At 42.0% G+C, this 141,950-nt stretch overlaps 1 protein-coding gene across 1 annotated transcript; it reads right to left on the reverse strand.

Annotated features, from left to right (window-relative positions):
* Positions 1–5,146: 5,146 nt before the first annotated feature.
* st8sia4 (ST8 alpha-N-acetyl-neuraminide alpha-2,8-sialyltransferase 4) lies at positions 5,147–98,322 on the reverse strand. Its single transcript, XM_063068601.1, has 5 exons — positions 98,085–98,322; positions 96,554–96,685; positions 79,300–79,557; positions 52,690–52,983; positions 5,147–15,170 (listed from the first exon to the last, which is right to left on the reverse strand). The coding sequence occupies exons 1-5, from the start codon at positions 98,192–98,194 to the stop codon at positions 14,888–14,890; spliced, it is 1,077 nt and encodes a 358-aa protein (XP_062924671.1). The 5' UTR covers positions 98,195–98,322; the 3' UTR covers positions 5,147–14,887.
* Between the last annotated feature and the right edge of the window lie 43,628 nt (positions 98,323–141,950).

The raw sequence follows: 141,950 nt of genomic DNA on the forward strand, positions 1-141,950 counted from the left end.
ATAATAAAATATAAAGTTAGGTAATGCTAAGCCTCCATCTCTCTTAGCTTTCTGTAAATGTATTTTACCCAGTCTCGGGTTTTTATTCTGCCAAATAAATGAAGAAATTTTAGAGTCAACTTTGTCAAAAAAAGATTTTGGAACAGACAAACACAATCTCAATGGCCACTTTATTAGGTACAGGAGGTAACTAATAAAGTGGTCACTGAGCGCATTCTCCAAGTAAGATTTATGCAATACTTTTGCATTAGTCTGCAATAGATGATGACTGATGAATTATTCAAAATTAAATTGAATCTGAACTGACATTCTTCAATATACATACTGTAAATAAAGTTGACGTAGCTGCGTTTTCATTTATGTTGAGGTGATAGGATGACATTAGATTGATTTCAGTAGACTTCTGATGCAATGGGAGTTATAAACATGCTTATCATTTGCATCTGTGCTTTTTATAAACACAAGAGATTCTGCTGTCTGTCTGTTTAGGTACCATATCTGATGCAGACGTTGGTGATCATGGTTTTGCATACAGATCTAGTTCTCGTTCTTTGGGTGACTTCCATTTCCTCGATGTGTAGCCACCTGGCTAGGCTTTTGATGTACATAAGCCGAGGTCTTCCTCTAGGTTTGCTCCCCTTGATCTTTCCAGAGAGAATGGGTTTTTGCAGATGCTGAAAATCCAGAATAACACACTCAAAATACTGGAGGAACTCATGGGGGTCCCGGCCTGAAATGTCGACTGTTTACTCTTTTCCATAGATGCTGAGTTCTTCTAGCATTTTGTGTGTTGCTTTTTGAATGTACATGTAAATTTTATTACTTCCAAGTGAGGATGATTTTTATCTTCTTTACCTGGAAGTAGTAACAGGGGCATCACATCACTTGAAGTGATAATGTCAGTGTCATTCATTTAAAACAGTTTATTAGATTCATAAACTCTTCTTGGGCTTCAGCCACATCTAGGTGCAATTTTAACTGTGTTTCAATGACAAACTCTGCCATCTTCATGACGGATGATGTCTAATCTGGTGGCATATATACTCAACTCCCGTCATCCGTCCCTCCTGATTGGTTAGTCCTCACCAATCAGGTTTCCACTGTCGAACCTTGTTTAAAATCGTATTCCAGTTCTTACTTAGAGCGAGACCTTGCTTTTGTTGAAATGCTTACTCTCTAGTCCTATTTCAATGGCGTCCTTCTCCAGGTGGACTCAAAAGCCATTGGCGCAGCACAGTAGTTTAACAGACTAACTTTGGTGATATAAAAATGTAGGAATCAGTTGAACACTTTTAAAATAAGAACAGAAAAAAGCTGGACAAACTCAAAAGATCAGCCAAAATCCGTGGTAAGAGAAACAGGTAACATTTCATGTTTGGGACTGGGAAAGAGAGTAAAAAACAATTGGATTTTAGGTAGCAGAGAAGATGAGAGAGGGGAATGAGTGGAACAAAGGAAATAGCTCTGCTAGGGAGAAGTTGTAACGTGAGGCAATTAAAATCAGAGTAGGCTTCTTTACTTTCAAAAGTCAGCTCAGAGATACAAACCTCTAATCCTGACTAAAACCAAATGTACTGAATGTAATTTGCGTACTCTCACCAGTTTACTGTATTTTTCTATATATTTCACAAGATAAATTGTGAAATATATTTTCAGATTGCACTTGATATACAACTTACATTTGGAATTTGATGTGCTTGTAAAACTATTTTTAAAAAAGTCATTCTTCTTCAGACTTTCTAGCCATTTGAACTGCACAAGCAGGAAAGTGAGGCTGGATTTATCGAGCATACTCCCTGTGGATACTGTGAACACCATGGAGAAAAATCAATCTAAATTGAAATGTTTTAACCACGTAAGTGAACTCTGGAAGTACTTAATGAGTTAGTGATAGGAACTATGGCTCAAGGTGATGTATTAGACTTCATCAACTTTTATTTGTAATATGTAAAGGAGGGGATTTATGCTGGAACAGTATAAAAACCAGTGATAGGCCACAGCTCAGGGACTGCATATGTTCCAGCCAGCCAATCGGGAGAGGACATATTTTGGGCACCACAGTAGTGTGATGGTTAGTGCAAAGCTATTACAGTTTGACGCGTCCCGGAGTTCGGAGTGCCATTCCAGTGTCATTCTGTAAGGAGCATCTGTACATCCTCCCCATGGAATGCGTGGGTTTTCTCTGGGTCCTCTGGTTTCCTCCCACAGTCCGAAGACCTACCAGGTAGGTTAATTGGTCATCGGTCCCATGATCTGGCTAGAGTTAATTGGTTTTTCAGAGGTTCCTAGGGCAGTCTGGCTTGAAGAAACAGAAGGGCCAACTCTGCACTGTATCACTAAATAAAATCAATAAATTAAATAGATAATTCCACCCTCATTGTGCTAACAAGGAATAGGTTTCTCTTTAGTGCTGAATATCTTCATGAGGTGGGTGTCAAGGAATCCAGTACAAATGACATCAGAATTCAAGATGTCTTGAAGCTCCAGGCTTAGGAGAACAAATTAATGGTCCAGAAATAAACTAAATGTGAGAATTCTCAAATCTGAGACAGCAAACAGGAATAATGGAAACTCTCAGCAATGAAGTGACATTCAAAGTGGACAATTATACTTCGGAAATTTATTTCTCTTTGCTTTTACTTTCCTACCTGGCCATGAAGAAATGTTTTCTTCTCTTTTTGAAGTAAAAAGAAAACCTTTATTAATGTTATCACCAGGGCTAGTAGCCCCATAAAATTTGCAAAGGTTTAATTTTGTACTTTTTTATAAATATCAAGTTAGTTAAAGTGAAATGTTTCTGGATTAAGGTTCATCCCATAGACTTGGCATTTTCCGGATTCCCACTACCAAGCAATTTCTCAATACCGATCTTATCAATGTGCCAATGGATTTTAAAGGAACTGAGGTATCATAAAGACATTCTGTCTTGGGAAAACCTAAGTGATATTAAAACAATGAAAGCATATAACGTATTGCAATGTGATTAGCATCACTTACTCAAATTCTGTGGGGAATCCACTGCAACAATTTAGATCACCTTGACCTCAGCAGTTTTCATACTACGAAAACTAGAAATAGCTCCCCAAATTAAATATTATCTCAATGCATCAGCCAGAATTTGATTTGTATCTCACAGTGGGTTACAAATGCTTGTAAGGAGATAAGACTCAAGATCCCGGCATCCATCAGGAAGGACCTGCATCGCCCAGGACATGTTCTCTTTTTACTACTGCCAACAAGGAAGAGGTGTAGGAGCCTGAAGACCCACACTCAAAGATTCAGCAACAGCTTCTTCCCCTCTGTTGGTTGATTTCTGAACAGTCCATTTACCATGAATATGGCCTAATTATTCCTTTTTTTGCACTGTTAATTTATTTTGTAATTAATAGTAACTTTATGTCTTTGCACTGTACTGCTGCTGCTGCAAAACTATTTTCATATTGAATGAATTGTGATAATGAACCTGATTCTTAGAATTGTTGCATGGTAAGAGAGTAAATCTATAATATGTAAATCTGAAAATCTGAAGAACTGTAATCAGAATCAGAATCAGGTTTCTTATCTCCGGCATGTGTCGTGAAATTTGTTAACTTAGCAGCAGCAATTCAATGCAATACATGATATAGCAGAGAGAGAAATAATAATAAATAAACAAGTAAATCAATTACAATATACGTTACTGAATAGATTAAAAATCGTGCAAAAACAGATATAATATATATTTTTAAAATGAGATAGCATTCACGGATTCAATGTCCATTTAGGAATTAGATGGCAGAGGAGAAGAAGCTGTTCCTGAATCGCTGAGTGTGTGCCTTCAGGCTTCTGTACCTCCTAGCTGATGGTAACAGTGAGAAAACAGCATGCCCTGGGTGCTGGATGTCCTTAATAATGGACACTGCCTTTCTGAGACACTGCTCCTTGAAGATATCCTGGGTACTTTGTAGGCTAGTACCCAAGATGGAGCTGACAAAATTTACAACCCTCTGCGGCTTCTTTCGGTTCTGTGCCGTAGCCCACCTACCCCCACCCCCCATACCAGACAGTGATGCAGCCTGTCAGAATGCACTCCCGGGTACATCTATAGAAGTCTTTGAGTGTATTTGTTAACATACCAAATCTCTTCAAACTCCTAATGAAGTATAGTTGCTGTCCTGCCCTCTTTATAACTGCATCAATATGTTGGGACCAGGTAAGGTCCTCAGAGATCTTGACATTGAGAAACTTGAAACTGCTCACTCTCTCTACTTCTGATCCCTCTATGAGAATTGGTATGCGTTCCTTCATCTTATCATTCCTGAAGTCCACAATCAGCTCTTTTGTCTTACTGACGTTGAGTGCAAGTTTGTTGCTGCGATACCACTCCACTAGTTGGCGTATCCCACTCCTGTACATCCTCTCGCCTTCATCTGAGATTCTACCAACAATGTTTGTATCATCAGCAAATTTATAGATGGTATTTGAGCTATGCCTAGCCACACAGTCATGGGTATAGAGAGAGTAGAGCAGTGGGCTAAGCACACACCCGAGGTGCACCAGTGTTGATCGTCATTGAGGAGGAGATGTTATCACCAATCCACACAGATTGTGGTTAGGAAGTCAAGGATCCAGTTGCAGAGGGAGGTACGGAATCTCAGTCGTGCTCTCCACAGTGGGAGCATAATGCTTAAATGTGGGGTAAATAGCTATAAATTCCACTTTGCGGGAACCCATACTCCTGGATTAAGGTTCATCCCATGCATCTGGCATTTTCCAGGTTCAATTCCAACCATCATGGAGTCCCTCAGTACCGGTAAGTCTTACTTACTGGTTCTGCGACGCTAATACAGCTCGGAGTGTCAGAGTGCAGAGTTCAATTCCAGCACATCTGTAAGGAGTTTGTACGTCCTCCCCACAGTCCAAGGACGTACTGGTTAGTAAGTGAATTGGTCATTGTAAATTGTCCCGTAATTAGATTAGAGTTAAATTGATTGCTTGTGGTGCAGCTAAAGAGCCAGAAGTGCCTATTCGTGCTGTATTTCTTAAACAATATTTAAAAATCTGCCAATGGATTTTAAAGGGAGTCTTGTATCATAATATATTATCTCTTGGGAAGGCATTGGACCTTTGGTGCCCAATATCAACTTCCATTGCTTCCTTGGGAGGTCAAAGAAACGTGAATGGGAGTGGGGTCAGGAACATTTCTGGAGATTGGGCATCATGCCCTCGTGGTCACTGAGTTGGAAAGAAATATCGAGTCAATAAGGTTGTCAAGGTCTTGGCCAGATTTGGAAGGGAGGATAACCCTCCAAAGCCCCGCCACCACTCCCCAAAGCCTATGCCTGTAGCCCTGAGCCAAATAAAACCATTTTCAGCTCTGCCCGGTGTGGATCATCATGCTCTGAGAAAAAGAAAATAGGCACTGAGATAATGATAAACTTTATATCAGAGTTGAGAATGGAACCAATATGAAATAAGTAGACAATTACTCTTAAAAACCTTTATGTTTAATTGTCCCTGTATCATTCAGAGAAACTGTATTTAAATTAATTTTATAATATTCATATTGTAGAAATTTTTCTCTTGCTGGGAAAATGTCTCCTCATTGAATTTTGCTTCTGTTCCAATTTATATAAAGATAGCTAGAGGAAGCACTGAAACATTCAACCATGTACAGTACATACTGACAGACAGCAATACAAGTCTAAGTACCTTTCTGTTTATAATTTGCACAAAGATCCAGCACTTCTATTGTAAATGTAACAAACGTGATGGTATAGACGAGAACCATGAACATTTACTCCTTCAGAGCTGGCACTAATTTTCACTGCCCTTAAGACTGCCATATAATTCAAGTAACATTTTCATTCAAACTGTCACAGTCAGGTTTAGATCAGAGCATCAGGAATTATTTTTCTAATGGCTAATCGAAACAAAAAGGTGCCACGGCTGCGGAAAACATTCAATTATCCTAGCATTATTCTAAAGCACAGGGTTCTCTCATTATCTTGGGAAACATTTATCTCAATTCAACTAACGAGCAAAGAACAGACTAATTCAAAATTCATATTTTTGCAAGCAATGCAATATAGCTCCATAGCTGCTTAGCAAAATAGTACCTGTAAGAATTTAAAGAAATATGAAGTCTGTAAAGCACTATGGAGATACAGGCATTATTCCTATTTCATCTGAGCGGGAGCTAGCAACCAGAAAAGTGAGTCAAATCCAGTTAGAACAGACTGTAGGAACTGATTGAAAGAACTAACAATTAGGCCCCTTTCTCTGACTTCTTCCAACAGACTAGTAATATTTTCCCCTTCAAGTCCAATTGTCTCATTGAATTGTGACAGCTCACTGCTTAAACACTTCTTCTTCACGCTGTCATTTTTATTTTGCCAATGACTTTTTGTCCTCTGACTACCCACTTCCTCCTGAATTAATATCAAGCCCTTTACTTTGAACCACTCCTCCAAGTCTTCCCTTAACCTTCATCAGGAGAAAATTATTTTCTTTTGCTCTATTCTTTCATTCCTGCTTCCATTCTTGATCTGGCGCTGCAAGGAATCAGGTATGCTACTGTAATTCCCTGTTCAAAGTGTGAACCGTGGAAGAGGGCAAATTTAGTTTTGGATCTAATTTTCCTTCTGGACAAGTAATCTTCTTATACTCCATGCCAGAATCTTTCAACTGGAAAAAAATCTAGGGATCACACTCCTGACTGTGGAATTGTGGTCTATCATGAAGGCATCACTGTATCTGTCTCTTTCAGATGGAAAATTGCTGCCTGCACTGCAGATCAGTGTTTGCTAAAAGGTAATTGGTGGGTGAATAAAGGGGAGGGGAGCCTGACCATCAGCTGGTTTTCATCTGCAATCCCGACAAAAATCTCCTCCTCATTTCAGGGACAAGAAGTTGGGAAGTTGCAGATGCTTGAAAATAAACTTTTAATAAAATATCTCTGTTTACTCTCACGGAATTGCAAAGGCGGTGTGATAAAGTTTCCAGAACTCATGAATAAAATAGGACATTATCCTGCAAGAATGAAGGATTCCTCACGGGTAGATATCATCACACATACTCTGTTATTTCTTTACAGCTTCAAATGAATCCCAAGCTGCTGGTGTGCCTTGAGTGGGCTATCAGTCATATGTGGGATAAGCTGTGTATTTTCTTTAAGCAGGACTAAACAGAATACTCTGAATATTTTCAAGTAAACCTCATCCTGGGCTTAATTAATTTCAGGAATAGCAACTGATGAGTGTCCATTTAGTATAAAATATAATAAACTGCCCAGATTCCGCGATTCCCAGCATCGAGGACACCTTCGAAAGGGGAATGCCTCAAAATGGTGGCATCCATCACTAAGGGCCCCACCCATCACCCACCTCGTTGCTACCATTAAGAAGAAGGTATGGGAGCTTGAAGACACACACTCAGGGTTCAGAAGAGTTCCTTTATCTCCACCATCAAATTTCTGAATGGACAATGAACGCATGTACACTATTCACAATTTTTTGTTCTCTTTTTGCACTATATATACTATTGTAATTTATATTTTTACTTATGTATTGCAAAAACAACAAATTTCATGACATGAGGAATTCTGCAGATGCTGGAAATTCAAGCAACACACATCAAAGTTGCTGGTGAACACAGCAGGCCAGGCAGCATCTCTAGGAAGCGGTACAGTCGACGTTTCGGGCCGAGACCCTTCGTCAGGACTAACTGAAAGAAGAGCTAGTAAGAGATTTGAAAGTGGGAGGGGGAGGGGGAGATCCAAAATGATAGGAGACGACAGGAGGGGAGGGATGGAGCCAAGACTCACAACACGCTGGAGGAACTCAGCAGGTCGGGCAGCATCAGTGGAAAAGACCGGTCGACGTTTCGGGCTGGAACCCTTCGTCAGGACCCAAGAGCTGGACAGTTGATTGGCAAAAGGGATATGAGAGGATCATGGGACAGGAGGCCCAGGGAGAAAGAAAAGGGGGGGGGGAACCCAGAGGATGGGCAAGGGGTATAGTCAGAAGGACAGAGGGAGAAAAAGGAGAGAGAGAAAAAGAATGTGTGTGTATATAAATAAATAACGGATGGGGTACGAGGGGAAGGTGGGGCATTAGTGGAAGTTTGAGAAGTCAATGTTCAAAATTCATGACATATTCCTGTGATATTAAACCTGATCCTGACTCTAACATTCCCTTTCACTTTTTTCTGGCCCATCTCAAGATATGAATCTTCATCTGACAGAAACAAAATTGGATGCGAGCCAGGCTTTTTGCTACACTGCAGCTTGGGATGAGAGATCACAAAGGACTGGTATGAAACTATTTTTGTGTTTGATCCACTGGGATCAATTCAGTTGCAAAATCTGGCACGAAGCACAGAATAGATATTGGGTTAATCTTTATGCTCAGTGTCGGTGAAATTCCAGAATAAAAGAATGATATAGGAATTTTTTATTATCCATATTTGGATGAGAAAAGTTTCAGTCCAAACACTGCCCTTAAATCATTTTATCCAAATGGAAGCCTCCTTCTACCCCTTTCCAAGCTGACATTGACGTTGGAATGAGGTAGAGGCATCTCAGATCATGGGTTTGATCTGCTCTGTCATTATGGATACGAGAGGCAATAGTGCCTAAAAAATTATTAACCCCCACCCCACTGAAAGTTTTCATTTTTTATAACATTGAATCACAGTGGATTTAATTTGGCTTTTATTGACACGGATCAACCGAAAAAAGTCTCTTTTGTGTCAAAGTGAAAACAAAAGTGAAAAGATATCAGGAGTAAGTTTTTTACGCAGAGAGTGGTGAGTGCGTGGAATGGGCTGCCGGCAACGGTGGTGGAAGCGGATACAATGAGGTCTTTTAAGAGATTCCTGGATAAGTACATGGAGCTTAGGAAAATAGAGGGCTACGGATAACCCTTGGTAATTTCTAAAGTAAGTACATGTTCGCCACAGCACTGTGGGCCGAAGGGCCTGTATTGTGCTTAGGTTTTCTATGTTTCTAAATCTCTACAAAATGATATAATTACAGATATAAAACACAAAGTAATTGATTGCATAATTATTCACCCCCTTTATATGACAAACCAAATTGTCACTGGTGCAGCCAATTGGTTTTAGAAGTCAAATAATTAGTTAAATGGAGAACACTGTCAAGGTGTCTCAATTGATTGTAGTAAAAAGACACTAACTGCTGGTGAGTCAGTATCCTGGCAAAAACTACACCATGAAGACAAAAGAAGACTCCAAGCAACTCTGTGAAAAGGGTATTGAAAAGTACAAGTCAGGAGATGGAAAACTTCCAAGTCACTGAATATCCCTTAGAGTACAGTTAAATCGATCATCAAGAAATGCTGTAAATCTGCCCAGAGCACACCGTCCTCAAAAACTGAGTGACCGTGCAAGAAGGAGACTTAGTGAGGGAGGCCGCCAAGAAATATATGACAACTCTGGGGGAGTTACAAGCTTCAGTGGCTGAGATGGGAGAGACTGCGCATACAACCACCGTTGCCCAGGTGCTTCACCAGTTGCAGCTTTTTGGGAGAGTGGTGAAGAGAAAGCCACTGTTGAAAAAACTCACATGAAATCTCAGCTAGAGTTTGCCAGAAGGTATATGGGAGACTCTGAAGTCAGCTGGAAGAAGGTTCTATGGTCCGATGAAATCAGAATTGGGCTTTTTGGCCATCAGAGTAAATGCTATGTTTGGCATAAACCAAACACCCCACATCATCAAAACACACTATCTCTACTGTGAAGCATGGTGGTGGCTGCATCAAGCTGTTGGGATGCTTCACTGCAGCAGGCCCTGGAAGGCTTGTGAAGGTAGAGGGTAAAATGAATGCAGCAAAATACAGGGAAATCCTGGAGGAAAACCTGATGCAATCTGCAAGAGAACTATGGTCTGGGAGAAGATTTGTTTTCCAGCAAGACGACGACTCCAAGCATAAAGCCAAAGCTATACAGGAATGGCTTAAAAACAACAAAGTTAATGTCCTGGAGTAGCCAAGTCAGATTCCAGATCTCAATCTAATTGAGAATTTGTGGCTGGGCTTGAAAAGGGCTGTTCACTCATGATCCCCATGCAATCTGACACAGCCTGAGGAGTTTTGTAAAGAATGGGGAAACATTGCAGTGTCCTGATGTGTAAAGCTTATAGAGACCTATCCACATAGACTTAAGGCTGTAATTGCTGCCAAAGGTGCATCTACTAAATGCTGACTTAAAGGGGGTGAATACTTATGCAATCAATTATTCTGTGTTTTATATTTGTAATTAATTTAGATCACTTTGACACGAGTCTTTTTCTGTTGATCAGTGTCAAAAAAAGCTAAATTAACTCCACTGTGATTCAATGTTATAAAACAATAAAACACGAACACTTTTTACAGGCACTGTAAAGCTTCTAAATTACTGACTCAGAAACCTTTCAATGCTGATTTCTGCGAAGAGAATAGTACTTCTAAAGCAATTTGCTTTTGCTTAAAACATTTATATTTTCTGCTAGCTGCTTTTCATATGGTCCACTTTGATTCTCCAGATATCTCCTAACCTTCTTCCTCCCAACACCAAACTCATTACTCCTGGCCAAGACTATTCAGAAGCATAGGGACAATTCCCTACAGTCACCAGCTTTCTGGCATTACAACAGCATCACAGAATGGAGCAAAAGGGTCATTATTTAAAGATGAATTATGTAATCTCTTCTGTAGATTGAAGTCTATGGTTGGAGCTCCACCTTCTCCTCAAATTCAAATGATGCCATATTCCACAAAATCATGCTCTTCCACAGCAACCTGAAATGTTAATTCTGTCCTGATGAAGCGTCTTGGCCTGAAGCGTTGACTGTTTACTCTTTTCCGTAGATGCTGCTTGACCTGCAGAATCCCTCCAGCATTTTGTCTTGCTTTGGATTTTCAGCATCTGTAGATTTTCTTGCTTTTGTGACGTTAACTGTTTCTCTCTCATAGAAGCTGCACTGTTTGTTTCGTATTTCCACCATTCTTTGTTTTTGTAAGTCATTACAGGCTGTATTGTTGGCTGTGGTGGAACTAGCTTCATAAGGGCTCCCGTTTACGATCTTAGCAACCCAAATCCTGTCTTGCCACTTTTTGAAATGTTCCCACAGCCAATGGACTCACCTTCTTCTTTCTATTTGCACTACTTGTCTCCTGCCCTCTGAGTGAGCACACTAGTTGTGTGGTCTCTCATTGTTATAGTTACTATTCTGGAGATTTATTGAGTATGCCCACAAGGAAATGAATCTCAGGGTTGTATATGGTGACATATACGCACTTTGATAATAAATTTACTTTTATTTGTTCATAGCAGATGGTGCGAATTTTCATCTAAGTAAAACAATTCACTTCTCTAGTCTATCTGTAATGAACTGTCGTGCAAGTGTACATTCGATTTTGTTTCAACCAACCTGCTCTTTCTTTCTTTAAAACATTTCACATTTTTAACTTGTATTTTTATTATCTACACGTTGTTTACATGAGACAGTTCACTGCAAACTACCGGTTAGTGTAACGCTCTGTGACCTGGGTTCAGTTCCACTGCTGTCCAGAGTCTGTATGCTCTTCCCGTTACTGTAGGAGTTTCCTCCAAGTGCTCTCCTTTCCTCTCACTTTCCAAAGATGAACAAGTTAATCGGTCATCTGCATGTTAATGGGCGGCGTGGGCTCATTGAGTCAGAAGGTCCTGTTACCATGAGGCATCCCAAAATAAAATAACATTTGTTCTATCTTTAAAGCCCCCTTTCACATGAAGCCTAATTAAGCTTTTTTTGTTATCTATCTTATTTATCGATCTATGTTATCGATCACCAGAAGTAGCTGGCTGCAAACTGTACACAGAAGACCTGTTTGTATGCCATCCCACAGCAGAGGTTAGTGCCACGCTATAACAGCTCGGGGTGTCAGAGTTCAGAGTTCAATTCTGGTGTCCTCTGTGAGAAGTTTTGTACCTCCATCCCGTGAGCACCTGGGTGCTCTGGTTTCCTCCCACGTTCCAAAGACGTACTGGTTAGTGGGTTAATTGTCCTGTGATTCGGCTAGGGTTAAATAGGTGGGCTGACGGGCAACATGGCTCATTGGATTGCAAGGGCCTGTTCCGCACTCTATCCCTAAATTTTAAAAAAGTCTCTGGTCGGTTGTGACGTTGTCAGGCGTCGGCTGGACACCAGCTGTCCTGGAAAAGGGTAACTCCCTCACGCTCCTCACAGCCAGGATCATTTTGCCGCTCCCGTGCTTGTTATCGTGTTGAATCCACACAATGGCTCTATTCTCGCTGTTGTTTATAAGAATGAGCGAGATCTCATTGAAACCTATCAAATATTGAAGGCAGAATTGGATTGAGAGGAGATAACAAATTGGCCATGATGGAAGGCAGAGGAGACTCAATGGTCCAAATGGCTGAATTCTACTTCTTAATCTAATGGCTTTAATAACCCTAGGATTAAGAGAGCAGTAAAGAACGCAGAAGGCTGTGTCTACGTGGTGCTTAACTGGATGCCAGGGTGAACATGTAAATTGATAAAAGCAAGGCAGCAGCAAGTGGTGGGCACTAAATGCTAATGGAGCCTGCAAAAAAGATTAGTAGCTGAACACCTTTGCCTTTTCCATATAATTTGGCACAATGAAGAGGTGGGAGTGGTAGTGACGGGTTGGTGTCAGTCTGAAATGAGGCAGATGAGTCATAGTAAGGTTTCATATATGATTTCTCTAACTGGAAATGGGCTGCTAAGAGCCTAAGATGGAGTCCTCACCACATCAAATAAAACAGCCTTCAAAAAGGTTTACCAAAGATACTTTGCACGACGTCTGTAAAACAGAGTGGATTCCTAGAATCTGCAGTATCTTTCTTTTGTACTTCCCCGAAGTCTTAGGTAAGCAAATGCTAATTTAAGAGAGTGACGGGTCTGTTAGTACCTAGAGTGGGTAAGCAGGGACGAGACAAGATTTCTTGCTTGTCTACTTGTACGTGCACAATCTCTTTCGGCATTGATCTGCAGTTCCAAACTATGGAAATGGTGGACCTTCATGGAGATAACATGATTAATGATTGTGTGTGAAATTATAACATCAGTACCTGAGGATCTGCTTAACTTTCTTTCAATGCCCTGTAGACTGCTTGGAGGTCTAAATGAGTATGACTGTGCATTCCTAGTCTCTAGCCGGGTATCTTCTTGGAAAAAACAATGCTTAAGTGCTTACTGTTATGTTTAAGGATGCTAAAAACATTCCTAAATCAGGGAAAAGATTAACTAGGTGAAGAAACAATTTTTAATCTGTTATTATCGGTTCTTTGATCAGAACTCGGGTTTTAAAGGCTGCACATTAGTTTCTAAATTCAATTGCCAACATACTCTACATATGAATACCACGTTAACAGAAATACAAGATTCTGGATGACTCTGATCCACTCTGAGCCCTGCAGGCAGATCTTCACTGCCCCCGCCCTGTGACTCAGGGGCAGCATGGGAGCATAACGGTCAGCGCAACAATTCACAGACTGGAACATCGGGTTCAATTCCCGATGCTGCCTGGGAGAAGTTTGTGTGTTCTCCCCTGACTGTGTTGGTTTCCTCTGGGTGTTCTGTTTCCTGCCACTTTCCAAAGATGTGCAGTTACCATTAGTGAGTTGTGGGCATGCTACGTTGGCACTGAAAGTGAGACGTGCAGGCTGCTCCCAGCACAGCCTTGCTGAGTTGATTTGATGCAACCAATATATTTCACTGTAGTTTTGATGTACATGTGACAAATAAAGCTAATCTTAATACTTTAATAACACAACCGGGAGAGCAACTTCAATGGAAAGTGGTCCTCCTGAATGCATTGCAAATGATTAAGAATTCCAAGAAGAACATTCTTCCAAAATCTGCATAAACAAAGCATTACCAAGTAAGCAGAAACTTTACCGTATGTACCAGAACATCTGATTTGCCCACAGTAGTGTCATAGAACTCACAATCTACAGGAAGAAGAAATAGTGCTGGCAAGATTTGTGTGGTTTCTTAAAAAAAGTAAACAACGGAATTTTTCACAGAATTATATTCAGAAAATTTAGCCAGAGACTTCTGCTGCTGATTTTTTTTAAATGTAACAATTTAATTTTTAAGAACTAGTAGAGTTCCCCATGCTTTAAGGATCTTGTAACCTGTGCTTTTTATTTAGTCCACTTTACCTTCTTGTTCCTCCAACTGAAACCAAACGTAGAAATTGCACAAAACGTTTTACCCAAGTTATATAGCAAATACAAGCAACTTCTAACAGGATCAGTATATAAAGATCTTTGGTACCAGCAGAAAGGGCACCCTTTAACATGTTTACAGTTCACATTCAGCACATTACATTACACAGCTTCTCCACATTCTTTGAGCTATGTATCTACTGGTGACAATGAGCAGAGTGCTATCAGTCTCTTCAGTCCACTCTTGCCCTTCTAATTCGTACAGCAGATGTTACCCTCAGCTGATTCAAACTGAGTAGATAAGAAAAGTTGTCTCTTTGAACTGTGGCTCAGTTATGATTATTACATACGGCAGCACTTTGGCATTGATTGCTCGCTGAGAGAGCTGCTCAATACAAGTACTAACCTCGAGTTAACACCGTGGCCCCGTTTTGTTCTCAGGACATCTGAGTCTCCAATGGATGCAGAGCTCTGCCAGCAACAATACCTGAACCATTCTGTCGATCAATATTCAATCAATTGTTAACACATCATTGCTTGCTCTTTGCTCCAAGCAGTGAAATTGTATTTCATTACAACAATCTGAAGCAGTAAATGTAGTCGGGGTGTTGTGCATTTCCCAGCTTTGCTGTAATTATCACTGAGGAGTTGTCTTTCACGTAAAATCTACTATGTGCAAACATCGCACCATCTTGCTCTTGTGCTCTGACGTCTAGGGTTGGATGCATTTCCCAGTGGTTAATTTCAAGGCTCCTTTGTCATGTAAAGATTTTAATGTTTTGAACTCCAGCGGCATTCGGTGAGGCCCAGCATGAGAAAAATATCTGTACTTTAAATTGTCATAGTAGTGGTATTTAACCTGGGCACCTTTCGCATCCTTTGGGAAGGGCCAGTATCCATAAAGGTGGATCTCATCACAGAACCGAGTTGCAAGTGTGTACATCAGCAGGCCAGTACTTGGTCGTTTGATGTAAACCTTGTTTGTCAGCCAATACCTGTAAAAACATACAGACATTAAAAACTAGTTTACAATAACCTCCTTCATTATACAATCCCCCAAATGTTAGGAACATTGCTACAATATACACTCAGTGGCATCTTTACTAGGTATCTCCTATACCTCTTAAAGTGGCCACTGATTGTTTGCTTGTGGTTAGCTGCTGCTGGCCCATCCACTTCAAGGTCCAAGGTTGTACATTCAGAGATGTTCTTCTACATCCCACCGTTGTAACATGTAGTTATTTGAATTACTGTCACCTTCCTATCAGCTATTTTTTAACAAAAGTACAAAAGTTGATTTACACAAAATACACATAATACATCAAGTATTTAGAAGACAGTGAACAAATTCAAATTTAAATATGACTATTACCGTCGATAAAACAGTCAATTCCCTAGGGGGAGGGTAGGTCACCATTCCCAGAATTTTCCCCACTGTACCCATCATGACTGCACGCTCCCTCTCCAAGGACACCTGGACACGAACATATCTCCAGCAGAAGGGCAGGCAATTGGCCCTGGCAGAGCCCTCGACTGTCTGCCACCCAGACCTGTGAATGGCCACCTTGGCCAAGCACAGCAGTAAATCCTTCGAGTGACCCTCCCCCTTCCATACGAGGTGTCCCTATATTAGGAGCGCGCGGCTGAAGTGTAACCACCCCCCCTTCAGATACTCAAACAGTTCCTGCCAGCTTGAACCAGTTTGGCCATGCTCCTCTGACCTCTCTTATTAACAAGGCATTTTTGCCCATAGAACTGCCGTTCACTGGATGATTTTTTTGTCTTTGCACCATTCTCCGTAAACTCTAGAGACTGCTGTGCATGAAAATCCCAGGAGATCAGCAGTTTCTAAGACACTCAAACCACCCCGTTTGGCAACAAAAGTCATTCCACGGTCAAAGTCACAAAGATCACATTTCTTCCCCATTCTGATGTTTGGTCAAAACAACAACGGGATGCCACCATGTCTGCATGTTTTCATACAGTGAGTTGTTGCCATGAATGGCTGACTAGATGTCTGCATTAACAGGGTGTACGTAGTAGACACTGAGTGTACTTCGAACTGTACCAAAATGAGTCGACCAATCCAAATATGATGATCACAAAAGCTGTAACACAACCTAATAAATACCAGATAACAGAGACACAAGAGACCCTGCAGATGCCAGACATCTGGAGCAATAGACTGGAGGAACTCAGCAGGTCGGGTAGCATAAACAAGTCAACATTTCGGGCCCAGACTCGTCTTCAGGACTGTAAAGGAAGGGGGAAGATGCTGGAATAGAAAGATGGGGGGGGGGGGAGGGAAAGGAGGACTATCTAGAAGGTGATAGATGAAGTCCTCTTTCCCCTCCTCCTTAATTTTTATTCCAGCGTCCTCCCTCTTCCTTTCCCGCCCTGAAGAATCATCTTGCTCCGAAACGTTGGCTGCTTATTCATTTTCATAGATGCTGCCCGACCTGCTGATTTCCTCCAGCATTTTATGTGTGTTACTCTAGATTTCCAGCATCTGCAGAACTTCTTTTGCAGTTGAAGCTTCAGATTTAGATCCTTCTTCTAGACTGGAAGGAAAGAAGGGAGATAGCCAGCATAAAAAGTTGGAGGGAAGTGCGACGGAACAACCTGAGCGGAATCTCGAGCCAACGTTTTGGGCTGATATGCTTCATCAGGGTCTCGGCCCGAAACATATCGGCCCTTTATTCCTCTCCAGAAAATGCTGCCTGACCTACTGAGTGGGTGTGTTACTCTGGATTTCCAGCATCTGCTGAATCCCTTGTGCTTAGGGGTATCTTGATTTCTTGGAGACTGACCAGTGTTGCTCAAAAGGAAGCAGCCCTCACCACTACATAAATCAACGCTCCATTGAAAGCCTTGGTAATGCTGCAAGGCAACTCACCGGTCTTGGATCACAAGAATGATTTCCTCTGGCCAGTGTAACACAGTGAACACAGGAGGGTCTCCAGACTGATAGCCATTAATGTATTTTAGTACAGCCCACAGGATCACTCCATTTTTTCCAGAGAAAAAAAATGAAGCAAAAAAGCTACAAATCCACCTCTTTCTGGCTGATTATTTCAGAGTGTGGACAGCAGGCATTGTCAGTATTCTGTCTCCAACTCCACTAGTAGTTTTACGGGCCACATGTGGATGATACGTTTACCTGTTGTCCCTCTTTGCTCCCTGCAGAAGCTGTAGCAAATCTGTAGATTTGTCCTTAAGGCAAATGGGACACACTGAATTTGAACATTGCTCACAGACTGAACCAGGTTCTGAAAAGGATCTTTTCTTGTTGTGTTATATTGAGATTAAAATAATTTTGCCCACAGGTGCACACCTTGCTAACTTGTACTGAAGTGTGGAGGTAAACTAGAGCAAAATCTGTTAAACGTGGGCATTTTCCAGTTCAGGTCAATGTGTGGGGGCTTAATATTATCTAACTGTTGTACCAGTCCTGGTAATGAAATAGTAAACACACGAGATTCTGTAGACACTGGAAATCCAGAGGAACACAAACACACCCTCAAAATGATGGAGGAACTCAGTAGGTCAAGCAGCATCTATGGAGGGGAAATAAACAATCGACTGTTCATTCCTCTCCATGGATACCGCCTGATTTGCTGAGTCCCTCCAGCATTTTTTGGGGGTTGATAATGAAATAATTTCTTATCCTGGGTCTGGGAGGGCTTCTGATGGATTCAAGCATCACTGTGATCTTGCTCTCTCTGGGATAAGCAGAAATGAATGGACTATCAATGCACAATGACAAAGCTGCTTCTGACTTCAGGATGTTAGTTCACAAGAAAAGGATCCACCAAATTACACTACAGACCTTTGTTGGCTGCAGAATGCTTTACTTAAAATATAATTATCTAGATTACTATTACATTATAAGAATTATATAATTAGAATTGAACAAATCCATTATTTACTAATTAGGAAAAGTAATTAAACCATTATATCTCAATGTTTAGGTACATGATTATAAAATAGGATGTGAGTTACTGAAGAGAATTAAGCACAATTACAATCAGAGTGCCAGACTTCAAAAAAAATTAACTGTTAATGCTGGGTAAAGGGATCACAGAGGATTAACTGGAAGACTGAATCAAATGATAAAGTAATTGAAGAGAAATTGCTTTTGGAATGAAGTTAGAAAAGATACAATTAAAGTATGTGGCACAGAGTGCACAAGAGAATGGGGGTGATTCTGTAACGCACCTGACAGCACCGAGCATTCAGATTTATCACACGTACAGTGAAAAGTGTCATCTGTGTTAACAACCAACACCCCGAGGGTGTGCTGGGGGCAGCCCACAAGTGTCGCCTCGCATTCTAGCACCGATGTAGCACGGCCCCAGTGTTCAGCAGCACAATAACAATACAGACCGAAACAAGATAACAGGAAATCACACCCCTACCTACCTGCAAGCATGCGCGCGCGCGCACACACACACACACACACACACACACACACACACTCAGTCCTCTAACTTCAAGACAGGCCACCTCCTAGACCGCCAGTCGTTGGCCTCGGACTCTCAGACTCACCAAAAATTTGGTGATGAAATGTTCCAACTGAGACCTCAGCAATTGAGACAGAGTCGTACAGTACAGAAACAGGTCCTTCAGCCCATCAGATCCATACAGACCATTGTACTTGTTTCACTTACTCACATTTACCGTAAGACTATAAGACATAGGAGCATGGTTAGGACTTTCAGTCCACCTATTCTGCTCTGCCGTTCAATGATGCGGGTTTGCTTTCCTTCTCAACGCTTCTCCCTGTAAGCTTTGAAACATTTTCTAATCAACAAAACTTATCAGCTTCTGTGTTAAATATACCCATTGACTCAGCCTGCATAGCTTTCTGTGGCAATGAATTCCACAGATTCGACACCCTCCGGCTAAAGAAACTTCTCCTCATCTCTGTTCTAAAGGGACGTCCTTGTATTCTGAGGCTGTTCCCTCTGGTCCTAGGCTCGCCTAGTACATTAAACATTCTTTCCATGTCTAATTAATACAGGCCTTTCAATGTTCAGAAGTGTTCTATGAGATCACCCCTCATTCTTCTAAACTCCATTGAGTACAGACCCAGAAACATCAAATATTCCACTTCATTCCCAGGATCATTCTTGTAAACCTACTCTAGACCCTCTCCAACAGCAGCATATGGTGTCTACTTGATTCATATTCTTTGGTTTAATGTAAAATTGTTCCTAATGTTTAGACTTAGATAATAGCAGTTAATCAAAATTATAAAGAAGGAATTTTGGAGTGATGGAAACAGCGTGCATTAACCTGAACAAAATGGCAAGATGAAGACATTTTGGAAACATGGAACAGCGCCTACTAAAGTAATCAAATTCAGATCTCTTAGGTACACTCTGACCCACAGTCATTGTATCAAATAAAACTCATCATGACAAATAAGATTCGATTTTGAATACCTTTGACCTATTTGGAAGAAATCTGAAATGAAAAGGGATAATGAAACCAATAAATGTAACAAGTAGTATTTTGTACACCTGGCCTGGCAAATAGTGATGAGAACAGAGCATTCCATGCTTTGAGAACAATCTCCTTCTTCTGTATTTCCAAGAATGGCCATTAAAGAAACAGAACAAGTGGTAGTTAGTTCCACTGACCTTAAAAATACCCAGGAGGAATCAGTAACACAATGGTAAATTGTTTCTGCTGAAGGGAACTGCCCTAAAGACAATATGAGGGAGCCCCAAGAAATCAACATAGAAAGGGGCTGTTTTTGGCTGGAATTTATTTCCCCTCCTTGTACTTCGGGGCTTCATCCAAATGAATTTATATAGCACCAACTCTTCCGTCTATATCCTCTCCACATAAGATGCTTAAGCCTCTTGATGTACGCAGCTAATCCACAACATGAACACAAGAGATTCTGCAGATGCTAGAAATCGTGATGAAGGGTCTCAGCCCGAAACGTTGACTATGTATTCATTTCCATAGATGCCGCCTGACCTGCTGAGTTCCTCCAGCATTCTGTGTGTTGCACTGAATCCAGGGCATGGTTAATGATGGCAGCACACTAAAGTCACCAAATTGAGCAGACGGTACAAGGTGTGTACCCAAACTTAGGTGTGACCTTGAACTATTGAGCACTGTTCCTCATTTGCACTATTTATTTATAAAATTTTTTAGTGTAATTTACAGTATTATGTCTTGCACTGTACTGCTGCCTCAAAAAAACTATTTTCTCATCATATCAAAGCTCAAATTAAAATTTATTATAGCAGTATAAGTTACAATATATATTACCTTGAGATTCATTTTCTGGCAGCTACATATAGGAAGATAAACAGCATAGAATAGAAATTTATGAAAACGATACATAAACAAAGACTGACAAACAAATAAATATCCAAAAGACCAACTTGTGTAAGTAAAAATAATACTGAGAACATGAATTGTAAAGAGTACTCAAAGGTAATTTTGTTGCTCTTAGAATCAGTTCAAGAATCGTGGTGAGTGAAGTTATCCACGATGGTTTTGTAGGGTAATAACTGTTCCTGAAGCTGGTGGTGTGGGGCCTAAGGCTTCTGTACCTCCAACCCGATGGCAGAATGAGAAGAGAGCATGCCTAGATGGAGAGGTTGTTTGTTGATTGATGCTGCTTTCAGTACCAATAAATTGATTCGGATTTAGATTTGGGCTCAACCCGCCTGACAGCAGAATGCCAAGAAGTAAACATTGTGTAAAGGACCAGGGGAGGAACAAGAAGCTTTATGGCATTTCCTTTCACAGTTGGTCTTGGTCTGAGCACTAATGGACATTTGCCATATCCTCTGTGACTGCTGGTTTCAAACATTAGACGTGAGAATCTAGGATGGATCTTGTCTTTCCTGTTTAGAATGGAGGATGACAGACGACTTGATAGGGGTGTATAAGATTAAACGAGGCATAGATAGATTGGACAGCCAGTGCCCTTTTTCCCAGGGCAGATAAGTTTAATACCAGGGGACATACTTTTAAGATGAGTAGAGGAAAATTTAGGGGCGATGTTTGAGGACATTTTTTTTTTACACAGTTTGTGGTGGGTGCCTGGAATACACTTCTGGGGAGGTGGTAGACGCAGACACATTAGGGACATTTAAGAAACTCATAGGTAGGCGCATGATTGAAAGAAAAACGGAGGGTTTTGGTCTGTGGAGGAGGAAAGGGTTAAAATCTAACCGTTAAGATTAATTGTGCAGTAAATTAAAAGGCCAGTACAATGTTAAGGGCTGAAAGGCCCGTACTGTGCTATACTGTTCTATGTTCCCAAACTTTTTTGGGTTACTGCCCCTTTGGCTCCAAAACCACATCCCAGTGCCCTCTCTCCCTTTCCAGCTATTACATGAGAGCTATAAAGAATTTTGATCTATGGTGCACAGTGAAAGAAAGTAGGTACTGCAAATTCAAAGCAATGACAAATAATTGCAAAAATGATTCAAATCTATTTAAAACTACAAGTAAAATTATTTCTTTAATTATAGTGTAAACAATTTTCATCAACAACTTTAGAGCATACATTAGTAGTCCACTACCTATTCGCTACCTCATTGCTTTTTCACCTTTCAATCGGATAGATGGGCTTGGTGCAGTGATATCAGTTTCTCAACGTCAGGCTGAAAGTCACTCAGGAGGAGTCTCAGATCCCCACGTTTGGTAAATTGCAGTCTATTTTGTTGCTTTGAAAGAAATTGGCTGACTGCACTGAAACCACGCCCCACTAAATATGATGTTCGAAAAGCAATAAAGAACATCTTAACCTTTATCCACATTGCAAGATAGCATTCATAGAATTCTTTCTGCAACCAAAAGTTTTGATATGACTTTTTTGAACGTCAACTTCAGCTCAGAGTTATTTTGTAGTGAGATCTGCTCTTCCTCCATCCTTTCTGTTAATTCCTCACTACAAGCATTCAGAAATGGATTTATTACTCAATTTGGAATTCGAATCGAGAGAAGACCGAAAACTGTCTGACATGTCTTTATGCAGCTTACCCAGGTGGACACAGTATACTTACAGATCATCATTTGGTGTTCTTTATTTCTCGTCCAACTCAGAGAGGCTCAGGAATTGGAAAACGGCATGACGGCCAATGTTGCAGCTAAATAGGGTTAACTTGGACAGAAATGTGGAGACGACTGATTTGACTTTGAGGAGATTCACTTAATTGAAGATTGATTTCATTAAACTGTTTGTAATTCTGACAAATAAGCAATGTTATGTCTAATATCCTTGAGTCGCTTACTGAATGAAACTTTCAAAAAAGTAATCACTGTTTGAAAAAGCACATAAAAACGTCTCAGGCCATTTGCTTTTGAGAGCCATCTCTCTTCTGTCAACAGCAAGCATTCAAACCGTTCATTATTCTCAATACAAAGCTCTCAAAATAGTCAAGATTTGAGAGCATGGGACTCGATTTTATTGGACTTTTGTGACATGATGCTGTCTGTGAACTACACAGTGAATGGTAAATATGTTAGGGACAGCTTTTTTCAAGGAAGTAATAACCCCAGTGGTGTCCTGTCATTGATGGTGACCCATCTGTTGCACAAGCAAGAATATTGGTCAGTCACCTATTGCTTAAGTCCAACTGCACGCACTGCAACCAATAAAGAGGAAACTTACGATGTTCTTATAGCTCAGGCAAAACCTGGCTGAAGGTACACACAGTTTCAAAACAATATCTTGGTTGAGAAGTGTGGCCAAGACCATTCGAAAGGGCCAATTCTGAATTTTACCACATGGAGTGCTATATCCTAATTCACAGGAACTGTGTCACTGCATGATTAGCAATATGTCATCTGTACTAGCCAACACTGTACTACAGTAGTGAACGGCGATCATGAATGGGGGCTGGGCCCAGAAATAACATGATTTCTTCAGCCCGAATTTCTCATGATATGCCAAATACAGAAGTCATATTGCTTTTCAACAACTATAAGACGCTTTGAGTAGAGTCTAAGAGACTGGCGGTTAACATGAGATGAGGTGATTACATAATCATGCAATCAATGATGAGCCCACTGAGGATCAAGTGCTTATAATAAGTAATTCATTTCTTAAATTAAGCCTGTAATCCCTCAGCTGCCTCCTTTGCTACCATGTGTACCTCCCCTCCACCGCCCTCTTGATCTATATCGCTCCCTTAGAAGCTCCTACCACTTCTGGGGAGGCAATATTGCCCACTTTAGGAACAACTTTTCTGCAAGTAGTTCTGGGGAAAAGAGATGGCACAGTGGTTGAGGTAATATCAGTAGCTCAATTTCAATCTCCAGTGTTGTCCATGAGGAGTTTGCACATTGTCCTGGCAACTGCATCAATCTGTCTCAGGGCAGCACTCGCAAAATGCTGGAGAAACTCAGCAGGTCAGGCAGCTGCTATGGAAATGAATAAACGGTCGACGTTTCAGGCTGAGCCCTCTCACCAGGACTGAGCGTTTCTCAGGGTGCTCTGATTTCTTCGCAAGTGTCAGTAAATTAATTGGCCGCTGCAACTGTTGCCCTATTGAGGGGCAAAGTTCAAAGTTCAAAATAAATTTATTATCAAAGTTCATGTCTGTCAACATATTTAATCTCTTGCAGGTATTCACAAGAAATACAAAGAACCACAATAAAATCAATGAAAAAACACACACAGCAAAGATAGACAACCAATGTGTAAAGGAAAACAAACTGCGCAAATATAAACAAGAGAAAAAAATAATAATAACAAATAAATAAGCAATAAATATTGAGAACATGAGTTGTAGAGTCCTTGAAAGTAAGTCCATAGTTGTGGAATCAGTTCAGTGTTGAGGTGAGTAAAGTTGAATGGAGTTATCCTTTCTGGTTCATAATAAGAGAGGGGAACAGATAGGAATGTAGTGGGAAAAGATCACATGGAAATTTAGTGGGGATATAGGACTGTTCTCTGAACTGGCATCGATTCAGAGCCACACGCCTACTTTCCAGGTCGTATAGGAATATGGCTATACACCCATGTTCCTGGGCTACAGATTTCAGCAACCACTCCTCTCCCTTCCCACCACCACAGAGTTTTACAGGCAGAATAATTACTAGCACAATAACTCCACCAGTGCTTGCTGATGTTCAATTTTAATGGCTTTAATGGAGCTTGAAAGGAAATATATCTTTTCCTAAATCTGCCACTCACCTTTCATTAAGGACAATGACATAGGCAATCAATATTTAGTCTGTCTCGTCTGCTGTTGATTATATCTCCACTTAACACTAAATGAATCTCAGTTATTGCAAGTACTCATTTCTGTATCCATCCAAAGCATTCTTATAACGGCCCTGAACTCATATTGATTCGCAATTACGGTAGGACGCGCTTATTAATCTACATAAACATACTGTCATAAGTCCCAGCATTAGTGCCAGCTACTTAAAATTCAGAAATTAATCTGTGGCTCATAAAGTACCTTCAGTCATCCTTAAGAATTTTAAAATTATCTCACTTGAACTCTTATGTTCTTGAAAGAAATGGAAATATTTTTTGATGGATGAAAGGAACATTTGATTGGGTGTCAAAATGAACAAAAAATCCTGCATGGATCTACCAAGAGATGAAGCATCCGCTGATCCTACTTGTTTACTTCACAGACACCTTTAAAGCAAATGATTCATCGGTTTGCTTATTTCTGAAGGGATTTGATTTTGGAAGATAATTCTTTTAAGTAACAATTGCTGCTCCTGGTGTTTTGATTTGAGTATGCATGCCTTCTTTTAACACATTATATGTGCTGACCACAAAACAAAATAATTCAGGGCAACCCAAACAGGAAAAGAACATGTTAGTGAGGTACATTATATCCAGCAGTACCAGGGACAGGGCAAGGATCTAAAATGATAGGTTTTACACCTGACTGTGTGGCTAAGCACAGCTCCAATGCCATCTTTAAGTTTGCTGACAACACCACTGTCCTAAGCTGAATTAAAGGTGGTGGGAGATTGAAATCTGGCTGAGTGGTGCCATGACAACAATCTTTTACTCAATGTCAGCCAGACCAAAGAGCTGAATATCAACTTTTGCAGGAGGGAATCGGAGGTCAATGACCCAGTCTTCATCAGGGGACCAAAGGTACAGAGGGTCAGCCATTTTTAATTCCTCGGTGATATCATTTCAGAGGGCCTTTACTGGGCCCAGCACATCAGAATCAGAATCAGATTTATTATCACCCGCATGTGACGTGAAATTGGTTAACCTAGCAGCAGCAGTTCAATGCAAGACATAATCTAGCAGAGAAAAAATATAATAATAATAAGCAAACAAGTAAATCAATTACATATATTGAATAGTTTTTAAAAACGTGCAAAAACAGAAATACTGTATACTAAAAAAGGTGAGGTACTGTCCAAAGATTCAATGTCCATTTAGGAATTGGATGGCGGAGGGGAAGAAGCTGTTCCAGAATCACTGAGTGTGTGCCTTCAGGCTTCTGTACCTCCTACCTGATGGTAACAGTGAGAAAAGGGCATGCCCTGGATGCTGGAGGTCCTTAATAATGGACGCTGCCTTTCTGAGACACCGCTCCCTGAAGATGTCCTGGGTACTTTGCAGGCTAGTACGCAAGAAGGAATTGACGAGATTTACGACCCTCTGCAGCTTCTTTCAGTCCTGAGCAGTAGCCTTCCCCCTCCCGCGCCCCTCCCCCCATACCAGACAGTGATACAGCCTGTCGAATGCTCTCTACGGTACATCTATATAAGTTTTTGAGTGTATTTGTTGACATGCCAAATCTCTGAGAACTCCTAATAAAGTATAGCCACTGTCTTGCCTTCTTTATAACTACATCGATATGTTGGGACCAGGTTAGATCCTCAGAGATCTTGACACCCGGGAACTTGAAACTGTTTACTCTCTCCACTTCTGATCCCTCTGAGGATTGGTATGTGTTCCTTCATCTTACCCTTCCTGAAGTCCACAATCAGCTCTTTCATCTTACTGACACTGAGTGCCAGGTTGTTGCTGCAGCACCACTCTACTAGTTTGCATATCTCACTCCTGTATGCCCTCTCGTCACCACCTGAGATTCTACCAACAATGGTTTTGTCATCAGCAAATTTATAGATGGAATTTGAGCTATGCCTAGCCACACAGTCATGTGTATATAGAGAGTAGAGCAGTGGGCTAAGCATACACTCCTGAGGTGCACCAATGTTAATCATCAACGAGGAGGATACGTTATCACCAATCCACACAGGCTGTGGTCTTCCGGTTAGGAAGCCAGGGATTCAATTGCAGAGGGAGGTACAGAGGCCCAGGTTCTGCATCTTTCAATAAGGATTGTGAGAATGATGGTATTAAATGCTGAGCTATAGTCGATGAACAGCATCCTGACATAGGTGCTAGTGTTGTCCAGGTGGTCTAAAGCCTTGTGGAGAGCCATTGAGATTGCGTTTGCCGTTGACCTATTGTGGTGACAGGCAAATTGCAACGGGTCCAGGTCCTTGCTGAGGCAGAAGTTCAGTCTAGTCATGACCAACCTCACAAAGCATTTCATCACTGTCGATGTGAGCTCTTCATAAGTGCAATTACAAAGAAAGCACAGCAGTTCCTCTGCTTCCTCAGGAGTTTGCAAAGATTCAACATGACATCTGAAACTTTGACAAGCTTCTACAGACGTGTAGTGGTGTATACTGACTGGCCGCATTGCAGCCTGGTATGAAAACGCTAATGCCCTGGAATGGAAAATCCTACAAAAAGTAGTGGATATGGCCCAGTCCATCATGGGTAAAGCCCTCCTGATCACTGAGCACGTCTACATGGAACATTGTCCTTGGAAAGCACCATCCATCATCAGGGTACCCTACCGCCCAGGTCATGCTCTCTTCTCACTACTGCCATCCGGAAGAAGGTACAGGAACCTCAGGACTCACACTACCAGGTTCAGGAACAGTTATTACCCCTCAACCATCTTGAACCAGAGGGGATAATGTCTCTCAACTTCACTTGCCTCATCACTGAACTGTTCCCACAACCTATGGACTCACTTTCAAGGATACTTATTGCTTATTTATTTATTTATTTATTTGTTTATTTACTATTTCTTTTCTTTCTTTCTTTTTTTGATTTGCAGTTCATTCTCTTTGCACACTGTTGTCTATTATGGTTATTGGATTTATTGAGCATGTCCTGTAGAAAATCAATCTCAGGTTTATATGTGGAGACATATATGTACAATGCAACCTGGGTTCAATTCCCACCGCTGTCTGTAAGGAGTTTGTATGTTGTCCTCGTAACCATGTGGGTTTCCTCCAGGTGCTCCGGTTTCCTCCCACAGTTCAAAGACCCTCTAGTTGGTAGGTTAATCGGTCATTGGAAATTGTTCCATTATCACGCCAGGATTAAATCGGGGGGATTGCTGGGCAGCACGGTTCAAAGTGCCGCATGGGGCTATTCCGTGCTGTATCTCAATAAATAAATTAAATCCTGACGAAGGGTCTCAGCCTGAAACGTCGACTGCACCTCTTCCTACAGATGCTGCCTGGCCTGCTGTGTTCACCAGCAACTTTGATATGTGTTGCTTAAATTAAATTAAAATTACTTTGAACTTGCAGTTATTCATTTTTGGCACAGAGTGAAGCCATTTAGTCCATTACTTGGTCCCTTATCTATAGATAAGAAACCAGCTAAACTATTTGCAGCCTCCAGTACCCATCCCAAAACCATTCGGCCTTGGTTCAAGTGCAACGCATTTTTCCAGTATTTTTTATTCCTCGTTTCATAGTCTCTGCCCTTTTTAAATTTGTTTTCCAACTAAAATCCAAATTTTAAAGTAAGATACTCAAAGTCATAGTTGCACAGAATTCTGGAGAGTTGTGTATTTGAACAAGGGTTTTTTGAATCACGAAAGATCAGCAGGCGGAGTGTGAGACTGTGGTTCAAATGAAATGGTGTTTACTTAAAGGAAGGTTATCTAGATTTTTTGACGGTAGACCCAATCCCTCAAGCCAACGAGCTCCATGTGAGTACAGAAAGTGTGGGATGGCTACCGACAGGAGGAAGACACTTCAGATGAGAGATGTGGAGTTGGAAGCTGGTCACGTGGGACTGCTGACATTAAAATTGCGACAAGAACTCCTCAGTTGGTGGGGGGGAGGGGCAGCCTGGCAGCATAGCGGTTAGTGTAACGCTATTACAACGCCAGTGACCTGGGTTCAATTCCACCGTTGTTTGTGAGGAGTTTGTATGTTTTCCCCATGACTGCGTGGGTTTCCTCCGGGTGCTCCGCTTTACTCGCAAGTTCCAAAGGCATACAGGTTAGTAGTTTAACTGGTTTCATGGGTGTAATTGGGTGGCGCGGGCTCGTTGGGCTGGAAGGGTTTGTCGCCGAGCTAAGCCCCTAAATAAAAATAAGCGGAAAGGGCTACAACTGAAAGTCAGAAGTTCGTACCAGCTGCAAAGAGATTGTCCAGAGGACAAACGTTACATAAATGATTCTGGAATGGATATGTACGAAGCATTAGGTACTCAGGCAGTCAGGTACTAGAGACATTTGATAATACATATCACAGAAGCTACATTTCAAATGTCAGACAGACAAATCTCTGTAACATGGGGCTTGTCACAGATAACCCTCTAAAATAGGGGTTCCCAATCTTTGGTCCAAGGATCCCTTGCTTCAGGGTATTGATCCATGGGAACCCCTGCTCTAAAGTAAACTGTCAGGGCAGGCAAATTACTCGCTCAGCAAGGGATATTATTATTTATGGAGATATAGCATCCTTTCTGCCTTTCGAGCTGTGTCACCCAGCAACCTCCTCATTGAACCCGAGTCTGATCACGGGACAATCTGCAATGACCAGTTAACCCGCCGACAGGTATGCCTGTGGGAAGAACCCGGAGGAAACCCACGTGGTCACGAGAACAGCGCATAAACTTCTTACAGGCAATGCCAGGAATTGAACCCGGCTCGCTAGTACTGTGCTAACCACTACGCTACCGTGCTGCCCAAGGTACAAGGCTGCACTTTACAGCGCTGAGTGACAACATGTTATGTTCATCAGTCAGCTCCAGAGACTCAATGGCCCCAAGAAGGGCCCTGGAGCATTTACAGGTCGATGGACTTCCTATTTAACTGCATAAAAGTTCAACAGGGGTAAATTCCTGATTTCAGTCATAACCAACTAATGTGAAGTATCTTTGCAAGACTCCCTGGTTTCTTCACCAGCAAGTTTTCAAACCGGACACATAAAGTGGAACTGCAATGGGTGGCTCAATTCTGCTCCTATGCCCTATGGACCTGTTCCTGTTTCTGATTTCTAAGCTCTTGTACTATCTGTCTGATGTAGTTACTTCCAGTGCAAAAATCAGTAAATGCCAGTGATACAAGACAAAATGAAACACTGCTAGAAGCACATGGTAGGTCAGACAACAGAAGTGGGAAGAGGAACGGAGTCAAGGTTTTAGGGTAGTAAACATTCACCAATAATGATTTGCACAAAATGAAGCGCTGTCATCACTAACAACAGCAAATCATCAGATGCTGAAAATCGAAGCACCACACACAAAATGCTGGAGGAACCCAGCAAGCCAGGCAGCATCTATGGAAAAGAGTCAATATTTCAGGCTGAGACCCTTCAGCAGGACTGGGGAGAAAAAAAAGACCTTTTTTACTCCAGTCCTGTTGAAGGGTCTCAACCTGATATATCAACTGTACTCTTTTCCATAAATGCTGCCTGGCCTGCTGAGTTCCTCCAGCATTTTGTGTGTGGTGCTATCATTACTGTCTGTTTCTGACATAAAGAAAATCTATTTTGATATCCTGCAATCTCCCACAAATTAACTTCAAGTCCAACAGTCAAATAGTTGACTGTATTACAGAATATTCTAATAAATAACTGTATTACAATAATTAACATTGATGTCACAGTCAAGAAAACTCACCAACGCTTCTCCTTCCTGAGGAGCTAAGGAAATTTTGGCATGCCCCTGTCAAACCTTACCAATTTTTATCGATACGCCACAGAAAGCATCCAATCTGGATTCATCACGGCATTTGTGTGGCAACTGCTCTGCATATCACCACAAGAAACAGCCTCTTCTCCGCAGACTCTATTGCTGCCTAGACGTTTTCTCTTCTCCCCTCTCCCACTGGGCAGAAGATACAAAAGCCTGAAAGCACATGCCACCAGGCCCAAGAGCAGCTTCTATCCTACTGTTATCAAACTCTTGAATAGACCTTTTGTACAATAATAAGATGGACCCTTGACCTCACAATCGACCTCGTTATGATCCTGCACTTTATTGTTTAACTGCACTGCACTTTCTCTGTAGCTTTTGCACTTTATTCTACATTGCCATCATTTTACCTTGTTCTACCAACACACTAAATAATGATTTGATCTGTATGAACAGCATGGAAGACAAGCTTCTCAATGTATCTTGGTACATGTCACAATAATAAACCAAAACCATTATTACTTCACTTCCTGTGCAACAGGAATATAGAGACAACATGGAATTAAACATCAGAATTATCTGTTAAACAATCACTTATTTAGCAGCATTTTGTCTGCACTTAATCAACAAAACTATCTACCCAATCCTCTTCGAGGAAGTGAGAGCCTGACTGAACTATATGATGTACTTCACATTGAAAAAAAAAGTTTTAGTAAAGTTCCACTCATTGGCAAAGTGGTTTTTAGGGGAATTTGTGGGAATGGGGCAGAGGCTGGTTTAACTGCAAGAGATGAAAAAGCACAAAACAGGTTTTGAGATCATGATAAGACAACAGTGCCCCATCTGACATCAGTAACCACAATGATAAATTTGGTAGTGTGAGCTTCTCTTTTTTCATGCACTTGTTGCCGTCTGGTAACAAAACAACAGTGATCTCAACAGGCAAGCTAAACAGCCTATCACAATGAGGGACTCAGCCAAAAGGCAGAACTGGTGAGCAAAAACACAGGCATTCAACTAGATTTTTAATTGGCTTATACAGAGCAAAGCAAGGATTAGGACATAGACTCAGTGGCCACTTTATTAGGTACACATGTACACCTGTTTGTTCATTAATACAAATATCCAATCAGCCTATCGCATAGCAGCATGTCAATGAATTAAATCATGCAAACATGGTCCAGAGGTTCAGTTGTTGTTCAGTCCAAACATCAGAATGGGGAAGAAACGGGGTGGTTTGACTTTGTTGAATGATTGTTTGTACCTGCGTGGTGGTTCGAGTATATCAGAAAGTGCTGATCGCTTGCGATTTTCACACGTAACAGCCTCTGGAGTTTACAGAGAATGGAGTGAAAAACAAAAATACACCCGGTGGGCAGCAGTTCTGTGGGTGAAAATGCCTTGCTAATGAGTGAGATCAGCTGAGAATGGCCAGACTGGTTCAAGCTGAGAGGAAGGTGACAGTAACTCAAATGACCATGCATTACAACAGTGGTGTGCAGAAGACCATCAATGAACACCACAACACGTCGAACCTTGATGTGTTAGCAAAAGTTTTTTTAGGTATGTGAAGAGAAGGAAGATAGTTAAGAACAATGTTGGGCCCTTGAAGAATGAATTGGGAGAAATTGTTATGGGAAACAGAGAAATGGCAGACGAATTTACTAAGTACTTTGGATCTGTCTTCACTAGGGAAGACACGAGCAATCTCCCAGATGTACGGATGGGCCAAGGACGTAGGGTAACAGAGGAACTGAAACAGATTGACATTAGGAAGGAAACGGTGATGAGCAGACTGACGGAACTGAAGGCTAACAAATCCCCAGGTCCAGATGGTCTGCATCCTAGGGTACTAAAGGAGGTGGCTCTGGAAATTGCAGATGCATTGGTGATCATTTTCCGATGTTCCTTAGATTCAGGATCAGTTCCTGAGGATTGGCGAATGGCTAATGTTGTCCCACTTTTTAAGAAAGGAGGGAGAGAGAAAACAGAGAACTATCGCCCTGTTAGCCTAACATCAGTAGTGGGGAAGATGCTAAAGTTCATTATTAAAGATGAAATAGCGGCATATCTTGATAGGGCCAAGCCAGCATGGATTTACCAAGGGCAAATCATGCTTGACTAATCTATTGGAGGTTTTCAAGGATGTAACCAGGAAGATAGACGCGGGAGATCCAGTGGATGTGGGGTACCTTGACTTTCAGAAGGCATTCGATAAGGTACCACATAGGAGATTGGTGGGTAAAATCAGAGCTCATGGCATTGGGGGGAGGATATTGACATGGATAGAAAACTGGTTGGCAGATAGAAAGCAAAGGGTAGCAGTGAATGGGTGTTTCTCGGAATGGCAGGTGGTGACTAGTGGGGTGCTACAGGGCTCGGTATTGGGACCACAGCTGTTTACGATTTACGTCAATGATTTAGAGGAAGGCATTGTGAATAACATCAGCAAGTTTGCTGATGATACTAAGCTGGGTGGCAGTGTGACATGTGATGAGGATGTTAGGAGAATTCAAGGTGACTTGGATAGGCTGGGTGAGTGGGCAGAAACTTGGCAGATGGTGTTTAATGTGAATAAGTGCGAGGTTATTCACTTTGGGAGCAAGAACAGGAAGGCTGATTATTATCTGAACTGTGTAGAGTTAGGTAAGGGAGAAATACAAAGAGATCTAGGAGTACTTGTTCATCAGTCTCTGAAGGTGAATGAGCAAGTGCAGCAGGCAGTGAAGAAGGCTAATAGAATGTTGCCCTTTATTACAAAGGGAATTGAGTACAAGAGCAAGGAAATCCTTTTGCATTTGTACAGGGCCCTGGTGAGACCACACCTGGAGTATTGTGTGCAGTTTTGGTCTCCAGGGTTAAGGAAGGACATTCTGGCTGTGGAGGAGGTGCAGCGTAGGTTCACTAGGTTAATTCCTGGGATGTCTGGACTGTCTTACGCAGAGAGGTTAGAGAGACTGGGCTTGTACATGCTGGAATTAAGGAGATTGAGGGGGGATCTGATTGAGACATATAAGATTATTAAGGGATTGGACAAGATAAGAGGCAGGAAATATGTTCCAGATGCTGGGAGAGTCCAGTACCAGAGGGCATGGTTTAAGAATAAGGGGTAGGTCATTTAGGACAAAGTTGAGGAGGAACTTCTTCTCCCAGAGAGTTGTGGAGGTGTGGAACGCGCTGCCTCAGAAGGCAGTAGAGGCCAATTCTCTGGATGCTTTCAAGAAGGAGCTAGATAGGTATCTTATGGATAGGGGAATCAAGGGATATGGGGACAAGGCAGGAACCGGGTATTGATAGTAGATGATCAGCCATGATCTCAGAATGGCGGTGCAGGCTCGAAGGGCCGAATGGTCTACTTCTGCACCTATTGTCTATTGATGTGGATGGGCAACAGCAGAAGAAGACCATGATAACATACACTCAGTGGCCACTTTATCAGGTACAAGAGGTATCTAATAAAGCGTCCACTGAGTATCTATGAGGTAAAAGCAGGACTATCATGAATTAATGTTCAGTGAAATGATTATGCAAAAAATAACAGGCATTTAGGCTGCTATTATGGCTCAGTGAACCAATAAGCACCTCTTGCAACATTCTCACCTTTCACCTTTAACCTACCACCTCTGGTTCTTGTCTCAACCAACCTCAGTGGAAAGAGCCTGCTTCTATTTCCCCAATCTGTAACCCCTTATATCGATAGGCCATACATTTGTGATAAGCTGAAATCATTATTTGCCAGTTAGAGAATTTCTTATTTTCCTCCAAATGTTTTCTAGCAGTAACAGCTCAGCGACCAGGGTGTTGAATCATGGAATCACAACTAAGACACCATCGGCTCATTCCATCTGTACTGCGTCCAGCTAACTCCATTCCCCACAGCACAAGTGAGCTCATTCCTTTCAGGAGCCGATCCAGCTCACTTCTGACCACTTGAACTGGACAGCCTGCACTTTGACCCCCCCCGCCAGTGTTCTCCAAATCAGAACCACTGCCTGTGTAAATTGTCAACTTAATTGTCAGTTACCCTTGCTAAATGTTCTTGATTCTTCACCCCTCAAACAATGACAGCCCTATCTGTCCATCCTCTTTGTCTTTATACCTCACGACTTTAAATGCCTCTCTAGGATCACTTTGCAGCTTTCTCTGTTTCTGTTTCGCTTGTTCATACACACTTCTTTACCCTCTCTGAAGCTTCCTCATTTGTCCTAAGGAGCGGCAAACAGAAGTCTTAGAAACAGTTAACGCCCTTCAACCAACAGGCTGCTGAACTAGTGTGGATAATTTCACCCACCTCAACATTGATCTGATTCCACAACCTACAGATTCACTTTCAAGGACTCGACAAGTCATGTTCACAGTATTATCTATTGATTTATTTATTGTATATACACAGATTGTCTTATTTTGGGGGGGGGAGAGAGAGAGAGAGTGAGAGAGAGAGAGAGAGAGAGAGAGAGAGAGAGAGAGAGAGAGAGAACGAACGTGCTAGGGTGCCTAAGACTTCTGCACAGTACTGTAGTAATTTTATGTATTACACTGTACTGCTGCTGCAGCAAAAAAGACAAATTTCATAACATATGTGAGTGCTGATAAACCTGATTCTGATTCTGATATGGGTCTGTATTGTGGACTGAGAATGGGAAAGGGGCAGGGAGAGGGGAATCATGGTTCGGAAAAGGGGAAGGGAGAGGGGAGAGCGGAAAGCTGATTGAAACCAATTGTTTATAATCAAATGATGTTGCCTGGTGTCTCAGGGGTGGGTGTGTCTGCACCATCCTTGACCCCTGGCACTCCTCCTCTGCCACCTGTCCCACACCCCTCTCATGGAACTCCACCTTCGCCATTCCCAAGACGGCACCAGAAGTTTTTGCGGACCTAGGCAACTGCTTCCAGTTCATCTGCGAGACAGCTTATTCTCCCTTTCTCATGTCTTTCTTTTCTTTTCACGGTTGCTGGGGTCCTAACGGAGTCTGTGACCTACAGCTGCATCTCAAATTACAGTTCACCACCAGCGGTTGGTTCTCATTCCCAGACTCGCCATGTGGACCGACGTGTCAAAATCTCCAGACGTCGGCCTGGAAGATGTGCTCCTTCCAGGTGCGGGCCCGTGGACAACTCGGTTCCTCACCGATGTCACCAAGTGAAGTGTCACGGGATACTGAAACATCAAAACATCAAGACAACAGGAGGTGTGCACTGCTGTCAGAGGAAGGCCCCTGCACTCCAGCTATCTTCTCTCTCTTTTGGATGTGAGTGAGCGCCTGTCGATCCTCGGCAAAGCAGCATTGAACATTGCAACATCAGAACAGTGAGCTGCTGGTCTCCTGCTCTCGTAGATGCAGGAGCGACCTCTATCGCCTTCACTAGCGAGAGAAAGCCTGTCTGAGATACCAAAGTGTTGGGATGGGCTAGCTCAAGGTCTCTCTTTGCGGGCTTTGTTGTTACTTGCATGGTGGGGGGAGGGGGAGTTGGTGCTTTTGCTGGTGCAAGTGGAGGGAGGCCCAATGCCTTTTGCTGTTGCTTGTGCATGAGAGGTGGGAGAGAAGCTTTGGGGTTCTGATGTTTCTGCCCTTCATTCTTTGGTTTTTTTTTTCCTGTTTTGCGGATGTCTGTGAAGAGCAAGAATTTCAGGTTGTATACTGCAACATTCTTTGATGTTAAAAGTTGAACCATTGAATCATTGATCCTTTGCTCCCACCAGATTTACAAACTGGCTTTCCACTCCATGTTGACAAATACAGAACTGTGCAAAAGCCTTAGGCACCCTAGCTACACTTATGTGTCTAAGATCTTTGCACAGTACTGTACCTACTTCGATAATAAATTTACTTTACTTTTAGAAATCGCTAGTTGTGGCCCAACCACAAATTTTATAATGATTCAGTATACTTTTCTGCTCTTGTATTCCATGTCTCCAGTTATATATCCCTTTTAACTTCATCATTTTCTCAACCTGTCCTGCCAGATATACACAGAGATCTCTCTATTCTTGTGAGCCTCTTCTAGAAACATTCATTCTGGTTACCTCTTCTCATTCCTCCCACCAAAATGTTTCACAACATTAACTGATATTTGCCATTTATCCACCCATGCACCAAACTGTCTATAATCCTTTCTTCCTCCAGGTCTGCTACACCCTCATGTTTTGTGTCATCTGAAAATCTACATGACCTCTTATTAAAATTCCAACCTTCACATTTCTGATTCTCTGATAGTTACAGCTACTTTTAAGATACTTAGCATTTCTGTTTACATCCAGGGATCCAAGCTTAATGCCAAGCACAATATTAACCTCTCTCTAGCACCACCAACTATCCTTTGCAAAGTTTCTTAGTCCAAAGTTCCACATCATCCCACACTACAGCTCATGGATGGTGAAAAAAATGTAGTGCCAAAGACAGCAATATTTTCAGCTTTGAACTAAAATACTTCTCCTGATCTTCTGTACCCCCATTCTCTTTCCTCTGACCTTATTTCTACCCCCCAGATTCACCCCATTCTGCGTTTTCATCACCACTTCTGATCTTCATCTCTTAGGTCCGGAGTGATGAGTCCTTAGCAGTGGCCTCAGCTCTAACCCCTACAACCTCATCCCAATGGGTTCTGAACCCAGCATGATACTGATCTCTGTTTCCCTCTGTGCCTGTTTCTTTAGTCAGTGTACTATCCCCAAATTTCAATCCACCACCCAGCATGTCCAGAATTCCAATTCCCATCCCAACAGGGCCACTCTCTCCTACTATTCCCTCCAGATCCATTCATGGCTAATTGCTGGCAAGACATTTCCTGACTTGCAGAGATCTTCCAGCATTTTATGTGTGTTGCTCTAGATTTCCAGCATCTGCAGGGTTTCTTGTGTTCGTGACAGTGCCTGATTTTTAAAAAAAAATTTCATTTACTCATAGAGCACTACTGTACAGAAACATCCCCTCCAGCTCATCCAGTCTGTGCTAAACTATGACTCTGCCAAGTACCATCAACCTGGATCGTAAGCCCTTGATACCTCTCCCATCCATGTACTTATCCAAACTTCTCTTAAATGTTGAAATCGAACCCATATCCACCACTTCATTTCACACTCTCACCACCCTCTGAGTGAAGAAGTTTCCCCCATAAACATTTCACCTTTCACCCTTAACCTATGATCTTTAGTTCCAGATGCAGAGGTTTTTCACTGTTTTTACTGATTCTAATCTGTTTCCTCTGAACATTCAATACTTCCTTTACTCAAGACATTGCTGTCGTACCTGCTGACAGAGGTTGCTATTCAGTGGGCTGACCTCAACTTGAGGTTGAATACCACCTCCTCATACCTCCTGTGAACATTTCCCCAAGCAATGAACATCTAGCCATCATTTCCCAACGGCTGCTGGCCTTGCATTACCACCTTCCCAAAAACGCGACATTTCCGATGTTTGTCACCATATTAACCATTTACTGTTTTATGGCCCCTTTTCACCAATGGAAGTCTAATTGCTCCAACCACGTGATACTGACACAAGAGATCTTCATTTCTTCCTTTAACAGAGGTCCAGGAAGTCCCCTTCCACAACTACCGTTCTTTGCCTGGCTGAACAGGATGGCATGGTGGCGTAGCGGTCAGCAGCAGCCCCAGCAGTTGTGGATTCAGTTCCTGTCGCTGCCTGTAAAGGGTTTGTATGTTCTCCCTGCGTTTGTGAGGTTTCCACTGTGTGTTCCAGTTTCCTCCAACATTACAAAGACGTAAGGGTTAATAAGTTGTGGGCATGCTATGTTTGCACCAGAAGCATAGTGACACTCGTGGGCTGCCCCTAGCACAGCCTCCGACTGTGTTAACCATTGACGTAGAACGACTAATTTCACTGTATGTTTCGATGTCTGGAAATGCATGTGACATTTCAAACTAATCTTCTCTCTAATCTGACCTCATATGAAACAATTTCTCTTTTGCTACTCACTTCCTCTAAAAAGTGATAATCAAGAGCAATGCGCAGAAAAGTCCATAATTCAGTCTTATTAAAGTCCCTTTCTCTCCCCTTTCATGAACATTGATGACGGTGTAGGTACCACTTCCTACTCCCCTTAAATTAGGAAGTTTTCTGACAAACTTCAATGCTGCTCTCACTTTCATATGGTTCATCATTAATTCAACTTCCCTATCAAAGCTTCAGAAAATTGGTTAGCACTTAATAAAAAGACCTTCACCATAAGAAATAGGGGCAGAATTAGGGCATTCGGCCCATCCAATCTGCTCTGTCATTCCATCATAATTGATTACTTCTAACTCCATTCTCCCATCTTCTTCCCATTACCTTAACTATCAAGAACCTATCATTCTTTGCCTTATATACACACAATGACTTGACCTCCACATCCCTCTGTGGCAATAAATTCTGCAGACTTATCACCACCTGGCTGAAGGAATTCCTCTTCACTAGTTTTAAAGGGATGTCCTTTTATTCTGAGGGTGTGCGCTCGGATCCTAGACTCTCCTACAAATGATAAACGTACTCTCCATGTCTGCTCTGTTCAGGCTTTTCAACACCCAGCAGGCCTCAATGAGTCCCATCTCATCTTTTTGATCTCTATTGAGTACAGGGCCAGAGACATTAAACACTCCTCATTCTTGGGATCATTCTCTTGAACTTCCTCTGGACCCTCTCCAGGGCCAGCACACCTTCTCTTAGGTATGGGGCCCAAAATTGCTCATAATATTCTAAATGCTATTTGACCATGCCTCATGAAACCTCAAGTACATCTTTGCTTTTATCTTCTGGACCCCTTGAAATTACATTTGCCTTCTTTACTATCTACTCAACCTGCAAGCTAACTTGATGGGAATCCTGAAATAGGACTTGCAAGACCTTTGCACCACTGATTTCTAAGTTTTTGTCACTGTTTAAAAATAGTCTACACCTTTATTCTTCCTACCAAAATACACATCACCATACATCCCTACACAGTACTCCATCTATCACTTTTTAACCCACTCTCCCAACCTGCCCACATCTTTCAGCACACCCCCTGACTCTGCAACACTACTTGATCCTACATCAATCTTGGTATCATCTGCAAACTTGACCATGATGTCAACATTCCTTCATCCAGATCACTTATGTATGAAATGAAAAGTTGCCGTCCTAATACTAATGCCTTTGAAACTCCACTAGTCACCTGCAGCCGTCCTAAAAAGGCCCCCTTTATTTCCACTTGCTGACTTCTGTCAGTTAGCCAATATTCTATCCTTACAAGTACTCTGAAATTTCATCCTTAATAGTGGACTCTGAAATCTCACCAACCACCTAGGCCAGACGAACTGGTGTCTTCTATTTTGCCTCCCTCCCTTCCCTCTCCCCTTCTTGTGGGAGATTTTAATTTTCCAGACATAGACTGGGAAGTCCATACTGTAAAAGGGCTGGATGGTTTGGAGCTTGTAAAATGTGAGCAGGATAGTTTTTTGCAGCAATACATAGAGGTACCAACTAGAGAAGGGGCAGTGTTGGATCTCCTGTTAGGGAATGAGATAGGTCAGGTGACGGAGGTTTGTGTTGGGAAGCACTTCGGGTCCAGTGATCACAATGCTATTAGTTTCAATATAATTATAGAGAAGGATACGTCTGGACCCAGGGTTGAAATTTTTGATTGGAGAAAGGCTAACTTTGAGGAGATGCAAAAGGATTTAGAAGGAGTGGATTGGGACAATTTGTTTTATGGGAAGAATGTAATAGAGAAATGGGGGTCATTTAAAGGTGAAATTTTGAGGGTACAGCATCTTTATGTTCCTGTTAGGTTGAAAGGAAAGGTTAAAAGTTTGAGAGAGCCATGGTTTTCAAGGGATATTGGAAACTTGGTTCAGAAAAAGAGAGATATCTACAATAAATATAGGCAGCATGGAGTAAATGAGGTGCTGGAGGAATATAAAGAATGTAAAAAGAAGCTTACGAAAGAAATCAGAAAAGCTAAAAGAAGATAGGAGGTTGCTTTGGCAAGCAAGGTGAAAATAAATCCCAAGGATTGCTACAGTTATATTAATAGCAAAAGGATAGTGAGGGATAAAACTGGTCCCTTAGAGAATCGTGTGTGGAGCCAAAAGAGATGGGGGAAATTCTGAACAATTTCTTTATTTCGGTATTCACTAAGGAGAAGGATATTGAATTATGTAAGATAAGGGAAACAGGTAGGGAAGTTATGGAAACTATGATGATTAAAGAAGAGGAATTACTGGAGCTTTTAAAGAATATAAAAGTGAATAAGTCTCTGGGTCCTGACAGGATATTCCCTAGGACCTTGAGGGAAGTTAGTGTGGAAATAGCATGGGCTCTGACAGAAACATTTCAAATGTCATTAGAAATGGGGATGGTGCCGGAGGATTGGTGTATTGCTCATGTTGTTCCATCGTTTAAAAAGGGTTAAAAGAGTAAACCTAGCAATTATCCGCCTGTGAGTTTGACGTCAGTGGTGGGTAAATTGATGGAAAGTATTCTTAAGAGATGGTATATATAATTATCTGGATAGACAGTGTCTGATTAGGAACAGTCAACATGGATTTGTGTGTGGAAGGTCATGTTTGACAAATCTTATTGAATTTTTTGAAGCGGTTACTAGGAAAGTTGACGAGGGTAAAGCAGTGGATGTTGTCTATATGGACTTCAGTAAAGCCTTTGACAAGGTTCCACACGGAAGGTTAGTTAGGAAGGTTCAATTGTTCGGTATTAATATTGAAGTAGTAAAATGGATTCAGCGGTGGCTGGATGGGAGATGCCAGAGAGTAGTGGTGGATAACTGTTTGTCAGATTGGAGGCCGGTGACTAGTGGTGTGCCTCAGGGATCTGTACTGGGTCCAATGTTGTTTGTCATATACATTAATGATCTGGATGATGGGGTGGTAAATTGGATGAGTAAGTATGCAGATGATACTAAGATAGGTGGAGTTGTGGATAATGAAGTAGGTTTTCAAAGCTTGCAGAGAGATTTAGGCCAGTTAGAAGAGTGGGCTGAAAGATGGCAGATGGAGTTTAATGCTGAAAAGTGTGAGGTGCTACATTTTGGTAGGACTAATAAAATAGGACATGCATGGTAAATGGTAGGGCATTGAAGAATACAGTAGAACAAATGGATCTAGGAATAATGGTGCATAGTTCCCTGAAGGTGGAATCTCATGTGGATAGGGTGGTGAAGAAAGCTTTTGGTATGCTGGCCTTTATAAATCAGAGCATTGAGTACAGGAGTTGGGATGTAATGTTGAAATTGTACAAGGCATTGGTGAGTCCAAATTTGGAGTATCGTGTACAGTTTTGGTCACCGAATTATAGGAAAGATGTCAAGAAAATAGAGAGAGTACAGAGAAGATTTACTAGAATGTTACCTGGGTTTCATCGCCTAAGTTACAGAGAAAGGTTGAACAAGTTGGGTCTTTATTCTTTGGAGTGTAGAAGGTTGAGGGGTGACTTGATAGAGGTATTTAAAATTATAAGGGGGATAGATAGAGTTAACGTGGATAGGCTTTTTCCATTGAGAGTGGGGGAGATTCAAACAAGAGGACATGAGTTGAGAGTTAAAGGGCAAAAGTTTAGGGGTAACATGAGGGGGAACTTCTTCACTCAGAGAGTGGTAGCTGTGTGGAACGAGCTTCCAGTAGAAGTGGTTCAGGCAGGTTCGATGTTGTCGTTTAAAGTTAAATCGGACAGCTATATGAACAGGAAAGGAATGGAGGATTATGGGCTGAGCGCAGGTCGGTGGGACTAGGTGAGAGTAAGAGTTTGGCACGGACTAGAAGGGCCGAGATGGCCTGTCTCTGTGCTGTAATTGTTATATGGTTATATGGTTAAACAGCAGTGAGACATTTGCAAGTTTCCAATTCCTTAGGACTATTCTTACGTCCAGTGAGTCTTAAAAGATCATTACTAATGCCTCCACAATATTTTTAGCTACCTCTTTCAGAACTCTCGGGTGTAGTCCATTAGTCCAGCTGATTTATACACCTTAAAAGGCCTTACAACTTCCCCAATACCCTCTCCTTAGTAATGGCCACTGAATTTCTGACATGTTACTGGTGCCTTCTGACAGAACATACCTATTTATCTCCCCCACCCCTGTCCCCCATTGCTACTTCTCGAGCATTGTTTTCAAGTGATTTAATGTCGACTCTTGTCCCAATCTTAGCCTTTATGCATCTAAAAAAACATATGGAATCCTATATTATTGGCTAGTTTCCCAGTATGTCATCTTCTCCTCCCTCATGCCTTCTTTAGTTGGCTCTATTGTCTTTTCATTGCTTCACAGTCATCCAGCTTCCCACTGATCTTAGCTATGTTGCATGCTTTCTCTTTTATATGTCCCGGACTTCCCTTTTCAACACTGCTTGCTTCATCCTCCCCTTAATATGGTTATTCTTCCTTTGGTTGGAATTCTGCTCTGGCTCATGAAATACTCCCAGAAACTCCAACCATTGCCGTCCCACCATTTTTTTTTAACTATGGCCCCTTTCCAGTCAACTCTGGCCAGCTTCTCTCTCGTACCTCTGTAGTTACTTTTACTCAAATGTAACATCACTCCATCAGGTTTTATCTTTTCTCTCTCCAACTGCATGGTGGATCCTATTACATTCAGTGCCTCCGAAAGGTTCCTTCACCTCAAGCTCCCTGATCAAGTATACCTCAGTACGCAATGCCAAATGCAGAACTGCTTATTCCCTAGTGGGCTCTAAAAAGCCACCATGCAGACGTTCCACAAATTCCTTTGCTTGTGGTCCACTACCAGCCAGGTTTTCCTTGACTGCCCATATAGTGAAGACCCTCATGATTGCGGTAATATTACCTTTCTCACATGCATTTCCTACCTCTTAGTGTATTTTGTACCCCACATCTTGACTACTATTGGAAGGACTGAACATAACTTCCATCAGGGTCTTTTTACCTTTCTAGTTCCTCCACTCTACCCATAAAGATTCTATTGATCCTATGTCACTCCTCGTTATTGATTTATCTTTTCCATTCATTTTTCATTTCATTTTTTACCATCACCCCTCTCCCTTTACTCACCTGCCTGTCTTTTCAATATGATACCTTTCCTTGGATGTAGAGCACCCTACACTGAACCTCCTTCAACCACGTCTCTGAGAAGGCAACTGAAATAGAGCCTTGCTATTACCTTGTGTATTCCTCCCCCAACTATGCTTAGAGGCACTACTCCACTTTCATAGTTTACTTGTCTCTAACACACATGTCCAGATTTAGACTTGTGCTTTTGACAAGTCTTCATTTTCATCATCTTGGTTTCCCTTTCACAGTTGATAAGGATCCTTTCCATTTCCTGCATCTCAACACTCATCTCCACAGCTCTTAATGCTGCGCATCTCAACTACATTCTATTTTAATGATATGTGACAGCAAACAACACCTATAATGGTGAACTTGTCTTCCTGGGTACAGCAAATGGAACAGTGGAGCTTCACGGTGAAAAGAAACTCAGTTCTTCTTTTCTCTGTTCACAAACAGGATTGACCATCACTTACAAGGAACACCGTCGTCCAATTATTCTTTTGCAAGATATTACCATTCCTTCATTGGTACTTGAACTAACTACAAAGTAAGAAAAACTGCAGATGATATGATGATACGTGAAGGGGCAAGTACTTTTGAGGAAGTAGAAAATCCACAGAATGACTTAAACATTTTAGAAGAATGGGCAAAGAAATGCCAGATAGAATACAGGGCAGGGAAGTGTATGGTCATACACTTTGGTAGAAGAAATGAAAGGAATGACTATTTTCTAAACAGAGAGAAAATACAAGAACAATGAGATGCAAAGGGACTTTGAGTTCCTGTTCCCTAAAGGTTAATTTGCAGGTTAAGTCTGTGGTGAAGAAAGCAAATGAGATGTTAGCATTCATTTCAAGAAGACTAGAACGTAAAAGGAAGGATGTAATGGAAAGACTTTATAAAGCATTGGTGTGGCCTCACTTGGGGTATTATGAACAGTTTTGGGCCCCTTATCTTAGAAAGGCTGTGCTGAAACTGGAGATGGCTCAAAAGATATTCATGAAAATTATTCCAGGGACTGTCATATGAAGAGCATTTGATGGCACTGGGCCTGTATTCGCTGGAATTCAGAAGAATGAGGGATGACCTCATTGAAACTTATCGAACGATGAAAGGCCTTGATAGAGTGGATGTGGGGACAATATTTCCTATGGTGGGAGAGTCCAAGACCAGAGGACACAGCCTCAGAATAGAGAGCTGTCCTTTTAGAATGGAGATGAGGAGGAATTTCTTTAGCCAGAGACTGGTGAATCTGTGGAATTCTCTGCCACAGGCAGCTGTGGAGGCTGTCTTTTTGTATATTTAAGGCAGAGGTTAGTAGATTCATGATGGATTACGGGGAGAAGGCAGGAGATTGGGGCTGAGAGGAAAACTCGATCAGCCAGGAAGAAATGGCAGAACAGACTCAATGGGCCAAATGGCTTAATTCTGCTCCCATAACTTATGGTCTAATGAAACAAGTCAAGGCCAATCAATGATTCTCAATAAATGCCACCCACCCCATAAATGAATTGTAAAGATGTTTCTGATGTTCAAAAAGATGTTATTACTTGCTTGTACACTGCTTTGTTGCTTTGCTTAATTCAGAGCTGAGCCCTTGATAATTTCCCCATCTACATCTAATCTCTCCTATCACCATCACCTAGTTCTCATCTTGTTCTGCTCACCTGCTGCTGAAACTTCAAAATTTTGACAACTACAAACACTGAGGGCTAATAATCCACTTCTCACCTTCTCTTTTGTTGCACCCATTTAACACATGGCTTTTTATACACTCAGACCAGGTCCCCGTCAGCCTTCTGCACTAAAATCAACCTCAAGTTCAAGTTAGTCAATCAACCACATACATGTATACTGCCAAACGGTGCAATGTTCCTCCGCAACAAGTTGCACAATGCAGCACATGTTCCCCACACACAACACATCAGGTAACGTTACCACAAATAATAAGATGCATAAGTTGAGAAGCAAACAGTGTGATGTTACTGGCACTTCATACACAATGAGACCTGGGTGGTAGCAGGGACTTCAGCAGTCTTAGGGGCTAGGGGAGAAGCTGTTTCCCATCCTAACAGTCCTTGTCCTAATACTACAGTCCTCCTGCCCGATGGTAGAGGGTCAAAGAGATTGTTGGACAGATGGGAGGGATTATTGACAATGCTAGTAAGTGACAATGTAAATATCTGTAGAACTCCTGATAAATATCCTAGTTACGTAATGCTCCTGATAAATATCTCGGCCTTTGGGACTCTTGATGAAGGGTCTCAGCCTGAAATGCTGACTGTACCTTCCTCGGTACAGATGCTGCCTGTCCTGCTGAGTTCCTCAGGCATTTTGTGTTCGTTCCTCTGGATTTCCAGCATCTTGGCTATAAACTCTGTCAGCCTTTCAAAGTCCCCGTGTTCTTCCAATATATGGCACGTTGATTTCCTTTCTATTACTGGCTCTGGCTTATAGCTACCCAATGCATAAACTGTGGATGTTTCTGTCACAATACCGCCCCTCTCCTTCCTCCTTAAAGACATTCCATAAAGAGCCCATTGCCATTTGTTCTAATATCTCTTTATGCGGCCGAGCACCGGATCTTGTTTGATAAAGCTCTTGTCAGGAATTTTGTAATGTTTTACTGTTTTAATGCTTCTATACAAGTTGCTTGTCCATTTGAGCCAAAGGCAAAGAAGCAAACAACTTCAGCTCTATTCTACATTCACTTCAAGTACTGAGATCAATAACAGTAAATTAACAACTAGCAAAGGAGAAGCTTTTGATTTCAACAACCACTTTAAGCCCTCAGGGTGTTTTTTATTGTGTTGTTTGCATATTGTGGCTGAATCTTACAAGAAGCTGAACTGTTATCTAATAATAAGAGATTAAATGTATTCTAAAATTAATGCCTTTTTTCAGTAATCTTTTGCCAGATTTCTTCAGTATTTGTGAATGCTATTTGAAAATGCATACATCACATAACTTTCATTTCTTGGTATCCTTCAAGATACTTGTGAAGCTGTGGAAGAAGCTGGATGAAATTCTTTTTACTTTGGATGTTGCTAGGAAATATATCTTCTGCAACTTATTCCAAATATATATGGTAGCAGCAGAGCACGATGCACTCTACTTCTGAAATCTGTTTCCTTGGAAATCAACACAGCCAAGTTTTGGAAATGGAACACAATGCATGGCTTGTATTATTCCTGTGCTGTTGAAAATGGATTTCTATCTGTATCCATGTGGACCCTCTTCATGAAGAAGATTTTTAATTATTTATTCCAAGATGGCACCGAGATACTGTCTCCCTCGTGATAATGGCTCATACTTTGTTGTTTAAGTTCGTCAGGATGGTTTTAGGGACAGAGATGGTAACTAGAGGTTAGGTTAGGGTTTAGGCACAGGGATGTGAGGAATTCAATGGTCAGATTAGGGTTTAGAGATGGGGATGAGGAGGAGTTAGAGGTCAGGTGTCTGCTCTGCGCTTGAAGTCTGTGCAGGCAATTGACATGTCTGGAAGTTTGGGGTCCCATTATCAGCTAGTCCAGGGGTCAATGACTGGAGATCAGATCTGAAAGATTGATCGGTAAAACAAAAGTTGAAGCCCGATGGAAACTTGAGGCTGGAAGCCTGTCCTACAGTTGGAGGACTGTGTGTGTGTGTGTGTGTGTGTGTCTGTGTGTCCTGGAGGGTGGGAGGAAAGGGGCTTACTTTGCTGCTCTTGATTTGTTGCAAGTTGTGCTGAGTTTTGTTGTGTTCTGTGGTGTTTTGCTGAATAGTGCAGGCATGCCACGTTGGCGCTGTGATGTGCAGCGACACTCGCGACCTGCTCCCCGCCCATCCTCTGGTTGTGTTGGTTGTTAATACAAACAAAGCATTTCACTGTAAGTTTCAATGTACATGTGATAAATTAACCTGAATCTGAATCTGATCTGCTTCCTTCTCACAAAGGATTCCGACAATCTGTAATTTTGATTGCACCTTAGTATAAAATAGCATTGCCGCATAGTGACTCTTAGTTAGATTGTGCTTTCCTATGTTTATTACTACCGATGACAAAGATAGGAAAAGAGATGAGATTATAAGGACAGATTTCACAGAGTAAGTAAACAAGGTCTCAAGGTTAGTTATTGCTGGATTAACGTCAGAATCCTTATGAAAGGATTCTTAACAGTGTGAAGGAACAGAGAGGTCCAACTCCAGAAATCCACCAAAGTTGCCGCATAAATTGATACAGTGGTTAAGATGGTGTTTGGCATGTGGGCCTTCAATAGTTAGTCAGGGATTGAATTCAAGAGCTGTGAGGTAATGTTCCAACTCTATAAAACTCTGGATAGACCACACTTGTTCAGTTCTGTTTGTCTCATAGTAGAAGGATATGGAAACTTTACAGAGGGTGCAGAGGAGATTTACAAAGGTGTTCCCTGGATTACAGAGCACATCTTATGATGAAAGGTTGAGTAAGCTGGGACTTTTCTCTTTGCAGCAAAGGAGGATGAGAGGTGACTTGATACAAGATGCAGAATACAGACAGAAAAAATCCTTTTAAGATCTCCCTCATCTCTTTTAGCTCCATAGGTAGATGACCACTCTGACCATAAGACATAGGAACAGTATTTGGCTATTGAGTCTGCTCTGCCTTTCAATCATGGCTAATTTGTTATCCCTTTCAATCCCATTCTCCTGCCTTCTTCCCATAACCTTCAACACTCTTACTAATCAATAACCTATCATCCTTTGCTTCAAATATACCAAATGACTTGGCCTGCGTAGGCCATCTGTGGCAAGGAATTCCACAGATTCACCACCCTCTGGCCAAAGAAATTCCTCCGTATCTCTGTTCTAAAGGGTTGTTCTTCCATTCTGAGGTGGTGCCCTCTAGTCCTAGATTCTCCCACTTTAGGAAACATCTTCTCCATGTCCACTCTATCTCAGCCTTTCAATATTCACCTTTAACCCATGACCCCTAGTTCTAGTCTACATATTAAAAGGAAGATAATGGAGATGAATTCACAGCTAGAGAGATGGTACTGATAGGAAAGGTTTACTTTCTTCGGGAGTCGGGATGACTTCTGGGCAAAGTGGAACTTGTACAGACCACATAGTTTGCACATCATTTGGACCAATAAATGTCATGTCATGCCGTTGAAGGCTGTAGATGTTACACTTTATTCTATATTGTTGTTGTCGTTTTACTTGTGCTTTCTCAATGCGCTGTGTAATAAATTGATCTGTGTGAACAGTATGCAAGACAAGCTTTTCACTGTACCTCCGTAAACTGTGACAATAATAAACCAATTCCAATTCCATTTCCAGATAGATAGGAAACTGAGTATTGATTTGGAAAGAGAAAAGCAAAACTAGTGAACTGAAAGGCAGTGAATTAAGCTTGGAAAGCAGAGCCAACAAAGATTAGGAGATAAACATAAAAGTAGTCTCTAGCTGTGCTAAATGGTACATAAATAAATACACGGAGTTCAGTGAACAGAGCAGATGAACTGAAGGTATTGATAGATACAGTATTGTGCAAAAGTCTTAGGCACATATATATAGCTAGGGTGTCTAAGACCTGCACAGTATTGTAGTAATTTTATGTATTGCACTGTACAGCTGCAACAACAAAACAACAAATTCCATAACATATGTGAGTGATGATAAACCCGACTGTGATATGGGTTTCTATTGTGGACTGAGAGTGGGAAGAGTGCTTAGAGAGGGGAAATGTGATTGGGAAAAGGGGAAGGGAGAAGGGAGAGGAGGAAGCATCAGAGGGACTTTCTGTAATGATCAATAAACCAATAGTTTGGAATCAAATGACCTTGCCTGGTGTCTCAGGGCTGGGCGTGTCTGCACCCACTTCGCCCCACGCCCCGGCACTCCTTCTCTGCCACCTGTCCCACATCCCTCCCGAAGCACTCCAACCTCACTGTTCCTGACATCCTTGGCCCCCGCCAGATTTACTCGCTCTCCACTCCATGTTGACAAATACAAGACCGTGCAAAAGTCTTAGCCACCTGAGCTAAATACATGTGCTTTTTCACAGTAGTGTATGTGTAAGTATGATATTTTAGCTGTGACTGAAACACTGCTTGCAGAGGCAGGAACGGGACCCTAATGTTTCTAGTTACGGGCCAAGACAAAAATAACTGAAAGGATGGTGTGGATTGGTAGTGTTTGTCAGGGAGACAATCGCAATTCCTATTCCAAACACAGTTCGAGAAGGGACATGAGCAGTACACACAAACCCTGAAGCATTCACACTGATCCACAGCCAGAATGTTGAAGGAATTATTTATCTCGGCTTATCCTGAGATTTTCTCCATCAAAGTAGCAGTCAATCCACACCGTGGGCTATCAAAGTAAGGATCACAGCACCTGATACCGTAGAGGCTACAGGACCAGACAACATTCTGCTTTGGAGTAACACACAAAATTCTGGAGGACCACAGCCAGTTAGGCAGCATCTCGAGAGGGAAATGGGCAGTTGATGTTCCAGGCCAAGATCCTTTATCAGGACTGGAAAGAAAAAGAGCAGAAACCAGAATAAAAAGGTGGGGGAGGGAAGGAGCACAAACTGGATGGTGATAAGTGAATCTAGGTAAGTTGGGAAGGTAGATAATGGGGCAGGGGGGTGCAGGTTGGAATTGGGAATGATGTGAGAAGCTGGGAGGTTGAAGAAGAGTCAAAGAGCTGAAGAAGAAGGAAAAGACGGGAGGATGATAGATCATGGAGTAAAGGAAACTTGGGAAATCAGAGGAAGGAAGATGTAGGTGATGGGCAGGTCATGAGGGTGGGGGAGAACAAAGAGAAAGGGTAAGCTCCAGATTTTCTGCATTTGCAGTCTCTTGTATCGAGATTTTGCTTTGTGTTCCATTGAAGACTTGGACTTCAAGAGAGAAATTCTCCTTACGGTTGGAGCAGTTAAGACATTGTATAAAAGGCCGAAGGTGGCAACATTTGTAAGCTAATCACCCCATCCCCAGAACACCAATGCAATTTCCTCAGGTTCCCTGGCAAAATGCCCTCTACCCAGCTCTCTACAGCTTCTTCATCAATGAACTACCTGCCACTGTAAGGTCAGAAGTGGGGATGTTCACTAATGATCACCCAGTGTTCAAACCTAGTCACAACTCCTTAGAAAATGCATGAAGCAAGACCTGGACAACATTCAGTAAACAACAAGTAACATCCACACCACAAATATGTACATTGATAATAAACTTATTTTTCCAAATTTGAATGAAAAATAGAGATTTCCAGCTGTTTTCATACCAAATAAAATCAATCTGAATATGCTCAAAAACGCGATCTGTAGTGTCAGAACAAGTGCTGACTACAGCAATATACAGTATACAATGATAATAAAATGGCATTCACAAAAACTAAATATTTTCAGTAATTGATTATGGAACACAGCATAGAAACAGACTCTTTGGCTTAACTTGTCCACGCCGAGCTATTATTTTCCCGAGTCCCATTGATCTACACCCGATTCATAGCCCTACATACACTTCCCAACCGTGTACCGATCAAAAATTCTCTTAAATGCTAAAACCAAACTATCCACCACTTCTGCTGGTAACTCCCTCACCCTCAGAATGAAGAAGTTCCCCCTCATGTTCCCCTTAATCAATTCACCTTTCACCTATGACGTCTAGTTCTAGTCTCACCCAACCTGTGGAAAAACCCTCTTGGATTCCCTCGATCTTCACCTCTCTTAATTTTGTACAACTCTATTAAATCTCTACTCATTCTCCTTCTCTCCAGGGAGTGAAGTCCTAACCTATTCAATCTTTCCCTATAACTCAGGTCTTCGGGTCCTGGCAACATCCTTGTAAATTTTCTCCGTACTCTTTCAATCTTATTGATATCTTTCCTGTAGTAAGATTATATAAGTAAATATGTGTTTCACACTAACATCGTGGTGGATGCCCATGCATTAGCCTCTCCATGTGAAACAAAGTCATGCACAGGCATTCTCTATTAAGGGAATAACCCTCAAGAGAACATCACGCTCAACTCAAATGATTGCACTGCTACTGCTGGTGGGGAAATTACAGTAGATAACATTTTATTGCAACCGATTAATTCCACATTTATAAAAACTGCAGATGCATCCTCACAAATAATGAGTTAAAAGAGTAGGTATATTCTGCTGACTAACCTCATTATCCCTAAAGGAATATATTTTCACTCTTAATGGATTCACTGTTGTTACCCATTAAGTGTTTTATTGTTTTACAAGAAGCCAGCGTGTTTAAGTTTTTGTTCTCAGATTTTATTAACTTCCAAAGCAGTGGTATAAAAACAGTGACGTAAATGATGAAAACGTATTCCTGCTCGGCAGTTTCATGGAGTAAAACGTGTTGACGAGGAAGTAGAAGAAAGGTTAGTCCATCTGCAGTATTTTCTTTCAACACACTTAAGGAAATCAGGGGAAATACACCTGCTCATCAGTTGAAAGAGTGTGAAATTGACCTTTTAAATATCGGATTTAAAAAAAACACTGCTGAGTCTACAAAATAATATGAGAAACAGAGAGACTTATCTCACCTAAATGCCTATGATTTTTTATGAGCCATAGAACAAAATGTTCCAAGACCATTTGTCACTGAATATACCAACAAATTTTTGATCTTCAGCTGCAATATGTGAGCCTCACTCACCGGGTGGGGTTCGTGAAATTAACTCCAAAGTACAAAATGTAACCTGTTATTTGTGTCTTGACTAATTATCCTCCATACAGCAGTCTGATTCATATGCTATTTAAAATCAGATGATGTGTATGGCTTATAAAACATTTTTAAGTCTCAACAATTATTTACAGATATAGGTCCATTACTTGCCAATATATCTTCATGGAAGCAGACTGTCAGCAGACAAAATGGATGGCAGAGGGGTGAACGGCTATTAACTTTTTAGTAGTAATCTTACACTTCTACTGTCTTGGAATTCAGTTGATAAATGATTTTATGGCTGTGAAAGATTTCGAGTGCAGAAAGTTTAAATTATGTTATCAATCATGAGCCCTTTGTGAACTCCTGTTGCACAGAGAGTAGATTAATTTTTGCACACTGCTCAAAATAATGAGAGTTTACAATTAGATCTCCACTCTTCTCACTGATTTTTAGAAGTCTCATTTTGGTAGGAAGCTTTGAGATCCAAACACCCTAGAATGGTCACAGGGGAGTGATATACAAAGTCAGACAAGCCATATACACATTAATTAATCCCACTGCACATTAATCCAAATGTATTTGATTATAATACAAGAGATTCTGCAGATGCTGGAAATCTTGAGAAACACACACTAAATGCTGGAGGAACTCAGCAGGTCAGGCAATGTCTATGCAGGGGAGTAAACAGTCAACATTTCGGGCCAAGACCCTAATTCATTTACATTAAAGTAGAAAGGAATTTTAGAAAGTACTAGCATTTTTTTTAACTGAGTTTTTTTGTGAGATCATATCAACAGGAGTTTAAGATTTCAAGATCAAATCATAGAGTCTTGATCAATGGCCATCTGTTTTAAGGTTTGAAGATTTACCGTTAAGCTGGGATAAGATATAGAGAGATACGTACCCTCTGACAGCATGTATAAGTCGTAGGGATGGATAGGCTGTCTGTATGCTCAATCTCTTCTTCAGAATCAGCTGATTTACACACTCGACATGCTTTTCCCCTCCTTTAACCATGAACGCTGGGATCCAGAGAACACTGTCATTCAATAATGCCAGCCTGTTGACAAATTTCTCTCTGTCTGTCTCACTCTGAAGACTTCCAAATGCTCTCTGCACAACTGATGGATTCATTGTGACAAAATCAGATTTGAGTCCAACATCATCAGCGTACTCCAACAGGGGCGCAAGATTACACCTACAACAAACAAAATAATTGGTTTTCTTGGTGATTGAATTTCATTCCCAAGTAATATCAGTAGAACTGATAAATAAATTACACATAAGGAAAGGATGAAAAATTTCTCAAACAACCAATGTTATTTCATATGTGCTCTATTGTATGCTGTGTCATTATCAGTAACCTATCAAAGCCATCTCTGCATATAAAACTTTGCCACTTTCCTGTAATTTAGTCTGGCCATTGGATATGTCTAGTTGCTTGGATAAAGGAAACAGAACCCAAAACAATAGGTCTTAGCCCCTTGAATTTTGTAATGGGATTTTCAAAGCATTTCACAATGAAGGAAAGCTGCCTTGGAACAGAGATAGAAGTGTTCCCGACTTTCCCGACTCATTCTCACGATCCACTTGTCAGCTGCCACTCATTTGGCGAGGTGATCAGAAGAAGCAAGTCATAGAGACCTGGAGGCGTGCAGCCATACAGCATAGAAACAGGCCATTTGGCCCAACTGGTCCTTGCCAGCCAAGATGCCCACCTACGCTAGTTCCATTTCCCCATGCCCTATCCCATATCCCACTGCAGTTCTACGTTCTTGCGCCGACATTCTCACTGCTTAGTGAAAATCTGGAGTAACAAACACAAAATGCTGGAGGAGCTCAGCGAATCAGGCAGCGTCTATGGAGGGGAATAAGCAGTCTACACTTTTGGCCAAGATTCTTCATCAGTGAAAATCAGGAGATCTTTTCCCTCACCGGCAGATAGATTGCGACAGCAACAAGAAAGTTCTGATAACAGCTTTATCTCACTTTTCAGGGACCCAAACCAACAGCTGACTGGATGATATCTAGTGCTAGTTAAGGTAGAGGCAGAAGAATTTTCAATTAATTCAAGTGGATAGTGGATGGAAGACAAGGATGGACTGAACTTGTTAAAACCAATGATGGAGGTTGTACCAACTGATATAGATGTAGCTTATCAATGGTCCAGGGTTGAAAATAGACTGTCTTGACATTACAGTTTCTGTGTAAATCAGAAACTTGTCTTGAAATCCAATAAGATACCAATGTTATGAATATTCTTGCTCAGACTCAAGCAGGAAGAGTGGCATAGCTCACAGCAGAGACCAGGGATAGTGGTTTCACTTTTCCCACAACTTAGCAGTATAATTTTTGACTCTTGCAGATAAAAGTTTGCCGATCATTCCGTGAAGTTTGCATTATTATCATGGTTGTATCAATGTCTACATGATAACTCATCTTCCCTGGTAGAGGCATTATAGACTAATGATTCTCTTCAGGAGCACTAAATTAGTGTGAGATTATCAGCCACTGCTTGCACACCCTTTTGTATATTTGGTATATTTCGTGCAGCTGAGTGAAATTTGCAATCAACGTCCACACCCTTTTGCAGCATTGTGAATTAATTGTTCTCCTGAGATCTGAAATGTTCTACTTTGTGAAAAATATGGCTACAGATGTCTGGGGTGTCTGCAGAACATAAACATCAAGATAGCAGCCATGGCTAGAGGACAGTCAACCCTCAAGCAAAGAGCTAACAAGGCCATAACCACAGAATCATACCAATGAGCTATGACACCTTCAACATAAGTATCCAATGTAACGTCATTGCAGGAAATAAGTTGTAAGTTCAAAAGAAGCAAGCGGGGCAGTCGAGACATTCTGTACACCACAGTACCCGAGAAGATGTTAGAATGTGCATAATTAGACACTAGGCAAGGTGCAATAAAAAGAAGTTAGGTTTAAGTGGAGCAGCCATTGTGTGAGCGAGCAAGTGTTAAGAGTGGGGAGCTCAGGCTTTGGCTCAAAGAGGCTTTGGTAAGGACAAGTGGAGACTGTAGGCACAGTAGCTTTTTATCATTTAACTTTTCTTTCTTTCTTATTGCACGGTTAGAGCAGTGGGGATACCAGCCAGAATGGTGAAATGCTCCTCTTGTTAGATGTGAGAAGGCAGGAAGACCTCCAGCGTCCCGGACGACTACACCTGCAAGTGCATCTCGTTACAGCTTCTTTGAGACTGTGTTAAGGAATAGAGCTGGAACTTGATGAACTCTGCATCATTTGTGAGGCATAGGCATTGCTCATCCAGGAAGGTAGTTATACTCAAAGTGCAGGACACAAGTAAATGGGTGACCATCAGAAGCAGGAAAAGGGATAGGTTGCCAGTGCAGAGTACCCCCGTGGCTGTTCCCCTCAACAGGTTTGGATATTGTTGGGGAGGGCAAAGGGGATGAGCTGGCAGAGAAAATCAATGGCTGTCAATTCTCTAGCACTGAATCTGGCTCTGTGACTCCGAAGGGGAGGAAAAGGAGAGGAGCGCAGTAGTGATAGGGGATTCCATAACTAGCAGAGCAGACAGGATGAGAAAGAGACACATGGATGGAATGTTGCCTTCCAGGTGCCAAGGTCTGGGATGTCTCAGACTGGGGGGAGAGTGCGCAGAGGAAATCGTGGTGCACATTGGTACCAATGATATAACATCACAGAGTCAATGAAAAACCACACACTGATGGACCAACAACCCATGTGCAAATGGTAACAAAATGTGCAAATACAAAAATAATCAAAATAATAGTACCTAAAAAAAACATTAAACATCGAGAACATGAGATGAAGAATCCTTGAATGTGAGCCCATAGGTTATGGGGGCAGCTCAGAGTTAGAATGAGTGAAATTGAGGGAAGTTATCCCTACTGGTTTAAGAGCCTGACCGTTGAGTGGTAATAACTGTTTCTGAACCTGGTGGTGTGGGTACTGAGGCTCCTGTACCATCTTCCTAATGGCAACAACAAGATGGCCTGGGTGGTGGGGGTCCCTGATACTGGATGCTTCTTTCCTGTAACAGTGCTCCATGCAGATGTGCTCAATGGTGGGGAGGGCTTTTCCCATGATGGACTGAGCCGTATCCACTACTTTTTATTGACATTATTGTAACTTCCAAGTAATTGTTATGTATTATACTATAATGCTGCTGCTAAACAATAAATTTCATAACATAATTCATTGAATTTGTTGCAAAAGCACAGATTTCAGTGATAATAAACCTAATTCTACTCACTCTAATTCAGTTAGTGTCAATGAACTAATAGCAGCACCATCACCTTGCAATTCATCACAACCGTAACCTTGTGGCTAAGAATTCCTTTCAGTCCTTCATCAACAAACTGGGTACCTGAACCATGTTTACTGAAAGTGCAGAAGCCAGGAAGAGCATTGGACATATCTGAAATGAGCGAAGACACAACACTCAACAGCAGAAACAATCACATGCTGCAGAAAGCATTAAGCATTCCTTCGATTAATATGAATCGGGTCAGAGCTCGGCAACCTAGCCGCTCATGAGTGACTGAGGAAGTTTGGTGATACGTGCTTAGAAAAATGAGGAGATTGGGACCTCGAAGATTTGGAGAGAGACGAATGCAAGAGGCTGTCTATTCTACCTGGATAGTTCACAGCTGGGGAGCCAGAGTCTCAGACAAAAGGACAGTGATTTAGAAGTGAAGAAAAGGGATAGAAGTGCTTATTCCAAGGATTACAAATCTTCCTAATTCTCCATAGAAGACTGTTGTTCATGGGAATTGAGACCCAGGATCAGTAGTAGTTAGCAGAACACTATTGTAGCAGTAGCAATCACCGGTTAGGGTTCAGTTCCCAGTGCTGCCAATAAGGAGTGAGTATGACTTCCCTGTGACTGCAGGAGCTTCCTGCTGGTGCCCCTGCTTCCTCCCACATTTTAAAGACATATGGTGATGGTTAGCGAATTGCAGGCATGCTCCTTTGGTGCTGGAAGCACGGCAACACTTGTGGTCTGTCCAGCACATCCGTCACTGATTTGATTTGATGCATACGACACATTTCACTGTATATTTCCATGTACATGTGACAAATAAAGCTAATCTTTAAATCACTGGATCTTATTGAATGGTGGAGCAAGCTCAAAATGGCCATATGACCCAGTCCGACAATAGGTTGGTATGTTCACATTCTTAAGGAGCATTAAATAGGAAGTGAAGTCAGTGAAGGTCAGAGGAAAATTCCACCCTGGCTTACGTGAAAATGGGTAAAGCTGGAGACCAGTCACAATGCTGTCATTGCAAAGTTCTCAAGGTTCAAAGTACATTTACTATCGAAGTATGTATATGTCACCATATACTGTACAACCCTGAGAGTCATTTTCTTGAAGGAATTCACAGAAGAACAAAGAAATACAATAGAATAAATGAAAATCTACACACAAAGACTGACAAACAACCAATGTACAAAAGAAGACAAACTGGAAATACGAAAAAAAAAGTAAATAAATAATACTGAGAACATGACGCAAGTTCCTGATGAATAATGCACCCTGGTCCAATACACTTCACCTCTCTTCCAGATGAAACAGAGTGCCCATTCATTATCAGAGAAAACAAATGCAAATTGGGTGCCCTGTATGGTAATTACCTCTGTTCAGTCTGCAAAGGCGACCCGGTGGTTTTGTTTTCCTGGCACACTCCCACTTCATCCTCTCTCACATGACTCAAACAAAACCTAAAGCATTTCAGATAACCATGTCTGCAGCAGAACTGGCCAATTCTGAGGATGGGTCATCAAGCTCAGATGCTGTCTGACCTGCTGGGCATTTCCTATACTTCCTTTTATTTCAGATTGTTAACAGCAGAAGTCTACATCTCGCTGCTGCAACACTGAGTGTATGCCTCCTCTCTACCCAGGCGGATCAACTCTGATGAACACAACTTCACAACCCTTTCCCTTTCTCATCTGCGACCATCACTAATTGCATCAGTAGGTCTGTTCTGGTCTACATCCTCTTACAGATATTCCCCTTGTCTTTCCACGCCACACCCTCACCCTTCACCAAGACTTTAAATAGGCCTGGCCTCTAACATTTCGTAATTCACAAAATTACGGAAATGTTGACTCTATTTCTAGCATTTTCTGGTATTACCACTTCAATAAATAGTCAAAAAATAGGGCTCTTTTAAAAAAGGAAGTATTCTGTGGCTGCATGTTGCAACGCCCAAGCAGCATCCAGGCTGGAGCTGACAAGTGTTGAACACCTGCAAGGTGCCAAGCAAGAACCCTCTCCAACATGAAGAAGCAAAAGGTTGGCTTTATTTCTCACGTGGACATCAAAACATACAGTGAAATGGGTTGTTTGCGTCAACAGCCGACACAATCTGAAGAGGTGCTGGGGCAGCCACAACTGTCGCCAGGCTCCTAGCACAAACATAGCATGCCCACAACTCACTAATCCTAACATGTACATCTTTGAAATGTGGGAGAAAACTAGAGCACCCAGAGGAAACCCCAGCAGTTAACAATGAGAATGTACAAACTCTTTACAGACAGCAGTGGGAATTGAACCACAATAACTAATCACTGGCACTATAAAGCATAATTCTAACCACTATGCTACCGTGCACCCCTTCTGTATAATCCATAACAATTCCACAACTAAGTTCTAACCTCCTTCTGCTCCACTGTAGAAGCCGTGCTAAAGCTACAGCTGGAGAGCTGGAGACACACGAGACTGCAGATGCTGGAATCTGGAGCAATGAACAATCTGCAGGAGGAACTTCATTCTTTTCTCCAATAGATACTTCTCTACCTACTGAGCTGCTCTAGCAGATTGCTACGGTTCCCCTGGCAGATTGGAGGCAGGTCCCATTCTGAAGTAAGTTACTCATTTTACTACACAGCACACATTAGAACTAGAATTAGATTTAATATCATTGGCATATACCATGAAATTTGTTGAATTGCGGCAGCATTACATTGCAATACATCATAATAAATGCTGTAAATTCCGTTAAGTATAGTAATCATGGATGGGTTCATTGTCCATTCAGAAATCTGCTGTCCCCATTCAATCCCGGCTGCTGACTGTAAGGAGTTTATATGTTGTGCCTATAATTGCGTTCACTTCCTCCAGTTCTTCCCTTTTCCTCCCACATTCCAAAGATGTACAGGTAGGTTGGAGGTGGCATGGGCATGCTACGTTGGTACCAGAAGCATGGCAACTGATGATAATGTGGTAAATTGGATCAGCAAGTTTGCTGATGACACTAAGATTGGAGGCGTCATGGACAGCGAGGAAGACTTTCAAAGCTTGCAGAGGGATCTGGACCAACTGGAAAATGGGCCGGAAAATGGCAGATGGAATTTAATGCAGACAAATGTGAGGTGTTGCATTTTGGAAGGACAAATCAAGGTAGGACATACACAGTAAATGGTAGGGCACTGAGGAGTGCGGAGGAACAAAGGGATCTGGGAGTTCAGGTACAGTCGGCCCTCCTTATCCGCGAGTTCCACATGCGCGAATTCAACCAACCGCGAATCAAGAGAACCTGGAAGTATTCTTTCAGCACTTATTGTTCGAACATGTACAGACTTTTTTTCTTGTCATTATTCCCTAAACAATGCAGTATAACAGCTATTTTACATAGCATTTACATTGTATTAGGTATAATAAGTAATCTAGAGATGATTTAAAGTATATGGGAGGATGTGCGTAGGTTATCGTGGATCGGGATCGAAAAAAAAATGTAAGTTCTCATACTAAGTAAGTCGGAACAGGTACATCCAGTATTACTTAGCGTCAGTTAGTCCAACGTTTGTCTTAGTATACAGTATATACTTTACCTTTCTATGCATATAAAACACTTAAGAAATGTATGTTTCAGCGCCAGGCTTGGGAACTGAAATTCCCGAGCTCGATCCAGTGACAGACCGCTCCTGATCATGCTGTCCTTCCCTGCCAGGTTGATGTAGAGGATCAAAAACCCAAAACCCCAAAACCCAATAATTAAACCACTGTGTTGCTTAGTAATAATTGTAGCTTTCATCAGGGCAGGGCCTTTCTCACTTCATCCTTTAAAATTGTTCCAATCATTGACCGACTGTAACCTAACACTTTTCCAATGACCGATGGCGTTTCACCTCTTTCCGATCGCTTTATTATTTCCACTTCGTTTTAAATCGTGATCGTGATTATTTTCGTGAACAGAAACACTGCAGATTCAGAGCTCCGTCACCGAGTCCTAATATCCACCGCACTGAGACAGGTTAAATAAGGTCTGGGGTTCCACTGGGTCCTAAGATCCACCGCATTCAGACAGGTTGAATAAGGGCCTTGAGCATCCGCATTTTTTTGTATCCGCGAGGGGTCCCGGAACCGATCCCTCGTAGATAAGGAGGGCCGACTGTACATAATTCCCTGAAAGTGGCGTTACAGGTAGACAGGGTTGTAAAGAAAGCTTTTGGCATCCTGGCATTCATAAATCAAAGTACTGAATATAGGAGTTGGGATGTTATGGTGAGGCTGTATAAGACATTGGTGAGGCCAAATTTGGGAGTATTGTGTGCAGTTCTGGTTAAGTAACTATAGGAAGGATATCAGTAAGATTGAAAGAGTGCAGAGAAGATTTACTAGGATGTTGCCGGATCTTCAGGAGTTGAGTTACAGGGAAAGATTGAACAGGTTAGGACTTTATTCCTTGGAGCGTAGAAGAATGAGGGGAGATTTGACAGAGGTTTACAAAATTATGAGGGGTACAGACAGAGTAAATGTGAATAGGCTCTTTCCATTTAGATTAGGAGAGATAAATACCGAGAGGTCATGGCTTTAGGGTGAAAGGGGAAAGGTTTAAGGGGAACTTCTTCACTCAGACAGTGGTGGGAGTGTGGAACGAGCTGCCATCTGACGTGGTAAATGCGGGCTTATTCTTAAGTTTTAAGAATAAATTGGATAGATACATGGATGGGAGAGGTCTGGAGGGTTATGGACTGGCAGAACAAAGTTTTGGCACAGACTATAAGGGCCGAATGGCCTGTTTTCTGTGCAGTAGTGTTCTGTGGTTCTATGGTTCTAACTCTTGAAGGCTGCACCATAGCACATCCTGACTGTGTTGTCCGGTAACTCAACCAACATATTTCACTCTGTTTCAATGTACATGGGCGTATGAAACTAATCTTTAACTTCCTTTAAGAACTGATATGCAATACACTCTGATCTTGAGTCCTATCTAAGTCACACACACCACTCTGACTTACGTATGCAACCCTATTACTTTGTTGTGGTCAAACCAAAATCCTGAAACTGAGAAGCCATTAATGTGCAAACACGACACGGACTGCACAAAGGCCCACAACCATTCTCACAGAAATCTAAAGGTGAGCCTTAAATCATATCGTGCCCATCTATTAAGCAAAAAGGCCCATTTCAGAATCAGAATCAGGTTTATTATCACAGATATCTGTTGTGAAATTTTTTTGTTTTGTGGCAGCGGTACAGTGAATGACATAAAAGTTACTGTCACTTTTCAAAAATAAATAAATATATAGTAACCAAACAACCAAAGCCCAATCTACTGCTAATGGCCAGGTCCTGGGAGATGAGGGTCGATGTGGGAAGGAGGTTGCAGTTCCCGGATGTGATGCACACAACCCTACGCCCGGACATTGTACTGTGGTCAACCGAAGACAAGAAAGTAATTCTGGCTGACCTGACTGTGTTGTGAGAGGAGGGATGGGAAGAGGCCCACAAGAGAAAGGCCTTGAAGTATCAGCCCTTAGTGCAGGAGTGTAAAGACAAGGGACGGCAGCCATGGTTGTTCCCTGTGGAGATCGGCTGCAGAAGTTTCCCAGCCAAATCAGCAATGGCGGTTGTTGTCAGCTCTGGGCCTGGACGAAAGGAGCAAAAAACAAGCAGCTCGTAGGATGGGGGAAGAGGCAGAACGAGCCTCTTGTTGGATTTGGAGTAGGCGAGAGGAGGGAAGCTGGAAGCCAGGAGCAGATGGGCAGTGATTTGGCCACCACTACCGGCCCACCAACTGGAGGGTGTCGTGGTTAAGGGTCAAAACACTCGGTGAAGGTTGGGAATCACCTGATGACTTCTCTCCTGGCTGAAGGCTACGGTTACCTTATAAGGTAACTGGAGAATGCACCCTAACAGGTATATGTAACAAGCAAACAGAGGAATAACCAGGCAGAGTTCATGGATTCATAGATTCAGAAGTCTGATAGTGGAGGTTGTTCCTAAAACGTTGAAGTGTGGGTCTTCAGGCTCCTGTGCCTTCTCCCCGATGGTAGTAACGCAAAGAGGGCATGTCTTGGATGGGGAGAGCCTTTAATGATAGATGCCACCTTCTTGAGGTACTGCCCTTTGAAGATGGCCTCGATGGTACAGAGGTCTATGTCCATAATGGAACAGCATCAGAGATTGCAAAACTATGTACGAAAGTGACAGACTGATTCTGGCATTGAACCAGCCCAAAACAGGCCAGGATCTGTATGGTACAGCAAAGTTAAGGATGAATAAGATGCAATAATCACTGATCTTCAGATTTCCACACGACATAAAAGAAGGCCATTCTGCCCATTAAGTGTATGTTGGTTGACAGACCAATCCCATTCCACTACTAATTTTCTCTGACTCCTATTCTCCCCACATTCCATTCAACTCCCCACACCGATATTGATCCTACTAGTTATCTACAGTACATACCACAGCCAATTTAGTGTAGTTAATTAACACGTCTTTGGGAAGTTGGTGGAAACTGGAACACTTGAGGAAAGTCACACGGTCACAGGTAAAACATGCAAGCTCCACGCAGATGGCACCAAACTACAAGACTGGATGCAGATCACTAGCGCTGTGAAGAAGCAACTCATTATTTCCACCAGTGTGTCACACAGTTTTTTTTCCGTTACCGATTAAAGCTACCCTACATCATGTTTCCAATGTTTACGAACCAAAAGTTCTGCTTTAATCTTACTTCTGTATATTTTCAAGTGCAAGCTGCTCCTGGAGTTTCACATACAGTTAAAATTGAGAACCATGTCAGTTTGTAAGCAGGTATAATAGTACAGGACTCTCTCCAAGCACCAGTAAGCATGTGTACTTAACCTCCTGCTCTATTCACTTCATTCTTATGATTTTGCAGCTAAGCACAATTCTAATGCAGTATTTAAGTTTGCAGATGACCCCACTGTTGTTGACCAAATCAAAGGTGGTGACAAATCTGCATATAGAAGGGAGATTGGTTGAGTGTTGACACAGCAACCACCTCTCACTCAATGGCAGCAAAACCAAAGAGCTAGCTATTGTCTACGGGAGGAAGAAACTGGAGATCCATCAGCCAGTACTCATTACAGCAGAGGTTCCCAACCTGAGCTCCACAGACTCTTTGCTTAATGGTATTCGTCCATGGCATAAAAAAAAGTTGGGAACTCCTGATTTAGAGGAATGGAGGTTGAGAGGGTCAGCTCTTCGGTTTTAAACTCCTTAGCACCAACATATCAGAGGTTCTGTCCTTCGACCAGCATGTAAGTGCCATCATAAAGAAGGCGTTGCAGCACCTCTACTTTCTTAAACACAAAATAATCTGCAGATGCTGGGGTCAAAGCAACACTCACAACATGCTGGAGGAACTCAGCAGGTCGGACAGCATCCGTGGAAAAGGTCGGTCGACGTTTCGGGCCGGAACCCTTCGTCAGGACTGTAGGGGGAAGGGGCAGAGGCCCTGTAAAGAAGGTGGGGGGAGGGTGGGAAGGAGAAGGCTGGTAGGTTCCAGGTGAAAAACTGGTAAGGGGAAAGATAAAGGGGTGGGGGAGGGGAGGTAGGGAGGTGATAGGCAGGAAAGGTGAAGAAAGAATAGGGGAAAACACAATGGGTACCTACCACCTCCCTCTTGGTTCCGCCTCCTTCTACTACCCATTGTGTTTGCCCCTATTCTTTCTTCTCCTTTCCTGCCTATCACCTCCCTGCCTCCCTTTCCCCACCCCTTTATCTTTCCCCTTACCAGTTTTTCACCTGGAACCTACCAGCCTTCTCCTTCCCACCCTCCCCCCACCTTCTTTACAGGGCCTCTGCCCCTTCCCCCTACAGTCCTGACGAAGGGTTCCGGCCCGAAACGTCGACCGACCTTTTCCACGGATGCTGCCCGACCTGCTGAGTTCCTCCAGCGTGTTGTGAGTGTTACCTCTACTTTCTTAGAGGTTCGCGTAGATTTGGCATGGTACCAAAAACTTTGACGGCCTCTACAGATGCACAGTGGAGAGTACCCTAACCGGTTACATCATGACCTGGTATGGGGACACCAATGTCCAGGAATGGGAAGAAAGCAGTGGATACATCTCAGTTCATTACAGGGGAGGCTCTGCCCACCATTTGGTACATTTACATGGAGTACTGCCACAAGTCAGCAGTATCCATTACCAAAGACCTCCGACATCCAAGTCATGTCCTCTTCTCACCACTCCAAATGGGCAGAAGCCTTAGGCCCCACACAACCAGATTCAGGAATAGAATTTAGCCGACGACCATCAGGTTCCTGAACTGACAAGAAGATCTTCACTCGCCACTACTCTAAACTGGAGTCTATGATCTACAAATTCATTTTCAAGGACTCTTTATAAAACATGCTCTTAGTATTATTTTTATTTATAATTTGTCTTCTTTTGCACAATGGTCTTAATCAGTCTTTGTTCATGTACAGCTTTTCATAAATTCCTGCTGTGCAGTATTTCTTTTTTCCCTGTAAAGGCCTGGAAGAAAATCAACCTAAATGCAATACATTTACTTCGAACTTTGACTACTGAACTTTGTGCGCAAAACAATGAACTGCAATGAATGAATGGTCAGGTGAGGTAAGCTTTTAAAACATTCAAAGTTTAAATCACAATTATTTTCAAAGGTACAGGAATGTCTGCAGATCAACTTTTCAGTGAAATCCATAAATACTGGTCACTTCACTAATACATTTTTGAGATTAGAGAAAAAGGCCCGCTGGCAGGATGGGCTGAGGGTTCAGCACTGTCGCAGTACAACTTTATCTCCTACGCACATTTTCTTTCAGTGTGACTTTCAAATGGAACAATTAAGCATGACAACATCCTAAGCATATTCCACTATTCTGCTCATTGACGAACTCTGCTTACACTTCTCTTCAACGATACTTCTAATTAAAATCAAGTCTCATGAACAATTAACTCTGTCTGTATATTCTTTATTTTCAGGTAATGCTATCTTACCTCCTTCAGTTTACCCACAACTGTATGATAAAATGATACTAACAAAATGGCTTCTATGTATACTTCAGAACATCACAGGATATATAATAACTATGAGGAGATACAAGACTAACAGAACTTGTAGTCTTCCACTTATTGTTCTACCCATGAGAGAGGGAGCAGTTAGATGTTTACTGTCTCGATGAAAAGAAGTAGGTTCAGGAGTTCATGAAATGAGGCATTAGGTAAATTAATCAGAATTTCTTCATTGCCCATGAATGACTTGTCAAATTGTTCAGCAGTCTAATCTAGCATTGCCAACTCTCACATGTGATTTTTATTGCGTAATATACTGTGTGTAGTCAATTTTGAACCCAATGGCATCTCTTTCCACTCCTGCATAATTCCATTCTGCCCTCCAAGAACAAAGGCATGAAAGATTATGAGGAAATGGCAGGAGAATGAGTTTGAGAGGGAAAAAAGTCAGCCATAATCAAATGGTGAAGCAGACTCAATGGGCCGAATGACCTAATTCTGCTCCTCATGCATGTCTTGTGATCTAAACTATCCTCAGTACCTTCCAATTTCTTATTTACCAGTCGCCCATTAGTGAAGTCATCGAGAGACACAGATCAACGACAGACAATTCTACCTCCTCCTCACTACTCCTGTCCCTCGTGGCTTTTGAATTATTAGACTGTCTACCTGATGTTCAGGACCAGATAAGCAGAAAGTTCTGCTTCAGTAAGTGAGCAAATGGGAGGCGGAGCAGACTCGATGGACCGAATGACTGACTTCAGCTCCTACGTCTTATGATCCTGTAGTCTGAAGTATTGCAAATCTCACACCGCAGCCACCAGTCTCTATTGCAAACTGCAGCCATATAGTTGCATTATTTCTAATGCACCTCATTCCAACTCAAATACGTTGCTGGATTCAGTCTCTGCCATAGTTCATCAGCTGCTGAAAATCCAATCCTCATTCTTACCATCCCTACATCTGATGATTCCTACATTCTCCTGAGTAGTTTTCCTTCTTTCCATCCTCCATAAACTCAAGCTTATCCGAACTCTGTCACCCATGTACTAACTCAGAGCATTCAGCTCTCCCTGGTGTTTACTAACCTCTGGCAAAGCATGCCTTAATTTTAATAGCTAACTCTTCAATCTCTTCCAGCCCAACAGCACAGTTCAAAGTACATTTATTAACAAAGTATGCATACATTATACAACCTTGAGATTCGTCTCCTCACAGACAGCCACAAAACAGAGAAGCCCAATGGAACCCATAAAAAAAGACCAACAAACACCCAATGTGCAGAAGAATAAAAACAAATCACGCAAACAATAAAAGTAAGCAAATAGCAGTCAGAACAAAAGTGAATCCACAGCCTCAACCTCAGTTCCGTGCAGAGCCCAGGAAACGTCATGGAGCCCAGAGCAGGCCACAGCCTCAGCCTCTGTTCCATGCAGAGCCCAGTAAACGAGTAAACGTCATGGAGCGCAGAGCAGGCCACAGCCTCAGCTTCAGTTCCATGTGGAGCCCAGTAAACGTCATGGAGCGCGGAGCAGGCCACAGCCTCAGCCTCAGTTCAATGCGGAGCCGAGTAAACGTCATGGAGTGCGGAGCAGACCACAGCCCCAGCCTCAGTTCAATGTGGAGCCGAGTAAACGTCATGGAGCCTGGAGCAGGCCACAGCCTCAGCCTCAGTTCCATGCAGAGCCCAGAAAATGTCATGGAGCGCAGAGCAAACCACAGCCTCAGCCCTGTGCGGAGCCAAGTAAATGTCATGGAGCCCAGAGCAGGCCACAGGCTCAGCCTCAGTTCCATGCGGAGCCCAGTTAACGAGTAAATGTCAAGGATCCCAGAGCAGGCCACAGCCACAGCCTCAGCCTCAGTTCCGTGTGGAGCTGAGTAAACAAGTAAACGTCATGGAGCCCAGAGCAGGCCACAGCCACAGCCTCAGTTCCATGCGGAGCTAAGTAAACGAGTAAGTGTCATGGAGCCCAGAGCAGGCAACAGCCTCAGCCACTATATTAGCAGAATTCTTCCAATTCCTTAGTTATTGCAACTTTGACAGTCTTACCTTCAGCTGCCCAGGTACTTGGCTCTGTTATTTGTTCCCAAACCCGCTTTACTTGTCCAGTTCACTTTAATAGAACATAGAATAGTACAGCACAGTACAGGCCCTTCGGCCCACAATGTTGTGCCGACCCTCAAACCCTGCCTCCCATATAAGCCCCCACCTTAAATTCCTCCATATACCTGTCTAGTAGTCTCTTAAACTTCACTAGTGTATCTGCCTCCACCACTGATTCAGGCAGAGCATTCCACGTACCAACCACTCTCTGAGTGAAAAACCTTCCTCTAATATCCCCCTTGAACTTCCCACCCCTTACCTTAAAGCCATGTCCCCTCGTATTGAGCAGTGGTGCCCTGGGAAAGAGGCACTGGCTATCCACCCTATCTATTCCCCTCATTATCTTGTATACCTCTATCATCTCTCCTTCTCTCCAAAGAGTAAAGCCTTAGCTTTCTTCATTAAGTTTCTCCCTAGTAAGTTCTTAAATAGCTCGGTGTCAAAGCTCACTTGAAAATAATGCAACTTATCGTGGAAAGACTCTGAAGGTTTCGATCTATCTATTCCTCCATGTATCATTGTTATTTTAGGCAACACGATTGCTGCAGTGATAATTACAAACTTAAGATGTTTATATTTTGAACTATAAGGATAAAGATTAAAGATTAGTTTTATTTGCCACACGTACATTGAAAGAGTGAAATGTGCTATTTGCATCAACTCAAATCAATGAGGATTGTGCAGGGAGCAGTTTCCAAGTGTCGCCATGCTTCTGGCGCCAACGTAGCAGGCCCACAATTTACTAACACTAACTCATACATCTTTGTAATCTGGGAGGAAACTAGAGCACCTGGAGGAAACCCACGTGGTCACGGAGAGATCATACAAACTCCTTAAAGATAGCGAAGGGAGCAAGTTGAACCCTGATCAGCGATCGCTGGCTACGTAAGGAGATTGCGCTAACCATTATGCTACCCAAAGGATATAACACACATAATTTAAGTTTAATGATCACTCTATTGCACTATCAAATTCTTCACAATTTATCAAAGAGTCCTTAAGCATACACAGGTTTCCTTGTTCCCCAAGATGAGTAAATAATAAGGCAACACTCACAACATGCTGGAGGAACTCAGCAGGTCAGGCAGCATCCGTGGAAATGAACAGTCAACGTTTCGGGCCGGAACCCTTCGTCAGAACTCCGGCCCGAAACGTTGACTGTTCATTTCCATGGATGCTGCCCAACCTGCTGAGTTCCTCCAGCATGTTGTCAGTGTTGCTTTGACCCCAGCACCTGCAGAGTATTTTGAGTAAATAATAAACTTAGGTGCAAAAAAAAGATGGTTCATCATACCCAGCTTGTCTTCGTTCCTTTGTTTATGAAATGGAACTACTGACTGTTTTTTGATACAGGTATGTCAGTCAGAAGCCTGTATATACTTAACACCCTAACATATCCATTCACTTACTTTCAAATGAATCTCAATTTATCATGCTTCATTACATTTCATTAAATCAGTTAACAACTTTAAAAGATTGAAATGCAGTACTTCGTTTTTTTCAAAAAAAAGTGGGGGGGGGAACAACTGCCTTTGTTGGGATCAATAAAGCATTAACAAATTTTGGGTAAGACTGCGCTTGTAATGTTTAACAAGATGCAGTGGACTGGCTTCGTGGCTGTGGACTCACTTTTGTGAACTTTAGTTCTGAGTGTTATTTGTTTACTTTTTATTGTTTGCATGATTTGCTCTTTTCACACATTGGTGTTTGATGGTCTCTCTTAATGAGTTCTATTGGGTTTCTTTGTTCTTATGGCTGCCTGTAAGAAGACAAATTTCAAAGGTGTGATAATAAATGTACTTTGAACTTTATTTCTGCAGTTGTACAATTTTGTGTTCTGGTACAATGCAATGTAAGTCCTCTATAAATCTTCCACGTAACATAAGAACCTCACGGGTCAGCTGTAGTTTGGAAGAAAATTTAGTCTCAGATGCTAAGCTTTTTTATGCCAGTGATATTCATTCTGATTCTGATAAGCAATGCAACAGCTCTATAAAACTCTGGTTAGACCATACTGAGAGCATCGTGTTTAGTTCTGGTCACCTCATTATAGGAAGGACGTGGAAGCCTTAAAGAAAGTGCAGGGGAGATTTACCAGGATGCTACTTGGACTAGACAGCCTGTCTTATAAGGAGAGGTTAAGCAGGATAAAACTTTTCTCTTTGGAGAGGAGGAGGATCACAGGTGACTTGTTAGAGGTGTACAATGATGAGAGACATAAACTAGGTGGAGAACCAGATTCTTTTATCCCCAGGGTGGCAATGGCTAATACAAGAAGGCATAATCCTAAAATGCTTGGAGGAAAGTATAAGGGGATGTCAGAGTTAAGTTCATTACAGAGGGTGTGGTGGGCACATGGAACGCACTGCCAGGGGTAGCTGTAGAGGCAGAAACATTAGGGTCATTTGAGGAACTCTTAGATAGGCACGTGATGATAGTAAAGTGGAGGGCCATGCATGAGGGAAGGATTAGATTGATTTTACTGTAGATTAAAGGGTAAGCACAACATCGTGAGTCAAAGGACTTGCACTGTAGCTGTTGGGTATTTACCATTGTTTGTGTCCTATAGATAAACACATATTTGCTTGAGTGTTAGTGCATGTAGTACTAATGATTGTCGGCTGGGCAAACCATGACATCATTCTGTTTACCATTCTGATCTGATGCCCATTGAAGATGAAGCCCATGCTTAATATCTCTAATCTGAAATTGAGTTCAGCAACAAGAAAGACCTGCACTCATTAAACAGAGTAGCAACTCTCGTAAGTTAAGTTTCCAGGCATGCTTTATTGTTGGCTGACAAGGATTCTTCAAGGAGTTTGTGTTGTGGCATTCTTTACTGTTGCTTAAGAATACAGGGATTGCTATCCTGGCTGTTGAATGGCTTCTGCATTGGGTAAAAGATCGTACTTCATCATGATCATTACGTGCCATGCCGTATGAGGTGGGCAATCGTGGTCTTTGACTATGATTGTCCTTGGCAAATTTTTCTTCAGAAATGGTTTGCCATTGCCTTTCTCTGGGAGTATCTTCATAAGATGGGTGACCCCAGCCATTATCAATACTCTTCAGAGATTGTCTGCCTGGCATCAGTGGTTCACAGCCAGAACTTGTGATGTGAACCAGCTGCTCATACGACCATCCACCATCTGCTCCCACATCTTCAGGTGACCCTGATCTGGGGTGGTGGGGGTAGGGGTGGGTGCTAAGCTGGTGCTACGCCTTGCCCTAGGGTAACCTAAGGCTAGCAGAGGGAGGGCGTGCCTTACACCTCCTTTGGTAGAGTCACATCTTCACCCCACTACTCAGATCCTGCTTAAATCAGTAACGTCCAGAAATCATTAGTAAGCAGCATGATAGGAAGAACAAGCTGTTAGAGATGGGAGACAGAAGAAGAAAAAACCAGCTCATATTACCCTACCGAGAGCAATTCTCCCATTAGAAGCTCAACCAGGAACACCGTGCAACCCACCTGTGCCTTCGGAAAGACAACCTCACTGAATATGGGATTCGCTCTTCCCAATACAGGCTGAGGAATGCTTTGCCTGTGGTTGTTCCTTGCAATCCAGTAAGGATGCTCTTACACTAAAGTGAAATAACTCACACGCAGCTCCGATTGGCGATAGTTTGGTGGTTACTAGAATATCAGCCTGATGCAGGAGATCTGTGCAAAGCCTTACAGTTTTCCCATTCACTGTTGCATAAAGATGACTTAAGCAATCTACTTCAAGAGAGTCAATTACATTTCAGTCTCTCATGTCAACAGGGTGGGGGAGGGTAGTGGAGAGAAAGCCTTTGAGAACTGCAGACTTCCACAAAATGGAGCATGAGGTTTGGGCAAAGACATTGCTGCCCGCCACAGTAGTTTGGAAACCAACCACAACCAAAGTTCAAAGTAAACTTATTATCAAAGTATATACATGTTATGTTATCCTTTTTTTTTGCAGGCATTCACAGGAAGAATACAGAAATGCAATAAAATCAGTGTGCAAAGGAGGACAAACTGTCCAATCAAAAAATAATACTGAGAACATGAGCTGTAAAAAGAGTCCTTAAAATTGAGTCTGTAGGTCATCGAATCAGTTTGGAACTGTGGACAGTGAAGTTATCCATGGCAGTTCAAGAGGAATTCTACTCCTTCAACATCCTTTGGGATGAGGGTACTCCCTGACCATACCCAGCATATAATACAAGTCTATACCCTGTATCCTTGAAACATTCATCAGCAAATGCTGTGATATTGATATTTGAGTGTTACTGTGGCAAATCAATAGGCAACACTGACTGTAGTTGGATAGTGTTCAGCCTCCAGTGCACAATCCACATACCCAATGATAACAGTATACATGAATGGCACGCTACCACATGAAATAGATTAGAGCAAGCATTCGGAAAGGTCCTTGCAGCACTCTGATGAAATGCTTCAGATGGTTTGCAGAGGTCTGCTGCCTATCAGCAGAAGGGTGTCAGCTGTGCCACCATTAAGTAAGACCATGAGACCAGAAGCTATAGGAGCAGAATTAGGTCATTTGACCCATTGGGTCTGCTCCGCCTTTACATCATGACTGATCCATTTCCCTCTCAGCCCCAATCGCCTGCCTTCTTCCCGTAATCCTTCATGCCCTGACTAATCAAGAACCTATCAAACTCTGCCTCAAATATACCCAATAATTTGGCCTCCACAGCCTCCTGTTGCAACAAATTCCATAGACTCACCACTCTCTGATGAAGAAATTCCTCCTCACCTTCGTTCTAAATGGAGGACCCTCTATTCTGAGGCCGTGCCTTCTGGTCCTAGACTCACCCACCAAAGGAAACATCCTCTCCACGTCCACTCTATCAAGGCCTTTCAACATTTGGTAGGTTTCAATGAGGTTGCCCCTCACTCTTCTGAATTCCGGACAGTATTGAAAAAATGGTAAGTATCTACAGAAAGTATTCACCTTTCATTCTGCCATACATCTTTCAAGCATTGCGGACCATCATAAGTGCCAGTGTAAAATAAATATTCCAATACAAAATCAATAAATCAAAAACCCTTCTTCACTATCTGTGTTTGTTTCTGCCTGTACTTGTGCCACTTTTTTTAATCCCAGAAACTGCGAATCAAAAAGATACAAAGCACAGTAAGACTGAAAAATGTGTCAGTGCTAAAATGTAGAAGATGAAAATAAATCTGCAAGGGGCATCAAAACTAATGAAAGTATTTTGACAACTTTCTATTAAAGGGTACTCAGGAATATTGCAGGCCCTATAGTACTGGTGATGTTAGAGATCAAAAGAAAACAGAAGACACTGGAATTTTACTTTGAGTCACTAATTTAGAGGTTGCCTTGTGAAAAATGAATGGCATGGGAAGTGCTGGCTACACCATAGCAATCATATAAATAAACTTTCGGCAAGTAGTTGCTTCCTGTGTTCGAATGAAATTAATCTGAATATGTGCATTGTGATACTTGGCCCCTTTTTTGACTCTAAACAGTTTAACCTTTCTAAAGTCTAACAGAATTTTTAAAAAAATCTTTTATCTTATCTGTTATGTACATTTCTAGTTGTTGATCTGAACTTTCTGTCATCTGCAGTAGTAACACACATACACTCTCTGTCCACTTTATTAGGTACTTCCCCTGAGTCTACGTTCGTAGTCCTCTGATCTCTCTCACTAACAAGATGTTTTCGCCCACAGAACTGCCACTCATTGGATGTTTTTTTTGCACCATTTTCTTCAAACTTTAGAAACTGTTGTGTGTGAAAATTCCAGGAGATCTATCATCTCAATGTGTACTTAAGAATGTATAAATAATTGTAGTTTTATACATATAAAAAAAAATGGAAAAGGTTATATGTGTGAAAAAAGTACATGATAATTGTGAACTCCTTATCCAAATAAAAATAAAATTTAAAAAAAAAAGAAAATTCCAGGAGATCAGCACTTCCTGAGATGCTCAAACCACCCCATCTGGCACCAACAATAATTCCACAGTCAAAGTCACTTAGATCACATTTCTTTCCCATTCTGATGTTTGGTCTGAACAACACCTGAATCCTGACCATGTCTGCATGCTTTTATGCACTGAGTTGCTGCCACATGATTGGCTGACTAGATATTAGATATTTGCTTAAACAAGCAGGTGTACAGGTGTAGATTAAAGGACGGAATACATTTAACCAGGGCGATTCCCTCTTGGTTTCTGCATTTGTACAACTGAAGTGATCAACTGCCCATTATAGAAACCACCTGATGTTTCCTCTCCATTAGAATCAATTGAACTGAACATCAGGGTGTTTGTTTAATATATAGCTTTATGAATGGGTAGCAAGCTATAAATGTTCCCTGCTGATTTACAATGTGAGAGATAATATTGGGTCATGGTGAGCTCCAAAATCAGCTACATAAATACTCTTTGTTTGAGTATTGATCAGAGCTTTAAATAACACTCTGCACTGGATGTGCTGTTCTCAAATCTACCCTAGAAAACAAACCTCATGCTCTCAGAGCTTATGTACTCCTTTTGAAATACTTCAGCGTCTGTGGCAGCTCATTCATTCTCGAAATAGCCAAGAGGGGCCACCAGTTAGTTATGTGCAAACCTTTCTTTATTTGTTTTTGCTTTTGTCACTTCCCCCTCCCCGAGAAATGTACCAATCGTGATGTGCACAACAAGCATTTATTTTGCCGACTCTCTTTACCCTTTAACTGAGCAGATCGAAAAGGAGTTTCTTAGCTTGTGGTGAAACTTAAGAACTTAATTTGGTTCACTCATGGTATAGTAAAGTACCTATTTGAAAAGGGAAACAAAAACTGCCAATGCCAGAAATCTGAAATAAAAACAGAAAATACTGCGGATACTCAAAAGGGAGAGCTGTTTAGAAACATACAACATAGAAAACCTACAGCAGAGTACAGGCCCTTCCGCCCACAAAGCTGTGCCAAGCATGTCCTTATCTGAGAAATTACCTAGGGTTACCCATAGCCCTCTATTTTTCTGAGCTCCATATACCTGTCCAGGAGTCTCTTAAAAGACCCTATTGTATCCACCTCCATCACCGTCGCCAGCAGCCCATTCCACGCACTCACAACTCTCTGCGTGAAAAACTTACCCCTGACATCTCTTCTGTACCTAATTCCAAGCACCTTAATACTGTGCCCTCTCATGCTAGCCATTTCCGCCCTGGGAAAAAGCCTCTGACTATTCACATGTTCAATGCCTCTCATCATCTTATACACCTCTCTCAGGTCACCTCTCATCCTCCATCACTCCAAGGAAAAAAGGATGAATTCACTCAACCTATTCTCATAAGGCATGCTCCCCAGTCCAGGCAACATCCTTGTAAATCTCCTCTGCACCCTTTCTATGGTTTCCACATCCTTCCTATAATGAGGCGACCAGAACTGAGCACAGTACTCCAAGTGTCCTATATAGCTGCAACATTACATCTCGGCTCATAAACTCAATTCCACCATTGACGAAGGCCGATGCACCATATGCTTTCTTAACCACAGAGACAACCTGCGCAGCAGCCTTGAGTGTCCTATGGACTTGGACCCCGATCCCTTTGATCCTCCACACTGCCAAGAGTCTTACCATTAATACTATATTCTGTCATCATATTTGAACCACCTCACACTTATTTGCATTGAACTCCATCTGCCACTTCTCAGCTCATTTTTGCATCCTATCAATGTCCTGCTGTAACCTCTGACAGCCCGCCACACTATCCACAATACCCCCAACCTTTTGTGTCATCAGCAAATTTACTAACCCATCCATTCATTTCTCAAAAGGTATCAGTGCTTCCACTTCTTCATCCAGGTCATTTATAATAATCATAAAGAGTAGGGGGTCCCAGAACAGATCCCTAAGGCACACCACTGGTGACTGACCTCCATACAGAATATGACCTGTCTACAACCACTCTTTACCTTCTGTGGGCAAGCCAGTTCTGCATCTACAAAGCAATTTCCAATTTCCCCTTGGATCCCATGCCCCTTACTTTCTCAATAAGCCTTGCATGGGGTACCTTATCAAATGCTTTGCTGAAATCCATATACACTACATCTACATCATCAATGTGTTTAGTCACATCCTCAAAAAATTAAATCAGGCTCATAAGGCACGACCTGCCTTTCACAAAGCCATGCTAACTATTCCTAATCATACTATGCCTCTCCAAATGTTCATAAATCCTGCCTCTCAGGATCTTCTCCATCAACTTAGTAACCACTGAAATAAGACTCACTGGTCTATAATTTCCTGGGCTAGCTCTACTCCCTTTCTTGAATAAAGGAACAACATCCACAACCCTCCAATCCTCCGGAACCCCTCCATTGATGATGCAAAGATCATCGCCAGAGGCTCAGCAATCTCCTCTTTCACCTCCCACAGTAACCTGGGGTTCATCTCGACCAGTCCCAGTGACTTATCCAACTTGATGCTTTCCAAAAGCTCCCGCACAGCCTTTTTCTTAATATTTACATGTTCAAGTTTTTCAGTCCGCTGTAACTCATCCCTACAATTGCCAAGATCCTTTTCCGTAGTGAATACTGAAGCAAAGAACTAATTAAGTACCTCTGCTATCTCCTCCAGTTCCATACACACTTTTCCACTGACACACTTAATCGGTCCTATTCTCTCATGTCTTATCCTCTTGCTCTTAACATACTTGTAGAATGCCTTGGGGTTTTCTTAATCCTGTCCGCCAAGGTCTTCTCATGGCCCCTTCTGGCTCTCCTAATTTCTTTCTTGAGCTCCTTCCTGCTAGCCTTATATTCTTCTAGCTCTCTATCATTACCTAGCTTTTTGAACCTTTCGTAAGCTCTTTTCTTCTTGACTAGATTTACAACAGCCTTTGTACACCACGGCTCCTGTACCCTACCATCCTTTCCCTATCTCATTGGAACGTACCCATGCAGAACTCCACACAAATATCCCGTGAACGTTTGCCACGTTTCTTCCATACATTTCTCTAAGAACATCTATTTCCAATTCATTGTTCCAAGTTCCTGCCTGATAGCCTCATTTTTCCCCTTACTCCAATTTAACACTTTCCTAACTTGTCTGTTCCTATCCCTCTCCAGTGCAATGGTAAAGGAGATCGAGTTGTGATCACTATCTCCAAAATGCTCTCCCACTGAGAGATCTGACAGCTGACCAGGTTCATTTCCCAATACGAGATCAAGTGCAGCCTCTCCTCTTGTAGGCTTATCTACATATTCTGTCAAGAAACCTTCTCGAACACACCTAACAAACTCCACTCCATCTAAACCCCTCACTCTAGGGACATGCCAATCAATATTTGGGAAATTAAAATCTCCCACCACAACAACCCTGTTATTATTACTCCTTTCCAGAATCTGTCTCCCTATCTGCTCCTCAATGTCCCCGTTACTATTGGGTGGTCTATAAAAAACACCCAGTAGAGTTATTGACCCCTTCCTGTTCCTAACTTCCACACACAGAGACTCCGTATACAAACCCTCCATGTCTTCCTCCTTTTCTACGGCCGTGACACTATTTCTGATCAACAGTGCCACGCCCCTAGCTCTTTTGCCTCCCTCTCTGTCCTTTCTGAAGCATCTGAAGCCTGGCACTCGAAGTAACCACTCCTGCTCCTGAGCCATCCAAGTCTCTGTAATGGCCACAACATCATAGCTCCAAGTACTGATCCATGCTCTAAGCTCATCCACTTTGTTCATAATACTCCTTGCATTAAAATAGACACATCTCAAACCATCGGTCTGAGCGCGTCCCTTCTCAATCACCTGCCTATCCTCCCTCTCGCACTGTCTCCAAGCTTTCTCTATTTGTGAGCCAACCGCCTCTTCCTCCGTCTCTCCAGTTTGGTTCCCACCCCCGCAGCAATCCTAGTTTAAACTGTCCCCAATAGCCTTAGCAAACCTCCCCGTCAGGATATTGGTCCCCCGGATTCAAGTGCAATCCATCCTTTTTGTACAGGTCACTCCTGCCCCAAAAGAGGTCCCAATGATCCAGAAATCTGAATCCTTGCCCCCTGTGCCAATCCCTCAGCCTCGCATTTATCCTCCACCTCACTCTATTCCTGTACTCACTGTCACGTCTCACAGGCAGTAATCCCGAGATGATTACCTTTGTGGTCCTGCTACTCAATTCCCTTCCTAAGTCCCTGTAGTCTGCTTTCAGAACCTCCTCCCTTTCCTGCCTATGTCGTTGGTACCAATATGTACCACGACCTCAGGCTGTTCTCCTTCCCACTTCAGGATATCGTGGACACAATTAGAAACATCCCGGACCCTGGCAACTGGGAGGCAAACTACTTTCCAGCGTCCACAGAAACGCCTGTCTGACCCCCTAACTATAGAGTCCCCTATCACTACTGCCATCCTCTTCCTTTCCCTACCTTTCTGTTTCTATTATAAGATACTAATTTCTGAGTTTGAGTATGAGGTTGAATTCATCCTTAGTGAGTATAAGGAGGCCTTGGTAGAAAGAAACATCCTTCTTACTCAGAATTTGCTGATGCTTAATGGGATTAGGATGGATATCAGTATGGTTGAATACAATACCACTATGTTTTACTTACATTACTATTTTGCTATTCACATTATCATTTCAATGTTAAATCAACAGCATTTTGCCGAGTGTTATGGCTTTCCCCATGAGTGAAATAATCGCTTTCCAATTGCAGTTAGATGAAGTTTTAACTTTTATACATTATAACTGCAACTTTCCTTTCAAATAGACTACTACTACTTCACATCATCTCTGTAGACACTCTCTACAGTGCAGTACAGACCCTTCGGCCTACACCGTTGTGCCGACCCCTTAACCTGCTCGAAGATCAACTTAAACCTTTCTTTTTCTTCAGCCCCCCCACCATTTTTTCTTTCATCCACCTCCCTATCTAAGATTCTCTTAAATGCTCCTAAAATATCCGTCTCTACCACCATCCCTGGCAGTGCATTCCATGCCCTTAGCCTTCTCTCCATAAAAAAATTACCTCTGATATTTTGCCCGTGCTTTCCTCCAATCACTTTAAAAATATGCCCCTCCACACATTAGCCCCAGGAAAAAGTCTGTCTATTCACTCTATCTATGCCCCTTATCCTCTTGTACACCTCTATCAAGGCACTTCTCATTCTTCTTCATTCCAGAGAGAAAAGCCCCAGCTCACTCAACCTATCCTCATAGGACATGCATTTTAAACTAGGCCTCATCCTGGAAAAGCTCCCCTTCACCCTCTCTAAAGTTTCCACATCCTTCCTATAATGAGGCAACCAAAACTGAACACAATATTCCAAACGAGGTCTAACCTGAGTATTTCTAGAACATCACCTCACAGTTCTTAAAGTCAGTGAAGGCAGAGTAACACAGTTTCCAAAATTGTCACCTCAGTCCTTATGAGACTTACTTCCCTCTGCTGTGTTTCACAGATCAAAAACTCAAACAGCCTTAATATCTTAGCCAGTTCTTTCCCATCTTTTCACTTCTAATACTCAAGTACAGAACTTCAACAAAATTATAGAAATGTTATTATGAATAAACATGCTTTAAATACACATTTTCAAAAATACATTGGTACTCCTTTTTTAATTTCCTTAATTTATTTTTTTTTAATTTTTAAAAAATTTTTAAATTTAGTTTCTCAATCTTTGTCCACGGCACAAGAATTATATCGTAAAGAATTAAAGCTCTGGCTCCTTCCTCTACAAAATGACAAGAGTTAGGGTCAGGAACTCAGTTGGCAACTGATGGCCTCTGCAACTTTCTTTATATAATTTTGCAGAACTGTCAGCAGTAGCAGGTGTCATACCCTTGCAATACGTTAGGACCAGACTTGTAACACCCTACCAGGCATCATTTCCTTTAAAAGATTCTTGCATATACCTCATCTTTAAAAAGAAAATGTCATTACATTCAAATAAGGAAATTAGAAAACACAGAACTAAAGCAGAGACACACATAAAATGTTGGAGGATCTCAGGTCAGGCGGCACCAATGGAGGGGAAATAGGCAGTCAATATTTCAAGCCAAGACCCTTTATCAGTACTCAAACTAAAACAGAGTACCTTTTTAAAAAAAAATCATCTCTTACCCTATCTAGTACCAAGTCCAAAGCTCTGTGCCTTAAGAAATAATTGCTAACTGCAAAGATGTTAATATCTATTTTCAGGAGTCTTACCTTATTACAAACTCATGACTGTCGATCTCTTTTCCACATCCACTACCAAGCAGAATCCCAGAGTTACCAACAACTGCACAAGTATTGAATCGCTTGTTCTTCATTGGTGACACCTCTGGGAGAAGACTGTGCAAATTGTGCGAGATGTTGAGAGTTCGACGCCTGTCCAGCACATAATGAATTACATCCCCTGGCTTCAAGCTGCTTTTCACAACTGAAATGTCTCTCTCAGCATCTAAAAATCGAAGAATATCCTTCCTGTGTTGGAAGAAGTGACAATGAGTAAAGGTGATAAATGGATCAGAAAATAAGAATGCTTTATACCTTTACTAGACCAAAGCAACATAATCAAATACTGAAAAGTGTATCATTGGAAATTCCTTTTTCGTTCTTATAGATCATAAAATATGCCAAAATAACAGTATAAAGTTATTATAACAACGTGTGGGTTCTTCAACATTACAGCAAAGTAAACAGGAGGAAATAGAACACAAACATTCTAGGCTAGTGGTCAGGTATCTGTATGAACAGAGGTGGAGAGAGCAACTGAACTTCATTGTAATGAACTGAGAAATGGTAGGTGTGGAGTTTGATTGTAGGTTTATAAAATGAGAAAGGGAAATTAGATTTTTTAAAGAACAATTAAAGATACGAGAATGTAGTCTTCAAATAACCAGAGGTACACACAGAGGGAGAGTAAATGGAAACCCATTCTTTCAAAGAGCTCTTTGTGGTAGTTTTCAAATTGCATAGACCATTTCCCCACCACTGCCTGTAAGGAGTTTGTGCGTTCTCCCCGAGACCATGTGGGTTTCCTCCAGGTGCTCCGGTCTCCTCCCACAGTCCAAAGACGGACCAGCTGGTAGGTTACTTGGTCATTGTAAATTGTCCCGTGGTTAGGCTAGGGCTAAGTCGGGGCATTGCTGGGCTGGAAGGGCCTATTCCTTGCTGTACCTTCATAAATAAATAGGAAACAACTACCTCAATGAAGGATATATAAAAAATATAATTTACATGTCTTAGAGAAGGTAGGAAATGTGATTATACAGGGAAAAAGCCAAAAATTAACTTTGTAAATTTTGTCCCCAAGATCTAAATTAACTCAAATAAAAAGAATAAAAAGTTTCCTTCCATGTTAAAATATCTAAGTTCCAATATCTGACAAAATCTATCTGTGTTTCACTGAGGAGAGAACAGTACAATAACTTGAACTATGAAGGTAAACCTCATGATCATGTAAGGTCTAAAATACATGCTGTAATCCCTTATTTTAAATTAGTTTTTGAAAGTATATCTCTGAATAAAAACACTCATGACTATAGATTAAAACACATTTTCTAGAATGGTAAGGAGCTTCTTCCTCATCAGAAGTTTACACCCACATTTACTTCTCAGCTAATTTGATTTATTGTCAACTCTTCGGTAAGCACCTTGGAAATCAATTTGCTTTGTACACTGTCAGCAAATGTAATGCCTCAGTAATTGGTATTATTGCACAATTGGTCACTTCTGACATCTTTCATTTAAACAAAGAACAAAGTTTCAAATGGGATTACAGTGCCATCTTAAAACTTGCTTTTAAAAATCACAAATGTCTGCTGTATTTCTGTCATCGCGTCAGCAGGAAGTTTTCAAAGTGAACAATTGTACCCGCCTGTGCCACAGCTTTTAACCCTGCCACCCATACAGGTGTATACCTATACACAAAGTCCTTTGGCAGCACTGGGAGCCTAATGCAGTTTCCTCTTGCTGTTTTTTTGAAAGGATTTATGGAACAATGCCTTACATCCGGGTCAAAAGAACCACAAATATTTAGCTTGTTTTCACAGAGCTCTACCGCCAGTTACTTCTCTCACTTCCCCAGCAGACCACTATGCTTAGCTTGAGTAATGGGTATTCAGTCTAGCTCAATGAAGAAGTAGTTAAATCTCTCATCCTTACAGAATCAAAAGCTGGCTAGTAATCACTGATATACTTCGGGGTCATTCTTTTATTAGGTAGAGAAGTGGAACCCAGTGTGGTTTCCTGCAGCTCTAGCCCACCCACTTCGAGGATCGGCTTGTGTGTTCAAGGGTGCTCTTGGGTACACCACTGTTGTAACGCGAGGTTACTTGAGTTCCTGTTGCCTCCCTGTCAGCTTGAACCAGACTGGCCATTCTCCTCCGACCTCTTTCATTAACAAGGATTTTTCACCACAGAACTGAACTGCCACTCACTTGATTTATCTTTTTACTTATTGCATCATTCTCTGTAAACTCTAGAGACTGCAAAGTTCTAGATCAGCAGCTTCGGAGATACTCAAAACACCCCATCTGGCAACAACAATCACTGCATGGTCAAAGTCACTTAGATCTCATCTCTTCCCCATTCTGATGTTTGGTCGAAACAAATTAACCTCTTGACCATGTCTGCATGCTTTTATGCATTGAGTTGCTGCCACGTGATTGGCTGATTAGATATTTGCATTAAGGAACAAATGTACAAATGCACCTAATAAAGTCGTCACTGAGTGTATGCCATGAAACTTGTTGTTTTGTGGCAGCAGTACAGAGCAATACATTAAAAATACTATAAGCTACAGTAAGAAATATATTAAAAAATTCAGTAGTGCAAAAAGCGAGATAGTGTTCACGGGTTCATGGTACATTAAGAAATCTGGTGGCCGAGGGAAGAAGCTGTTCCTGAAACAATGTGTGTGTCTTCAGGCTCCTGTACCTCCTCTCTGACAGCAGCATTGAGAGGGCATGCCCTGACTGGTAAGGATGATGGATCGCCTGTTGATGTCCTCAATGGCGCAGAGGCTCGTGCCCATGCTGGAGCTGGCTGGGTCTACAGCTCTTTCCGATCCTGTGCACTAGCTCCTCCATACCAGATGGTGACACATCAGCAGAAACTTGCTAAGGTCTGGTGACATTTCAGATCTCCTCAAACTCCCAATGAAATATAGCCGCTGGCATGCCTGCTTCATAATTGCATCAATATGTTGGGCTCAAGATAGATCTTCAGAGATGTTGACTCCCAGGAACTTGAAGCTGCTCACCTTTCCACCGGGTGAATTTCCATTTAAACTATTTCCCAGAGCTGGTTGTCTTCAATAATTTTTAAGATTACTCCCAGGCAAAAAAAAAATAAGAATTTGCCAACTATAAAAATTCCTTAGTCAAAGGACTGGTCAAAGAACACTGAGGCTGTCTACAAGAAGGGTCAGAGCCGTCTCTATTTCCTGAGGAGACTGAGGTCCTTTAACATCTGCTGGACGATGCTGAGGATGTTCTATGAGTCTGTGGTGGCCAGTGCAATCATGTTTGCTGTTGTGTGCTGGGGCAGCAGGCTGAGGGTAGCAGACACCAACAGAATCAACAAACTCATCCGTAAGGCCAGTGATGTTGTGGGGATGGAACTGGACTGTCTGACGGTGGTGTCTGAAAAGAGGGTGCTGTCTAAGTTGCATGCCATCTTGGACAATGTCTCCCATCCACTACATAATGTACTGGTTGGGCACAGGAGTACATTCAGCCAGAGACTCATTCCACCGAGATGCAACACAGAGCATCATAGGAAGTCATTCCTGCCTGTGGCCATCAAACTTTACAACTCCTCCCTTGAAGGGTCAGACACCCTGAGCCAATAGGCTGGTCCTGGACTTTTTCCTGACATAATTTACATATTACTATTTAATTATTTATGGTTTTATTACTATTTAATTATTTATGGTGCAACTGTAATGAAAACCAATTTCCCCTGGGATCAATAAAGTATGACCATGACTATGACTATTAGTCTTGTTGCTCTACTAGTAGGGTCCAAGAAAAGTGCATCCCAATGAAGATAGCTCCAGACAGGGCCAATGCAAGGAGCTGAAAATCACCACCAAATATTCAATTTTGGACATATTTGATAGGATAGGCCAAATTTTTCCAGTATAATCCATTCCCCATAATAAATACCGATGGTCTCCTCATTTCTGTACTAATCTGATTTAGATGTGTTTTCAGCCAGTAACCGGAGAGTTGCATGAGTGATATTAGGGCCTCCAAAAGCCCTGATCCAAAACATCCATGAAACTTTTGGAAGCTGGCAAAGCGAAGCCCTCAGCTTTGTCATCAACCAGATTTTGAGTGTTCCTGCACGGCACTGAATGCCATTTCAATGGCATTTAAAATCTTTTCAAAATGATGTAAATACTTTCTTTAAATGAAATTTTAAAAATTAGCTAAAGCACCTAAAATCAATAAACTGACATTTTTTTTTTAAAGTTCAAAGATTAAATAAAACTTATCAACAAAGTGGGTATAAGTCACCATATACTACCCTGAGATTCATTTCCTTGCAGGCATTTACGGTATTGATAGGGAAATAAAGAAATGCAACAAAAGTTATGAAGAGCCATATAAATACTGACAAAAAAATGTGCAAAAGAAGAGCAATTGTTAAATAAATAAATCAATAGTACTGAGAACATGAGCTGTAGAGTCCTGGAAAGTCAGTCTGTACGCTGTGGAATCAGTTCAGAGTTAAGGTGAGAGAAGTTATCCACATTGGTTCAGGAGCCTGATGACTGTGGAGTAATAACTGTTTCTGTACATGGTGGTGTGCTATCGAAGGTTCCTCTACTGCTGCCCAACGGTAGTAGTGAGAAGAGTACACGACCTCTCCACCTCTGACCCCCTAATGGGGACTGGCTCATGAACCTTTGGCTTCTTCCTCCTGTAGTTGATCATCAGCTCTCTGGTTTTGCTGATCTTGAGGAACAGTTTGTTGTTCAATCAGATTTTCAATCTTGCTTCTATATGCTGACCTATCATGACTGACTGCTGTAAAATGGGGATTTCCCACCCCATATATCTCTACCATCCCAATGAGATTACAAATCCCACGTGTACCAAATGCCAATTACTAATATATACCTAGGGCATTTCAGCAGAATCAAATGACAGATCTGACTGTTCCAATGTGCAAGTTTGGGACTTTTTACATTTGACAACACACGCACTTGCTAATTTTTAAATCAGTAAATGCCAGCACCACTGAGCTGTTGTTTCAATTCTTGGAAATTCAATGAGAAAACATAACCAATGTGGTTGCAACAATGCACACAGACAGCTGGTAAAATTCTCCAGTTTCACAAATCCAATCTCAGTTATACTACTAAAGCAGGGGTCCCCAACCACCCGGCCGCGGACCGGTACCGGGCCGCAGAGCATGGGCTACCGGGCCGCGAGGAAACGATATGAGTCAGCTGCGCCTTTCCTCATTCCCTGTCACGCACTGTTGAACTTGAACATAGGGTTGCCAACTGTCCCGTATTTGCCGGGACATCCTGTATATTGGGCTAAATTGGTTTGTCCCATACGGGACCGCCCTTGTTCCGTATTTCCCCCGCTAAGGTAGAGCGTTCATATGAAACCTTTCGTGCCGAAATGGCGTAAAACGAAGAAGCAATTACCATTAACTTATATGGGAAAAATTTTTGAGTGTTCCCAGTCCCAAAAAATACCTACAAAATCATACCAAATAACACATAAAGCCTAAAATAACACTAATATATAGTAAAAGCAGGAATGATATGATAAATACACAGCCTATATAAAGTAGAAATAATGTATGTACAGTATAGTCGGGAAGATTAAGCCAAAACCGATTTGTGGAAAAAAAAATCAGCACGTACGCGCATGCACGCACAGGTGCCCGCGCAAGGCTTCATGGTCATGGTAGTCTTTCTTGGAGTAAACACAAGTGTCCCGTATGTGACTGCTACTTTCGTCCCTTATTTGGGAGTGAGAAAGTTGGCAACCCTAACTGTAAAAGACATGTTGAGGTGAGTTTAACCCTACTTGAACACCACCCCTCCCCCCCGGTCGGCCGGTCCGCAAGAATATTGTCAATATTAAACCAGTCCGCGGTGCAAAAAAGGTTGGGGATCCCTGTACTAAAGAAGTCAGTATGAACTTTACACATGAAAATCAAAGACAGTATAATCTGTGTCTCTTTCCTTCTCTATTAGTCCCTGGAAAAAGGTCACTACCAATGAGGAGGCCAATGAGGAGCAGGAACTGAATTTAATTGAATTGACTTTATTTCTTACATCTTTCACATAAATGACGAGTAAAAATCTTTATGTTAAATGTGCAATCATAGTAATTTATAATAATTTATAATAAACAGAAGTCAATGTAACATAGAAATACACTCAAATCAGCATGAGTTAATCAGTCTGACGGCCTGGTGGAAGAAGCTGTCCCGGAGCCTATTGGTCTTGGCTTTTATGCTCTGGTGCCATTTCTCAGATGGTAGCAACTGGAATAGATTGTGGTTGGGGTGACTCGGGTCCCCATTGATCCTTCGGGCCCTTTTTACACACCTGTCCTTGTAAATGTCCTAAATCATGAGAAGTTCACATCTACAGATGCACTGGGCTGTCCGCACCACTCTCTGTAAAATCCTGTGATTAAGGGAGGTACAGTTCCCATACCAGGCAGTGATGCAGCCAGGAAGGATGCCCTCAATTGTGCCCCTGTAGAAAGTTCTTAGGATTTGGGGGCCCATACCAAACTTCTTCAACCATCTGAGGTGAATGAAAACTAAATGACATCTTCAAAAAATGTATCTCAGTTAAATTACATTCTTAGAATGATGTACTGTACATATTCACAAATCAAAATCATCCACAAGGAGCACTACCACAAGAAAGCAGCATCCATCATCAAGCACCCCCAGCAGGCCATGATGCTCTCTTTTCGCTGCTGCCATCAGGAAGGAGGTACAGGAGCCTCACACCTCACACCACCCAGTTCAGGAACAGTTATTACCCTGAACCATCAAGCTCCTGAACCTAAGTGGATAACTTCACTCACCTCAAACTGAACTGACTCCACACCGTACAAACTCACTTTCAAGGACTCAACAATTCATGCTCTCAGTATTATTTACTTATTAATTATTATGATTACTGCTTTTACTGTTTTTGTACAGTTGCCATATTTTGTACATTGTATCCTTGTCTGTATTTTTTCATTGATTCTGTGGTATTTCTTTGTTCAATTGTGAATGCCTGCAAGAAAACTAATTCCAGGGTAGTATATGGTGACATATATGTACTTTGACAACAAATTTACTTGGAATTTTGAAATCAAATAACTTATTGCTAATTTTTGCATTTCAAGTGAGCTATTTGCTTTTGAATGAGTAGCAGCGATTGATTTAAGAATCTCAGGCAAAAAACAGAAATTAGGAATATGCCTAATATTAAAAGTCCACACACTCTTGTTGTTGTACATGTTTCAATGCCTCCATTTATTTTTTAATTGCCTCCAAGTCCCTTGGTGATTTTCTTTTATTAGTCTTGTTAGCTAATACTGGTTGGAATGAATGGTCATGGCACCTGCGTGTTCTATACTTATTAATATTATTTTGAACAGTTTTACATCTCACATTTTTGTCATGTATCTCACATACAACTGAATTATCTGCAACAGCAGCAGGTAATTTTGAAAGAAATCTTTCATAATTATGTTTTCTCAGAATTTAATATGCCTGCAGGATCACAGTACTAATGTGGAGGAATGGAAGCCATAGAAGACGACTGCTATCACAGTAATCCCACAGGTTGCTTGATAGGAAGGAACATTTATTCATGGTATACACTAGGGCCATTGTTAGGTGCACCTGTACACCTGCTCATTAATGCAAATTTCTAATCCGCCAATCATGTGGCAGCAACTCAATGCATAAAAGCATGCAGACATTGTCAGATGAATGTCAGAATGGGGAAGAAAGATGATCGAAGGTGAGAGAGAGCCTGTCTGAAATACTAAAGCGCTGGGTTATGGACTGCAGTTTTTGATGGACTCCTGATCAAGGTCTCTTTGGGGGCTTTTGCTATTGCTTGCATTTTGGGGGGGCGGGGGAGGAGTTGGGGCTTCTGGTGGTGCAAGTGGGGGGGAGGGGGAGCTTTGTGGTACCTGATGCTAAGATCATTTATTCTTTGCGGTTTCTTGTTTCATGGATGTGTCTGTGAAGAGTAAGAATTTCAGGTTGTATACTGTATGCATTCTCTGATATCAAATTGGACCATTTAAAGTAACTTTGACCATGGAATAATTGTTGGTACCAGACCGGGTGATACGAGTATTGCAGAAACTGCTACTCTCCTGGGATTTTCACGCACAACAGTTCCTAGGGTTACAGAGAATAGTGCAAAAACAAAAAACAAATCCAGTAAACAGCAGTTCTGTGGGCAAAAGAAGTCTTGTTAATGAAAGAGGGCAGAGGCAATGGCCAGACTGGTTCAAGCTGACAGAAAGATGACAGCAACTCAAATAACCATATGTTATAAAAGTGATGTGCAGAAGAGCTTCTCTCAATGCACAATATGTCAAGCCTTAAAGTGGATAGGCTACAGCAGCAGAAGTCAAACATACTCAAACTCAATGGCCACTTTATTAGGTACAGGAGGTACCTGAGGGTAACTGAGTGTATACTTTTTGCAGCTTCCTAAACTTTCTGCTGCCCACTATTTCCCTTAATTATAAAACATTCCAATTTCAGGAACCTTTCACTACAAGGATAATCGTGACCTCCAAAATAACTTTAAATGATGCACCAAGAAGAAAAGTAATCCCTCTGGGTCAGAAAGAGTGAAGAAGTCAAAAATAGCAACATCACAATAGACCTGTTTGATCTGGCAAATATACATCATCAGCCACCTCAGGACTCAGGTTGGTTTCACTCAAAAATCAAGGCCACAATTATATTCCTGTTCCCTATGCCTCTCAACTGCCATTAGCTTGTGTCACCTGCTCTTCAAAATTTAAGCAATCTGAGACGCTAATACCCTCCATAAGGAGCAAATAGCCAATTGCCAAAATTGTACAGAGTGTTATCGAAATGTTATGCCTTTCAAAAGGAGCAATGCTTTCATCAGACAGTATAAATACATTTTAAACAAGCAGGTGCATAATAGGGAACAGCGAATGCTGATATTATTTTCAATTGTGAGCAAGGCTCCCTTTAGCCACTGATCATGCATAAGCTGCGTGAGCAAAATAAAAATGCACAAGTTCTTTCCGTGCACTTTGCAGATACACAGTGATCCTATGTTTTTGCTCCTAATTGATCTCCAATCATCATGCGAGGATATTAGTAATTTTACCTCCCAGTTAAGCAAGGAGGAATTAAAGAAATCATCCTGGACTTTCAGATGTTTGCGATCCAGTGACCCCTACTGGAAAGAAATAGTGTATAATTCCTTTCTGAAACAGAATCAAGCTCAATTATAATGTGGCCAACACTCAAACTAGCAGCTAATGGCTGTCATTTGTACTTTGATGTGCGTTTTGACCAAAGATAAGGAAAGACGGTTTTGGTTCAGGGGCTGAGCAAGCAGTGGTTTCCAGACTGGAGGGTTCAGAATTGAAATAACAGCTTCCATACTCTGACGATTATACAACTCTAAGCATATTGTCTGCCTTTTGTGATCTCTCCATGTATATCTACTACCTCTGAAATGGCCACCTTCTCCAAATTTGATAGCTAAAAAGGATGTGAAACTTTCCCAAGGATTCAAACTGAAGGGCTAATCTAGAGCATGATGACAGCTTTCCTCTTTACCTCAACCTATTGTAAACCACTTCCTCTAATTCTTCATTGGTACATAATGCAGCTAATTGTAAAGTAAAATTTTAAACAGCCCAAAAAAAATCTTGATTGACAACGGCCTTCAACACTGGAAGTACCCACAATGAGAACTTCCTCAGTGTTGTTTCTTCAGAATTTATAAAGAAAAAAAAATCAGCTGTTTGGTTTGCAAGCATCAGTCACCCTTCAGGTCTTAACAGAAGGGCATAATTGAACACAGTAAAATCAAAACTGATTTAGTTGTGGTGACATACATTGTGCATTTAGCTAACATTATTTTTTCCTTTTAAGTAAGTTTCCAAGTGAACACAATACAAACTTTTATTGTAATACATGCAACATATTTTCAGTAATTTCAGCATCTAGAAACGTTATTGCTGAAAAATCAAAGAGATATCCAAGTATTGATGTAGCAATTTAGTGCCATGAAGTTTAAAAGTGTAATGAATTGTCAGACTGTGGAAATACTTATGGAAATGTTAGATGGCATATATCATTCTCATTTAATGATTTATCTTCCATGTGTGCTTCAATTGTGCATTTATTTCAAAGGTCAAAGTAAAATTTATTATCAGAGTGCATACATGTCACCATATACAACCCTGAGATGCTTGTTCTTCCTGCATACTTAGCAAATCTATACAACGGGATCTTTAAGCTGTAATCAGGAACTGTAAACAAACTGTGCAAATAGCTATAAATAACAAGCATGAAATAACAGGATAAAAGAGTCCTTAAATAAGTGTAGTTATCCCCTTTTGTTCAACAGCCTGATGGTTGAGGGGGTAGTAACTGTTCTTGAACCTGGTGGAGTCCTGAGGCTCTTGTACCTTCCACCTGATGGCAGCAGCAAGAAAAGAACATGGACTGGGCGATGAGGATCTTTGATGATGAATGCTGCTTTTCTATGGCAATGTTTCACGTAAATGTGCTCAATGGTTGGGAAGGTTTTATCTGTGATGTACTGGGCCAAATTTAACTGAGTCGCAACAAAGACAGACATAACTGAGGTTTGAGGTCTGCCAAAGATGATAAAAAGGATGCACTATAAAGGCTAACGAAATTCACTGTTGGTAAATCCCCTGGCCCAGACAGGATGCATTGTAGGTTGTGAAGTCCCTAGCCATAATCAACCAAATCTCTAGATTCACAAGTGATGCATGAGAACTAAAAAGTCATGAGAACTAAACTCATCTTCAAAAAGGAAGACAAGTTAAACTCAGTAACTGCAGACCAGTTAGTTTAGCCTTGGTGATGTAGAAAGTTGCAAGCACAAAATTCAAATTTAGCATCAATAGTGACTTGGACAAGTGTGAGTTGATTAGAAAATGCCAGCATGAATTTGCTCGAGATAAGTTGTGTCTAAATAATGTTTTTTTAAACAAAATTACAGAGGAATGGTGAGGAGAATGCAATTGATGTAGTTTTTAATAACCTTAACAAATCATTTGGCATTGTGCCACAGAATGTATCAAGACTGATGTTCATGGAATAAAAAAAGGGCTACAGCAGACTGGACAGAGAACTGGCTTTAAGAAAGAAGCCAGGAGTAGTTGAGAAAGGCTGTTTTGTGGCTGAACTAAAGAGTACTAATGGGCTTCCCTGGTATGGGTACCAGAAACACTGTTTTTAAAAAAAAAACACCAATGACACAGAGATTGCAGTACAAAGTATAATTGATGGATGACATAAAACTTGAGATGAACATGATGAGGACAGTAAGATACTGTGGGGAAATGCGTACAGCCTGGTGCAATGTGCACACTGAGCAGAGCTGTGCTACAAGAGATAGAGCTGCCCAGGTATGATCTTGACCTTCCGGGCTTTCTGTCTAGACATTGCGTGTTTGTTCTATCCGTAACTATGTAGGTTCCCACAGAAAGCTTTGGTACTCTGCCACATCCTCTAAGTATGCTGGTTGGTCGGTTAATTTGTTACTGCTAATTAGTCCCAGTCTAGGTGGATGGTAGGCGAATCAGGAAGAATTGATGGGGCACATGAAGGAAGACGACTTACAAAGAAGCCTCCAGGACAAAGAAGCAGGCAGGAAAAATGATTGTTGACAATGGTTACCCACCCTGAAAACTGCATTTTCCAAAAACTCTCTTCTGGAAAATCTATAGGGCACTAAAACAAAAACTTCATGGCTTCTTAAAAGTCTCTCCTTCCAGGCAGCTAATCTAATCAACCATTCTAGTTAGTCTTGCACCCCCCCCCCCCGCCATTACCCCTGTCACTGCACTGATCTGTAAACACTTTAAACTAATTGTTATAATGCTGTTTACATTGCAAATACACACTGGCATGCATATATGTATGCACATTTTATTCCATGCCTGTACTTTAACCCTAACTTTATTTTTTTTTTATTCTTTATAATTGTTGAATTTTTTTTTGTTGCATGTCACACCAAGACACCACAACAAATTCCTGATACATGTAAATGTATATGGTGAATAAAGTTGACCTTTGATATTCGACCCTTTAAGAAATGAATGGGGATTGGGATTAATGAGAATACTCTGAGAGTTAGAACAGACACAATGGATTAAGTGGCCTCTTTCTAAACTTTGATTGTTCCTTTTTATCCCAAAATGCTGACAACTAGTTATTATCCTGGTGCCTTTTTGATCTTGATGCATGAGTTTAGATGCTGATGGACACCATCGTGGAGGCAGAGAATTTACTATCTATACCCAGTCGTTCCAAAATCTGGCATCAGCACAGGTGCATTTTCCAGAAAGTGTCAGTGGATGCTTCCCCCCTGCTCTACTCCCTTTCTGCACTCAACCTTGAGGCTACACACAGCTCAAACACTGTCCATGAATTCACCAGTGACATCACTTTTGTGGGCAGAAACTCAGACAGCAGGAATGAGCCGGACTGGCTGGTTGAGTGGTGTTACAACAATCAGGCACCCACGCCAGAAAGACCAGAAAATTGATTGTGGATTCCAATGTTCATTGATGAGTCAGCAGTGGAAAGAGTGAGCAGCTTTGAATTCCTGGGTTTCAGCATCTCAGAGGATCTGTCCTGGGCCCAACACGTTGCAGCAATCACAAAAAAGACACGCCAGCAGCTCTACTTCTTTGGGAGACTGAGGTTTGGTACGTATGTGACCAACAGATGTATCATAGAAACCCTATACCAAGCATCAATGCCTGGTAAAGGGACTCCAATGCACATGACTCAAAGAGGCCGCAGACGACTGTAGACTCAGCCAGCTCCATTACAGGCACAAACGTTCCCACCATTGAAGACAAAAGGCAATACCTCAAGAAGGCAGCATCCATCATTAAGAACCCTCAGCATCTGAGACATGTCCTCTTCTCATTACTAACATCAGGGAGGGGCACAGGAACCTGACTACACACACTCAATGTTTTAGGAAATGTGTCTTCCCTTCTGCCATCAGATTTCTGAATGGTCCATGAACTCATGAATGCTACCTCTCTAATTCATTTTTTTTATGAGTTTTTTTTATGTATTGTACTGTACTGCTGCCACAAAACAACAAATTTCCTGACCTAAGTCAATGATAATAACCCGATTTTGATTCTGATTCAGATGGGTGGCAGGTTTTGGAAAGCCTGCCCAATATGGACCCAATCCAGCAGGTTAGGGAAGTATGATCTATGGCTTTTGCTAAAGCAGTACTAGTTACTGGAAAGGAGCAAGAACAGGCAAAGAAACTCCAATCAACCACTGAATTCTTCACTTTTTGTAATACTCCCCTTTCCACTTCCATTCAGAAAATGTATGACAATTGGTATTGCTTAATGATAAATCCTAAAATAATTTTAATGATTACATCCCAAAGTTTTGAAAGCGGTGACTATAAGTAATGAAAAAAAACTAAATCTTCCAAGATTCTACAGATTCTGGAATTATTCCTCCAGGTTGGAGGGTAGCAAAGGGAACGCCTCTATTTAAGAAAGAAGAAAATAAAATGGGGAATTACTGGTCCATTAATTACTTCTAGAAAAATGCTGAATTGTGTTGCAGGGTAGCAGACACCAACAGAATCAACAAACTCATTCGTAAGGCCAGTGATGTTGTGGGATGGAACTGGACTCTCTGACGGTGGTGTCTGAAAAGAGGATGCTGTCCAAGTTGCATGCCATCTTGGACAATGTCTCCCATCCACTACATGGTGTACTGGGTGGGCACAGGAGTACATTCAGCCAGAGACTCATTCCACCGAGATGCAACACAGAGCATCATAGGAAGTCATTCCTGCCTGTGGCCATCAAACTTTACAACTCCTCCCTTGGAGGGTCAGATACCCTGAGCCAATAAGCTGGTCCTGGACTTATTTCCTGGCATAATTTACATATTACTATTTAACTATTTATGGTTTTATCACTATTTATTATTTATGGTGCAACTGTAACGAAAACCAATTTCCCCCGGGTCAATAAAGTATGACTTATGACTATGACTATAAGCAACAAGACAGCAGAACTGCTGAAGAGGCTGACAGAACTGTCAAAGTGAATATGGAATTCTGAAAGGAAAGGCATGTTTGATCTATCTGCTGGTGTTCTTTCAGGATGTGGCTGGTTGGATGGATGAAGGAGAACCAGTGGAATTTTAGGTTTTTGATGAAGCCCCACAGTGGAGCAGGGTCAACAAGGTTAGGTATAATATATTGACATGGATTAAGGAGTGATTAGTGAACAGCAAGTTAAGAGTGTGAACAAACTGTTTTTCCTGAGGTCGACAAACCATGATCAGGGATCAGTGCCTGGACGCAAACTGTATTGAGGATTTTTCTAAAAAGATAAAATATCGTATTTCCTTATTTGCTGATGATACAAAACTATAAAGAATTATGAGAAGGGAGAACGACGTAAGTAGTATTGAAAAGGATGTGGACAAGAACGTGGCAGATGCAATATAATGTGGATAAATCTGAGGTTAGTACCTTGGTGCACAAAATAGAAACACAGAGTACTTTTTAAATGGTGAGGGACTGGTTAATGTTGATGTTTAAAGGGACCTGTGCATCCTTGTACACAAATCTCTGAAAACCAAGATGCAGATTAAAGATTAGCTCAATTTGTCACATGTACATCAAAATATGCAGTGAAATGCATCAGTTGCATCAAATCAAATCAGCAAGGACTGTGCTGGGCAGCCCACAAGTGTTGCCATACTTTCCACACCAACATAACATTCCCCCAATTCACTAAGCCTTTGGAATTCACATCTTTGGAATGCGGAAGAAAACCACAACACCCAGAAAAACACACGTGGTCACGGGGAGAATGTATAAGCAGGAATTAAACCCCAACCTTACACGAATCAGGAATCACAGACTCCAAATAAAAGCAAGACCACTTAGGACTGAGATGAGGAGAAATTTCTTTATGCGGAGGATATAGTGATCTATGGTATTCTCCAACATTGAGAACTGTAGAGGCTCCATCATTCACAAACCGGGATTGATAAATTTCTGGAAACTAAGGGAATGACATGATATGTGGGTAGTGTGGGATAGCAATGGGTCGAAGATTAGCCATCATCTCATTGAATTAGAAGACCACTATATGAAGCTCATGAAGTCCAGACAAAGGCTCTTAACCCGTAATGTCAGCTGTCCGTGCTGCCTGACCCACTAAGTTCCTCAGCGTTTTGTGTGAAACCTACTCTTGCCCCTTTAACTCATTTCGCCACGTTCGTATAGCTGAAAGTCAACTTAAGAGCAATCAGATTTCAACTTTAATTGTAGTCCGATACATTACGTTTATGAACCTGTACCTGTGGGGCAATATTTACCCATACTTTTTTCAGGAAAGGAAAGAACAGGTTAATCAGTTGTAAAAAAGTGCTAATTGTTGATTCAATTAATAGGAAGTTATAGGTGATGCTAATTTCCAAATTCACTTATAACAAGGATTTAGTTTCTACTGCTAGCCTCATCGCAGCAGAATCTTCTTGCAATTCAGTGTCAGAAAGAAAATTTACAACAATTATATGTCCCACGTCCCCAATTCAATACGTCTCCATATTCTGTCACAAATTCAATATTCCTGCAGGCCATGAGCTATAAAGTCAATATTCCTTCTGATTCACTTTGTCACATGGCTTTCTCAAATAGACACTGGTATACACCATAACAATAAAGTAACAACACTAAAAATAAAATCCACCATCTTCCACATACAAACAGTCACAGATATGAGTTAGTGAAGTTCAGAGAGGGTCTTTTTTTCTCTTAAGCTTAAAGTCACAGAACCTCCCAGCACAACCCAAATATCTGCAGATTCTATAAACATGAAGTAAACAGAGAAATTTGTTGAAGCACTGGCAAGATCATGCAGCACCAGTAGACAGGAAAACGGTTACTGTGTCAGGTCATCGGCCTGCAACCAGTTAACTGCTTTCTCTCTCCACCTGGCAATCCAAGGTGTAATGTCCAGTTTTATAGATCATCCATGTAAGTTCACAAGTCAGCTAACAGATAATTGGTTAGACAACCTTTGACGTTACCATATTTCAATTAACTTTGTCATTTTTTTCCACAGTATTAGCTAAATAATAAGGAAATGTGCTGCCCTGTAGGTATGGCTCTATTAATATCAACAATGGTCCGAGGAATACCCGTGCTGCATTAAACATTTCTATCATTAGTGCTCCTACTACTCGATTATGTAGATCCTATCAGTGCAGCCTACAGGTTAAAATGCTCAGCTAAATGCCAGGTGCCTTGGGGCGGAGGAAGTATGGGGACTAACTGCTTTATTTCAATTAAAATATAAACGACCAGATAATTTTATTTCTGATTTTTTTTTCATGCTATGAATAGTGATCATGTAAATTGGTTGCAAAGCTGACACCACAGAGTAAACTCCTCAACGATTCCTCGGGCTTGAGGTCGCCGTGCCTCACCTCTGGCCAAGTAATTACGATACAGGACCCATGGAGTTTGCTGCCGATGGGACGGGTGAGTGGCGTTGGGAACTAACATACAGAGTCCAGATCCGGGACCGCAAATGATGCTGGCGCCGTCAATGAATTTTACTGACGGGTAAGACGGGTAACAGGATGCAAAATGTAACCATAATATGCAGCTGGGAACTGGTGGACAGCATGCAGGATTTGCTCAGTGTTTATTTCCTGTTCTGCTTAACGAATTTCACCAGTTTTGCTCCCGTGGTGATGTTATATTTAAATATTGAGTTCATATCAAACGAGTACACTTTTGTCTTAATTTAATTATGTAGTGAGGTGGGGTCGTGGGAACGTCGCAGCAAAGAAACAGGCCCTTCGGCCCATCTAGTCCGTGCCGAACTATTAATCTGCTTAATCCCATCGACCTGCACCCGAACCACGGTCCTCCATGCCCATGTACCAATCCAAATTTCTCAAATGTTGAAATCGAAGGCGCTGCAACCACTCCCGCTGGCAACTCGTCCCACCCCCCCCCACCTCCCTTATTCTCCCTAATGCCCTCTTTAAACTTTTCAACTTTCACCCTTCACCCATGACCTCTTGTCGCCTCCAACCTCAGTGGGAAAAACTGCTTGCAATTTACCCCTCATAATTTTGTTTACCTCAGGCACACAAAATCGATAACATGGGATGATTAATTTTACTGAAAGAAAACTTTTACCTGATCTTGATAACTAGAGAAGCGTTGTTTTTCCACCCCTTCACCGAGTGCTGGAAGCGCGGAAGAAGGTTCTTCCCATTTAGTTTCCTGGACGTATTAACCATCAGCCGCGTTGGACTCGCTTCTCCATCCCTGAAAGAGTTATGTTTATTCGGTGGGGCGTGGGGGAGGGAGGGAGAGAGAAAGAAAACCGCTAAAATATTACTGTCAACAGTGAATCAACCGCAGTTCGCGCCACGCATGCAGTACATCGTGCATGTTGCAGGAAACTGACCATTCTGTATTCGCAGAGATTAGCTAATTAAACCGACTCTCCAGGCAGCTACATTGGTTTTCCTGTTTATGACACAAATGTCTCTTTTACTTTTGCAAACGCACGCAATCGACCACAGATTAAACTCGTGAGTTGCGGCTGGGTGACTGATGACTCGCTTTACCTTTCTTACCACATCTCTTACCCACCCTCCCCCCATGAGCGATGGACACTTCAGGCTTGGTGTCATCTCTCAACTCCATCCAGGGGATTCTCCACTATCTGACTTACTCTTTTTGCTCTCGGGGAAAAGAAATGAGCCCCTTTTTTTTCCGTTTCCTCACAAATCTGCAAGAAGGTAGAGCTGCAATTCCTCACGGCGAGTGATATTTGCAGCTCATAATTAGCAGCTTCAGAGTAATCGGTGACAAGCCGATCCTCCACCATGGTGGGGATCAGCAAACGTTAAAATCGTAAAGACAGTTTCATAAATGGAAACCCCGAGGGTAAGCTATGAAACTAATATTAACCGGGGAATCGGCAAATGTGCATCCTCGCAAAGTCTGTTAGAAGAGACACGAACACCGCACAGAGGAGAACGGTGGTCTGCTGTGGTGTCGGGTTCAGGTTAGCTTCATGAGCTCCGAACCGATCACTTAAATCACAACCATCCAGTCAGTATACCATACCAAACACACTGGCATGTAAACCACATCTGAAGAGCAGGTACAATCCCACCTACTGGAGAAAAAGAGAGCGAGGTGCAACTGAATAAAACACGACACAAAGACGGCAGTGATTTTGAGGGGGCTAGTTTCTGGAAAGAAACCACAGCCTGTCTCAGCAACGCTATTAAATTCCTGCTTGATTTCTTTCACAGGAGTTTGCCGGGGGAGGGGTAAGAGGTGGCCGTGGGAGGTGGGCTGCTTTAGGTCTGGGCATTGGAGACTTGCCTTTCTCACCCATTCACTTCCACAAACATGCCCAGTTATCCCAACACTTGCCAAGAAAACCGCTGGTAAGTCACGTCCTCGGCACAATAATGCAATATAACTCAAACTAACTCGATTGCAAATGTGCATAAAACTATTTCAGAGGCATTAATAGTGCCTCTAAAAAGGTAACAAAATCACTTGTGGATTAGAAATACTAATTCCCTTTCATCAAGAGACAATTATACATTAATAAACCGAAATAATTCCAATTACAGATTTGCAAACTCCTTTTTTATAAACATTTCACTACTTTTTTATTTAACACAAGAATAAAGCACATTACCCTGGCAGCGTTTGGTGGTGCTCCGATCTTGTTATGTCCTTTGTTTTAAAAAGAATCACAATGATACTTATGGTGGTGCATAAGGTCCAACATTTTCGAGGGAGACGCATTGTTTTTTATGTGTTTATCAATTTATATGTAGAAATCAACCCGTCGACTTCCCTTCCAGTCTGGGAAATAAGTAAGGCGTAAGGCTTTCTGTCTGTGAGATTGAGACAGACACTTCCCCGTCCGCTCCCCTTTCTCTCTCCGTTCATCCACTCAGCGGGAAAGAACTAAGCACTGTGCCGAATGATTGACATTGGCCAGGCCCAGTAGCAGCTCGCTTCTTGATTTGCCCCTCCCCCAGGCGTTTCGTATTTACCAATAGGAAATCGGAACTGCGATCGCCGCGAGAGGCGATGATTGACAGGAGCCGGGTGCTAGTGTCCTTAAGACAGCGGGTGTCTGGCAGGTAGCGAAGGGAGGCGAGGAGGGGAGGCGTTGCACTTTGCAAGCGGTGGCTGCTTTCCGATCTGTATAAAAATAACCGGGTTAGCATAAGAGTTGGAAGTTAACTTTCACCTGAGCAGTTCATCGCACACAGTGCTGAAGCATATATCGTGCGCCCCCACCGTCACTTCCCATTAATACAAGCTACGTGGGCTGCTGTGAGGAGGGGGCAGCAGCAAGTTAGTCCTGACAGCAGAAATCAGCCGGCGCCGAGATATTTGTCGTTTGTTCAGGGAGGCGACCAAGACCGAATAAATGCCTGACATTAACTTCCATGCGTTCGTAGCTTTCTGCTTTGAAGTCGGTTCTCCAGCCGCACCTTTTTTCTGGCAACCCCCACAGTTTGCTTATGGGTTGCTCACCTCACAGATTTACTGCATTTCTAGGCTAAGAGACAGCAGCTCTGGCAGTGACGAATTCCACCGGTAGTGGACATTAACGGAACTACCGAAGAACTTATGCTTTTCAATCATTTCCGCAAACTTCGGTTTTTCTGTTGGCTTTGCGTTTCAGAACTGCCTCTCTAATAACGTCCTCGGTAGCAGTTGTCCAACTGCACGGCAGTGTCAACCGAACATTTTGAATTGGTCACCTGCTTGCGCCCCATTTTGGCAGTTAGTTCAGGAGGAGACCCAATCAATATCATCAGCATGAATATTATTGTTAGTTCTACAAACACAAGCCAAGGGAACCGGGGCTGCCCCCGAAGTCCCTCTAGCCTCTTCCACCATTCAACAAGCAAGGAATCTGGCCTTATAATTTTCAGTGGTGTTACTTGCTTCAACTTCAAGGGTGATTGTATTCCCAAATTTCACAAAAATCTGCATTTTGCCTGCCCCACAGCTATACCATCTCCCGTGACACTTTTAATATCCAGAAATCCACTAACCCCCGCTTTCAAAGCCTCTGCTTTGGAGAATTTCAAAGTCACCAACCCCCCAATGAAGAAAATTTTCACATTTTGTTCAATTGGCCTATTCTATATCTGAATCAGGTTTAATGTCACTGGCATACGTAATGAAATTTGATGTTATGGGGCAGCAGTATGTTGCAATACATAATTTAAAAACTGTAAATTAATGTAATTTTTTTTAAAGTTGCAGTGGCATGCAAAAGTTTGGGCACCCCCAGTCAAAATTTCTGTTACTGTGAATAGCTAAGCGAGTAAAAGTTGACCTGATTTCCAAAAGGCATAAAGTTAAAGATGACACATTTCTTTAATATTTTAAGCAACATTACTTTTTTTTATTTCGATCTTTTACAGTTTCAAAATAACAAAAAAGGAAAAGGGCCCGAAGCAAAAGTTTGGGCACCCTGCATGGTCAGTACTTAGTAACACCCCCTTTGGCAAGTATCACAGCTTGTAAATGCTTTCTGTAGCTAGCTAAGAGTCTTTCAATTCTTGTTTGGGGGATTTTCACCCATTCTTCCTTGCAAAAGGCTTCTAGTTCTGTGAGATTCTTGGCCCATCTTGCATGTATTGCTCTTTTGAGGTCTATCCACAGATTTTCGATGACGTCTAGGTCAGGGGACAGTGAGGGCCATGGCAAAACCTTCAGCTTGTACCTCTTGAGGTAGTCCATTGTGGATTTTGAGGTGTGTTTAGGATCATTATCCTGTGGTAGAAGCCAACCTCTTTTCATCTTCAGCTTTTTTACAGATGGTGTGATATTTGCTTCCAGAATTTGCTGGTATTTAATTGAATTCATTCTTTCCTCTACCAGTGAAATGTTCCCTGTGCCACTGGCTGCAACACAAGCCCAAAGCATGATCGATCCACCCCCATGCTTAACAGTTGGAGAAGTGTTCTTTTTATGAAATTCTGCACCCTTTTTTTTCTCCAAACATACCTTTGCTCATTGCGGCCAAAAAGTTCTATTTTAACTTCATCAATCCACAGGACTTGTTTCCAAAATGCATCAGGCTTGTTTAGATGTTCCTTTGCAAACTTCTGACACTGAATTTTAAGGTGAGGACGCAGGAAAGATTTTCTTCTGATGACATTTCCATGAAGGTCATATTTGTGCAGGTATTGCTGCACAGTAGAACAGTGCACCACCACTCCAGAGTCTGCTAAATCTTCCTGAAGGTCTTTTGCAGTCAAATGGGGGTTTTGATTTGCCTTTCTAGCAATCCTACAAGCTGTTCTCTCGGAAAATTTTCTTGGGCTTCCAGACCTTAACTTGACCTCCACCGTTCCTGTTAGCTGCTATTTCTTAATTACATTACTAACCGAGGAAACGGCTACCTGACAACACTTTGCTATCTTCTTATAGCCTTGCACATCAAAGTTGCTGGTGGACTCAGCAGGCCAGGCAGCATCTCTAGGAAGAGGTACAGTCGAGGTTTCGGGCCGAGACCCTTCGTCAGGACTAACTGATGGAAGAGCTGGTAAGAGATTTGAATCTCTTACTAGCTCTTCCTTCAGTTAGTCCTGACAAAGGGTCTCAGCCCGAAACCGCTTCCTAGAGATGCTGCCTGGCCTGCTGAGTCCACCAGCAACTTTGATGTATGTGGCTTGAATTTCCAGCATCTGCAGAATTCCTCGTGTTTACGTTCTTATAGCCTTCTCCTGCTTTGTGGGCATCATTTATTTTAATTTTCAGAGTACTAGGCAGCTACTTAGAGGAGCCTATATCTGCTGATTGTTGGGACAAGGTTTGAGGAGTCAGGGTATTAATAAAGCTTTGAAATTTGCATCACCTGGCCTTTCCTAACGATGACTGTGAACAAGCCATAGCCTTAACAAGCTAATTAAGGTCTGAGACCTTGGTAAAAGTTATCTGAGAGCTCAAATCTCTTGGGGTGCCCAAACTTCTGCATGATGCTCCACTGCTACCAACCTTATAGTTCCCACACCCCGCACTTCCCGTTTCTACCTCCTACCCAAGATCCACAAACCTGCCTGTCCTGGCCGACCTATTGTCTCAGCTTGCTCCTGCCCCACCGAACTCATTTCTGCATACCTCGACACTGTTTTATCACCCCTTGTTCAATCCCTTCCGACCTATGTTCGTGACACTTCTCACACTCTTAAACCTTTCATGATTTTAAGTTCCCTGGCCCCCACCGCTTTATTTTCACCATGGATGTCCAGTCCTTATATACTTCCATCCCCCATCAGGAAGGTCTTAAAGCTCTACGCTTCTTTTTGGATTCCAGACCTAATCAGTTTCCCTCTACCACCAATCTGCTCCGTCTAGCGGAATTAGTCCTTACTCTTAATAATTTCTCCTTTGGCTCCTCCCACTTCCTCCAAACTAAAGGTGTAGCTATGGGCACCCGTATGGGTCCTAGCTATGCCTGCCTTTTTGTTGGGTTTGTGGAACAATCTATGTTCCGTGCCTATTCTGGTATCTGTCCCCCACTTTTCCTTCACTACATCGATGACTGCATTGGCGCTGCTTCCTGCACGCATGCAGAACTCGTTGATTTTATTAACTTTGCCTCCAACTTTCACCCTGCCCTCAAGTTTACCTGGTCCATTTCCAACACCTCCCTCCCCTTTCTAGATCTTTCTGTCTCTGTCTCTGGAGACAGCTTATCCACTGATGTCTACTATAAGCCTACTGACTCTCACAGCTATCTGGACTATTCCTCTTCTCACCCTGTATCTTGCAAAAATGCCATCCCCTTCTCGCAATTCCTCCGTCTCCACCGCATCTGCTCTCCGGATGAGGCTTTTCATTCTAGGACGAGGGAGATGTCTTCCTTTTTTAAAGAAAGGGGCTTCCCTTCCTCCACTATCAACTCTGCTCTTAAACGCATCTCCCCCATTTCACTTACATCTGCTCTCACTCCATCCTCCCGCCACCCCACTAGGAATAGGGTTCCCCTGGTCCTCACCTACCACCCCACCAGCCTCCGGGTCCAACATATTATTCTCCGTAACTTCCGCCACCTCCAACGGGATCCCACCACTAAGCACATCTTTCCCTCCCCCCCTCTCTCTGCATTCCGCAGGGATCGCTCCCTACACAACTCCCTTGTCCATTTGTCGCCCCCATCCCTCCCCACTGATCTCCCTCCTGGCACTTATCCGTGTAAGCGGAACAAGTGCTACACATGCCCTTACACTTCCTCCCTTACCACCATTCAGGGCCCCAAACAGTCCCTCCAGGTGAGACATCACTTCACCTGTGAGTCGACTGGGGTGATATACTGCGTCCGGTGCTCCCGATGTGGCCTTTTATATATTGGTGAGACCCGACGCAGACTGGGAGACCGCTTTGCTGAACATCTACGCTCTGTCCGCCAGAGAAAGCAGGATCTCCCAGTGGCCACACATTTTAATTCCACATCCCATTCCCATTCTGACATGTCCATCCACGGCCTCCTCTACTGTAAAGATGAAGCCACACTCAGGTTGGAGGAACAAAACCTTATATTCCGTCTGGGTAGCCTCCAACCTGATGGCATGAACATCGACTTCTCTAACTTCCGCTAAGGCCCCACCTCCCCCTCGTACCCCATCAGTTACTCATTTTTATGCACACATTCTTTCTCTCACTCTTTTTCTCCCTCTGTCCCTCTGAATATACCTCTTGCACATCCTCTGGGCCCCCCCCCACCCCGTCTTTCTTCCCGGACCTCCTGTCCCATGATCCTCTCGTATCCCCTTTTGCCTATCACCTGTCCAGCTCTTGGCTCCATCTCTCCCCCTCCTGTCTTCTCCTGTCATTTTGGATCTCCCCCTCCCCCTCCAACTTTCAAATCCCTTACTCACTCTTCCTTCAGTTAGTCCTGACAAAGGGTCTCGGCCTGAAACGTCGACTGCACCTCTTCCTACAGATGCTCCCTGGCCTGCTGCGTTCACCAGCAACTTTGATGTGTGTTGCATGGTGCTCCTTTCCTTTTTTTCACTCTAAAATTGTACAAAACAAAAATAATACACTAATCTTGCTTAAAATGTTGAAAACAATGTTTCATCTTTAACTTTATGACTTTTGGAGATCAGTTCATCTTCTACTGACTTAACTATTCACAGTAACAGAAATTTTGACCGGGGTGCCCAAACTCTTGCATGCCACTGTAAATTAAATAAGTGGTGCAAAAAGAAAAAAAAGTAGTGAGGTAGTGTTCATGGGTTCAATGCCCATTCAGAAATCAGATGGTAGCGGGGAAGAAGCTGTTCCTGAATCATTAAGTGTGTGCCTTCAGGTTCCTGTATCCCCTTCCTAATGGTAACAATGAGAAGAGGGGATATCCTGAGTGGTGGGCGTCCTTAATATTGAATTCCACCTCTTTGAGGCATCGCTCCTTGAACATGCCAGGAAGTTTTCCTTGAAGATGCCAAGATAGGACTAGGACCCCCAGCTTTAAATTACTTAACCAAGTAAAACTTCCTCCTTGCATCTACCCTGTCAAGCCCTGCAAGTATTTTATATGTTCTAATTAGGTCATCTTTCAGTCTTCAAAGCTCTGGGGGACAGAAACCTGTCTACAGAATTTCGTATTCCAAGGATACAAGAAAAGGAACCATCACGTACATAGTCTACCTTCTTCAAAAGGCAATGCCGCAAGAAGGCAGCATCCATCATTAAGGACCCTCACCATTCAGGATATGCTCTTTTCTCATTGCTCCCATCAGGGAAGCCTGAAGGCACACACACCATGTTCTAGGAACAGCTTCTTCCTCTCCACCATCAGATTTACGCGTGGTCCATGAACCCATGAACACTACCTCACTATTCCTCTAATGCATAATTTGTTTTTGTAACTAACAATAATTCTTCATGTCTTGCATTGTGTTGCCATCACAAACTACAGATTTCACAGCATATCAGTGATAATAAATCTGATTTTGATTTTGAACTAGTCTGATGAATCTTTGCTTGAAGTCCTCCTATAGTAACTATGAATTATTTAGGCAAGGACAGCAAAAATGTACACAGCTTTCCGGGTGTGAACTCCAAGGACATTTACAATTTTACCATAAATCTATCATCAAGTATCTCAAGATAATACTTTTGTATCTGGCAATGACAAATTAGATTTTATATTTTAGGGGATGGTTTAGCACTTGAAACACTGTTTGATTTAGTTGCAAAATATTGGTACAGTGCCAAGCTAATACAAATGTTTGTACTTTCACTGAGAGAAAATTACCACGGTAGCATGGCAGTTAGTGCGACACTATTACAGCTTTGTGGCATCCCAGAGTTCAGAGTTCAATTGTGGCGCCATCTGTAAGGAACTTGTTTGTTCTTTCCATGAATCATGTAGGTTTTCTTTGGGTGCTCCGATTTCCTCTCACAGTACCAAGACGTACCAGTTAGTCAGTTAATTGGTCATTGTAAGTTATCCTGTGATTAGGCTAGGGTTAAACAGGTGGGCTGCTGGGTGGTGTGGATCATTGGGTCAGAGGGGCCTGTTCCACACGGTATCTCTAAATAAAAATAAAAAATAAAATAAATAAAAATGAAGCAGAAATGAAATAGAAATAAAAAACATAGGCTGAAAGAAACTGAAGCAAAATGGCAGCGTTTACAATTATCTTGAAATTTATTTTTCCTAAGGGCATAAACAATAAGTCAAAATGACATTTTTCTTACCATTAAATGTTTGAGACTAGCAATTAGAATCAGGTTTATTGTCACTGACATATGTCGTGAAATGTCTTGTTTTGCAGTGGCAGTACGGTGCAAGACATAAAACATTTCTATAAGTTACAAAACTAAATAGTGCAGAAGACAAGTAAGGAGGTGGCGTGCTTGGGGTGAGGGCCATTCATAAATCTGATGGCAGAGGGGAAGAAGCTGTTCCTGAATCAGTGAGTGACCTCCTCAATAGTGGTAGCACAAGTGGTACAAGTACTGGATGGTCAGGGTCCTTGAAGATAGATGCCCCGTTCCTGAGTCACCACCTCTCGAAGCTGACCTCAATGGTGAACAAAGCACTCACTTTGGATCTGTATTCATGAGCACCTAAAGCTAGGCAATGCTCAAACATCAACCACACTGATGGAAGAGTGTGATACTGCCAAACTGAATCATTTTAGTAATAGAGAAAGTCTGATCAGGATCAAGTTGTTTCCTTTGGATCAAACAAAGCTAGGAGGAGGTTTAACTGATGCACATAAAATTATGTGAGGCCCATGAAGGATAAACTATAAAGCCTATTTTTCTCATTGCAGAGATAGCTAAGGTACATGGTTTAAGTTACCTCGTAAAAATTCACCTATCACTTTTTAGCTATCCTCTTCCCCTTCCTCCCCACCTTTTTATTCTGGCATCTTCCCCCTTCCTTTCCAGTCCTGAGGAAGAGTCTCGGCATGAAAGGTCGACTGTTTATTCATTTCCATAGATGCTGGCTGACCTGCTGAGTTCCTCTAGCATTTTGTGTGTGTTACTTTGGATTTCCAGCATCTGCATGATTTTTCACGTTTAGAATTAGAGGGGTTTGGGGGATTTATTTTTAACTTGAAAATAGTGAGAGCTTATCTCACTGTTATCCCAACTTTGTGTTGGGCACGTGGCCAAGTGGTTAAGGCGTTTGTCTAGTGACCTGAAGGTCGCTAGTTTGAGCCTCAGCTGTGGCAGTGTGTTTGTGTCCTTGAGCAAGGCACATTGCTCTAGTGTTTGTGCGAGAAGTAGCGCCCCACACAGACTCCCAATCTGCGCCTTGTAAGGCATGAAAATGCCCGACGCAGGCCTCTCCTGGTCTGAGTCGACATTTCCCCTTATCTCACAAAATGGTGGAAGCAGGTACTCTCGTCATATTGAAAGTAGTTAAGCTCTTGAAGAAAGGTCAAGAAGGCCAAATCATTGTTGAGAACTGGGATCACATGGATACAATGGGCTGAATGGCCTTTTCTGTTGTACATGGTGGTGCTTATACATCTCTAGAGGAAATAACCTACAGTAAGTGCAAAAAAGACAATAGATAAACAACTGCAGTGCATATCCTCTTTTTAAACATGCCATTCTACACAAAATCTCTGGAAACATTTCTGGGGGGTTTCAAGTGTGACATACAGCATAACCATTGTGAAAGTGTAGGCATTGATACTCATGATACACATTCTAAAACAATGGTGCCAAAGTAAGATCTCTCAACGTGTTGAGTACTGGCATTAATTTTTATATTCCACATTCAATGGAAAGTATTCTGCCTGGAGGTTTGTGACTAGAAGTGTGCTGCAGGGATCTGTGTGGGACTCCTCCTCTTTGTAAATTAATAAATGATTTGGATGAGGAAGTCGAAGGTTGAGTTAGTAAATTTACAGATGGCACAAAGGTTGGTGGTGGGGTGGATAGTGTGGACAGTTGTCATGGATTGCAACGGACATTGACAGGATGCAGAGCTGGGCTGAGGTGTAGCAGATAGAGTTCAATGAAGAAAAGTATGAAGTGATACACTTTGGAAGATTAAACTTGAAGGTGGAGTACAAGATTAAAGACAGTGTGGAGGAACAAAGAGGTATTGGTGTCCAAGTCCATAGATCCCTCAAAGCTGCCATGGAAGGTGATAGGATGGTTAAGAAGGCATATGGTGTGATGGAAGTCATTAGATGGAGGATTGAGTTCAAGAACCATGAGGTAATGTTGCAACTCTATAAAACTGGTCAAGCCACACTTGGAGTAATGTGTTTAGTTCTGGTCATCACATCACAGGAAGGGTGCAGAAGCTTTGGAGAGTAGATTTACCAGGATGCTATCTAGATTAGAGAAAGTGTCTTATATGTGAAGGCTGAGGGAGCAAGAGATTTTCTCTTTGAGCAAAAGATGATGAGAAATGAATTGATTGAGGTATTTATGATTAAGTGAAGCATAGATAAAGTTGTCAGCCAATGCCTTTCTCCCAGAGCAGCAATAACCAGTACCAGCGGATATTTGTTTAAGGTGAGCAGGGAGATGGCAGGTAGGTTTTTTAGACAAAGAAGACAGGTGGAGGCAGGTACAATAGCAACATTTAAGAGAATCTTAGATAGGCAATAGATGTACAAAAATGGAAGGTAATGGGCTATGTAGGTGAGCAGGATTAGATCAATCATGCAGTAGGTCAGCACAATATTCTTGGCCGAGGGGCCATACTGCTCTGTATTCTGTGTTCAATGTTTACACAGAATTAAAGCCAAATAGGATAACAATCACAAACATCAGCATAAACTTCTATTTTCTAAAGCATCCTCAGCTAGAGAAACAAGTTCTTTGAACTATGTGTTGCATAAAAATTGAGCCTAGTGCAGTAGTGATGACCAACAAAAAGTTTAACCAATGTCAAACTTTAACACAAAAAAAATCCTATGTTTCGGCTGCAACCAACTTTAGTTTGATGACTTCATCGGAACTAATCAAACTAAAATCCAAATAAGGACAGATGATTCAAAACTCATCCAAACAAATGGATCTTCAGGAACTTTTGAAAAGAGTAAAAGAGATCTATTCCTTCACCACTAACTCCACAACTACTTTATTATTTCCCATCAGTCGCCGTATGTACAGTCTGGCGTCACTTTATGGACATACAATCTACCTATGCATATTAGCTATCTCATGTATTTTTTGTGTGCCTTTTATTATTATTGTGTTCTTTATTGTAGAGTGTTTGTGCTGCATCAGATCTGGAGTAACAATTATTTTGTTCTCCTTTGCACTCGTGTACGGGAAGTGACGTTAAATATCTCGAAACCTGACCATAGAAGTGATGTGAAATATTTATTTATTTTGAAATACTGTGCCCTTCGAGCACCCCAGCAAACACGCAACCCCGTTGCCTAATCCCAGGACAATTCGCTCTGACCTGCTAATCTACCTGGTAAGTCTTTGGACTGTGGGAGGAAACTGGAGCGCCCAGGGAAAACCCACATATTCCACAGGGAAAGCGAATAGAGACACCTTACAGCATAGCGCCAGAATTGAACTCCAAGCTCTGCAATGATGGAAGCTGTATCACATTGTGCTAACTACTACACTGCCGTGGCTTCACTGGGGGTGATTCAGGGATTGCTGAAGGTGTAGGTACAATAGTAGGGCAATTAAAGTCAACAGGCACAGGAACCACTATTGGGAAGCACATGATCATGTTGGGGAGTTATATGGTGGGATGAAGTCATAGAGGATGAGGCAAGGAAACAGAAAGATTTTAAAACTAGAATGAGTATTTAAAATCAAGACACTTAATTTGATTTCATAGATTCTCAATAGCTGAGTGCTGAATCAGGCCTAAAGGTGGAATAGTTACATAGAAACATAGAAAATAGGTGCAGGAGTAGGCCATTCGGCCCTTCGAGCCTGCACCGCCATTTATTATGATCATGGCTGATCATCCAACTCAGAACCCCGCCCCAGCCTTCCCTCCATACCCCCTGACCCCCGTAGCCACAAGGGCCATATCTAACTCCCTCTTAAATATAGCCAATGAACTGGCCTCAACTGTTTCCTGTGGCAGAGAATTCCACAGATTCACCACTCTCTGTGTGAAGAAGTTTTTCCTAATCTCGGTCCTAAAAGGCTTCCCCTCTATCCTCAAACTGTGACCCCTCGTTCTGGACTTCCCCAACATTGGGAACAATCTTCCTGCATCTAGCCTGTCCAATCCCTTTAGGATCTTATACGTTTCAATCAGATCCCCCCTCAATCTTCTAAATTCCAACGAGTACAAGCCCAATTCATCCAGTCTTTCTTCATATGAAAGTCCCGCCATCCCAGGAATCAATCTGGTGAACCTTCTTCGTACTCCCTCTATGGCAAAGATGTCTTTCCTCAGATTAGGGGACCAAAACTGCACACAATACTCCAGGAGTGGTCTCACCAAGTTAATCATTAATGTATAAACTTGCAGCCCTAAGCTCACATAACTTTGCCATGGACAGTCCCAAGCCTGGCTGTGAAGGAAGGAGGGTTGGAGACGGAGCTAGCAACCCTGTCCTGTAATAACCCAGGGCTACAGAAAAGCCAACAGAAGCTTCAAAGCCCCCGACGCAAGCAATACATTTCACTGTATGGTTCAATGTACATGTGACAAATAAAGCTAGTCTTCCTTTCTTTTCCAGTTTTAGAGATGGTGGGTGGGTCAAGAGAGAAGGTGGAAATGTACATACCATCTCATTAAAGCTCAGACAGAGACTAAACCGTGTTTTCGTAAGGAGTTGCTAAGCATTAAGGATGGCTCTTTGTTGTGGAGTGGGGTTGCCAGAGGTAACGAAGTGGGAAATGGAAAGTAAAAATCTCACCAGGACTATTGAACTAGACAAATGTGAACCGATCCAACCAGAGAGGTTTTGGAGAATAATTAATTAGCTGGCTGCGTCAAACACACTGAAAGTTGGGCATGCATGTGAGAGACCACAACACGGATTTTGTCGAGGAAAGGGAAGTTGGTGTCTTAATCATTTTCTTAATTCTCTGCATATTGCCTAGAAATTTTATTGGAGATTGCCTCCAGCACTGGGAAAAGTAGGAACGGAACTGACGGGATAAACCCAACCAGAAAAGTGATAAGGCCCAAGTCCAAGCGGAAACTGTCAATAGGCCATGCACAGGAATTTTGTAGTGGTAGATACTTGTGGGAGAGGGCTGGTATGGAACGAAAATACTTAAAAGAGTGAAGAGTCAGAAATTAGCATCGTCACAGGTGTAAATCAAAGGATTCAAAGTGATTAAACAAGGCGAAAGGAATGAGAAATCTGTGATTAAAACATCAGAGCTAAAAGACAGATTAGGGAACACTATTCTTTATACAGATGCAAGGAACACAAGCAACAAATTGAATTAATTGCAGGAGCAAATTCATGTTGAGGGACATGACATGTAAGCATAATAAGGCACAGCTGCAAGATGTGCAAACATGAACCACATATGTCTGTCATTGCATCACAAAAGGCAAAAGTTGTAGGGAATACTACAGAGACATTCTTGGCAATTGTGGATATGAATTGATGGTAATTCTTACTATTAATTTGTTTTCTCATAATAGAACATAGAATATTACAGCACAGTTCAGGCCCTTAGGCCCACGACGAGCCAAACTTTTAACCTACTCAAAGATCAACCTAACCCTTCACCTCGCATTGCCCTCCATTTTTCTATTATCCATGTTCCTACCTAGGAATATCTAAAATGCCAATGCATCTAAGATCCAATGCATCTGCCTCCACCACCTATCCTGGCAAAGTGTTCCACTCACCCACTACCCTCTTGTTGTGATTGGGATCAAAGTCACTGAATAGACGCCGAAGTTGGCGATATAGAAGTCTTTATTTCTCGAAGCAAGCAGGCATTCTTCTGGGGACACTCACAGTGGAATCTTGCAAGCATAAAATAGTTTGTGAGACTATTTTTAACCATCAGAGATTTTTAAATCATCCCTAACAACAGGTGAGATATTGGAGGATTTGAGGATAGCTAGTGTTGTTCCACTTTTTAAGAAAGGCTCTAAGAATAAACCAAGAAATTATAGGCCAGTGAGCCTGACAGCAGTAGTGATAAATTTATTGGAAGGTATTCTAATAGATCAGATATGTGAATACTTGGATAGATGGGGATTAATTAGGGATAATCATCTTTGCTTTGGGCGTGATTGGTCATGTTTAACCAATCTTATAGAGCTTTTTGAGGATGTTACCAGGAGAGTTGATGAAGGCAAGGCAGTGGATGTTGTCTACAAGGACTTTGGCAAGGCATTGGACAGGGTCCCACATGGGAAGTTGGTCAAGAACGTACAACTTGACATTCAGGATGAGGTAGTATATTGATTTAGATGTTGGCTTTTCAGAAAAACCCAGAGAGTGGTAGTAGATGGTGCCTTTCAGACTGGAGGCCTGAGACTAGTGGAATGCCATAGGAATCAGTTCTGGGTCTATTGTTGTTTGTCATCTATATCAATGACCTGGATGATAAGGTGTTTAACTGGATCAGCAAATTTGTGTCTGACACCAAGATCGGGGGTGCTAGTGGACAATGAGGAAGACTACTAAAGCTTGTAGTGGGATCCAGAACATCTGGAGAAATGAACTGAAAAATGGCAGATGGAATTTAATGCAGACAAGTGTGGAGTGTTGAACTTTGAGAGGAATAATTATGATAGGTCTTACACAGTGAGTGATAGGGCACAGAGGAGTGTGATAGAACAAAGAGAATACAGATATCACAAAGAGATAGGTCATAAAGAAGACTTTTGGCACATTGGCCTTCATAGATCAAAGTACTGAGAACATGAGTTGAGATGTTATGTTGAAGTTGTATAAGACACTGGTGAGCCATAATTTGGAGAATTGTGTGCAGTTTTGGTCACCAACCTATAGGAAAGATGTAAATAAGGCTGAAAGAGTACAGAGAAAATTTACAAGGATGTTACCAGAACTGGAGGGTCCGAGTTATAAGGAAAGATTGAATAGGTTAGAACTTTATTCCCTAGAATGTAGAAGATTGAGGGGAGATTTGATAGAGGTATACAAAATTATGATGGTTATAGATAGGGTAAATGCAAGCAGGTGTTTTCCACTGAGGTTGAGTGAGGCTACCTCTAGAGATCATGAGTTAAGGGTGAAAGGTGAAAAGTTTAAGGAGAACATGAGGGGAAACTTCTTCACTCAGAGGATCATGAGAGTGCAGAAAAAGCTTCCAGTGCAAATGGTGGATGCTATTTCAATTTCAACAATTAAGAGAAGTTTGGATAGGTACATGGATGGCAGGGAAATGGAGGGCTATGGTCTGGGTGCAGGTTGATGGGACTAAACAATTTAAATGATTCAGTACAGACTAGATGGACCAAAGGGACTGTTCCTGTTCTCTAATTTTCTATGACTCTATGACTCTAAAAGTACATCACATTTTTATACCCTTAAGATCAATATGCGATTCAATACAATTTAAATAGTTACAATGACATCATTTTCTGCAATACTTTGTTATATGGAGCAGAGTCATGGACAGTATACAGCAGGCACATAAAATCCCTAAAAGCGTACCATCAAAGATGCCTCTGAACGATTCTGAGAGTTAGCTGGAAGAACAGGCGTCCTGGAGGAAGCTAACATTAACTCCATATCCACAATCATGACTCAGCACAAATTGAGACAGGCCGGCCACATCATCCGTATGCCTGACTCCTGCCTCCCTAAACAACTACTTATCGGCCAACTCAAGGATGAAAACGCACTCCTGGAGGGGAGAAAAAGCGGTTCAAGGATAATACCAAGATCCAGCTGAGAAGTGCTACATCGACCTGAGTGGATGGGAGAAATTAGCACTGGATAGGGAAAGCTGGGGAAGGACTGTCTATGAGGGGACTGCACAGCTCGAAGAATACTTCCACCGTGCTGCTGAGACAAAGCGGCTTCAATGTAAGGAGAGACTGGGAAAGGCCCAGTCAGCTACATCCACCACCACCTCAATGACCGACACCTACCAACACTGCAATAGGACTTGTGGATCACAGATCAGCCTCTAGTCATCTCAAGACCCACAAGTGACCAGATCAATCACCAGGAGAAGAATCAGACTCATCTACAAGTGATCACTGATATCATGATGATGATGATGATTCAATACAGTTTAAATAGTTACAATAACATCGTTTACTGCAATACTTTGGGTTGACAATGCTTCCTTTGAATTGCTTATCTACAGTGGGAGAGAGCCCTGAATGTTCAAATACCTTGGCTGGGACAAACATATTGCAAACTTCTTTGAACCTACACAATACTGACATTGTTACAATGGTGCAAATTCCCATAGTTGATGCAAAGCAATTAACATGAACGCATTGTCGTAAATTTGGCTGAAGCATATGCAAACATTTCACCGTCACCATTCTGAAAACCATATCTGTTAGTCTGTGGGCCAGTCTGCGCTTTAACTGCAATTTACTGCTTTAAATTTTCAATTAGAACTAAAGACTAGTTCATTAAAACCAAAGACTTGTTTTTGCTTGAATTAATATTTTCTACATTCACATAACTCCAGAATGATCCCCAACTTTTGTAAAGTACTTACCTCTGACTTTCCTCCAATCATTTTAAAATTATATTCCCTTTAATCAGTGTATCTACTCAATCTACGCCTCTTATTATCTTATATACCTCTATCAAGTCCCCTCTCATCCTCCTTCTTCTCCAAAGAGGAAAGCCTTGCATGCTCATCCTATCTTCAGTCCAGGCAACATCCTGGAATGAAATCAAGGTTCTCCCTTTATTCATTCTCATTGTCTCTCTCTTCCATGCAATTCAAACAGATGTTTCTCTTTTCCCCTTTAACATGTTGCCACCTTACTTTTTACCCTTATATTTGCTATGGCATTCTTATTTCTATTATTTTTCACCCTCAGTTGACTCTAGCACCTTTCTGCCTCCAGTATACCCTTAGTAGCCACTTTATTAGGTATACTTGTGTATCTGCTTATTAATGCGATTATCTAATCAGTCAATCATTTGGCAGCAATTCATTGCATAAAAGCATGCAGACATGATCAAGTGGTTCAGTTGTTGTTCAGACCAAACATCAGAATGTGGAAGAAAAGTGATCTCAATGATTTTGACCATGTTGGTGCCAGGTGGGGTGGCTTAAGTATCTCAGAAACTGCTGATCTCCCGGGATTTTCATGCACGACGGTCTCTATAGTTTACAGTGAACAGCCCAAAACCAAAACAATATCCAGAGGGTGGTAGTTCTGTGGGCGAAAATACCTTGTTAATGAGAGAGGTCAGAGGAGAAATGCCAGACAGGTCCAAGCCGACAGGAAGGTGACAGTCACTCAAGTAATCCTGTGTTACAACAGTGGTGGGCAGAAGTGTATTTCTGAATGCACAACATGTCAAATCTTGATGAAAATGGGCTAGAAGACCATGAACATAGAACCGGTGGCCACTTTATTAGGTACAGAAGTTACCTAATAAAATACCCACTGAAGGTACCTGCTGTAGAATCTTCTGAATTGTACTTATTACTTACTGTATTTTCATATGTTTCATACTGAGTGCTCTGCTCTAGAGAGATAATTCTCTTAACAAGTTCATCATGTTCCTTCCCAGACTCAAATTTCAATAAGGTCTATTTCATAATTAACTTCATGCAAGGATTCCTGTAATAATCCAGAAATATTTCTTAAAGGGGAGACCAAGAGACCAAGAGATGTGTGTGCATGAACTCATTAACTGCAGAGATATGTTGAATTATGGGAGGCCTGTAGAAAGTAATGGGAGGTTTGAAGGCCTGCTAGTTTTATTCGCCAAATGTAAACTGTGTGCATTGGATCCCCACGTGATATGTTTTGTAGCCTGGGGAAAAGTACACGCTCCAGACAACAAATACTCTTTCAGGTTTTAATTCCTTGATCTGTTTTAGATGTTTCAGTGCCGGAAGAGGGCCTCAAAACAAAATGGACGAATTTACAACCAGTTCCTACCGTTACAATCTCAATTTAACTTTTGATCCACACCCTTGTGTATCGACAAATTGCATATGCAGTATAAAAATACATAAAGCAAACCGCACAAAACTAATACAGAATTAATACAGTAGTGGCAATTCTGAAAGAACACAATACAAACAACATTAGAATCCCACCAACCCTGTACCTTAGACACAGCAGCAAAAATGTAAGCAAATACATCTCATCTAAGGTGTCTACTACTTTTTAGTACACACATGCTGAACTTCCAAACAGAGGCTAAACACTCACGCTACACTATTACATTCACAATCAGTCATGATACAATAAAGTTAGACAAAAGGTACACTTTGGCACAACTTTTACAAGATATTGCCTGGTAGTTAAATTACAGGAAGACTGACCTACTTGGCCAGTAAGGAACTTTGCACAAGCCACGCTGTCCAGCGCCGATGCCTTCACTCGTGAAAATCTAAAGCATCCACATGTAAACCATGTCAAATTACCGATATTCTTGATTCACCAACAAGCATAAACGAATTCACATGGATATCGCCAACTAACACTCACCTTTCCTCAGCATGCCCAGTATCTCTGGAAGGAACGTTATCCCAAAGCCCCACCAGCTTCTTCTGCAAAAAACAAAAATGGTCTCTCCACTATCCCGCGCGTGCCTAATGACATCACCGTCTCCACTTAAAGGCACAGACAACTATTCTAGCATTACTTGGATGGATGCCTAAGTACACTTTTAACGATAATGAATAAGATCCGACGGTCACCCGGTTACATATATGGTCACTTTGTTTGTATATACCTTTGCGATCTGACCCACAGGATGGAAGTGGTAAATGAAGAGGCAGTCAAGGTCTCAGGCTACATGTTTGCTTTAGCTAAGTTAGCATGTTTTTTTTAAAGGTGAAACTGACCAGAATGCAGCTTAATAACGATAGTCCAGCATGTGAGTGATTAGTTATTTTTTTGGTACTTCCCCAGTCATATCTTGCATGCACCTTGGAATAACGTAGACATGCAGGGCTGGCGTGGGTCATTGTGAAATATATGTTTGACATTTCTCCTGAGAAATCAATTCATCTATATCAATGTAGGAATCATGCATAGATATTATGTTAAAATAGCAAAAATTGGCCCAACAAGTGTGCTGCTGAAAGTATTATTAATTTCTTGCAGGTTTGTTAGGGAGTTAGCTGGAGCAGATCCCAGCTTATGGCTTCTGGAGGTCTCCAAACAATTTGGAAGGGGGGGGGGTACCTGAAAAGATAAAATGCTTTTCTCTTCTTCCTAGGCAGCCCCTTGAGGTCCCTCTGGTACATTTGGACAATGAAGATGCCAGGATGCTCTTCATTGACTACAGCTCAGCATTCAACACTATCGTCCCCTCAACACTTATGACTAAGTACCAAGACTCGGGCCTCAGTTCCTCTCTGTGCACCTAGACCCTCGATGTCCTTTGTTGCAGGCTCTTTTCAGCATGGAATGGCAGCAGCATCTCCACACTCTCCATCAACAACGGTGCGTCACAGGGCTGCATGCTTAGCCTTCTGTTCTACCCACTTGATACTTATGACTATGTGTTTAAAAGCAGCTCCAATAATATATTACAGCTTGCTGACGACATCAGTGGTCAAATCATGGTTGGTGACAAATTCGCATATAGGAGGGAGATTGAACATCTAGTTGAGTGTTGCCATAACAACAACCTCTCACTCATTGTCAGCAAAACCAAAATGCTGATTATCAACTGCAGGAGGAAGAAGCTGGAGGTCCATGGGAAAAGCAGGTGGAGAGTGTCAGTAGCTTTACATTTCTTTGCATTAACATATCAAAGGATCTGTCTTGGGACCAGCACATAACCGTCATTACAAAGAAAAGACATGACAATACTTCTGTGTTCTTAGAAGTTTGCACAGATTCAACATGTCACCAAAAAAACTTTGACAAGCTTCACTGTGGACAGTGTAGTTTCCTATCACTGGTGTGGAAACATTAATCCTCAGGAATGTAAAAAGCTACAGAAAGTGGTAGTTGCAGCCCAGTCAATCACAAGCAAAGCCATCCCCATCATTGAGCATGTTTACATGGAGTGTGGCCACAACAAAGCAGCATCAGAACCCCTTCCCATTCACACCATCCCTTTGTCTTGATACTGCCATCGTCATCGTCATCGTCATCGTTATGTGCTGTGTCATTTGACATGGGCAATCAGACCTTGACCTGACCATGACTGTTCTTGGCAAATTTTCCTACAGAAGTGGTTTGCCAGTTTTCCCACTGAGGTTCGGCGGGACGACAACCAGAGGTTAAGGGTGAAAGGTGAGAAGTTCAAGGGGGAGATGAGGGGAAACTTCTTTACTCAGATGGTCGTGTGAATGTGGAATGAGCTGCCAGCACACGTGGTGCATGTGAGCTCGATTTCAACGTTTAAGGGAAGTTTGTATAGTTACACGAACAGCAGGGGTATGGAGGGCTGTGGTCCGGGTGCATGTTAATGAGAGCAGACAGTTTAAATGATTTGGCATAGAATAGTTGGGCTGTACATCTCTATGACCCTAATTCTTCTTTCTTCTATGCAGTGTCCTTGCAAGTCGTGTGACCCCACCCATTATCAATACCCTTCAGAGATTGTCAGGCATCAGTGGTTGCATAACCAGGACTTGTTTTGTGCATCAACCGTTCATAAAACCATCCATCATCTGCCCCCATGGCTCCATGTGACCCTGATTAGAAGAGGGGGGAGTGGCTAAGTAGGTGCTACAGCTTGCCCAGGGGTGACCTGCTGACTAGCAGAGGGAAGGAGCGCCTTACACCTCCTTTGGTAGAGACGTATCTCCACTCTGCCACCATCAGTCAGGAGGTACAAAAGCCTTAGGTCCGACACCACCAGGTTCAGGAACAGTTAGTACCCTACAGCCATCAGAGTTCAATGTTCAACCTAAATTTATTGTCAAAGTACATGCATGTATGTCACTGTTTTCTCATGGCTGTGCTCAATAAATCCAATAGCCATAATACAATCAGCAAATGACCGCGCTCAACAGGACGGAGAATCAGTGTGCAAAAGACAACAAGCTGCAAATACATAAGAAAAAAATAAGAAATAATAATAACAAATAAAGAAGCAATAAATGTTGGGAACATGAGATGAAGAGTCCTTGAAAGTGAGTCTATTGGTTGTGGAAACAATTCAGTGATGGGGCAAGTGAAGTTGAGTGAAGTTACCCACTCTGGTTCAGGCTTCTGAATCAGCAAGGATACTTCAGACACCACTACTCTCATTGTATTTACAATCAAGGACTCTCTACAACTCTTGTTCTGGATGTAATTTCTATTATCTCCGCAGTTTGCCGCCTTTTGCACATTGGTTCTTTGCTTGTCAATGTTTTGTGAAATTCCATTTCTTTTTCACCTGTAAATGCTTGCAAGAAAATGAAACCCTAGATAGTATATGGTAACATATATATACTTGGACAATAAATTCACTTTGAACTTTGACTGTCTTATGACTGTCTTATGTCCCTATGACTGTCTAATAAAATTCTATTAGAACACTACCCTGCCTAAATTAAAGTCTTCCAATCCTGGCAACATCCTGGTGAATCATCTTTGTGCTCTTTCCAACGTAATCTCATCCTGCCTATGATGTTGAGACCAGAGCTGCACACAATATGCCAAAGTCAGAATAAAGGTCAATTTATTCTCAAAGTACGCATATACCACCTTGACAGTCATTGTCTTGCAGGAATTTACAAGAACGAGACCAAGTATTTTCTGGGCAGTGTTTTGTACTGTTGCAGGTGGAGGATGATTTATCCCTTGCCAGCGGGCTCTGCCACAGCTGCTGAGGCCATTGTGGCACTTGCAGACACGTCCTCTGAGGGCAAGGAGGGGCTTGAAACTGCAAGAATCTGGTTGTATGGGAGACTGTGCACTTCCAGAAGTCTTCATTAAGGAAGCTCAGACAGCATGAGCATGCGGATTTGTCACGCTTTCACATTTCCCGAAGGTTAAAGGTTAACCTGCACTGAGGTGGCACTGTAGGGTGCTTTTGAGTGGAGAGTAGATTTCCAAGCATGACCATCGAGCCACAAGGAGCGTACTGGACGTGGCCCTTGGCATCTGCGATATGTGCTTCCAATGCCATGGTGCGACCTCCGTTGGGGGCGGGGGGAGGGGTTGTTTCCTGCTTCTTGATGATCTGCTGTATTCTCAGCAGTCCAGCACCAATGAGAGCACAGGAGGAAGAATGGCCATTGCCCATCGTGTCCGATGATGACAGCCAACCTGTGTGGGAGAGTTTTTAAAGTGGGAAAGCTGTTGCACTGGGGTAGTTCCACTCTCTCGACTGCAGAAGTCTGGGTCCAGTGGCACAAACAAGCATCACCAACTGTGGTCTTCCTTGGTTGTACTGGATGACCATGAAGTCTTCTGTGCCTTCTCATGCCCTTTGCTCTCCACAGAGCATTGAAGAGTCACCTTCCTGGCCTTTTTGGATCTCACTGTAGATCTCATCCGCCCAGTCTGCCGGTGCTGATTTCGCTTGTTAGGACAGGCCTGTCCCTGTCTCACCAGGGTGTGAGACCTGCTGGCTACCCTCACCTGGTTTAGCCCACCTCTCGAAGCCGTGTACTGGGGTCTGGCTGCTGTCGCGTGCGAACAGCCACTTGGAGCCACTGGTGAGAGCTAAGCGTCTAGTGGGGACCAAGGTGAGAGAGCTGCCTCGGAATAGAAACAACAAGCCCCTCTACCAGAGGTGCTACCCCTCCCTGGACACCCTGGAGGAAGAATAGGAGAATAAGAAAATGGCAAAATTAGCAGTGTACAGCAAGGATGCACTGATGCTTGATAAACACGGTAGCGTAGTGTTTAACGTAACACTATTACAGCACCAGTGATCCGAGTTCAATTCCGCTACTGTTTGAAAGGAGTTTGTATGCTCTCCCTGTGACTGTGTGGGTTTCCTCTGGGTGCTCCGGTTTCCTCCCACATTCCAAAGACGTGCTGGTGGGTTAATTGGTCACATGAGTGTAATTGGGCTATGTGGGCATGTTTTGTGAGAGTGGCCTGTTACCACACTGTATCTCCAAGCAAAATAAAACAAATGTACCCTCTGAATATAAGATCAGGCCACACTTAACTCATGTAAGATTCAGTTGTTCCTTATCCAATAACTCGGTGTTCATACAGAGTGGCAAAAACAGTTTGAATGTGGCAAGATCTTGGAGTACCAGCAGTCAGTGATAAAGATTAAAGATTAGCTTTATTTATCATATGTAAATCAAAATGTATAGAGAAATGCGTCATGTGCGTCAACCACCAACACAGTTAAAGGATGTGCTGGCAGCAGCCCACAAGTGTTGCCACGCTTCCAGCTGATAAATTACTAACCCTAACCCGTATTTCATCGGAATGTGGGAGGAAACTGGAGCATCCGGAGGAAATCCATGCGGTCGTGGGGGAGAACGTACAGACTCCTTAGAGACTGCACCAGGAATTGAAACCTAATCACAGGTGCTCGTTGGAAAGCGTCGTGCTAACAGCCACGCTACCGTGCCGCTTGATGAAGTGGCCAGTTAATCATGCGGCACTGGAGCCTGCCAGTGATCATGTCCATTATGTGGGAGCCACACTGTTTCCCCTGGCCTTCAGTCACTCATTTCTCCCCGCTAGCATTGTTCTAGGAGTTACCACTGACCAGAAAATGACAAGGGCCAGATACTTAACTACTGTAAGAGCACGTTAAAGGCTGAAGGATCCTCAACTCTTTACTTTACAGAGCTGTTCCCCCATGTACAATTCATGTCAGGGTTGTGACGTAGCTCTAAGTTGACAGCAGTATGTTTTCTACTTGTCTCTACAAGAACAGCTCCAGAGACAATGGAAATTCTCTGCCTCAGTAAATACAAAGTACTTTATACTTAATACTTTATACTTTATTGTTGCCAAACAATTGATACTAGAACGTACAATCATCACAGCGAAATTTAATTCTGCACTTCCTGCTCCCTGGATTACAAATATTAAATACTAAAAATATTTAAAATAGTAAAAATTAGTAAATATTACAAATTTAAACAATAAATCATAAATAGAAAATAGAAAAATGGAAAGTGAGGTAGTGCAAAAAAACCTGAGAGGCAGGTCCGGGCATTTGGAAGGTACGGCCCAGATCCAGGTCAGGATCCGTTCAGCAGTCTTATCACAGTTGGAAAGAAGCTGTTCCCAAATCTGGCTGTATGAGTCTTCAAGCTCCTGAGCCTTCTCCCAGAGGGAAGAGGGACGAAAAGTGTGTTGCCTGTTGTACCACCATTCCCATTTACCATTGGCCAAATAAACAAATAGAGTTACATGCCAAAGCTTCCTTCTCATCAAAGGAACCATTCAGAAACACAAAAACAACTGTCATGTGGGTACTTGCAAAATAGGATTCAGGTAGAGCAATATCTTCACTTGGAAATAAATTCTTCCTTTGATGTCTATTAACTTCAGATTCTGATTCTGATTCTTATTTATTTATCACATGCACATCAAAGTATACAGTGGAAGGTGTCATTTACGTTAGCAACCCAAGGATGTGCTGGGGGCAGACCGCAAGTGTTGCCACACATTCCAGCGGTCAACATAGCATAGCGTAAACATGAGGAGGTCTGCAGATGCTGGAAATCCAAAGCAATGCACACAAGATGCTGGAGGAACTCAGCAGGCCAGGTAACATCTATTGATGTGAGTAAACTGTCAACATTTCGGGCCACGATTCTTCTTCTGCACTGGGAAGGAAGGGGAAAGGTGCCAGAATCCAACATAGCATTCAGCAGAACAACACAAGCAACTACAAGAACAGCAACACAGAAAACAAGATAACAACAGCAAAGTAAGCAGCTTACCACCCACTCAGGCCTTACACACACAGACAGGCCTTCAACCATTGGACAGGTCACCTCTGGGCCTCCAGTCCTAGGCCCCGGACTCTCAGATTCACCGATGCTGGAGCTGCTTCTCAACAGCAGTGCCGGGGGTTCACACAGCACCAGCACTTTAGGGAATCAGAAAGTCATAATTAAGGATGGGGAGTCGGTGTTGATCTTTGGGTGACTCCCATCCACAAGCAGTAATAGTAGATAATGAGAATCTTGGGTCCTCACAGTGTCCCAGTTTCAATCTTGCCTTCTCTCTAACTAATCACCTCAGTGCCTCTACCTGCGTGAATTATGAAAGCCACAGTCTTCCTAATCAAGTGAGATGCAGTCACAAGCAAAACAATTTTTGTACGTTCCCCTGGTATGTAGTAACGTACTGGGTGAGCAGCTTCAAGTTCCTGGGTGTCAGCATCTCTGAAGATCTATTCTGGTCCCAATTTATTGATGCAATTATGAAGAAGGCAGCCCAGCAGCTATACTTCATTAAGAGCTTGAGGAGATTTGGTACGTCACCAAAAACTCTAGCAAACTTCTGCAGATGTGCCTGACTGGCTGCATCACTGCCTGGTGTGGAGACTCCAAGCGCAGGATCGAAAGAGGCTGCGGAGGGTTATAAACTTACCCAGCTCGATCATGGGCACTAGGCTGTCAACTATTGAAGACATCTTCAAAACGCGATACTTCAAAAAGAAGACGTCCAACATTAGGGACCCACAGCACACAAGACATGTTCTCTTCTCAATGCTACCATCAGGGAGGAGGCACAGGACTCTGAAAGCCCACACTCATTCTGTTGGGAAGAGCTTCTTCCCCTCTGGTGCTCGATGTCCAAATTGTCTGTGACCCATGAACACCACCTCACTATTTTTCTTCAACAAAGTAGCTCAGAATGTGACTGCCCTACCTTGCCATAAGCTGCTGCCTAGTAGGTTTACAGTGCATGGGTGACTTGGAGAAACTAACGGGAGATGTTGAGAATATGGGGAGAATAAAGAAAGATACCAATTTAGGCTAAGTGTAAATGAGTGAACAGCATAAGCAAGTCTATGAATGTATTGTTGCAGACCTACACTTGTTGTTTCCCTCCGTGCCTTGCGGCACGTTGAGTGGAAACCTCGCCATTTCGTTAGCACTTATCTGTTTTTCACAAGGCCAAATTGCGAGGGTGATGCTCATTGCAGCACAGAAACATACAAGGTATCAGCCGGATTCGAACCCGGGACCACTCGCCTCGAAGTCCGGTGCGGATGCCGCTGCACTACCGATTGGCTAGACCTATGTTTAGTGGCTGCTTTATTAGGTACATCTCTACACTTGATTGTTTATGCAAATATCTAATCAGCCAATCACGTGCCAGCAACTCCCAATGCACAAGAGCATGCAGGCATGGTCAAGAGGTGCAGTTCTTCAGAACAAACATCAGAATGGGGAAGAAATGTGATCTAAGTGACTCTGACTGTGGAGTAATTGTGGGTGCCAGACGGGATGGTTTGAGTATCTCAGAAAATGCTGATCTCCTGGGGTTTTCACGCACAACAGTCTAGACAGTGGTGTGTGGGCAAAAATGTCGTGTTAATGAGAGCAGTCAGAGGAGAATAGCTAGACTGGTTCAAACTAACAGGAAGGTGACAGTAACTCAAATAACTACTTGTTACAACAGTGGTGTGCGGAAGAGCATCTCTGAATTCACAACATGTTGAACCTTGAAGTGGATGGGCTACAGCAGTAGAAGACCATGAACATACACTCAGTGGCCACTTTGTTAGGTACAGGGGGTTCCTAATAAAGTGGCCAGTGAGTATATTTTGCAGTGCATAAGTATGTAAATTAAATATTTCAGCAATATCAATAAATTTTAAGAGGCTCCTTGTGTGAACCATTACTTGTGTGAATGTTCTTAAATGTATTAGATGAAACATTCATAACCAACATTGAAGTTTAATTGTTGGTTTGAATCATGAGCAAATTCCATCTTTTCATCTCAATTTCTTGCTTTTTCAGGTCTTCCTTATAAATGTTATTTAGTCATTTGATGTTATAACTAGTTTTAAGGACATTAATTTTTCATTAGTAGCCCCTCTGTGGAACTGAAGACCTAATAGATAATGTAATCATTCCAATTGTTAATGCACTTTTAAATTATTGATCAATTAAAGTCATGAATGAATTCAGAAGTTATCAAGTGAAAAGTATCAGTATTTTTCCCTCTTTATGATAAAGGTTCCTGATAAAGCTTCAATGTGTCATGGTGCCAGAAAATATCTTAAAGACAAAAAAAGTATTTGCATTGCAGTTTATCACATCTCCAAGATTGATAAAAAAGCATGTCATGTAATGCATTGCTTTGGAATACAGTCATTGTTCTGTGAAAAGATTGGCCAAATATTACTTGTCTAGAATGAAAATGATAAGCTTTCATATTGGACAGAGCTAATGAAATTCTATGCATTAAGTTAGTCTTCAAGCAGCCAGAAATTACACTTACAAGGAATTATTATGGCATAAAACAATTGAATTAGTCATTTTTGGAAGCCTGTTAATCGGAATTCATACATTGTTCTAGCCATTTGATGCAAGACAAAGCTTAATTTACCTTTACAACAGGAAAATATTGGATTGTTAGGGGTTGATAAGCATGATGGGATTTGTAATCAAGCTAAAATCCCTCAGGTCTGGAATGTTTTTGGATTAATGAGTTTGACAGTGTTTTTCCTTAGTGGAAGTGACAGTATTTCTAAACCTTTATTGTATCTCGGCTTTGATTGAAATGACTGGTTTGTGTGAAAATGAATACCCAAGGACTTAAGACCTCTTCAGAAAGAATCTCCTTCTGACAGCTGACTCTTGTTCTTCTCCCATATTGCAAAATTTGGAGGGACTAGATATGAAGGTCCAGATTTAGAACATAGAACAGTATAGCACAGTACTGTTGTTTAACAATGATTTGTAACAGCACTTCGGTTAGCAATGTTGTGCCACCCTCATAAGCCCATCAAATCCTTCCCTCCTACACAGCACACCATTTTTCTTGCATATCTAAGAGTCCATAAGTTACCATAAGAAATATATATCAAATGAATAAGCAAACAAAGAAACAAATAAATACATAAGCAATGGAAAAGAAAACAAAATAGTCAGGCAGTGTTCATGGATTCATGGTCCGTTCAGAGACCTTATGGTGGAGGGGAAGAAGCTGTCTTTAAAATGTTGGGTGTGGGTCTTCAGGCTCCTGTACCTCGTCCCAGATGGTAGTAGTGAGAAGAGGGCATGTCCTGGATGGTGAGGGTCCTTAATGATGGATGCGATGCTGCCTCTTTGAGGCATCACCTTTTGAAGATGTCCTTCATGCGAGGGAGCCCATGATGGAACTGGCTGAGTTTACAACCCCCTGCAGCTTTATTCTGATCCTGTGCGTGGGTGCTTACCTACCAGAAGGTGATGCGACAAGTTAGAATGAGCTCCATGGTACATTTACATTTTAAATGTCTTTAGTATCAGCCTCTACCAGCACCTCTGGCATTTTCAAAAAACCTACCTATGCCATCTCTTTTAAACTTTCCTCTAAACTTTCCAATGTGTTGTCATCCTTAGAGAAATCATGACAATCTTGCCTATGTACCTGATGTTATAAATACCAGACCAAAATCAGAATGACACCAGACCCTTGGCATCTTATCATCACTTAATCATTTCTTAGGCCTGTAGAATCTACAAAGGATTTTACACGTGGGAACAAAATGTAATATATCAAAATTTGGCTTGACACTAAGCTGAGTGGCATTGTGAATTCTAAGGAGGTTGCAAAGAGGCTTCAAGGTAACTTAAGCAAATTTAACAAGTAGGCAAAGAGTTGACAGATGCAGTTGTCCACTTTTGTAGCCCATACAGGAAGATGAGGTATTATTTAAAAAGGTGTTAGACCCAGAGGTGGTGATTTATCTGTCACTGTAACCAAGCATGCAACCAGTGGTAGAGGAAGGAAATGGTATTGTATGCTAGCCTTCAGTACAGGAGTGTTTGAGCTCAAGAGCAAGGATGTTTTGCTACAGAGCTTCAACAAGACCACATCTGGAGTTCTGAGTACAGCTTTAGTCACCATGTCCAAGGAAGGATATACTTCTCATCCAGAGAATGCTCACCAGACAGATTATTGATGACTGTCATGTGAGAAGAGATTAGTCAACAGGGATTGTTTTCACCGAAATTTATATGAGCTAATACAACTAATAACATTGATTAGGCTAGACATACTGGCTGCAGAAAGGATGCTTCCCCTCATTGGGCTATTTAGAATAACATGTCTCAGTTTCATGACTTGTGGTAAGATGACTCAGAACTAAGACGGTGATGAACCTATGGAATTTGATTCTACAGACATCTGTTGTGAACAAGTTGCTAACTTTGTGTTTTCAGAAGGAGCTAAAGGGCTCAAGATGTATGTGAAGAGAGTAGCTCTTTTGTTTTTCTGACATTGAGGGAAAGGTTGTTGTGTAAATTGGTTTATTGGTTTATTCTTGACACATGTACCAAGATCCAGTGTCTTGCATACTGTTCATACAGATCAATTCATTACATCAATGCATTGACGTAGGACAAGGTACAACACAAAAGAATGCAAAATAATGTGTTCTAGTTCTGGAGAAAGGTCAGTGAAGGCTGACAATAAGGTGCAAAATCAAGGTAGATAGTGAGGTCACGACTCCATCTTATTGTACTAGGAAACCATTGATAGTCTAATAACAGCGGCATAGAAGCTGTCCTTGAGCCTTGTGGTATGTACCTTCAGAACTTTGTATCTTCTGCCCAATAGGAGGGGAGAGGAGAAGTGAAAATATCGAGGGTGTGTGGTGTCTTTGATTATGCTGGCTGCTTTACTGAGGTAGTGAGAAGTGTAGACAGAGTCAAAGGAGAGGAAGTTGGTTTCTGTGATGTGCTGAGCTGTGTCTACGACTCTCTGCACTTTCTTGCAGTCACGTGCAGGGTGGTTGCTATATCAAGCCGTGATGCATCTGGATAAGATGCTCTCTATGTTGCATTGATAACAATTGGTGGGGTTCAAAGGGGACGTGCCAAATTTCTTTAGCCTCCTGAGGAAGTGGAAGCACTGGTGAGCATCCTTTGCTTTGATATCGACCAGAACAAATTATTGGTTATGTTCCCTCCTAGGAACTTGCAGATTTCAGCCTCAGAATTGCTGATGTAAACAGGAGCATGTGCATCACCTCCCTTTCTGACCAGCTCTTCTGTTTTGCTGACACTGGGGGTAAAGTTGTTATAATGATTCTATGCCGCTAGGATCTCTATTTCCTTTATGTATTCCAACTCTTAGTAATTTGGGACTTGGTCCACTATGTTGGTATCATCTGCAAACCTGTATATGGTGTTAGTGCAGAAAATATTCATGCAGACATGATTGTATAGGAAGTAGATTAGGGGGCTGAGGTCTTTGCTTAATGGGGCAACAGTGTTGAAGATCATTGTGGAGTTTTCTCCTTTTTTTTACCAACCAGCTCATTTTGGTAGTGGGGGTAAATTTTTTAAAATAAAATACAATTATTTTATTTTATTTAGTTTCATGATTCAATCTTTTTTTCTACATGATTGATTTGGAATATGGGATACTGTGATCATATTACTGTGATTTAAATGTAATGTAATTCGTATTATTTACTCGTATCCTTATGAATTTTGTATTTGTATTCATGCAATTTACATAATATCAATAAAAATGTTTAAAAAGAAGATAATTGTGGAGAAGGTGTTGCTGCCTGCCCTTACTGATTGCAGTCTGTTGGTCAGGAAATCAAGGTTCCATTTGCAAAGGAAACCTTCATCAAGACTGGCAAACTCATCTCCAAATTCCTAAAAATCAGATTTAATGCCTCACCACCACCCCCCACACCCCCCCCCCCACACCTTTGCATCAGATCCTTGAGTTCCCTACAGCCTGATCTGGTGAAGGATTTTGACCCGAAACATTGACTGTTCATTACCCTCCATAGATGTTCCTCAGGCATTTTGTGTGTGTTGCTCAATATTTCCAGTATCTGCAGGATCTCTTGTACCTCTGGAATTAGGGACCACAGTTTTAGAATAAAGGATGGACCATTTAGAAACTAGATGAGAAGACATTCCTTCACATAGATGGTGGCAGGTCTTTGAATTTCTCTAACCTGGAGGATTGTGTAAGCTCTCTCATTAAGTTCATTCAATGCAGATATTAGTAGATTTTTGAATGTTAGGGGATTCAATGTTTATGGGAACAGATTAGTCATGATCTTAATAAATGGTGGAATTGACGCAAAAAGCCAAATGACTGACCCCTACTGCAAACCCCAAAGTTCTTATCATTCTCAATTCAAATCAAATCAATCAAATCAAGTTTAATTAACATTCAAGCCATATTTAAATACGAGAGAGCCTTCCTTTGGGGCTGAGGAGCAAAACATTCAAAATAGCAAGTAAACGTTAAAAAAAAATGAGTACCAAATTCAAAGAAGCATACTTACTTGGAAAGAAAAGCATGAATATAGTCCAAGACCCTGAGCAACAATTTCCGGCAATCGGATGGTACAATCTCCCAGCAGTGTACAGACTCATGCAATCCAGCCTGTCATTCCACCACTCGAACACGCGAGGGCAGCAGCAACGGGCAAGGCCAGGCCCCAGCCGTGCTCAACCACACTGCTGCATTTCCGCATCTCTCACCTGGTCTGCAGCAGCAGGCAAGCCCGAGACTTGTGACCTAGTTCTCGCTACGGCTGAGGCTCCACAGCTCCCATGTCCACTGTCTCTCCACCAGACGAGGTTAGCAGACCTGCAGCAACTTACATTCTCACTGTCCACCAGAGACTTGCAATTGCAAGTGCAATGTCCGAGACAATCTCCCACGGTTATACTGGACCAACTCCAATGCTTCCAAGTAGCGGGCAGCAACACGGTCTGCCGCTGGATCAGCTCCTCCGATATCCAGACGGGGTCCTTTGATACATTGGCAAGCTCATTCAATACGCTGGCAGGCTTCTCCAAAACACCAGTGGGTTCCTCCGAAATCCCAATCAGCTCCTCAAATACACCGGTGGGCTCCACCAATATCCTGATGTTCTGATGTAAATGCCATGATCTATGGGTTTATATGTTGGAAATCGAATCAGAGTCGGTTTATTACCGTCACAAGACCTGAGATACAGTGACAACCTCGTCTTGCACCCCATTCATACTGATCAGATCATTCCAGGATACTCAGAAATAGAACGAGGCAAACCAATAACAAGGCCGGATGAAGTGTAACAGCTGCAGAGAAGGTGCAGTGTAAGTAAACAATAAGGTGTAAGGTCATAACGTGACAGATTGTGAGGTCGAGAGTCCAGTTTAGACAGGGGAGCCAGTTAATAGTCCTGTTCCAGTGGGACAGAAGCTATCCTTGAGCTTGTTGGCACAGGCTTTCAGGCTTTTGTACTTACTACCGAATCTGGGAGGGGAGAAGAGAGAATGCTTAGGGTGGATGAGGGTCTTTGATTATGTTGGCTGCTTTAGATACTATTCCATATCAGGTGGAAGACCATTTGCTGCTTGACATGATCTCCAATCCCTACATCAATACCTGACACTCAGAAAAAGGATTCCTTTGAAAATCATAGCCTGAGAACTCCTGACTTGCAGGCACAGCAGTTCTGTTCGGATACTATTTGATTCAGCTCTTTCATACCGTTCAGCTCCCTCTACGCTCATGGGGAGAGTATTAACGAGAAAAATCATATCTCACCTGTGCATAATTTCCTGCACTGATCCTCTGTAATATGCTGGTTCCAGTGTGAGCAAGAGTGGCTTTATAACCACAAAACGAGAAACATAGGAATAAAACAACACGGTGGCATGCTAGTCATAGTCATAGTCATACTTTATTGATCCTGGGGGATTTTGGTTTTTGTTACAGTTGCACCATAAATACTAAATAATAATAAAACCATAAATAGTTAAATAGTAATATGTAAATACTACATATTGGCTCAGGCTGTCTGACCCTCCAAGGGAGGAGTTGTAAAGTTTGATGGCCACAGGCAGGAATGACTTCCTATGACGCTCTGTCCTGCATCTCAGTGGAATGAGTCTCTGGCTGAATGTACTCCTGTGCCCAACCAGTACATTATGTAGTGGATGGGAGACATTGTCCAAGATGGCATGCAACTTGGACAGCATCCTCTTTTCAGACACCACCGTGACAGAGTCCAGTTCCATCCCCACAACATCACTGGCCTTACGAATGAGTTTGTTGATTCTGTTGGTGTCTGCTACCCTCAGCCTGCTGCCCCAGCACACAACAACAAACATGATAGCACTGGCCACCACAGACATAATATTAGCATAATGGTTAATACAGCACTCTACAGCGCCATTTGTAAGAATGGGGTTCGATTCCCACCGCGGTCTGTACGGAATTCTATCTGTGACCATGTGAATTTCCACTGGGTGCTCCGGTTTCCTCCTACGTTCCAAAGGTGTACGGGTTTGGGTTAGCGAGATATGGGCATGCTGCGTTGCTGCCAGAAAGCAAATCTTTCTTTAGAAATGCATGAAGTGTATGAATTAAATTTTTGCATTTAATTATTTGCGGGACCTGGTTGTCATCGGAAAAACCCACATCCCTAATTCAGAAGGTGGTGAGGAGGTGACTCCTTCAACTGTATCTGGTGAAGGTCCTCCCACAGTGCTAAAGTAAACGCAAAGAATGCTGGAAAACCTGAGCGGGTAGAGAAGTACTTATGGAAGGCAATTCCAAATCTCTCCTCTCTCTGAGTTCTGATCTCAGATTTGAAACATTAACTCTGTGTGTCTTTTTCCACAGATGCTGCCTGATCTACTTTGCCCAATTTCGCTAGATCTAACTGGTTGCATCACCATCTGGTATCGAGGGGCCACTGCACCGGATTGAAAAAAGCTGCAGAGGGTTGTAATTTCAGTCAGTTCCATCATGGACACCAGCCTACCCATCATCGAGGACATCTTCAAAAGGCGATGCCTCAAAAAAGCAGCATCCGTCATTAAGGACTCCCAACAATCAGGACATGCCCTCCTCTTAATGCTACCATCAGGGAGGAGGGTACAGGAGCCTTGAGGCACACACCCAATGTTTTAGGAACATCCACTTCCCCTCCACCGTCAGATTTCTGAATGGACATTGAACCAACCAACCCATAAACAGAACATCACTATTTAGACTCTCTTTTTGCACAACTTGATTAATTCAATTATATATTTCTTGTTATAATTTCTAGTATTTATGAATTGCACTGTACTGCTGCTGCAAAACAACAAATCTTATCAATTTCATGACTTATGTCACTGATATAAAACATGATCCTAATTCTGACCAACTGTGTCTTTCCAGTATTATTTCTTTTTTAGAACAGAACAGAAGAGAATAGAATTTTATCGACATTGCTGAAGACGATGGGATTGTGGTGCTACTCCAGTCCGTGCAAATCAGATGTTTTATTCCAGATTCACAGGATCCACAATTGGTTATTTTTTCATTTGCACAATGTTACATGTAGACATTTCCAGAATTTAGACCCAGTGACACTGAAGGATCAGTAATATCTTTGCTGGTCAGGATAGTGTGCAGTCTGGAGCAGATTCTATAACTGGTGATGGTCGCGTACACCTGCTGCCCTTTTTGTTGTTCAAGGCTTAGAGTGATACTCACGAGAAAATCTGTAGATGCTGGATATCCAAATCAACGCACACAAAACGTTGGTGGAACTCAGCAGGTCAGGCAGCATCTGTGAAAGTGAATAAACAGTTAATAATGCAGGCTGATACCCTTCTTCAGACTGAGAAGGAAGGGGGAAGATGATCAGATATTAAGAGAGCTAGGACTTTACTCTTTGGAGAGAAGGAGGATGAGAGGAGACATGATAGAAGTGTACAAGATAATAGGAGGAATAGATAGAGTGGATAGCCGGTCCGTGGACTCAGGACTCCGGGTCTTCCAGCTGACCCTTGTTTGACTAAATCAAAGGCACCTGTTTCCCATCTTTGGGCTTGCGATATAAGTAGCCTTGGGGTTGAGTGTGGGGGGCTGGTTTGTCTTGTCAGTTCCCCTTGGAGCAACCTGCTGATGGAAGGCTAGTGAAACCATTTGTGATCTCTGGGTCTAGTTGGAGGACCACCGCTTCATAGAGCCTTGTTGCCACTCGTCGGAGTGGTCTTTGTGGTATGGATTTGGCTGTTTCCCGGGCCAGCTGACTGGCTGCCAGCCCCTCCAAGCTAGGTAGGGATCTGGCTGTTTCCATAGCCAGCTGAGGTTGCTGGCTGAACTGAGACTCGGAGCTTCCCCGGAGCAGAGATGGAACTGTCTGTTGTTCTTTGGTGTTTGTCTTTTCTTGTCCTTGCCTCCGTGGGGTAAGTCAGGCTGTCTTGCTGTTGACCTGTGGGGGACTTGTCTTGTCGTGTCCTTGCCTCTTCTGAGTAAGTCTGGCTGTTCAGCATTCTCTCAGAGAGACCTGTCCCACCTTGGTGTGGAGATGAAGCTGAGTCCTGGCTTGTCGTAGGATAAGTCCTGGCTCTATGTCTATGTTCTGTCCTGTCTCATGTTAGTGTTGTGTTAAAGATGAGTCCTGGCTTGTCAAAGGATAAGTCCCGGCTCTATGTTGATGTTCAGTTTCAGTTCCCAGTCTCTCTCAGCTCCAGCCTCTGAGTTATCAGCCTCTGCATTTCAAGCCTCGAAGATCCCGCAGCCGAGCTCAACACCCTAGACCCCAAGCCTCAAACCATGTCATGCCCTTGCCTGGTTCCGGGGTCCGAGCCCGAGGCAAGACCCAGGTTCTGGGTCCTTGTCCAGTCTCAGGCTTGGACTCCAACCCTGTCTCCTAGTCCATGGTTCCTAGTCCTGGTCCCGCTTTCCCTAGCCCAACTCTGCGTTCTTGTCCCTGCTCCTTGCCTGAATCCTGTCACGTCCCTACTCTAGTCAAGTCCTGTTCCTTATACTTCAGTGTCTGTGTTTTGCATTTGGGTCCGTTCCCAGCACCCTATTGTGACAGTTTTGGGCTGATACTTTCATTATAATGCCTTACAAGGTGCGAAACGTAAGACTCTGTGGCCACTCCTCACACAGACAGTAGGTGGCCGTTGACCCTTTGACAGGTTTTTAGTCCTGCTGGGTGCCTACACACCCTCCTCCCTGGTTAACCGAAGTGTACCAGGGGGTGTGCCAGTTGAGTCGCTGACAACCCGACCCCAGTACTGGGCTACGTGGCACCAGTAGCAAGGTAAGGCCCTGACCTGACATGGTTTACTCACTTTAAGAACCTGCTGGGAAGCCCTCCAATGACCACGGAAGAAGAAGAGGACATACCCATGATACTAGCGCAAGTCGACATTGATGACAGCCCATTCACCATTGAGGAACTGAAGAAGGCCAAATATGCACTCAAACAGGGCAGGAGCACTGGACCAGATGGGATACCACCAGATGTCCTGAAGAACTGCGACCTGGACGACTTCTTGCTGGACATATGTAATATGGCACTAATGAAAGGTGACAAACCAGAACAGCGGTCACTTTCAAACATTATCCCAGTCCCCAAGTCTGGATCCCTCACAAAGACAGATAATTACCGCAGTATCAGCTTGATCTGCATCTTAGCAAAGTTATACAATTGGATGATCTTGAACAGGATTCGCACTGCCGTTGCCGTAAGATTCAATCAGAATGCTTTTCGGCAGAAGCGCACAACAGTAATGCAACTACTTGCTCTCCGTAGAATCATCGAGGAAGTCAAGAAGAACAACCTACCAACCTTGCTTACTTACATTGAGTTTCGCAAAACTTTTGACTCCATTCACCGAGGTAAAATGCTGAAGTTCCTGAAAGCTTGCGGAGTGCCAGACCATCTACTGAGAGCAATAGAGTCCTGCTGTACCAAAACCATGGCAAAAGCTGTATCACCAGATGGAGAATCAGCAGTGTTCGAGTTCCTAGCTGGTGTGCTGCAAGGAGACACTCTGGCACCCTACATCTTTATAATCGTCCTTGATTATGCTCTGCGACAAGCTACCAAAGATCATGACAAGCTTGGTTTTACCATAAAACCAGGACGAACCAAAAGTGTCAGACCAGTTATGCTAACAACAGGAATTCTGCAGATGCTGGAAATTCAAGCAACATACATCAAAGTTGCTGGTGAACGCAGCAGGCCAAGCAGCATCTATAGGAAGAGGCGCAGTCGACGTTTCAGGCCGAGACCCTTCGTCAGGACTAACTGAAGGAAGAGTGAGTAAGGGATTTGAAAGCTGGAGGGGGAGATGCAAAATGATAGGAGAAGACAGGAGAGGGAGGGATGGAGCCGAGAGCTGGACAGGTGATAGGCAAAAGGGGATACGAGAGGATCATGGGACAGGAGGTCCGGGAAGAAAGACGGGGGGGGGGGGTTGACCCAGAGGATGGGCAAGAGGTATATTCAGAGGGACAGAGGGAGAAAAAGGAGAGTGAGAGAAAGAATGTGTGCATAAAAATGAGTAACAGCTGGGGTACGAGGGGGAGGTGGGGCCTAGCGGAAGTTAGAGAAGTCAATGTTCATGCCATCAGGTTGGAGGCTACCCAGACGGAATATAAGGTGTTGTTCCTCCAACCTGAGTGTGGCTTCATCTTTACAGTAGAGGAGGCCGTGGATAGACATGTCCGTGGATAGACCAGTTATGCTCACAGATCTCGATTTTGCAGATGACATAGTCCTGCTCTCTGACCAGATGGAGGAAGCACAGCAGCTAATGACAAAAGTGGAAATTGAGTGCAGTAAAGTTGGACTTCACCTAAATGCTAAAAAGACAGAGTCCATGGCGTTTAACTGTGACGAAGGTACTCTCAAGACCATAGAGAATGATACCATTGAGAAAGTCTTTGATTACAAGTACCTCGGGTCAAGAATGATGAGTTCGGAGAAGGACATAAAGATACGGAAGGTGCTGGCGTGGAGGGCTATGAACGACATGAAGGAAATCTGGAAGTCGAACCTGACCAGAGGGCTTATAAAGAGGATTTTCATAGCAGTTATAGAGTCCATTCTCACGTACGGATGCGAGACGTGGACACTCACCAAGACAATGCGAAAGTCTCTAGATGGTTGCTATACACGAATGCTCCGGATGGCTCTTGATGTGAGTTGGCAACAGCACATGACAAACATCGAGCTCTATAACAACCTACTGATGCTCACCACTAAAATCGAGGCGAGAAGACTGCAACTAGCGGGGCACTGTCTACGCCACCCTGAGCTACCTGCCAGCCTAGTAATCATATGGGAGCCCAAGCACGGGAGGATGAACCCTGGGCGCCCTCCCAAGACTATGGTCAACACGCTCCTAGAAGACAGCGGCGGGGCTAATGTAGATGAACTGAACACACTGTTGAGGGAGAGGGAGAAGTGGAGAGTCTGTCATCATGCCTGTCGCCGGCCCCCTAGGCCTGAGTCGACGTAGTAGTAGTGCTGCCTGGCCTGCTGAATTCCTTCCGAATTTTGTGTGGGTTAATCTGCAGATTCTCTTGTGAAAGGAAAATCATGTCTGACGAATCTCATAGAATTTTTTGAGGATGTAACTAGTAGAGTGGATAGGGGAGAACCAGTGGATGTGGTATATTTGGATTTTCAAAAGGCTTTTGACAAGGTCCCACACAGGAGATTAGTGTGCAAACTTAAAGCACACAGTATTGGGGGTAAGGTATTGGTGTGGGTGGAGAATTGGTTAACAGACAGGAAGCAAAGAGTGGGAATAACCGGGACCTTTTCAGAATGGCAGGCGGTGACTAGTGGGGTACCGCAAGGCTCAGTGCTGGGACCCCAGTTGTTTACAATATATATTAATGACTTGGATGAGGGAATTAAATGCAGCATCTCCAAGTTTGCGGATGACACGAAGCTGGGTGGCAGTGTTAGCAGTGAGGAGGATGCTAAGAGGATGCAGGGTGACTTGGATAGGTTGGGTGAGTGGGCAAACTCATGGCAGATGCAATTTAATGTGGATAAATGTGAAGTTATCCACTTTGGTGGCAAAAATAGGAAAACAGATTATTATCTGAATGGTGGCTGATTAGGAAAAGGGGAGGTGCAACGAGACCTGGGTGTCATTATACACCAGTCATTGAAAGTGGGCATGCAGGTACAGCAGGCGGTGAAAAAGGCGAATGGTATGCTGGCATTTATAGCGAGAGGATTCGAGTACAGGAGCAGGGAGGTACTACTGCAGTTGTACAAGGCCTTGGTGAGACCACACCTGGAGTATTGTGTGCAGTTTTGGTCCCCTAATCTGAGGAAAGACATCTTTGCCATAGAGGGAGTACAAAGAAGGTTCACCAGATTGATTCCTGGGATGGCAGGACTTTCATATGAAGAAAGACTGGATGAACTGGGCTTGTACTCGTTGGAATTTAGAAGATTGAGGGGGGATCTGATTGAAACGTATAAGATCCTAAAGGGATTGGACAGGCTAGATGTAGGAAGATTGTTCCCGATGTTGGGGAAGTCCAGAACGAGGGGTCACAGTTTGAGGATAGAGGGGAAGCCTTTTAGGACCGAGATTAGGATAAACTTCTTCACACAGAGAGTGGTGAATCTGTGGAATTCTCTGCCTCAGGAAACTGTTGAGGCCAGTTCATTGGCTATGTTTAAGAGGGAGTTAGATATGGCCCTTGTGGCTACGGGGGTCAGGGGGTATGGAGGGAAGGCTGGGGCGGGGTTCTGAGTTGGATGATCAGCATTGATCATAATAAATGGCGGTGCAGGCTCGAAGGGCCGAATGGCCTACTCCTGCACCTATTTTCTATGTTTCTATGTTTCTATGTTATTGACAGTGGGTGGATTATTATGATAATTGCACATCAAGGGTAAGTGGTTAGATCCCTCTTTTTGGAGACGGACATTGTTGGAACCTTTATGACACAAATGTTACATGACAATTAACAGTCCATATTTGAATATTATATAAACCTTGATATATATTTGCCCATTGCCTCAATTGTTGAAAATTTGCGAATTGAAATGGAGCAAGGTGCTGTATTTAGAGAATAATAATTATAAATAATAATAAATTTATTTATGTAGCTCTTTTCATACATTAAGATGCAGACTCAGTGCTTTACATAGATCAATCAATATTATTCATAAAAATGCACAAAATTAAAAATCATAATCAAAGACAAAATTACATAGAATAAAACTGTAATCAAGTATACCAAATTATATAAATATAATCAACACCAAATGGCATTAAGTAATCCTATAAGTAGACCAAATTAAAAAAAGTAAGTGCTTAAAAGTGTTTTTGAATGTTCCACAGGACCAGCCTGTCGTATTGCATTCGGTAGGGTATTCCAGATTTTTGGTGCATAAGAGCAAAAGGCCACGTTACCAGTTCTTACGTGCTTGGCTCCAGGAACACTAAGCAAACCATGATTCGCTGATATTAGGGATGTAAGAGGATAGACACTCCAAAATATGCGGAGGAGCTAGATTATTCAGAGCCTTATGCACAATTAAGAGTATTTTAAAATTGAGCCTAAAGGACACAGGCCGTCAGTGTAACCTGTGAAACATACTCACATTTTCTTCTTTTTGGTCAAAATTCTTGCTGCTACATCTTGAACAAGCTGCAGGCTATTTATATTTTCCATAGGCAGTCCAGACCAGTGTGCATTACAATAATCTTATCAGCTAAAAACAAAAGCGTTTATCAATTTTTCTGCATCTTGAGATGTTAGAGGATATTGAACTGCAACATTCTGTGAATGAAGGATCACAGTCTTACTAATATGGTTAATATGTGATTTGAAAGTTAGCTCAGAATCAATGATAAGTATTTACTTCTGGCTTGATTTGTTTAGGCCAGATGATGAAGTTATTTCTAAGATTCACACTTTTTTATTGCTACCAATAACCAAAATTTCAGTTTTTTTTCCTTATTTAAAGGAAATTCAAACTCATCCATTCTGTAATGGTAGTAAGACACTGGATCAGAAGGTTTAAAGCCTCAGGGTCTTCTGGCATAAGAGACAAATACAGTTGTGTGTCATCTGCATAGCTGTGGTAATTCACCTTGTGTTTTGAAATAACCTGCTCTAATGGGAGCATATAGAATGAAAACAACAACGGGCCAAGAATTGATCTTTGAGGCACACTAAACACAATATCATGGATTTTGGATGCACAATGATCACAGCTAACGAAGAATATCCTTACGATAGAAGGAAGATCATTGATGAAGCAGTTAAAGATATTTCTCTTCGAACAATGACTTGAGAAACTTGGGCAATGTCGTTCCAGGGATGATGGTATTTCTGAGTTCGGCAGCCAAAGATTTCATCTATTGAGTTCAAATTTAACGAGGTGTATTGATGCCACATTCAGTCAAGTACCATCTTGAGGTCAATGGCACAGTCACTTTCACTTCACCTCTGGAATTCCCTTCTTTGGTCCCAGCAGATCCTAAACTGGAAATTGGCAAATAGGTTACTGGTGAATTGGTGCTGTTCAATAGCACTGTTAACGACACCTTCTATCACTTTGAAGATGATAGGGTATAAACTGATTGGGCAGTAATTAGCCAGATTGAATTTGTCCTGTATTTTTTTGTGAGCAGGGAATAACCGGGCAATTTTCCATATTGTTGGATTCTTGCCAGTGTTATAAATACATGGAAAAGCCTTGGCTAGATGTGCATCTGGTTTTGGAAGGCAAATCTTCTCTGCTACAACTGGAAAGTTGCCTGGTCTCAAAGCCTTTGCTGTATCCAGTGCTTTCAACCATTTCTTGCTATCACATGAAGTGAATGGAATTGGTTTCCATAAGGATTTCAGTGGGAAGCTTATCTGGATCTTTCTTTTCTTTTAAATCTTTTTTTATTAATTTTCCAAAATTATAAACAGAATAACAGTATTGATAGAGAGAGATTGGAATAATCTTATTGTTAACAAACATGTACAAAAAAGACTTCAAATATTACAGGTGTAATAGACTTCCAAACTCTTACTATAGTTAATCATAGAGAAAAAAAGAAATAAAAAGAAAAAAAATGCAAAGAGAAAGAACCCCCCCCCAAAAAACAAAAAATAAATAAAACTAAATACTAAACCCAAAAAAAAAGCAAACGGAACAAAACAAGGCTGGACCAATATCTTAAATCAAATATGTTCAGTAATGTCGTCAACTCCGCTCCTCTATTCATATATTTTAAGTTAATAAGAAGGATTCAGAAAAGGTCAAATTACATCATATGAAAATGTTGAATAAATAGTTTCCAAGTCTCTTCAAATTTAACCAAAGGATCAAAAATGTCACTTCTAATTTTTTCTAAATTTAAACATGATATAGTTTGGAAAAACCATTGAAATGTGGTTGGAGGGTTGGTCTCCTTCCAGTTCAGTAAAATGGAGGCTTCTGGCTATTAAAGTAACAAATGTGATCATCCGACAGGCTGAAGAGGATAAAAATCTATGTTCTGTCATTGGCAAACCAAAAATTGCTGTAATAGGATGGGGTTATAGGTCAAAACGCAAAACTGTTGAAATAATATCAAAAATATCTTTCCAGAATTTTTCCAAGAGAGGGCAGGACCAAAACATATGAGTCAAGGAAGCCAGCTCAGACTGACATCTGTCACTGATAGGGTTTATATGGGAATAAAAACGAGCTAGTTTATCTTTAGACATATGGGCCCTATGCACTACTTTAAATTGTATTAGTGTATGTTTGGCACATATAGAGGAAGAACTAACTAACTGAAAAATTTTATCCCATTTCTCTATAGGTAGGCAAAGTTGAAGTTCCCCTTCCCATTCATTTTTAACTTTATCAGATATACTTGGCTGTAATTTCATAATTATATCATAAATAGTTGCTATTAATCCCTTCTGAAAGGGTTTTAAACCTAAAATTTTATCGATGATATCAGTAGGGTGTGAAATCGGGAAGGTAGGCAGCATGGTATTTAAAAAAATTTCTTATTTGTAGATATCTAAAAAAAAATGGAATTTGGGCAAATTAAGTTTATTAGATAACTGTTCAAAAGACATGAAACAGTTATTCAGAAATAAGTCACGGAAACATGTTATACCTTTCATTTTCCACATCAAAAAGACTTGATCCATAACTGAGGGTTGAAAAAAAATTAGATATAATAGGGCTCAATAAAATAAATTTGCTCAAACCAAAAAATTTATGAAATTGAAACCATATTTGTAATGTATGTTTAATTATTGGATTAACCATTTGTTTATTCAATTTAGATAATACAAAAGGAAGTGAAGTTCCTAAAATGGAATCCAAAGAGAACCCTTGTACAGAGTAACCTTCAAGGTTTACCCATTGTGGACTTGGAATTATATTCCAATCTTGTGTCCAAAATAATAAATATCGAATATTAATTGCCCAATAATAGAATCTTAGATTCGGCAATGCTAAACCACCATCTTTCTTGGACTTCTGTAAATAGTTTTTACTTAACCTGGGATTTTCATTCTGCCATATATAGGAGGAAATCTTAGAATCAATAGTATCAAAAAAAGATTTAGGAATAAAAATTGGTATCGTTTGGAGTAGATACAAAAATTTAGGTAGAATAATCATTTTAATAGCATGAATTGGGCCAATCAGTGATAGAGACAATGCGGACCACTTAGTAATCAGTTGTTTAACCTGACTAATTAACGGTAAAAGATTGAGCTTGAATAAGTCCTTATGTCTTTTAGCAATTTTAACTCCCAAATAAGTAAAACAGTCAGTAATCACTCTGAATGGTGAACATCTATAAATGGGAACCTGCATATTTAATGGAAAAAGTTCACTTTTACCAAGATTCAATTTGTAACCAGAAAAACTACTGAACTGAACAAGCAGAGTTAATACTGCCGGAATGAATTTCTCAGGGTTTGAAATATATAATAGTAGATCATCTGCATATAGTGATAATTTATGTATCTCATTTCCACGGGTAATACCAGGAGAGTGGATCTTTCATTAGGTACTTGTGTCTGAACACAATCACAATTGTCTCAGGATTTTCTTTAATGAAATGCAGACAATATATTTCACTTTGTGTTTTGATGTACATGTGACAAATAAAGCTAATCTTTATCTTTAAACATTCACATACTGGGTCCAACTGTGGTTGAGGACAGGGGTATATTTTCAGAGCTTCCTTCTCTAGAAAGTTGTTACATTCCCTTCCTGGTGCCGTAGTGGCATCAGCGTCGGACTTTGGGACAAAAGGTCCCGGGTTCGAACCCAGCCAGCCGGCTCCCCTGCACGCTTTTCATCCGTGCTGGGTTACGAGCTGGTGATCTCTTTGGAAACTCACCCGGCAGAAGACAGTGGCAAACCATTGCTGTAACTTACCTCGTACGCGATTCTTCACCACGGCAGAGAGGCGTGGAGGGAAATCGTCCGCTAACCGGAGCAACTCCGGATGCAACGTACCTTTCCTTTAGCCCCCCATGAGGAGCCTGAAGTCACATATTCAATGATTTAGGAATAGCATTTTCCCTTCTGCCATCAGATTCCTGATCAGACTATGAACACTACCTCACTTTAAACATGAGAAAGTCTGCAGATGCAGGAAACTCAAAGCAACGCACATAAAATGCTGGAGGGACTCAACAGGTCAGGCAGCATCTATGGAAATGAATAAACAGTTGGTGTTTAGGGTCTAGACCCTTCTTCAGGACTGAAAAGGAAGGGGGAAGCTGCCAGAATAAAAAGCTGGGAGAACAGGAAGGAGACTAGCCAGAAGGTGATAGGTGAAGCCAAGTGGGTGGGAAAGGTAAAGAGCTGGAGAAGAAGGAATCTGATAAGAGAGGAGAGTGGACCACAGGAGAAAGGTTTGCCTCTCTTTTGCTCTACTTATTTAATTATTTTAATATATTTTGCTTATTATAATTTGTAGTATATTTTATGTATTGCATTGTACTGCAGCCACAAAACAACAAATTTCATGACCTATAGCCGTGATAATAAACCTGATTCTGAATTTTTAATAGGATTGTTCAACTCAGTGATACCTTCAAATAGGCTGATATGAAGGGAACAGTTAAGAGACTTCTAGACAGGCCCATTGATGC

This window comes from Mobula hypostoma, chromosome 16 (genome assembly GCF_963921235.1).
Source record: "Mobula hypostoma chromosome 16, sMobHyp1.1, whole genome shotgun sequence".
In the NCBI taxonomy this organism is placed as follows: domain Eukaryota; kingdom Metazoa; phylum Chordata; class Chondrichthyes; order Myliobatiformes; family Myliobatidae; genus Mobula; species Mobula hypostoma.

Excerpts from the sequence above, each read along its gene's own strand:
- st8sia4 (XM_063068601.1), bottom strand. The coding sequence starts at position 98,194 with ATGCGTCTCCCTCGAAAATGTTGGACCTTATGCACCACCATAAGTATC. Across the intron at positions 79,558-96,553 it reads TCTCTAGTTATCAAGATCAG|GAAGGATATTCTTCGATTTT; the intron begins GTAAAAGTTTTC and ends CTTCCAACACAG. Across the intron at positions 15,171-52,689 it reads CTTATACATGCTGTCAGAGG|GTATTGGCTGACAAACAAGG; the intron begins GTACGTATCTCT and ends ATGTTTTTACAG.